Genomic DNA, 105587 nt, shown 5'->3' on the forward strand with positions numbered 1-105587 from the left:
GATCAAGAGGGCATAGAGGAGCTTTTGCACATATGGGTACTTGGCCTTGGATTCTGATGGCACCTCGCTAATATAATAGACAGGTCATTGTACCTTATATACGTGCCCTTCTTAGCCCGCTCCATGACTATTGTCGCGCTGACTACCGTAGAAGTAGCTGCAATGTAGAGTAGAAGTGGTTCGTGCTTCTCGGGTGGAGTAAGTATTGGAGAGGTGGACATGTACTCTTTGAGCTTCTGGAAGGCTTTGTCAGCTTCAGCTGTCCACTCGAACTTACTCGATTTTTTCAACAACTTGAAGAAGGGTAAACCTTTTTCCCCGAGTCACGAGATGAAACGATTGAGGGCAGCCATGCACCTTGTTAGTTTCTAAACATCTTTGATGCAGTGAGATCGAGTCATCTGAGTGATTGCTTGGATCTGTTTCGTGCTAGCTTCGATACCCCGATGGCTCACAATGAAACCCAATAGTTATCCGGAAGGAACTCCAAACACACACTTTGTTGGGTTAAGCTTCCACTTGTACTTATGAAGACTATCAAAGGTTTGCTTCAAGTCTGCAATCAGGGTAGAAGGATCCTTGGTCTTGATGATGACATCATCCATGTAGGCTTCTATGTTATGACCGATCTATTCGCTTAGGCACGTTTGGATAGCCTGCTGATAGGTTGCACCAGTGTTTTTAACCCAAAGGACATGGTCGTGTAACAGTAGGCACCAAACGGAGTGATGAAGGATGTTTTATTCTGATCTTCTTTACGGAGGGCAATCTGATGGTAACCTAAGTAGCAATCAAGGAAGGATAAAAGAGCCGACCCGGCCGTAGAATCTATGATCTGATCAATGTGAGGTAAGCCGAAGGGATCCTTCGGGCAGTGCTTGTTGAGATCTGTGTATGAAAGGTCCTAATGGCTAGAGAAGGGTGAATAGCCTATTAAAATTTCTACAACAACACTTAGCAAATCGGTTAGACAAATATGAGGCGAAGCGAGTGTTGCGCTAGCCTACTAAAAATGCAAGCCACCTACCACAATTCTAGTTTCTATAGTCTCTATCCACACAATGGCTATGTCGCTACACTAAGTTAGTGTGCTCTCAAAGACTAACTAAAGAGCCACACTAACCAAACTAACAAGCTCTCACGACTAGCTACACTAAAGAGCTTGACAACTAGTTTGTGGTAATATAAATAGAGAGAGCAAGGGGGTTATACCGATGAGTTGAGGAATGAACCAATCAATCATAAGAATGAATATGAATGAAGACCAATCACCTTAGAATCAAATGATGACACAATGATTTTTCACCAAGGTTCACTTGCTTGCCGACAAGCTAGTCCCCGTTGTGGTTATTAACTCACTTGGAGGTTCACGCGCTAATTGGCATCACATGCCAAAGCCTCAATAGGGTGCCGCACAACCAATACAAGATAAGGATCACTCAAGCCATGAGCAATTTTCTAGAGTACCTTTTGGCTCTCCACCGGGGAAAGGTCAAGAACCCCTCACAATCACCACGATCGGAGCCAAAGTCAATCACCAACCTCCCTCGACGATCCTCGCTGCTCCAAGCCGTCTAGGTGGCGGCAACCACCAAGAGTAACAAGTGAATCCCACAGCAAAACACGAACACCAAGTGCCTCTAGATGCAAACACTCAAGCAATGCACTTGGATTCTCTCCCAATCTCACAAAGATGATGAATCAAGGTGAGCTAGAGCCAGCCAAACAATATTTATAGACACCCCCAATCAATAGAGTCGTTGGCCCAATTATTGTGTTGACTGCGGGATGATCGGACGCACTAGTCGTGTGCATCAGACGCATTCGGTGGCTATGTCCGGTCGTAGCCAGACCACCACATGTCCCATTCAAATTGTTTAGCCATTCACGCCCAACAGCTATCTCTACGCACAGTAATGCTAGTGACCGGATGCACCGTTAGAAATCGACCGAACACGGGAGATGTAGCGTCCAATCGATTCTAGAGAGCTCCTAGAGCCGCTCTGGGCTGACCGAACGCGTCCGGTCACACCGGACCACACGCTCCCAGTGTCCAATCAATTATAGTGCCGAAAACTCGAGTCTTGCTGGTTCACACCGGACGCGTCTGGTGTGGCGACCGGACACTTCCAGTCGCTGCGTCCGGTCGAGTCTAGAGAGCTCCCAAAGCCACTCTAGGCCGACCGGATGCACCCCTACGTCTAGTCCTCTCTAGACCACACCCATGCCACACGTCACCTCGATTAGATGTGAAACAGTGATTGCTCAGCGTCCGGTCACTGATACGACTCAGAGCCCGGTCAACTCTGTCGCGCCTGGCCAGAATGTCGGACGCGTCCGGTATGGATATCGGACGCGTCCGGTCACATTGGGAAGATATTGGACATGTTCGGTCCTCACATCAGACATGTAAGGTCACCTAGTGACCAGCGCATTCAACTCCTTTTCAACTCTATCTTCTTTACCCTTGCCCAAATGTGCTAGCCACCAAGTGTATCACCTTGTGCACATATGTTAGCATATTTTCACAAATGTTTTTAAGGATGTTAGCACTTCACTAGATCCTAAATGCATATGCAATGAGTTAGAGCATCTAGTGACACTTTGATAACCGTATTTCGATACGAGTTTCACCCCTCTTAATAGTATGACTATCGATCCTAAATGTGATCACACTCGCTAAGTGTCTCGATCACTAAACCAAAAAGCTCCTATCAAGTTTAACCTTTGCCTTGAGCTTTTTGTTTTTCTTTCTTCTTTTCCAAGTCCAAGCATTTGATCATCACCATCATCAAGTCATGATCTTCATTTGCTTCACCACCTGGAATATGCCACCTATCTCATAATCACTTTGATAAACTAGGTTAGCACTTAGGGTTACATCAATTCACCAAAACCAAACTAGAGCTTTCAGTTTAGTCGATGCACATGCGCCACTCTTTCGAGTTCTTCTTTTAGATGAGTACAGGATTAGTCAGGGTCAAGGATTTTCCTAATGAATCCGGTTGCCAATAGCTTGGTGATTTCCTTCTTGATTGTCGCTTTCTTATCTGGTGAGAACCATCGTAGACATTGCTTGACTGACACTGAGCTAGGGTTTAAATCCAATTTGTGCTCAGCCAACTCTGACGACATATCAGCTAGTTTCCATGTGAAGATATCCTTGTTTTCCCTAAGAAAGTTGGTGAGTGTGAGTTCCTATTCTTTGAAGAGGTGGGCACTGATGATAGCCATCTTAGAGGGATCACCAATACCCAGATCAATCTCGATGGTATCCGTCTAGAGGGTGGTGCAATGATTTCTGCCTTCTTAGTCAAAATCTCTGTCTTTTGGTTTAGTCTCCTGTGCAATGTTGGCAAACTCCTATGCTTCATAGGCTTGCTGCGTTCTGGCTACGATATGGATGGCTTCCGTGCCACAGTCATATGAGTGCTTGTGGTCACCTCGAAAGGAAAGTATGCCATTGGGACCCAGCATCTTAAGCAAGAGGTATTGGTAGTGTGGTACGACCATGAACTTGGCCAAAGCAGGTCGACCAAAGATAGCATGGTATGATGATTCAAAGTTAGCCACCTCAAACTTGATGAACTCCATTCAGAAATTGTTTGTGTTGCCAAACATTATCGGGAGCGTGATCCGTCCGAGTGGCATGACAGCCTTGCCGGGTACTATCCCGTAGAAAGGGACGTCAGTGGGAGTGAGTAGGCTGGTAAAGTTGATAGGTCCTTGTTTGGTTTTGGTAATTGAGTGACAACCTAGGTGGACCAATATGTGTTTATGTGAGATACACAGGTGATTAGTCTATACGTACACCTATGTGGGCAACACATGCCATTGAGGTGGAAATGGCTTGGATTTGTTGCAAGGCTCACACATGTGATGAAGGAGCCCATTGCATATGAGACATGACATTGAGTCATGTGACTAAGGTGGAGAAGATCAAGACAAGACTTGGCTCGACGGACTGGTTGCAAGTGTGAAGGGCAAGTTGAGTGATGACTTGGCACCGATGGACCAAAGCAACAGTGAAGAGCAAATGATGTCAAGATCGATGAACCAATATGGTCATGTGATGTAATGAAGTGGATCATATCATTTGGTGATTGGTTGGTGCATGTGTTGCATCGACATCAAAGGAGATGAAATAGAATGTGCAAGGCAAAGGTATAACCTAGAGCATTTCATTTCACCGGTCATAGGTATGTAGAGAAGTTGATGACAGGGTTTAGGATAGATGGCCATACTATTAAGAGGAGAAAACTTGTTTGCATATAGATCATCTAGTGTCACTTGAGCGATCTAACTTTGCATACGTGTTAGGATCTAGTGGCGTTGAGAAAAGAGTGCTAATCCTTTGGAAAAATATTTGTGAAAAGCTAACATACATGTACAAGGTGGTGATCACTTGGTGGTGTTAGCACATTTACAAAGAAGTGGCTGGAGTTGTTGTGGATCAACTCAATGAAGAAACGGAGGTGAGAAAGTGTCACTGTGAGTGACCGAACGCTGGCCTCGAGAGGACCTACGCGTCTAGTCAAGTGGCAGCTGAGAGCGCGCGGTCTTGGTGTTGTGACCGGACGCTTGCACGAAGAGTGACCTGATGCATAGGGGCCACGTCCGGTCATCTCTGATGTTCGCTGACGTAGTGGCATGGGCTTAGCGTTGACATGTGGCAGATGGTGAAGGACCGAACTTAGGTGTTGCGTCCGATTGTGACTCACCTGACGCATCCGACCGCAAAACAGAGGCTCGAGGAGCTCTCTAGAAACGATTGGACTTAGGTGGTAGCGCGTTAGGTCGTGGAGCTGAGGCACGTCCGGTTAGGTGTTGGCTACGCGTGCGGGAGCGATCTGACGTGGCTTGGGTGTGTCAGGTCATGAGTTTGGTGCGTCAGATCATCTTTGACTGTTGGTGCATGAAGTTACTGTGGAGATCGAGCGGCTCTGGTTGAACGCAGAGCGACACGTGGACGGTGTAGCGTGATCGGACGCTAGGCCGGCGCGTCTAGTCATTACGACCAGCGCATCCAATCAGCCCGCAAAATGCCCAGTGAAGGGGTAACAGTTAGTTTAGCCCTTGGGGCTATAAATAGAAGTGGTGGTCGGCTTTGGGCCAGTTGCTGAGCACCCTTAAACCTTGGTGGCTTGTGTAGATGTGCTTGGATGCCCTCTAACTCACTTGTGCTTGCAAGAGTGTGATCCAAATTGCGAGTGAGTGTGATTCTAGTGCGTTGCATCATGAGATTGCATCAAGTGGCACTAGGTGATCGAGTTGCAAGTCGGTGGTGCTTGTTACTCTTGGAGGTTGCCACCTCCTAGATGGCTTGGTGGCTTGTGACTCCGTTGAAGCACGTGAGAAGATTGTGCGGTGCTCCGGAGGAGGATTTGTGAGGGGGTCGTGCTCACCCGCGGGGATCACAAAGAGCAACTCTAGTTGAGCGTGTCATTGAGCTACCCTCACTTTCGGGGTAGGTTGTTGCGGTGCCTGACGTGCGGGCTTGGAGGGTGATGCCAATTAGCCGCCGAACCACCAAGTGAGCGGTCAACACAGCGGGGACGTAGTTTGGTGGCAACCAAGTGAACCTCTTGAGAATATCACCGTGTCAACATTGTCTTTATCATCTTCTCGGTGGTTTGCTTTCCGTGAAACACAAGCTTGTATTACTTTCATTTACATTATGCTTGTGTAATTGCTCTTGTGACTAGTTTAGCTTTAGTAACTTGCTAGTTGCCTTCTTGCTTGTGTAGCGTAGAAGTAGCTCACTTGGGTGGCTAATTTGGCTTTAGTAACCTTGTTACTCACATTGCTTAGTTTGTGTAGCTAAGTAATTTGCGCTCTCTAATTTGGCTAGTGTAGTCTTGTTATTGAGCATTGCTAGTGAGCTTAGATGGCTTTGTGCTTTTGCATCACTAGTTGTGTAGGAGCTCCCTTGGTTGCTTGAGTACTAGTGCATAGGTTTGTGTGACCTTGCTCTAGAATTGTTTAGGTGAGCTCTTGCTAGCCTGGCACCTTTGTTGCATAATTAGGATCTTTATAAGGTGCTTGTGAACTTATATAGAGGGGTGTAGTCTTGGCTAGACCGATAGTTTTTATTCCACATTTGTTTTGGTTAGCCAATGCATTTAAATTTTAGAGAGGACTATTCACCCCCCTCTAGTCTGCCATCTTGACCCTACAAAAGTCCAGGCCTATCTTCTTCAGCGTATCTGCAAATATTATGTTCAATCCTACGCCGCCATCGATCAGGGCCTTGGGGACTGTCATGCTGGCTATTATTGGACCCAAGATGAGTGGATAGTGGCCAGCGTTAGTCACGCTAGTCCATTGATCTTTTCTAGAAAACTAGATCGGGTACTCAGACCAATTAAGGTACTTTGGTGTTGAGGGCTCTCTAGCCATGATGTCCCGAAGAGCCAGCTTCCCTGAGCGCTTATTTGATGAAGTCGGTAGCCCGCAAGGATTACTACGATTTGGCCCTTAGACTGTTGAAAGCCAGGGTCAACGTTGCCATCTTCATCTTTGTTGCTATCGGCTTTACCCTTGCCTTTGTTGCTTTTAGCGTAGAAACCTAGTTCTTGGAGTTGTCTGACCTCGACCACTGTGTGCTTGACATTCTTGTAGAAAGGGCAGGGTAAATTCTTGAGGTCTTCGAACTTCTTGTTATTTTTGTTAAACTTCTTGGACCTATCCATGGAAGCAAGGGTGTTGTCTGGTCCTCTCTTTCTGGTGGATTGTGCACCCTGATTGCTTCTGGGGTCGTAACCTTTGTCTTATTAGCCGTGTGGGAATTGTTCGCGAGTACATTCTTCAGATGCAAACATTTTCTATACTATACTTTTAAATTTCTTGGCGGTCTCTGGATTATCATCACAGAACTTTTCAAACTGCCATTTGTATTTGATCCCATTGGCAAAGTGATCTATCACCTCCCTGTCTGTGATATCAAAGACTTGGGCTCGTATTTCAGCAAAGCAGTGATAATATTGCTAGAAGGTTTTGTCTGGTTTCTGTTTGCAAGTTCTAAGCTCATTCTGGGTACTTGGGTGGCTGAGGACGCCATAAAACTTTTTATAGAATTTGCACAGAAGCTGTCCCCAAGTATCGATGGAGCAGGCTCGTAGTTTATCAAACCAGGCGAGAGGCATAATGTCAAGTGCCATGGGAAAATATAACACTTCAATGTCGTCGTCGCCGCCTGCCAACTCGAAGGACTGAGAGTAGATGTGCAACCATTGGTTGGGTTCTATCTTCCTATCATACTTGGTATGGTTGAATGGCTTAAATTTGTAGGGAAGCTGGACAGAGAGTAGCCTATCAGAGAAACATGGGAACCTGTCCGGTGGGATGCCGGCCTCTCTGTACTCGGACTTGCCTCTGCCTTCCTTGTAATGTACTGGTGCCCATGATAGGCTGACTGTGTGGCGCCCTGATTCCTATTTTGGTTACCCTACGGCCCTAGACGGGAGTGGGTTGGTACTCGCTATTCTCCTCCTTGGTTACCCTGTGGTCCCAAATGAGAGTGGGCTGGTGTCCGCGCCTCTGGTCCTCGGGAAGGGTTAGTCACTTTTGTAGCCTACATTTGAAGGGCTGTTGATTCCAAAATGACTTTGAGACGTTGCTGATCTAGAGTAGGGTTTTCTATGGCTGCCATCTCTTCTACCAGGGCATAGACATTGGCGTAGGGCGTAGTGAAGACCCTATGGACAGCTACTTCCATGAACTCGGACTCAAGGTTGCGTGATGTAGAGGCTCTGACGGCATCACGGTCTTGGCGCTATCGTTCCGCTTCTTGATCCCATAGACGTTGTTCATATGCTACCTCTGTAGCCAAACGTCATCATTCAACGTCTCGACAAGCCAATTGATATTGTTGCCACTCTTCCCTGCGTTGTTGAGCGCGGTTGCGCTGAGCCTATCGAGCTCTATTCTTTCTTTCCCTAGTCATCTTCTGCTCATTTGTCTCTTCGTTGGGTGGCGTAGTGTCCGAGGAGATGTCGGACAAGGTTTCCTCTCCATCTTGGATATCTGGTGGGTTAGGCATAGGGATCTGAGGTGGTTGCCTAGCCATAAAGACTTAGAGTGCCTCGTGGCCGAGTGAGTTCCAGATTCTACACTCGTCGTGATGTCCAAAATCTCTGTAGAACCATGGTTGATGTTGTCTACTAAAAGGGTTCTTTCGTCCTGATAAGGCAAGAGTTCCACCATGCCGACTAGACGAGATGGATCTATTAAAGTGTCGGGTCGAGCACCTAGCCAATGGACGATGCCTCCTTCGGGTGTGATGGATAGAACCAAACCTCTCTGGGCACCCGTAAGAGGGATCTCTTGCTCAGACTACACAGGGTAGCTGATCGTATCTTGATAGATTAAAGCTGAATTCTTGAGTCCGAGTGGAAAACAAACTGAGTCTTCGAGTTGGACTTCAGATGGGATCTCTAGCCTGGACAAAGGTGACATGTCCGAGTGGGAGTAGTGGTTGATGATGACCTCCTAAGTTCGAGTTGGATCGAAAATTGAGAGGTGTGAAAACTTCTCGACAAGTTATCAAGACGCCTGGTGAAGCTTGAGGCATCGGGATCTCCATGAGACGACTCTAGAGCTTGTCATTGTCGTCTGCCTTGCAAATCCATGAGCCGAAGATGAAGGTGATTCCCACCGAGAAAATCATGTCATCGAGGTCTACCGAGGTCTCGATCACGAAGTCACCAAAAGCCCCAACCTGGTGCGCCAGCTGTCAGTGTTTGATGACCAACAACTCATCACGGGGTTACCCGGGACGATGTTCGAAGGGCTTCGACGTACGCAGAACTCGATAGTAAATGCAAAGAGACAAACAATTTATACTGGTTCGGGCCCTCTTATCGAGTAATAGCCTTTACGTCTAGTTGGCGTGTAGCCTTTTGCGTTGGATTAATTGTATGATTGTTAGGGTTGAAGGGGGTGCATCGTACCTCTCTTTATATAGGGGAGAGAGTAAGGGAACATATCTAGTCCTAGTCGATTACAAGAGAAGAGTCCTAATCCTATTATAGAATCTAGCTTTCATAGTAAGCCGACTAAGTCGATCAGGAATAGTTTGAAGTCCATGCCACCTTGTCTCATGTCCTTCAACAGATCGTGAGTCAGCCCAAGGCCCATCCAAGTAGTACCCTCGTGGGGAACCCCTAGAACCCTGCGAAAGATCACCCATGCCTGTCCATAGAAAATTCACTTCTACAACCATCAATTAATACTCAAGTCAATAAACAAATAACACATGCACTAATGCATCGGATCAAATCGAATTTAACAATAATAGTACAACAAACAGAGGCTGTTCCAACCTTGCCCATTGCAGTGACACCAACATTGCTAACCAGATTGACAAGAGCAAAGGCAAGCTCCTCCAAATGACTAACAGGAGGACTCTAACCACCATACGCAAGCTTCACATCATTCATTCCAGCCAGAGTATCTCCGTCACACGAAACATGGATAGGCAGTACATCGCTGAATTGCCTGCAGATGTAGATAGCTCCATCAACAACACCTCTGTACTGCTTCTTTAGCTTCTCACTGCTCTTCTCCTCCTCATCAAGTAAGTCTTTGACCATCGAGCTCCACTGCCTTTCTCGTGTGACTTTGCCCTCAAGCATCTTCATCCTCGGATAGCTAAAGTCCTTGACTATGACATCATAGTTCACACATAGGCGCAAGGTTCCTATTGCACACACAGACTCCATTGCACCGTACTAGGTGCAACTACCCTGACCATACAGCTTCTTGCGTCCTTTGGTGCCCTCGGTTTCAGAATGTGGGGTCTCCATATCGATCCAGGCATGATACACACTGGGAGCCTCTATCACTAGACCCATATCATAGATCTTAAAATTAAGCCTGTGAAGGACCTCTTTGAAGATCATCTGCTTTGGAATGTGCACTGGACGCGCCGCCTACCATGGTAGTTCCAAAATAAAAAAAATAAACACGCATGGTGTTACCGCTCCTACAGGCATACCGGACCCGAAGAACTCCACTGCTAGCCATCTAACAACAGAAGACCCCGATGGCCCAGTCGAAGAGAAGAACCCGAGGCCTAGAGCCAGGAACCCTCGCGTCTACGGCCCAGATTGGGTGAACCGGTGAAGCATCTGCCTACCGCGCCGCGAGTGTCTTACGCATGTGCGAGCGTCAAGTATAAGAGAGAAACCTTGGCTTGAGAGAGGGGTATGAACATGGATGTAATGAACCTTTCTGAGTACTAAGAACTCATCTTCCTGCCTAGCCCCTGCTCTGCTCTTCCCTACCTTCTCTGATTCCTCCGATCCCCTTCCTCTACTGCTAACAAAACTGGTATCAGAGCCACTGATTCGTGGGTTTCCTCCTATCTCCTCACCACCGCTTTGATCTGGCACCGTGATCCCCGTCGGTAGGTCAATTTCTAACTTCACTCTGGTGACGCAGTCGAAATCTTGTTGGTCGGAGCCGAGGTTGGTGTGATTAGCGGTGGCGCGATGAGCACCCAACGCTGGAACCCCACGAGATCTTCCACGACTAGTACACCCGACTCCGCAAAGAGCAGGGCGCCATGGATCCCAACTTCAAGATGCTCCTCTACGAGATCAAGGTCGTGCAGACTTCGATCGCCAACATCGACTCCAGGTTGTCGTCCCGCATCGACTCCAGGCTGTCGTCCCGCATCGACTCCATCAAGCACACCATCGCGGTCCGCTTCGACAAGTTGGAGAGTGGCGCCCAGGTGCTCGACACTTGGATGCCCAAGGTGGACACGTCCGTGGCGGAGATGCACGCCGAGATTAGTGCGTTCCACAAGATCGATGAGTTGGCAGAGCAGATCCGGTCCGAGATGACGGTGCTTCACAAGACCGTCATCCGCGTCGCGCTCGAGTCGACTACTGCTGCACCAACGGGAATTCTGCCGCCATGGCTCACGTTCCCTGCGCCAGCAACGGCTGGCGGCTCCGTCATCTACCCAATTGGGCACGACGTTGAATCAAGTCACCGGGGAATGGGTCTCGAACCCATATCCCTGGTCAAAGGTACGCAGCTGCAACTCCACCCCATTCCCCTCCCCAAATTACATCATTCTCACTCTAGTTCAGCGCTGGTGACCGCGGGTGCGGGGGGTTCGGGTGGTGACCATGGCTGGTGACGTGGGGGAACCGGCTACCATGAGCCGAGGCCGCCGTGGGAAACTCACCATCCGGGCAACAAAATTCCCAAGATGAATCTTCCCAAATTTGACGGTGAAAATCCTAGGCTATAGATCACTTGGTGTGAGGACTACTTTGATTTATACACTGTTGAACCTGCTATTTGGATCAAGTGTGCGATGATGAATTTTGTCAATTCATCGCCTGCCGCGCGCTAGTTAAAATCGCTAGATCCCCAAGTCAAAAAACTTCCATGGAAAGAGTTTTGCCAGTTGGTCTTAGATAGGTTTGGGAAAGCTCAGTATGAAGCTTTGGTTAGGCAAATGTTTAGCATCCGTCAGATCTACAGTCTAGGACTACATCGATCGCTTTGCTGGGTTGATAGATCAGTTGGTAGCTTATGGTCGTAGTACCGATCCTGTTTTCTTTGTCATGAGTTTTGTTGATGGGCTCAAGGATGAAATTCGCAATGTTGTGCGTATGCAACGTCCCCAAACATTCGATACTGCTAGTGTGCTTGCTTTGCTGCAGGAGGAGCTGCATGATCCCAGCAAGAAGAAAGAGCTTCGCCGACCTGATTCTTAGGGCGCGTTTGCGACCCTGGCCCGGCTGCGCCCGTGGGCTGCAACTTGCCATGTTTGTGGTCGTGGCCCGCGAGCGAGTCGGGCTTCCTAGAGCCAAAAACGCCCTCTCCGCCTGGCCCTCTGGAAACGACCAAAACCCTCGTTTCTTTGGAGCCGAGCTCGTGGCGGCGCACGCAGGCGATTTTGGGCGGCGGCGGGGTGGCTCGCGCGGGCTCTGGCGGGAAGGGGAAACTTCTTCGCGCGCGTCCCCGCTCCTCGCTCCCGCTCTGGCCACGGCGCGCGAAGCGAAATGGCGGCGATTTCGCCGGCCTTTATATACGGGTTCCCACTCTCCACTCTCTCCTTCTTCCACTCGGTGCTTGCTCTTCCACCTCCCTCGTGAGAGACCGGCGGTGAGTGGTGGTGCGTGGCGGCGGCGGCGACCTCCGGATGGTTGTGGGTTCGGTCACCGGCGCCGAGGTTCTTCGCCGCGTCCCCGCTCCGGCTGCTGCTGGGACTCCGTGGCGGCGGTGTTCCTCTTCTTCTCCGTCCGCGCCTGCTTCGTCTTCTTCCCGATCTGCATCCTCTTCTTCTCCGTCCGCATCTGATTCATGTACTCTCTTTTCTGTTAACTTGTTGCCCTTCTCGGCTTGCCAAACTACTTAATTCTGCTACTGTTCTTAATTTGCTTCTTTGATTATGCAATGTAGCTGGCAATGTATGTGTTGATTAAATGGAATTAGTGTGAGGCCTATGTCTTTTGTACATTTTCATTCAAAGTGTTTGTTTCTCTATTGATCATGTTGTTCTTTCTTCTCTTTGGGCCAGGCCGAGCACAGCAGCTGGCAAACATAATCTGTGCTCGGCAGTTGGTGGCGGTTGGCATTTGAGCCTGGCTGAGTATTGGGTCACAAACACCAGCTCACCTGGGCCGGGCTGAATCGGTACAGGTGCGCAAACAAGCTGCGTTGCAGCAGTTGGGGCAGGCCTGCCCACGCCTGATCCGTTTGGGCTGGCTAGGCCGTGCTGGTCCAGGTGCGCAAACGCGCCCTTACTCTTTCGGCAAGCCATCGCTCAAGGGTGCTTTGCCCTTGCCACTGCCTCCGCGGGGGGACAATACTGATCATGTTGCAACTGAGCCGTCTGCGATGAACGATCGTCGACGCCGCGGCGTGGAAGACAGGCTCCGCACATTGCGTGATTAACATAATGCTCGCAGTCTCTGTACCAAGTGTAGTGAAAAATGGTCTCGGGATCATCGTTGCGCTGAGCAAGTTCAACTCCATGTCCTCCAAGAGTTTTGGGATATTTGCCACGCTGAAGATTCGGGAGATTGTGTCTCTGATTCAACTGAACCCACTGAAGCTCAGGTTCTGGTTGTAGTCTCTCTGGCAGCTCTGAATGGCAAGACTGTCATCAATGCAATTCAGTTTATAGGAACAGTCCAAGGCTTTCAAGCTCACATCCTACTCGATTCTAGCAGTTCCCACACCTTTCTCAGTGCTAGCTTTGCTCCACAGTTACAGGGTCAGACATCATTCAGTCCCTCCCTTCAAGTGAAAATTGCTTATGGTCAATTTCTGGAATGCTCACAGGAGTTCACAAATTTGGAATGGTCAGTCCAACAGTGCTCCTTTCAGTCGACAGCCAAAGTCATTCCTCTGGCATAGTATGATCTCATCATCGGCATAGACTGGTTATCTTCTTTCAGTCCAATGCAGGTGGATTGGAAACACAAATGGCTCAAGATTCCCTATGACAACTCCTTCCGTGTATTGCAAGGTGATCTGCAAGAACTACCACCTGGGACATTTATTCAGGTGTCTCATGTCCCTGCTACAAGTTCAGTTCCTCCGGCTGACAATTTACCACCTGAGATCTCTCAGCTACTCCAAGAGTTCAGTTCGGTCTTTGATCACCTCAGGGTTACCCTCCGCGCCGCGACTGTGAGCATGACATTCCGCTGTTGCCAGGCGCCACTCCAGTGTCCGTGAGGCCTTATCGCTACCCACCGGCTGTGAAAGATGAGATTGAGCGGCAAGTAATAGAAATGCTCAGCTCCGGTATAATTCAGCATAGTCAGAGCGGCCAGGAAGCGGCGGCGGCGGCCAGGAAGGTTTGGAATGTAGGTTTTTTTTCGGTGACGATGATCGGTTTCGATGGAGCGTTGAACGGTGGACACCGCGTTGAAGTACGAGCAGGGTGCGGGGGTGAGAAGGCGAGGTGAGAAATCTAGTATCTCACGTCGAATCATGGCCATCGGATTTGGTTAACGTGTTTGATTAGCCCTTGGTTTTAATGGTGCTGAATTCTTGTGTGCATTTTTCTGAGTGCGTAATGATTGAAGGCACTCAGCGAGGGACGTTTTCATGAGTAGACTTAGTATAATTTCAATTGGTCCAGCAGATATATTATAGTAGATAGAGATAACAGTAAAAAGAAAAAAAAAACTGATACTCGGGCCTATACGTATCCATCCAGTCGCGCCTCCAGCCTCCCCTAATCCCCTCGCGCCCAGGGAGGAGGTGGGGTCGCGGCGGGCGAAGATTCCCTCCGGTTCCTGGCCTCCCAGAGCTTCCGATCCGCTCATGATGGCTATGCAGCAGCAGCAGCACGCGGGGTCGGCGTCGGCGTCGAGCTCCAGCTCGGGACTGCACCTTCTCGCCTCGCCCTCGTCCTTCGGGGACACCACCCACACCAAGGTTTTCGTGGGCGGGCTCGCCTGGGAGACCAACAGCGAGAGGCTCCGGCGCTTCTACGAGCGCTTCGGGGACATTCTCGAGGCCGTCGTCATCACCGACCGCTACTCTGGCCGCTCCAAGGGATACGGATTCGTCGGTGCCTCTCGATTTCACTCCTTTTTCGCTGTTAATTTTCGTTTCTGTGTGTGCGCGCGCGTGGTAGATGGGCTGTGAGCACCTGCGTTGATTTTTGCTCGCCCTTCTTCCACAGGTGACATTCCGTGAAGCCGAGTCCGCGAGGAAGGCCTGCGAGGACCCCACGCCGGTGATCGACGGCAGGCGAGCCAATTGTAACCTGGCTTCGTTGGGTCGAGCCCAGCATCCCGTGCCCCCTGGTAATGGTATAGTATCCTAATACTCTCTACCGATTTGCAGTGTACTTGTTTCTCGTAATCACATTTCGAAATACTATGTCAAAAGTATTTAATGCCGAGTTAAAGATAAAGTTTAATACAGTCGATTATTGGTGTAAAAATGTGGCTTCCCAACTGAGTTAATTAACTGCATCATGGTGCAGTTACTTACTGTGGAGTGTGGAATTGTATTGTCCATTAATCACATCAATTAATAAGAAGATAACGACCGAAGCTTTCTTACCTTGGTTACTTTTTTTTTGAAGCAACTGGCAGGAGCTTTGCCTTTCAATTATGAAGAAAGAGTTCTTACCTTATTATTGATCAAAGTGTTGTTTTCTTACCTTGGTTATCACCACCAATTATTGATCAAACAGAAAACACTACTGAGCCATCATTTATGTTAACAGAAGTGCCTATATGTTTATTGTGATTGATGCCCGTGGACTGTGCTGTTCATGTACTGACTTACTACTATTACTACTACTAATTACAACATGCTTATTCTCTGAGTTATATGATGAGCAAAATTATTTCCTTCTGGCTGCATAAACACTCATTCTTCTGGAAATTACCATGTTTATATGTGTTTCAACGTTGGCACTAACAGTATGTATTTTTAGGGCGGCCAAGATCAGCTGGATCCTACTTTGGTGTCCCAGTTCCAAGGGCCTTTTATGTAGGGGGTTATGGCCACCACCGACCGTTTGCACTTGGGTACTACCAAGGATTTCCAGTTCCCCAGTACAGGTAAGATAATTTATGTCATCACTTGTTAGTTTTCCAATGTAACATTCTTTGTAACAAAACATGAAAATGCCCTGCACTTACTTTTGGAGAGTATATCTGGTAATACGGTGTTTACTACTTAAATTAGCTTGTGCATATGGTATCTCCCCTTTCAAATGATGAAATAATCTGATCCAACCATGCTCATGGAACACGGTATGCTCATATGACTGTTTGAAAGCCAATAGAAATACATTCAGTTGTTCGTTTTTTTTTCCCCTTTTGCAGTTACCCTTCATATGGGACCGAATACGTCTATCCACAGGTTGAAGTGTTAAAAGCTATCAGCTTTTATATTCTTGTGATGCATAAGACAGTTACACAAACCTTTGCCTATTCTGACAGATGTTCTCTTTGTAGGGTACACTAAACCCATATTCCGGTCAGCAATATCTTCCTATTTATGGAGTCTCAGCTGCAGCAAACACAACCAATCAAACATTTAGCCAGTTGAGTCCATCCATTTCTGGTGGGGGCAATGGTTATTTGTCGGTTCATAGTTACAACATGCCTGGAAATCAATATGTGCAGCTCACTGGATCAAACTTTAGTAGTGCATCACCAACAGCTCGACCTTCCATTCAGACTCCTTTTTTAGTAGGTAATGTGGCATTCATGCCGTGCTGCAGTATAGTAGGATCTTTGTCTTCTTAACAAACTATGATATGCTTGGTCCCTTTTAAAATCTGGAAATTATTTAAGGTCTGTGTCATATTTGTGCATCCTTGATAGTTTTAGTTTGTGTTCAATGTCACATGCTCATTCTATCCATCATGTTTCTTCTTAGCTTGAGTACATTTTTGTTCGGACCAAGATTATAGCTGTGTTTGTCTAAATTCTATCGTTTTATGATGAGATATTTTCGTTTGTAAATATTTACTTTATGCTTGTTCACAAATTCTTTAAAATCTTTAATTCTTTTTGTAACAATTTTCAAGCTAAATTCATAAGGTCCAGAAAGATTGAAAGCATAGAAACATGCTTGGCATAGGCAGATCATTGTGGTTTTTTGCATTCCTAGGGCTGATATAATTGGTTCTCTACCATGTGACACCAGCCTCTTAAAAATATTCCCTTGTACTTGAGATTACCTGTACCTATATAGGTAGTGTTTGTTTATTTGAGTTGAATAAGTCATATGACTCGAGCTACATACACTCAGTAGCCAAGGTAATCATCACACGAACGCAAATGAAACTGTAGATGTTTCTTTATGTTTTCTAGGTTTGAGATTTCTATTTTCTCCATCTGTGAATAATCCTGCATTAATTGGCTTTTGCAGCAACACCCGTTCCCGCACATCCACACCTAATAATTCCAGCCCCCTCACCCCAGTTTACCCAAGCTAGTGGTTCAGACCAAAGAGCAAGCTGAACTGTGCATCCAAGCATTTGTACCTTGAGGTTTGCTTTGTTTGCACTGTTATCATCTCGTTTCCTTTCTGACAATTAGGTAACAACTGACTTTAGTGTTTTGGTTCATGGCAGGTACCCTTAGATTGCAGCAGGACTAAAAAGAGCAGTTTTGCTGTATTCACAGCATTTGTTCTTGCCTGGCAAGAAATCATCCTTGCATTCATAAGGTATGAACCTTGTCCTATCTGGTTTTCTGTTCCTAATACCTAGTTTCATGCATATATGTTATTTTGCATGTTGTTCTTTGTATGCTCACTGCTGTACTCCATAATCTGCTAAAATACCGAACTAAGTATTGCTTAAAAGAAAAGGAAAGGAAGATAAGTTCTTATAAGCATGAAAAGTTCTGCAAAAGCAAGATAAGAGGACATGAAATCAAGATGTTCTTACAAGCAAGAAAATCGGGATTTAGGATGCTTATTCAAAATCATTCTGAAACGAAACCAAAAGTGCATTCTTGGTATCTAACTTAATTCGATAGCTATATTGATTGATAGATGCCCTGCAGCTGTATCACCACTAGAATGGAAAAGTTTTACATCAGAACTGTTGTTCCTGTACCATGATACAAATCTTCATTTATTTTTGCCATTCTATTTTGGGATGTTTCTTCCTTGCAGTCTGACTATTACTGATGGGTTATGTTTGTTATGGAAAAACCACAGGTTGTCGTTATCATGGTCAACAGATGTACCTGGAAATCGTGAAGTTGTCCCTATGGATGGGGCAAGTGATCCAAGAGCAACGGTTGCTCTTGCAGTTTCGCTCGGTTTAAATCGAATGCGTGATGGAGCATGAAGCCACAGGTGCAGCCTTATTGATCCTGTATCTGACAGGCTCGTGGAAATGTAGCTTATGCTGGAACGGAGTCCAGCATATGTAAGATGGATTAATCCAATGGGGATTAGCCATCGTGGTCTCGTGGCCTTCAGGTGATTGGTCATCTGAAAATTCGTGTAGTTAGTGTGTGATCCTAGTCCCAGACACCGTGCACAGGGTCTGATGACCAAGAAGTGTATCCAGTTGTACAAGCCTGCAGTCGTCAACTCATCATCTTGTTGTCTGCATGACTGCATTCATCAGCCTTTGGACCTAACTCTGGAGGATCCAGTTGCTCTCCTTTCCTGAGAGTTCCCATGAAGTGTATCAAGTTCTGTACGAGTATGCAGTCATCATCATGTTGTTTACACAACTGGTTGTAGCCAGTGATGGTCTTTCGTCTGTACCAAATTCTTGGTGTTGTATGCCCCAGTCTCCCAATTAAGGTGTGATTTAGCTGTGTGCTGCTCTGTGTTTGGTGGTTCCGAGTATAGAGCACTTCTCTTGTACTTCAAAATAAAACCATTTAATGGGAATCCCATGATGCTGGTGCAAGTGATTTGTGCTAAATTGATAATGTGTGTCTGTGATTTGTGCTCCTTTTACAGTTCTTTTTTATCAAATAGGTTATATCAATACCTAAACAGCCTGATCATCTTGGTAGTCTGGGAGCTTTGAAAACATAGAAATTCTTTTTGATGTCTTTTCAGCAAAGCAAACAGGCCATACTATGTCCGTTTGGCACAGCTCCTGGGTGCAGCGGCGGATCCAAAGGGGGGGGGGGGGGGGCTCGAGCCCCCCTAATTTCTTGATTTCAAGCCTAATCACTGTAGCAAAAGCTTGATTTCACCATTAAATCTTCATGCAAATCAACATCTCCATTGTTTTAGCCCCCCCTTATCCCGCATCGTGCATCCGCCACTGCCTGGGTGCTCTGGCTTCACTATTGTTGTGTCACTGTAGTAAGGCGCCGGCGGAGGCAGGAACCGTGGCTTCACCGGCTCGTCTTGCTAGTTCATTTTCAAAATGGCTTTTTGCTACAGTGCCAACAATGTTGCTACGGTAGTTTGAAGGAGGAGCCGGTGCCTCCAAGAGCCCTGCCAAAAGGGAAGATTTACATATTTACCATCATTATGATGAGAGTAGTATATAGAATACCATGTCAGTGACTCATGCGTCAGTGACACATGTTATGGTGGTGTTTCTTATGATGGTAAAAAATTATATCCCTGCCAAAAGGGCCATTTGGTCTCTGGTGTTCGGCGGCTAGAGCCCAGAGTTGGAATGTGATAGGTGTTGGGGGTTATGGATCGGTTTCTTGACCTCCCCTTTGTAGCCCGTTTTAATCTACCATTCTCTCTCTTTATTCCTATATACCAAATACGCATACTCCTTCGTCCATGTCACCTGCAATTCCTGTCCGTCCGATCAACCAATCCAACAGTCCAGACTGTCTTCCCTGCCTCCTCTGCAAATCGAAACGACCGCCTTTCCTGCCTCCTCTGCAAACTTCGACAACCCTCCGTTCCTCTACCTGATAAAAAAGAGTGGCCACGCGTTCACTTCCACCACATCCTCCTGAAACTTTGAGGGGGCTTTTACATTTTTACCATTATAAAGATTGGTACTCATTCGAATATCACTCTTAGAATGACACTTACAACTTTACCAGATGAGAGAAGTTTTAGTTATAGATTTACCACTTTTGCGTACGTGGCATGCCACTCTAGCTCGACACGCTGACGCCTAGTTAGCATGAACACGTGAAATGTCGTTGCTACCCCTGCCTTGCTCCTCTCTCCATCCCGACAGCTGGGTCCCGCGGCATCTGTCACTGCCAAGTAGGCCCCACTAGTCAGCTTCGTCTCCCAGCTCCAGCACTTGGATGGGAGACAGCCGGACTGTGGGTTGTGGCGACTACAAATAGCCGGCATGGGCGCTGTGGAGCTTCGCTGGGGGAGAAGGGGAAGCTACGAGTTCGAACTCGTGCACGTACGGCACAGGCGAGCACCACCGCGCCGCAGGACGCTGGAGCTGCGCTCGCCGAAGCTGCCCTGAGCGCCAACGGAGCTGCGCCGCACTAGCCGCAGACACTCGCGCCCTGGGTCGATGCAGCCCAGACGGATGCCGCCATCGCCGCGCCGGGCTCCATCCTGGCCTGCGGTTCCCGTTGCCGAAGCTGGCCCGCCGCCCGGCCGCTGCTGCCTGATCCCTCTCGCCGCAGATCGACGCCGCCAGCCGCTGCTCTGCTTTTCCCTCTGCTACCTCCCTCAGTGCCGTACGGGAAAGACGCCGTCGGGCCCCCCCGACGCCCAGCCAGCCTGGCACCGCCGCCGGCGCCGCTAGCGCTCAAGAGCATCGCCGCCGCCCTGCGCCCCTGCTCGGCCCCTCTCTCTCTCTCTCTCGCGCGCGCTCTCTCAACACCTGGATGGAAGACGAAGCTGACTAGTGGAGCCCACCCGACAGTGACAGGTGCCGCTATCGGGATGGAGAGAGGAGCAAGGCAGGGGTAGCAACGACATTTCACGTGCTCATACTGACTAAGCGTCAACGTGTCGAGTTAGCGTGGCATGGCACATGCGCAAAAGTGGTAAATCTATAACTAAAACTTCTCTCATCTGATAAAGTTATAAGTGTCACTATAAGAGTGATATTCGGATGAGTGTCAATGTTTATAATGTAAAAATATAAAGGCCCCAAACTTCTCCGGTCTTCACACCTCCCCCGCTCCTAATCCCGCCCCGCGGAACGCCGCCCCTGCCTCTGGCGCCGCCACCAGCGAGGCCGCGCTGCTGGACGTCGCCCGCGAGCCCCTCACCCTCCCCGAGGTCGCCACGCGGCCGCTGGCCGCAGCGACGCCGCCGACGCACCGATGCCGCAGCTCTGCCCTCTCCGTCTCGGCGTCACGACGCGCTCCACCTCTCCCACCAACGCCGCCGGTAACCCCGTCCATGACCGGTGCCACGAAATTGCCTCTCCGCCCTCTCCGGCTCCGATTTGCGACGCGGTCCGACCTCTAGGACCCGACGCTGTGCCGCGCTACCACGGCAGCCCCGCGCGTGGCCAAACCCTAGCGGCGCAGCCCAGGCGGCGACGCCCGCAACGCCTCCGGTGGCAGCGCGTCCAGGTACTGCCGGCTCCCTCTTTCTTTTTTTTCTTTTTTTTTTTTTGCTTGCATCGTTGCTCAGTTTCCTCACCCTTCGTTGCTCATCTTTAGGATGCAGGATGATTGTGTCCTGGCCAAACGCCGACAAGGTGAACCCCTTTTCCTCTCTCTAATAAGCAGATGACTTAGGACTCCTTGATGTTGCAATTTTTGCTACCTATCTCCCCTATTAATTCCTGAAACCTGTTTCCTAATGTATGCGCTCATTGATATGTTCTGGACAAGAGTTGATCACAGTATTTGTAATTATCTTTCATAAGCATACAGATTTAATCTATATTTGTTTCTTATTCCATATGCTACTTCTTCCAATGATTGGGTGCCCAATGTGTGTTACCTGCAGAACCAAACTTTCAGTGTGTCCGTCTGCAATTAACCCTTGCTTATTTTCCCTGCTTTCGTCATTACTTAGATTCGTATGTCGTTGATATTTCAGGTCACATCTTCACTGCGAAATCGAAGAGTTAGTTCCACAAAGAAGAGAGCTCCACATCTTCCACAAGAACAAAACAACATAGTATGACACTATGTTTCTAATTGATCTAATAAGAAAGACTCTTGGGGCCTTCGTTCCAATAATGCATGATTTAAAATTGTAAGATCTATTAGTGCTGCAATATAGATTATATAACGAGTTCCTGACAGCAATGTACATCAACGTAGCAGCAAATAATTTAAAATTGTAAGATCTGTTAGTGGTACAATATATATTTTATATAATGAGTTCCTGACAGCAATGTACATCAACTTATCAGCAGATAAGTTAAATAATAGGCTTATTTACTGATCTTCCTTCTATCCTTTTATGCAGTTCAAAATTTGCCATTAGATCTTTGTCTTCTGATCTTCTCATGTGGTTGGTATAGTACACTTCATAGGTTCAAAAAGAAAATTACCTCTAATACATGTTTTTGTTAGTTAATTCTGCCATATTCTTCTAAATGAGCAGGACTGCTGAGTCCCAGTCGGTGCCTATGTCTCCTCCCCCGACGCTGCTGCCCTCCTCACACTACAACCTCACTCCTCAGTTGTCCATGCTCAACAGATTGTCATATTCAATACAGATGGCATCAACTGTGAAACCAGCAGGTGAATAGTCAGCACTCAACTTCTGTTACTTGAGCCTTAGTCCTGTACATTTATCAATTAGTTTCAAGATACGGCACAAAAATTGCCATCGAACAAGTTTAAATAACATTATGTTTCACTGAACAAAAAGCTGTATTATTGCTCTTTGCTCAAAATGCCATACGACGTTTACAGGACAAATAATTAAGCTACCGCCAAGATAGCCGTGTAAGATATTTTCTTTGTTTGGGCAATATCAGCTACCATCCAAAAATATACCCCATACGTAGATACCTCATCTACTGGCATCTAACAGTTTGATCAATCCTACTGATATTGAGAATATCTCTGCTGTCAACCCTATTGATCTTGAAATTATTCTAATGAGCTTCAGTTGCTCATCCCAAACTAGGGTTGTCCAGCAATGTTTACATTATGTACATTTTCTACGTTGCATGCATGTACATCTATAATTACGTCATCAAATCCTCCCTATTATTCATTTCTAATTTTATTTTGAATATTTTTGGCATAACCTATTTCTTCTGTGCTGGAAAGGAGCATCCTGATTCATAAGCTGCCGCTGGGTTCCCCAAAAAAAGGTTACCTTACCTCTCCAATACTTTTCTACTGTTGCATTGCATGCCTCTACGTCTGTCAAATGTTTGCTTTCTGAATTTTGTCACCCAATTCCTCCCTATTATTCATTTCTAATTTTACTTCCAGTATTTTTGGCATAATCTACTTCTTTGCTGGAACGGAGCATCCTGATTCTACAGCTGCTGCTGGGTTCAAAAAAAAAAGGGTACCTTTACCTCTCCAATACTGCAATCGTAATCCTTTGCAGCTGACCTTAGCAAACGAAAAAAAAAGTTTTCATATTGATCTTACCTTTCCACTTTATACCATGTAATTGTAAGGTACTGCTGCAGATTTACTGTAAAGAGAGATGGATGTATTATTGACTTTATAATAAGATTGGAATGTCATACTTTTGCATGATTATGCATCCATATATCCACCTTTCCGACATTACCATGGCATTATTTGAACCATATCGTCGTCACCTACTAATTGACAAATAAGTTCATCTATAATTTTACCACAATGCTCACTTCTTCCAAACTTTTTTCCCTACACCCACGGCAACGCGCGGGGTTTGTGCTAGTTCTTGATAAAATGCTCCTTTGTAGCGCGGTTTACTTCTTAATAAAATAACACAGTTCTTCTACGTTGCTCAAGAAAAAAAAATATATCAATGCAATGAGGAAAAAAATCAATGCAATGCAACAGGGTACGTTGCTCGTTTTGCCAAAGGAAAGACTCGTGCAAAGCTTCTTCAAGTCTTTTGTGCTAACACCAATCCGAAGCAACAGTCTATACTGGGTGTGTTTGGTTTGTGCAGTTACCCCATGCATCATGAGGTGGTGTATTATGAGTTCATTCTATGAATTTTGATGAAATCAATCCATTTCTCATACATATACTAATTATTAGCTTGTGATGAATGAGATGGCACTCATTCCATTCCGCAAACCAAATAAAAAAGTAAGAAGTGACAAGATGAACCACATCATTCCTTAAACCAAACACTCCATTAAGTTTCTCATGCTGGGTCCGAGGTCTGATGAACCTACCACTGCTTAGTTTTTGTTAGTTTAAACAAATGCATATCTTTGCATCCAAACCTCTAGGAATTCTACGAAAGAGCACCAAAAGATGAAAAGATGATAGGAGCATCACAGAAGCATCCTAGCAAAGATGCTACTACTCTTTTTGTTCCAAATTATAAGACGTTTTTTATTTTTCTAGATACATTGCTTTTTCAATATATCTAGACATAGCGTCTGTTTAGATCCATTAGCACCAAAAAAACAACTAAAATTAGCACTAACGGATCCAAACAGACCTGCTAATAAACCAACCTACTAATTATTAGCTGAAGAGCTGCTAACTATTAGTTCCATTAGTGGGTTTGGAGTTGCTAATAGTTCAGCACCTTCAACCCACAATCCAATCATCTATTAGCAGGTGGATCCAAACATCTCTCTACTAACAATTAGTAGTTATTAGCTATTAACTAGCTAATTTTTAGTGCTAATGGATCCAAACAAACCCATAGTATATATCTAAATACATAACAATATGTATATTGAAAAACAAGAATATCTTATAATTTAGAATGGAGGGAGTTCGGAATTCCAATGGTGGATCTGTGCTGAAAAACATCATAGCTCAAATGCTACGAGCAATTGAATCAATGGGCCTGCACAGCCATTTTATCCCTAAACCCCAGCTGGTAAGATCTTTTGGTTGGAACAACACGCCATCAAAGAACTCTTAACCGAAGATCAGGGTATCCGGTTCTGGTCTTGTATTTCTCGAACAGATCTTGCATCGCAACAACGAACTGTCTGTGGACTTCATTTATCTGTTAAGACACCAGAACAAAGTGCACTTTAGAACACCTCTGTTTTTTCCCCTTGGTAAGTTATACGTGTTTAAGTTATAAATAGCATTTCCTGAAAAATTTTCCACGGTGGATTGCTCAAAAGGGTTTCTTTACCTCCTCAATGGTAGGTTGAGGATTCTTCACAACCTCAATTGGCCTCCCAACAACCACATGCATTGGTGTTGCAAAAGGGATGGGAGTCCTGCATTAGATAGTGCAGTAGACTCTTAAATTCTTGGATACCATTATGGCAATTAAACAGAAAATGTATCAAATTCATGTAGATTAAATATGCAGGACCAAAAAAGAGAAATGCAATGCAGTAGAGAGTCACCCCAATTTTCCCCAGAAGATGATGGGAGAAAATTTGATTGCTCTAGCAATCTTGACAATTAACTTGCCACCTGGCCTCCACCATTTGTATACATAGCTCTGGTTCGAAGACAGGAAACATAATCAGGATCAGAAATTGAATATCTGGATTTATTGATAGGAACAAAGAATATCAAGTGCACATTTCTGGATTAACATTAGCTAGCCTCCTGAAGTTTGTAACAGATAACTTTTCATTAGTTGCATGCTTCAGCGCCTACAGTTAAGTGTAAAGGTATCATTACACTGCATATCACAAGCTAAAAGAAATGCTGTTACCTGTCCGAAAGCAAAAACGGGGACTACAGGGCAACCCATCTCTATAGCTATCTTAACAAAACCTTTTCTTGATTTAAGAAAAGCAACCTGCCAATTGGAAGGATTGTTTGTTATTCAGTTAATATGACACGCCTTCATTCAGCACTAAGTAGTCTAGCACAAGATCACGAGAGTTGAAAATAGAATGCAAATACTAACAAAAATACAAGAGGAACAAAGCAAACCTCTGAATCATGATCCATATGAAGTATTTCCTGCACACCTCCTGGCACTATAATACAGCTATAACCAGCTCCAAGGTAGGAGTAGAAACTCTTTCTCGATGCAGGAGCCAACCCCAACCACGTCCATATTTGCCTTAGGAAGGGGGTGTAGAACACCTAGAACCAACCAAACCACTGGGTGAGAACAGAGCTACACTAACTGTACTTCTTGCAAGCTAACATTGGTGGAGTCTCACCGCACTGCTTGCAAGAATCTTCATCTTTGGTAGCGGCATGAATCCAACAAGGTCCCCGAGGATCCCAACAGCGATGGGCAAAACTGAATGAGGCTCATAACCGAACACTGAAAACACAACAGTAAAATCACCAGTCCAATGGCTCTGTTAAGTACCCCTCACTTTGGTGCTCTTCTAGTCTTCTTTCTTATACGGCTAACGGCTATAGAATCTACTGAAAAGGTTAGATACGGGATTCTATCATCCAGAAAGGGAAAGAAATGGTTAAGATAAGATCACCGTAAGCTCTGTTGGAATCAAACGCGCCGTAGTCCTCCACGTGCAAAGTGACGGGAAAATACCCAATCACGTACTTGCTTATGAAGCTGCAGACGCGGCGCGCGCCGTCCGAATGTAAGATTCAGGAATCCAGCGGGGGACAATAGGGAGCAAATTAGTCAATAAGAGGAGGAGAACCTGGCGATCTTGCGGCCCAATCTGCTCTTATCATTGAGCGGCACGAACATGATGAAGAGCTGCGTCGCCAGCACCCTGCAGCACGAAACAAGCGCAAGGATGAAGCGGTCGCGCTGACTGAGACGGGCACGCCGGCACGGCACAAGGTACCATCCCGCCGATCCCGGGGACGCGAAAGAGAGGAGGGAGACGAGGGGTGGCGTACAGTGCGGCGACGCGGCGCGGGAAGAGGAAGAGCGAGGCGAGGACGAGGAAGGCGTTGAAGTGGATGGCCCCGAGCCACAGCGCGAGCGCCACCGTGGTTCGCAGCGGCGAGTACGCCGTGCCCCGGAACACCGTGGTCCCGTCGTCCGCGCGCTCCCCTGCGGCCGCGGCCGCGGACGCGCCGTTGCTCGGGCCATTGGTTCCCGCCCCCATTCGGATCGTCCGCCGGCGGGAGCCCCGAGGCGACCGGCAGAGAGATGGAGGCGTGTCGGTCCGGTCGGGCTGGGTCGTGCGTAGTAGAGCCGTAGAGAGGGTTCTAGTGTGGTCCGCCCGCCTCCCCCGCTCGCGTCTGAATCTGGTTGCTGATCACGACGTGTTCCCCCAGGATTTCTTTTCTTCCCTCCGTGCGGTGGTGTCGGGGCTGAGCGGGACTCCGCGGCAGCGCGGCTCTTGCCAGCGCAGCGACCAGCGAGAACGGGAGACCGCTGCGTCGGCAGCCTGCCACCGCCACTGCCAGTGCCAGGCCCGTCCGATCGTGAGGCGTGCGTGCGGATCGAAGCCGATCTGACCGAGCGCAGCGCACCGTTAGCTGCTGAACCGAACGGACAGGTAGATGCAGTGGTGCACCGTGCACGGGAGTCGTTGTACGCGGTTCGTACGCCTGCGTCTGCGTCTGCGTCCGGAGGTCAATTGTTTCTAGCATGGGCAAAACTGTCGTGTGACCTGGATTGAAGACAGCGACAGATTTCTGGATTTCAGCTAGGTTAGTTAGTGGTTAGAGTTAGCAACGTGGCCTATGGCACGGTAAGAATACTCTCTCTTGTCGCGCAGGACGACGTGAAAACGAATGAAGAGAACGCGCGAGACGCCCAGCCGGTTTAATTTGCCGGGAAAGTCTTCGTGGTTGGCTGGCACCCGATCCCACAGCGGAAAGCGATGGAGCTCCAGTCGCATCGGAGCTGTTCGTCGTAATGCGTGGGGGGCACGAGCGGCCAAATGGGTCATAGGGCATGTTCAGTTCCTCTTCATAATGCTAAATTTTTCAAGATTCTCCGTTACATCGAATCTTTGAACGTATGCATGAAGCATTAAATATAAATAAAAAATAAAACTAATTACATAGTTTAGACGAAATCCACGAGACGAATCTTTTAAGCCTAATTAGACTATGATAGAACACTAATTACTAAATAACAACGAAAATGCTACAGTGTCATTTTGCCAAAAAATTTGCCAACTAAACGGTACCTTATATGCACATGGCCGCCGTCTAGGACACACGCTGCGGCAACACGGCAGCACGAGCAGACCGCGGCAGCGAAGGTGCACTGCTCCCGCACGCTGCAGTGCTCCACCGCGAGTTATTAGCTGACGATCGCGACAGTGACGCTCCGGTGCCGCAGTGAAGAACCAGCACACAAGCAACACACGGCGCGCTTCTTTGTTCGACGGTTAATAAATTTCCACGGGTTAAGATGTCTAGAGACAGATAGGAGATGTTGAACATTCATTTGTCATCCTCATCTGCAACACGGCAACACTACGACACAATCATTCTAATAATCCCACAGAAAACGATGGCTCGCCAAATTTATTTTAGAGTAAAATACACCGGAGGTCCATTAACTTTCGGTGAAGTGTCATCTAGGTCCATCAACTTTGAAACTGCATTTTTGGGTCCATTAACTTTCGTTTTGTGTCATTTAGGTCCATCAACTTTGACTCTTGCATTTTTAGTACATGAACTTTTAAAATGGTTCACTGCAGGTCCACGCATGCATGCACGCACGTTGACTTTTTTGCGTCGGTGGAGACATGCCTGCACTCGCCGCCGTCGCTCGTCTGCCGGGCATGCATGTGTGTTTTCCACGCATGTATGACAGGGTTAGTGCATTTCGGCTGATTGCTGCCTCTTGAAAATAAAACCAAAAATACATGCATGCCCGGTAGATTCGAGCAGTTCCCTGACGATGCCACGTCCGGGAACAGCGCCTCGCTGATGGGCAGCAGCTGGATCCCGAGCCGGCACTCCCTCCACTCTGCCGGGGCGAACCACAGCACGCTGTCGCGCTTGTTCGCCCACAGCATCTCCAGCGCCGCCAGCGTCACGCCCAGGGAGGCGAGCCGCGCGTCCCCGTAGCTGAGCCCCACCAGCGCCGCTGAGTAGTAGGCGTTCACGGCCTCGCTGGTGCTCTCCTGGTTGCGCCCGTCGGGGATCGCCGCCAGTCCCCCCGCCCACGAGTGCAGCGTCCAGAGGTCGAACATCCACAGCCGCGTGAAGAAGCTACCGTTGTCGCGCGACGGCGGCGACACCGTCATGAAGTCGGCCACCATGGCGTAGGCCTGCGGCGCGTACTGGTGGCCCCAGGTCGGGTCCAGCCTCGCCAGCACCGCGATGGTGTACAGAAAGTAGCCCAGGTGGTGGTGGTGGTCGTTGTAGATGCCGAACCCGAAGTCGGTGAGCCCCTGCAGCGTCACCAGCCCGCCCCACGTGGCATCGTACAGGAAGCCGTTCCCCTGGAAGCTGCCGTCTAGCCACGGCATGACGGTGGCCGCCAGGAACTCCCGCGCCCGAGCCGTGGTGGTAGTGGCAGGAGCTTGAGCCGACGTCGACGAAGGCGTGGACGGACGCGACTGAGATGTCGATCGGGCCGGTGGCGGTGGTGGTGAGGGTGACGTAGGGGCAGCCGCGGACGAGGTGCGCGCGGAGGGATGGGGACACGTCGAGCGTGATGGAGAGGTCGTCGAAGGCCGACACGACGTGGCGCTGCGCGCTCCCCGCGGCTGCGGCGGAGGCGTCGGAGACGGTGAGGCCGGCGACGAACGTCTGGGTGACAGACGACGTCGAGTGGGTCCGCGACGGGTAGCAGACGTCGAGCGCGCCGCCGCCGGGGGATCGGATGGCGTATGGGTGGATGTACTCCGGCATGTCCCCGTCCTTTAGCACGAAGTTCTGGAAGAAGGAGTTGGTGGGCAGCGGCGCGGCCAGGAGCGTCGGCGCGAAGAAACGGGACGGGTTTGGCACCACCGTGGACGTGGTGCGCGGGAACACGGGGCCGTCCTGCACCGGCGCGCCCGGGCGGTGGCTGCCTCTGCCTTGGTGGTGCGGCATGGTGGGAACTGGGAAGGGAGGGCCTGGGACGGGCGATAGCGCGCGAACGGGTGGCTGGCCCAGCTTGTTCGAATCTTCGGCCACTACCGCATCTGGCATCTTGCCTGCAGCTGATTGCCTGCTTTTATACTAGTACTGTGTGCGTGTTTTTGGTTGGGCTGGGCTTTGGGTTGTTCCGACGCGGTGAGATCTGAGCAAACAATTCACGGGACCCAGGTCCAAATCATGGATTGTTGACACTTGTATATGTAACCTAATCCTCTTGAAAATGGCCGGGTCGAAATGCACTAACCCTGTCATACATGCGTGGAAAACACACATGCATGCCCGGCAGACGAGCGACGGCGGCGAGTGCAGGCATGTCTCCACCGACGCAAAAAAGTCAACGTGCGTGCATGCATGCGTGGACATGCAGTGAACCATTTTAAAAGTTCATGTACTAAAAATGCAAGAGTCAAAGTTGATGGACCTAAATGACACAAAACGAAAGTTAATGGACCCAAAAATGCAGTTTCAAAGTTGATGGACCTAGATGACACTTCACCAAAAGTTAATGGACCTCCAGTGTATTTTACTCTTTATTTTATATTTTGTTCCTGTGGGGGGTATGTAAACGGTATACTGTGATGTACAATAACGTTGCCATTTCGTGAAGGACTCCTGGCTGCAAATTGCAAAAGTAAGGTCGAGAAAACTTGTGTGAGCAATGGATCCTTCACAAAATAAAAAAAGGTCGGTATTGTTAAGACACCGGTATTGTTAGACGCCTCCAGCGAACTGATTAGTTGGTTGAGTTTTTTTGTGGTGGAATTTATTTACCTGGGTTTAACTTTAAATCCTCGACTTGGCACGGATGCTTATATTTTTCTAGATTTATTCCAGGATTTAACGACTCTATGGTTGTCTCCATCGATAACAAGGCGTCTGTGATGACTTCGTGAATCTCAAGATCTACTGACTCAATCCTTCGAAGATGTTCATAGGGGTAGAGTTTACGTACGTGGGTTTAGATATGGGGAATGGGTACAAAGTGGCATCTTTAGTTCAAATTCTCAACTTGGCACGAGTGCTCGTATTTTTTTTCTGAATTTATTCCAAGATTTAACGACGCTATGATTGTCCCCGTCGACACGCCTATGGTAATCCGCCAGCTCCATCCTTCAGAGATGCTCATAGAAATAGGATTTACGTACGTGTGATTACAGGAACGAGCGTACCTATATAATATGGACGTCTACGTACAGTGTAATTATAAAAAAAAAACGCCACCTGGTGAAATTATAATAAGTTTGTAATTCCTAAAGGTCATGGAAAGGACGAGGGAGAAGCCGAAACCTCCAGCGACAGATTTCGAGGACATCAATCATCGACAAGTGCTGGCCGATAAACATGGTAGCGTACTACTAGGACCATAGCGGCGTAGCGTCCAGCACGCTCCAGATTCTCCCGCAGGGTGCAGGAGGTACGTCGCCCTGTCGCGATTCCTATTCTCGCTTCGTCTGTCTCGTGGCCGTGGCCTCGTGACCCGCCCGACCAGGCATTCTGTGAGCCTAACATCATACAGCTACACCCGCGGGGCGGGTGGTGTTGTTTGAAGTACTGAAGACGATGAACAGGAAATTCAGCAGACATAATTAGCTCCAAAAAGAAAAACGTAGACACGGAATAGGTCCAGCAACACAAGACATGATGGAATAGGTCCAACAGTCTCAAAACCTTCAGCATGCCACGTTGGAATTCTGCTAAATTTAAACGGCTATAATCGCGGTCGCAATTCACGATTTCACCTAGCATTTATGTCCCAGGCTTCAGTTCACCTAAATACCTAATCTCGTATTAGACATGTAGTACACCTAGAGTTATACTCTACTCCATGAAAGAGATTACTCTCAGACCAATGATCAAATCGCTTGAAGCCTCCATACACAAAGCAACTAGTAAGCATCGTCAGATGAAGAGATTGTTCGCAGACACATTTTCTAATTCAGATGACTGACAGAAATGTGAAAGCAGTCACAAAATTTGGTTTATTAAGATGTCACAATCCGGCTGTTTCAAAAATTATTCGAGCTCAAACTCATCAACAACAAGCCTTCATAAACTACCGAATTCAAAACTGGTAGAACTCTCCAAAAACTACAAAAGAATAACCTGTGTGATACCAGGGTCACTGTTTCTAACCTTGATAATCGCCACCATGGGAAAAATGGCACCTAGTGAATCAGAGTGTTTGGCCAGTGGACGATGAAGTCATGATGTTCAGTGTCTCCGTCACAGAAGACATGGCACTCAGCGCCACTTTGAGAACATCCTGCGAGCACCCAGGCTTCACAATGCTCTTCACCTGCACCACATAACAAAAAGAATTTAGACATGGCAAAGGCAAAACTTGTGTCAATTGAGGCTTCCTGTGAGTTAAAAAGCAAAAATATGCTGAGGGCATCAAAACTACCTTCTCCAAGTATTCCTGCAATTTCTTTATCCTGCCCATATAGTCTTGATCCTCAACGCACAATGAAATAGGCTTTGAATCAGCACCTGGTCCTTCAAACTGGAGCGGGCCTGGGTTTCTGTAGACATCTTCCAACAAAAAGCTGGAAGAATTCTGTCTCAACACCCTGCAAAGATACAAGTGTTATTGAGGTCAGAGGCCATATGTACAAGATACTTCCAGATAAGAAGCTAAGGCAGGTGCCCAGAGACCAAGAGTAACTTCTTAACAACATGGCTCGTGTAGCAACTGATGAAAATATAACAAAAGGCAATTCTTAAACTTACTCGTATGTTTTTCCTTTCAAGTCAACGCTGGCCATGTGAACAGCGGGCTTTCCAATTTGGGTGGCTGAAGGGCCACGCGACCATCGCTTCACAGTCATCATAGACTGCAGGGATACAGACATGGGTTAGACGCTACTTTCATACTTATCCTAAACTATTAGGCATACCAACACAAATCTCACCGAAATAGGAGCCGCACCACACCGCCACTTGTTCACCGGACTCTTAAGATTTGTAACTGTAGCCATGTAACCGTTCAAACCGGCAGCTATGATGTGGTAGCACACATGCCCCAAAACCTGAAACCAACAATCACATGTTAAACCAACAGCAAGCAATGTGCTTTATTAAATGAGCTGGGGAGGGACTTGCATAGGCATAATCGCAGTCAAATTTTGAAGGCAGCGCTCCCCTAGCTTGGTAGCCAAAGAAGTGACAAATTGCATTAAACTTCTTTCCTTTGTAAGTGCCCTCCTCCTGCAAAAAATGGCCAAGAACATTATGAACTGATGCACTGATAAAACACTATTTGCTTGCTACACGAGCAGATATGCACATATGCCTCTCAGTTAAACTGGAAGTTACTACAGAGTCCAAAGATAGCGTACCAAACGTCTGTTCATCTCAGCCTCAACTAACTGAGCTAGAAGCTTTTCGGTCTCAATCTGCACAAGTGCACAGAAAAACAACTCGAGGTCAACCAGAAGTAACGATTTAAAACAGATTTGACAGTTTACATAGTCCATGTTCTACTGTACCTGAGAAAGTTGAGCTGAATCATCAGATTCGGGATGGAGAAGTAGCTGCATCAGAGAGAGAAAGATGTTGAAGCAACTAAATTCTGATGTGAACTATAGACATCCTAGAATTATCAAATGAAAACAATACCTACCTGCTTCCTGATAAAAGGGGGCAAAAACTCAAAGAGTGCAGATGCCCAAGGTGAAAGCTGAGAAGATATATTCTCAACAGAAACACCTTGGCCGTGGAGACCATGGATTTCCTATAAACAAATAGCTCCAGTCAGTAAAATTGTAAATGGGTAGTCATAAGACGTGTAAACGTACCTGAAGAAGAGCATATAGTTCAGGAATACTCTCCACAAGGCCCTCAGGAATAAGAATAACCCCATGGTTCTTGTCTGTGAAAGGTACAGGGAACATCAATAAATTGTCATTATCATTATAAAGATAAAATAAAACATGAACATATCAGCGTCTCAAATACAACAGAGATGTAGACCAACCTTTTTCAGCCCTTGCCTGAACCGCATCACAAATCTGCTTCGTAATATCAAAAATTGTAAGTTTGGAAGCAGCCACCTCCTCTCCTAGGATGACCTGAGCATATGATACAAGTTCAAAAGAGTGTAAGCAAAAAAATTGTGACAGGCCACAGGCAAGTGCGGAAAAAAACATACCATGTTCGGATGTGATTGAAGAGCACATTCCAATGCCACATGAGAAGCCTTGCGTCCCATCAGGCGAATAAAGTAGTAATACTATCATTTAGAATGCAGACAAGGCAGATCAGAAATTGGATCCAGTAATTCAAAATAAAGGGCGTCCCCAGTGCAGAGAGCTCCCGCTCTGTGCGGGGTCTGGGGAAGGGTGTTAGTGGCAAGCCTTACCCTCGCTTGTGCAATGCGAGGAGACCGCGACTCGAACCCGGGACCTTCCGGTCACAGACAGTAAGACTCTACCGCTTGCACTAGGCCCGCCCTTCAGTAATTCAAATTCATAAGGGAAAAAAAAACTTTTATAGGATCTTCAGTAAAACTTCTGCTCAGCTAGCATTGCATCCTACACCCATGTCCCCACATATGGGATCTGATATGTAGGCTCCATCGCTAAAACCAAGGATGAATGACCCAGTGACTACCCTAGACTTTTAAAGGTTCATTCTGTATCAAGACTTAACAACGTTGATCAGAAATTCATCTGTTTCCTTTTCATTTGAACCTGAATAATTATCATGGCGAACTAATTTAGTGCATGGATTGCCTCGAAACATTTAGCAAGACAATGTGACATTGGTAAGTTTTGGCAGTTCATCCAATAATATATGATAATGAGCAACGTGCAAGACAGGAGCCTGCAATGCTATCTATCATGTGTTATACGTACCTTCTCAGCAGATAGAGCATCAGTGCACATATTGCTGATAAGCTGTGCGTTCACCTGATAGAACAACAAATAAGATAAAGGGGACCATTACAAACTAGTAAATAGTAACAGAACATAAAACACTACATGATAAATACATGCTAAATATGGCAGTAAACTGCAACTGTGACAGACACAGTACAGTATCACATCAAAGTCGGGTGGGTAACATGAAACATTAATGGTGAAAACAACTGTACAAAACACATAATAAGCAATATATAAAAAGTAAAGTTCATGCCTTCATGGCCAGTCCTTGAACTTGTTGGGGTGTGTCATCCCGGTACCTGAACTCAGAAAGTGTGTTACTTCGGTCCTTAAACTCTGTTTGGATCTCATGTCCGTCCAAACGGGTCTAGAGGCCCACATGTCAGCTCTATCTCTCATCTGGTCATCTCTCACCTCCGTTGTGGGTTGTGGCCATGCTCAGCTCCTCTACACGCCGCTGCTCAGCCCGTGCTCGCCTGTGGTGTGCGTGTCATGCGGCGTAGACAGACTTGACCACCGTGGCTACTGCTACTGGCCGGCTCGCTAGCACTAGTCTCCGGCGACGCGACCTAACCCGTTGTCGTCACCTCAACACATCAACGTGAAGTGTCTCGCACGGCCACACCGAAGCAAAGTAGCATGGCTGCACCACGCACTTGTCCTTGTGCGCAGGCAACTTGCACGAGTGTCTCGCTCTCGCTCACTCTCCTGGGTCCCGGCTACCAACAAATACCTATCGCACGGGCCAAGCCATAGCTGTGCCAAGAACAGAATCGGTGTGCGCGTGCACGCGCTGACGCGCACGAGCGACGGCCATGGCGTTATGTCGACGAATCTGCTCCAGCTCACCAAGGCCAATCACCTCGTCGTGTTTCTCTGCACCAGCGGCAAGAACGCCAGGCCACGGATCGGAAGCAACGCCGGTCGTCCCTGGTGCCGGCGCCGCAGCAGGAGCAGGACGACGGCGGTGGCTGCGTGGCCGTGGTGGCTGCTAGCCCGCACGCCTGCGCTTGCCCAGCAGCTTCTGTGGCGGCGGCGCCGCGCCGCGCGGCCACGGGAGTGCTCGCTCATGTGCCTGCATGGCGGCAGCGACGGCTCGCCCCGTCACCCGCGTGCCTACGCGGCCGCGGCGATGGCCCGCCGGCGCTTGCTCAGCAGCCGTGGCAGTGACACGCCCACGCGGCTAGGAAGCAATGGCATCAGGATGGGATGAGAGGAAGACGACTTTTTTTCAAAACAATCCTCATAAAAGTTCATAAATATTTGTGTAATTTTTGTGTCTGGACAATTTTGTATATAACCCCGCTAATCTAATATTTCAAGCAATCAAGTCTTTTTTCGGTTTTTTCGATCGAACAAGATGCCTGATGAGTGGAGGAGAAGTATATTGGTACCGATCTACAAGAATAAAGGGGATATTCAAAGTTGTACAAATTACCGGGGAATTAAGTTGATGAGCCATACTATGAAGCTATGGGAGAGAGTTATCGAGCATCGCTTGAGAGCAATAACGTGGGTCTCTATGAACCAATTTGGTTTCATGCCCGGAAGGTCAACCATGGAAGCCATTTTCTTAATAAGACAAGTTATGAAGCGGTATAGGGAGAAGAAGAAGGACCTACACATGGTTTTTATTGACTTGGAGAAGGCTTATGATAAAATACCAAGGAATGTTATGTGGTGGGCTTTGGACAAACATAAAGTCCCAACGAAGTACATTGGGCTCATTAAGGACATGTACAACAATGTTGTGACTAGAGTTCGAACAAGTGATGGAGACACGGATGACTTCCCGATTAGGATAGGACTACATCAAGGGTCAGCTTTGAGCCCTTATTTGTTTGCTTTAGTGATGGATGAGGTCACAAGAGACATACAATGGGACATCCCTTGGTGTATGCTTTTCGCGGACGATGTAGTGCTAGTTGATGAAAGCCGGACAGGAGTGAATCAGAAACTGGAGTTATGGCGGGAGACTTTGGAGTCCAAAGGTTTTAGACTTAGTAGAACTAAAACTGAGTATATGAGATGTGACTTCGGCACTACTACTTGGGAGGAGGAAGATGTTAGTTTAGAAGGTCAAGTAGTACCTAGGAAGGATACCTTTCGATATTTAGGATCAATGCTACAGAGGGACGGGGATATTGATGAAGATGTTAGCCATAGAATCAAAGCAGGGTGGATGAAGTGGCGGCAAGCGTCTGGTGTCCTATGTGACAAAAGGGTACCACAGAAGCTAAAAGGCAAGTTTTATAGGACGACGATTAGACCTGCTATGTTGTATGGTGCAGAATGTTGGCCTACGAAAAGACGACATATTCAACAGCTAAGTGTCGCGGAAATGCGTATGTTGCGTTGGATTTACGGTCATACAAGAAGGGATCGAGTTCGGAACGATGATATACGTGAGAGATTAGGGGTAGCGTCAATTGAAGAAAAGCTTGTCCAACACCGGTTGAGATGGTTTGGACATGTGCAACGGAACCTCCAGATGCACCGGTGCGTAGTGGAATCCTAAGTCAGGATAATAACGTGAAGAGAGACAGAGGAAGACCGAAGTTGACTTGGGTAGAAGCAATAAAAGGAGACTTGAAAGGATGGAATATACCCAAAGACTTAGCCTTAGATAGGAGTGCTTGGAAGACAGCTATTCACGTGCCTGAACCTTGATTGCTTTTGTTGGGTTTCAACTCTAGCCTACCCCAACTTGTTTGGGACTTAAAGGCTTTGTTGTTGTTGCTGCAAGTCTTTTTTCGGTACGCGGGCACAAATCCATACCCGTTTGGATAAATATGAGACCCAAACAGAGTTTAAGGACCGGAATGACACACTTTCTGAATTCGGGGACCGGGACCCTACAAGTTCGAGGACCGGCCATGAACTATACTCATATATAAACTATAGAGAAAATGGAGCACCATAAAACAGTAACTACAAAGCATGTGTTGGGTCCAAGCATAGTGATGTCAATTCAGAAGCTCCTACCTTGCATATGGTGTCAAAGCCAACAGTAGTCTCAACAAACTGGTTCTTAAGGTCCCCATTCAAAGTTACAGGAACACCTACAACCTGTTCAATAGATGGGATCAGTTCATCCACAGACAAGGAAATGTGATCACTAAAACTTGACAGAAAGGAACAAGAAAAGGTGGTGATATATATTAAAAAAACTTCAATGTACCTTTGTTGCACACTTTGCCTCAGCAAAAGTCTCAGCAAGTTGAGCAGCATCAGTGTTGGAAGTGACACCTTCATAAGATGAAAATCAAAATTTTAATGAAGCAAATGTACACTGTGCCGAAATCTTAGTAGATTAAAAATACCTCCAATGATAACCAGAGCATCCAACTTCAAAGCCTGGCAACTAGCCATTGCACCATTGACCTGCTCGGTCGTCCTAATCTGATCCTTTGTCCGACCAAGCATGTCATATCCACCTTGATTTTTATATGAAGCAAGAACTTCATCAGTGATCTCCAATGTTCTCTGCGCTAGTAGACCATCTGATCCACCTGTTTCAACATAAGACGAATATGTTAGAAAACATCAAAAGAATTGCAGTTTGTGTTAAGCATGCATCTAAATGTCAGCTCTGGCAAGCAAGAGGAAGCAAGGACCAGACAAACAAAGGTCCAAGGAACTCAGGGGCCAGGACATAAGGTGTCTCCCAAAATTTTGGTGTCTATATGCATATTAGTAATGTCGTCAATTTTGGATTGCAAACCTAAGAAATTCCTGCATATGCTGCTAGTTTGGATAAAATGAACTCATGAAAGTTGGGTCGAAGATTTTCAAAATGACATTTACATTTTTTTTTATTGCCGACATTTACATTTATGACTAAACGCAAAATGATACATCAATTCTGTGTGGTTGATTATCTGCTAATATAATTCCAACAAACGAACAAAGTTATTAGCGTGAGCCAAAACAACAGCAGTTACTAGAAAAATTCAGCGACAACCAAATGCGCTACGTTTTTTTTTTGTAGGATTGAAACACCTGCTAATCAGCAGAACCGAATTGGGATTAACAAGTGAAGACAATGTAGATGATATGATGCTCCAAGGTGATTATTGAAAAGTATCAATTTACTCACCGAGAAAACCAATGAGTTTGCTGTTTTGGTTGTGGGCCTTGATAGCCTCATAGAGTCCCCAAACAACATTGTGGCCTCCTGGGGATTGCCTGCCACAGAAGACAATGCCAACCCTGCGTTTGGAACAAAAGGGATTAGATTTACATCTTTGAGAGATGATTTTGCGAGGCAAAAGATTTTTCATGTACAGGAACATGAAAGATGTACCTGACTTCGAGGTGTTCAGATATGACCTTAGCATCAGGGACAACAGCCGTCTTCCTGAGGAAGTGTGCAAGGGGCTGCCCATAGGTGTGAGGGAACGCATGGCTGATCACATGAGCGCCTGCCGGGTCAGCTGCAATTGCAGCATCACCATACTCCACCCTGACAGTAGTGCCCTGAATTACATACAATCAATAAATCCATTCCTCAGTGTGTGAACTGAGCTAACTCTGATAGAAACACACAAGAAATCTGTTCTGAAAAGCTATTGACAATTCTTCCCGTCTACTAGGAACCAGCTAAAAAGTGCCCACAAGAAAAGGCGATTTGATGTGGAAAATTATTGAGAATCTACCTATGCATACGAGTTCGACAGTGATTCCAGACTGAGAAGGTCGATGTGATAGCGACTACCGAATCCTAAGTGTTAAGCCTCTAAACAACTACAATTATAGGACACGTGAGTACAGGTAGATGGGTACATGATCATTGCTACAGAATAATTTCGTCAGTTGACTCCCAGTTGCAATTGCAACCAGCCACTGCAAAACAGATGAATCACGATAGCCCGCGAGTCAGATATGCAGACCGATCTAAAACACAGGACAGTGCCGCGGTACACATGCGACGTTTTTTACGTTCATTAACTCAGATCCAGTCTCAGCAACGAAAGCGACATCAGTCTGCGACAGCTGATACTGAGATACGCACTGTGGCCTGATCCCAAGTAAACAAATCGGGAGTAGGTGAACGGTGAACCGTAGAAATCAGCGCCGCGCCGATGGAACAAACCGATCCGGCCGGAGGACAATGCGGGATCTGGCGCCGCTTGACACGAGAGACCGCAGATCTGTACCCGGAGGCGGGCAATGGCGCACGCGCGGAACGTAGCAAGAGTAATGGGGAGGTGCGTACCTGGAGGCAGGGGGGCAGCTCGGGCTGGTAGAGCGCGCGCTTCTTCTGCACCTCCGAGAGCTCGCGCGGCACGCCGTAGTCGGAATCCATCGCGGCGAGCGCTACACCTCGTCTCCGGCCTAGCTTCCGATTGGTTTCGTTGGTGGGTGAGGGTGGCGCACTGTGATGGGAGAGATGCGGGTGCGGTATGAGAGGATTTTATACAAGAGGGCGGAGGCGAGCGCTGCCTGCAACCCCTCGCCCACGCCAATGCGAATATGCGATGCGCTCTCGCGGTCTTGTCTCGCCTCCGGACTCCGGTGGTCTCGGTCGGTCCCGACCTGCCTCCCGGTCCCGGGCCGACCGGATTTCTCGTACCACGGCATTGCTGCCTTGTTAGGTTTTGGACCGGTGTGCTGGTACTGGTACATAAGACGAGAGGTTTCGAGCCCATTAGGCCCGGTGGGCGCGTCCACCAGAAAATGTAGAAAGAACAAAGAAGACGCACATAGGACTTAAGGAGCAAATTCAGACGTCACTGATTCATTGCAGAATTCAGATTGAGCTTTGCCAAACTTATATATTAGAGAGATAATAAAATTGATCGATTCATATATATATATATATATATATATATATATATATATATATATATATATATATATATGAATTTAAGCCTTATTTAGCATGTCTTGGGCTTCTCTAAAAAGAAAATACACGTTTTTGTGACTTTATTAGCTTCTAATAGGTGACAACGGGAGCTGCTATGCTCTCTCATATTTTTTAAAATTCAATAGGAGGAGCTTTAACTTTCGATTATATTAAGAAAAAAAAGTTTATATACAAAAAAGGTTGTGATATACAAAAATGTTGTGCCAAAAAGATATTCCCTCCATTCCAAATTATAAGACTTTTGGCTTTTCTAAATACATTGCTTTTAGTATGCACGTAGACATATTGTATATCTAAGTGCATAACAAAAATCATAAATCTAGAAAAGTCAAAACGTCTTTATAATGTGAATGGAGGGAGCACATGCTAAGCAGGTTTAGAGCGTGTGAGCGGAGGTACTAACGAACATAGAATGTCTGAGCACATATATATACTTAGGCAACCATTAGTATTGTAAATTTCCAATACAAATATTGAAAAAGAATTTCCAATACAAATATTGAAAAAGAACAAGTCTACCAACTTTTATTTCACAAGTCCACATGTTGATCTCATGCATTACCCAATCAAGTCAGATAGTAATCATGTTACCATCGGAAAGGCGGAGATAACAAAGACATTAAAAAGGGATATACCCTAGACATACGCATGCCCCCAATCTCTATATAAGAACTTTATAAATTTGGCAAGGAGGATCTCATCCCCTCACATTTCAACGGTAGATAACTCCAAGAGCCTTCTAGTCCTTGTTCATAAGACAAGATGATCACTCATGGTGGCGATGTATGAAGAATCATTTCACTAAAGGTTCAAATAAGAACCAGCGGTAATGAGTATCACCGCCGTTTTTTAGCAAAACAGCAGTGAAAGTTGCGTTAGTGATTATCAATTCTGTAGATGGTAGATAATTCCGAGAGCCTCCTAGTCCTTGTTCACAAGACATGATCACTTGGCGATGTATGAAGGATCTATATGCTAAAAAAACATATATCACCGCTGAGGATGTATGGAAAAAAAACGTATACGCTTCAGCCTTGAAAGCTAGTACGTTGTTGGCTCGTTGCTATCCAGTAACAGATGCTCACCCGAGTCATCCGTGATCTCACCAAAAGCCAAAAGGCCCCTGCCGGCTGCTGGCGTGCCAGATCGCTTCAAGTCTGTCGACTATTCGCAAGGCGGTCGCATCTTCCCTAGCCAGACAAATGGCTTGTTCGTTGGGCTGATAAATCGTGACTAAAAGTATTGTTGGCTAACTTATTCTGAGAAAAAAACTATTATTCGTTGACTAAAAAAATTCGACTTATAAAACAAGGGCAAAAGCTCTTGCCAGCGTCCGGTCGCTGCCGACATCGCCGGACGCCCTGACCCACGAGAAAGCTCCAAGCGCGTAGCAGAGAAGCTGTCGCAATCGCAACATCGACACCGTATTTAATTTTACGATGGTGAATCAGCTTCTGCACACAATCAGCATGTTCGTTTCGTCGTAAACGATCGTAGATTATTTACTGTTGGCTGGTTTGGTATGAGAGAAAAATATTATTCCAGCTTATAATCCACGATCGTATACGAGCAAGCGAACAGGCTGAATATTAGCTCCTACAAGGTTCAACCCGCGTAGCCACCCTGGCCACGTCGCCTAAAAAGATTTGGTCCATCTGATCTTCATCTCGCGGCTCCCGTTACCTCCACATTCCTGTTACTGTTCCATGCCGTAAAAAATATGAGGCCTTTATCTATGTGCCATTAAAAAAGTTTGAAATTACGCACAAAGCATTAAAAAAGTTGAGCTCCCACGAGTGCCATCGTTCTAAACTTCTTTGCTCTCCAAGCCATTCCATCCGCTTTTTTTATTTAACGGTGTCAAACAGACAGGTGAAATAACCATTTTACCCTATGGTGGGGTCCGTTTGTCAGCCACCCAAACTTTCTCTATCACTCTCTTTCTCTTGCGCCTCCGTTCCACGCTCCCCGTGCTCCTGCTCGTCGTTGCGACGCTGGCGGCGCGGGCGAATGCGTCTCCTCCCCCGGTCGGCCGCCCGTTCGCTCTCCCCCCCCCCCCCCCACGAATCTCTAGGTGATGGCGGCGCGCCGGGGTCTCTGACTGTGGCGGCGGAGACGACGATGAGCAGCGCGCGATCGGGGACGACGATGGCCGAGGCCTACGAGGAGCACGCGCGCGACGGTCGGCGCCACGAGCACCAGCACCAGAAGCAGCGACGCAACCACCGGTGAAAGCTCTAGTTTGGTTTTGGTGAATTGATGAAACCCTAAGTGTTAACCTAGTTTATCAAGTGATCATAAGATAGGTAACACATTCCAAGTGGTGAAGCAAATAAAGATCATGACATGATGATGGCGATGCCATGGTGATGATCAAGTGCTTGGACTTGAAAAGAAGAAAGAGAAAAACAAAAGGCTCAAGGCAAAGGTATAAATGGCAGGAGCTATTTTGTTTTGGTGATCAAGACACTTAGAGAATGTGATCACATTTAGGTTCGATAGCCGTACTATTAAGAGGGGTGAAACTCGTATCGAAATGCGGTTATCAAAGTGCCACTAGATGCTCTAACTTATTGCATATGCATTTAGGATCTAGTGGAGTGCTAACACCCTTGAAAATGTTTATGAAAATATGCTAACACATGTGCACAAGATGATACACTTGGTGGTTGGTACATTTGAGCAAGGATTAGAAACTTCACCGGCGGAGTGTCCGCCCGTAGAGTGCGGACAGTCCGACGGTGCCACCGACGCCCTATATAGAAAAGATGGAGGTCATTGTAAGTGACCGGACGCTGGTCTCAGAAGGACCGACGCGTCCGGTATGTAGAAGCAGCGAAGACACTAACGTCGGTCTCTGACCGAACGTTGGGTCACTTTGTGACCGGACGCTGGAGGGTTGCGTTCGGTCCTGCTGACGTGGCAGTGCACAGAGGAGACGCCAAGTGATCAGACGCTGGGTGAGTCCGGTCGAGCATGACCGGACACGTCTGGTCATGATTTCTCGCTTCTGGATGCTTACTGGAAACAACCGGACGCTGAGGTCCAGCGTCCAGTCACTTCGCAGCAGCGCGTCCGATCATCACTTGACTGTTGGGATCGGACGCTCAGTATTTGAAGAGAGGGGACACGTGGCGTGCATCGCACGACCGGACGCTGGGGACCTACGTTCGGTCGATCTGACCTGCGCGTCGGGTCGCCCCGTGTTCAATGCAGTGAGGAGCCCAATGGCTCTATTCGTGTGAAAGCTCTAGTTTGGTTTTGGTAAATTGATGAAACCCTAAGTGCTAACCTAGTTTATCAAGTGATCATGACATAGGTAGCCCCATGGCCAGTTGAAGTTGTCACCTTTGGCCATTTTCATTGACATAGTAACCTTGTGAGCTTAGCCAAAGCCCTCCCACTCATCTCCATCATTGATTCATCATCTTTGTGAGATTGGGAGAGAATCCAAGTGCATTGCTTGAGTGTTTGCATCAAGAGGCACTTGGTGTTCCTATTTCACTGCGGGATTCCCTTGTTACTCTTGGTGGTTGCTGCCACCTAGACGGCTTGGAGCAGCGAGGATCGTTGAGCGAAGGTTGATGATTGTCTCTGGCTCCGATCGTGGTGATTGTGAGGGGTTCTTGACCTTTCCCCGGTGGATAGCCAAAAGGTACTCTAGTGGATTGCTCGTGGCTTGTGTGATCCTCATCTTGTGTTGGTTGTCTCCGGCACCCTATCGAGGGTTTGGCGTGTGATACCAATTAGCGCATGAACCTTCAAGTGAGTGAATCGCCACAACGAGGAGTAGCTGGTAACACCCCTGGTGTTACGAGCTTGTTTAGCACCATGATTTAGGCCTAAGTAAAATTTTCAAAACGAGTTCTCGGGTTTTTAATTTTAAAAGTACTTGAGGCGAGAAGCGAATCATGTGTGACTTAGTTTTGTGGACTCGAATCAATGCTCAAGTTAAATCACGTCGTGTCCTCTCTCTGCCGTGCACCACCGAGTAACCACTGCCTCCATTGTCCCGTCGAACTGATAACCTGGCTGCGCTGTCTCTGTCTCTATGTGTGCTTGCCTACCCCTACGTGTCCCTTCTCTAATTGGTATTGTTGTTGTACTGGACGCGTAGTAGGCCACGTGTGCCTGCTTTCCCACGACGTTGTTCGGAGCGTACTAATGGGATTTGCCGAGTCGCTACTCGCTCGGTCTCCTTGCTTCTGTGACCTGCCTTGCTTGTATCTGCCCTGTCATATCATTCTGGCAGCAATCAATGCCTCTGTCCGCCATCTATGCTTTCCTTTTCCTTTTACCAGAGCAAGGCATGCACGCAAGCAACGCCGCATCCTTGTCGCGTATGCCGTCTATGTCTGCATGTGCCACTACTGTTGCTCTGTCGCATTGCGCCACACACAAGTTCAAGCCATGTCGACCTGTCTCCCCATCCTCCCTTTTCGGCTGCTACTTTTCACGCTGCTCGCATGCATCCTGCACCAGCGCGGCCGCATTCCCGCTGCCCCTCTGGCCGCCGTAGCCGGTTGCTGTGCCCTCGGCTCCGCACTGGATAACTGCCTCTTCCCTGCTTGCACGGTTCAACTTCAAAAGTACTTCTTGAGGACGCCGAGCTGCTGCTCTCACTCTGCTTTTCCTAGCCTCTGTCCGCTCTTCCTCTCTCTCTGTCCTTTCGCTGCACTACATGGAGACACCCCCGCAGCCCATGCCCTGCCCTCATGCGCCTATCTACCTCTATCTCTGATTTCTCTTCCGAGCCAAGCACCAACTTTGGTCGCGTCTGCCGTCGTCAGTTTCCCCCAGCGCTGCTTCTCCTCCCTTTTCTTTTCTACTACCGATGGGAGGTGACCCCGCCCCGCTCGCTCTCCTCGCTTGCTCTCTCGCTTGACTCCTCTCGCTACTGCTGCCTCGCGTGAGTGCCCTACCGTGGCCAGCCCACCGCCGCCGCCGCTCGCCTCTCGCTCACCGAGACATGCGTGGCTTCGCCTCATCTCGCTCCTCCGCACCCTCCGTGACCGCTTCCATAGCCGCTACCGCATGCGTGAGCATCTGTCAGAGCAGGGGAGCTGCCCTACCACACTGGGCCCGCTGCTCCTTCGCCGCGCCCGTGCCCACAGCGCTGCTCCACTGCTCCACGCGCCTCCTCCACCGTTATCCACATTAGGCGCACCGCATGGCTACCGTCCAGCCTCCACAACCATTGCAGACCATGCCGCTCATCCCGCCGTGGCCGCACCGTGCGTCGCCGTGCGGCCGCCCACGTGGGTGTGTGGCCGAGGTGCCTCGGGCCGCTCATGGCCATGTCGCCAGCGCCCACGGAAGCGGCGGGTGCCCTCGCTGCCTCTGCGCACCACCTCAGTGTCGAAGCGCCGCCGGCTGGTGATTTTCGTCAGTGCTCTGCTTTGAGGATGACGAGAGGGACCCTGGGGTAAGGATTGAATATTTCCAGGGTGATTGCTATGAATTGAATGACTCATATGAACAGTAGAGTACCAAATAGCTAGAAGTGTAGGGACGTTTTTGCAAGACTACCGTCGCGTTGGGCTTTGCCGCATGGGCCGCTGCCTTGTGCATGCCGGTGGGCCGCTAGTCTGGCACCTGGGCCGCTCACACCCGCACCCCCCTAGGCTGGCCTGGTGCCTCCTGGGCCATGCGCGCGCCTGGGGCCGAACCGTGCTGCCGGCCTGTGCCAACCACGCTTGGGCCGCTTGCGCCTACGTGCGCGCCCACCGCCTGGACTGCTTGGATCGCTGGACCAGACTGAGCTGGGCCACTTCGGGCCCAAGGACCCTTTTACCTTTTTCAGTGTTTTGTTAATTTCAGCAAGTGTCTAAATACTTGGAAATTGATAATAAAATGTAGAAAAATCATAAAAATGCCAAACTAGTTTTGTTGAGTTCCTAAAATCATGATCTACCTAGTAGTGTATTTTGTTCACATAGACTCGGTATTTTTTTAGGTTTGCTCTAATTATTTTAAAATACTTAATATTGTTAAAAGGAGAACTTGTAGGAATTTCCATAGTAAATTGGTAATGGTGTTGGATCTAAAATTTGTACAGTATGCTCCTAGCCATATTAGGTACTCACTGTAGTTTTTGTAGCTCCAAAATGATTAGTTTGCTAAATAGATAATGATACCCTATTTCGAATAATGATTAAATCGATAGAATATAATAAAGAAACAACGTTGGTTTATATAACAAAAATAATTGTTGGGAAATAACGCCTTATCTGACAACGTGTATATGTAGCCTAGGTACGGTCATTGTTAAATCTAGCTCGTTAACTTGAGGGGCGTAAATCATATTTTACCGAGTCACGATTGCAGTCAATTAATTACGTCTTTGCATTGCATCGCATTGCATATCATATAGGTACGATGATGGATCAACGGATTAAGTGAAGGATGAGTGAGAATCTGAAGATGGTGTAATAGTATTCTTTTCAGGAGATGTTGCAATGGGCTTTCTATTCAGTTGATGGTGGATGATCTAAAGATGCAAATACTAACTTTTGGTTATATTTTACCCAGGCAAGCCCCGGTGCATAACCCCTACTCTTCTGCAGTTAAATTATATTTGTGCATTAAATTTTAAGGAGTGGAATGAAACCCACTTGCATATATATCTTTATCCTATGAGTCTTACTAGAATGATAGGATCGGGTAGAATGCTATGCTACAGGACTCCGGTAGAAGTCGAGTGATTGCTTGTCACTCGCGAGATATGGGAAATATATTATTGGATTATCATCACTTGGAAAATATAAATGGTGGAAAGGAAAAATGGTGACCGGGTAGGGATATGGTTTGGGTATTGGTGGGTGTAAGAGGTTGTGTCACCGTGGACGCGGGGCAAGGCTTGGTTACACTGCTTTCCCTGTCTGTGTCGGATAAGGACCGATTGTTGCATAAGCCATCGAGGCAAGTCACAGACTTATTATCCCGAGCACATACTTAGGTATGGGCGCTTGGAAGACTTGTTGCTCTCTTGTCGCGGATCTGGCTCTTTCTGGACCAACTGTCAGGGTTTTATTTTGGTGGAGGAGGTCCTTGCACCGCACTTAGTCTGGGACTCAAGGGCGGGGGCTTGGAGTCCTAGTTTGGACAGGGACCTAGACACCCGGAACAGGAGAGTGATGGGTTGGTCTTGCTTGTGCCTTGGGTATAAGCGGGGCGTGTGTTTTTGGGGTACCCAACTAGGGGCATTGATTCGTGAATCGCTGGGCAATTCGGTATGGCTTGTCTTATGTCTAGCACCGTAGTAAGAACTAGAAGATGAAAGCTAAAAAGAAAAGGAATTCTGATTGCTTACCACCTGCTTGAAAGTAACACAGGTGTTTACATAGAATGGTTAGTTAATGAACCAATGTGGCTATTAATAAAAATCGACTATAAGGACGCACATTTAGTAATGCTTCCTGCAGATGCAATAAACCCACAAGCTATATAGCCTTGCATATCCTTGGAGTCTTTTCTTTTCTTCTGTCGGGTAAGTCTTGCTGAGTACAATTGAGCACTCAGGGTTTTATTCCCCCTGTTGTAGGTGACAGGTGGATGCTTGAGCTGACCCTTGTGTGTGGATACCTCCTGGTGGGCTCAGCGAGGATTTCTGTACGCTGCGATCGTAGTTGTTATTTATAACTCTCACCAAATGTTTTTATAAATAAAAGTTTTATAATCTGTTGACGTAGTTTATATATCAATACTTCATCATACCATGATTAGATATTCATTTCTGCTGTAATTCTGATCACCTGTTTATATTCCACTGTTCAATTAAATTGTTCATAACTCTGATAATATGATTTCATTCCGCTGTTATATTAATAAATATTATACTCTGATGTTGTATTAAAAGTGATGTAAGAAATGGTTCAGAATGATGTAAGCTTTATTCTCTCATTTGTGATCCTGATTGCAAAAATGTAGATTTTTGGGTTCTCCCCTGGGGTGTGCCCGACGGAATCGAGTAATTTAGTGTTCTCCCCTGAGTGCTTAGTGTCTAATAGAAGACAAGCACTGCTGGGAGGCATTAGATTAGGCGGTTCTACCACAGGTGGTATCAGAGCGCAAATGAGGAAATAAGGCTTCGAAAACCTTTTCAAAAATAAAAATTGACAACAAATTCTTTCCAAAAGAATAGGACGTTTGTATGCGAAGTTATATAAGTAGCCCTATTACTATGGTTATGTATCTAGGATAGATGGCACTCTGCTGACTTAGATAGACTTAATCAAGTTTTCTGCAGGTACACTGACTCAAGCATAGTCCGATAGTATCGACTAGCTACAGGAAAAGAATGATGTGCTAAAAATTTGAAAATAGTTGCCTTATATGTTGGCAACAGTGGAAGGACGTATAGGACATGCATTCAAGCATATCCTGTTGGTGCATTGTAGTGCCATATTATTTGCTGATACGCCGTCCATAGGTGTCACGCGTGTCGTATTATGCACGACTAACTCGTTCCTGTTTAGAGTTAGGTCTACACTGTGGCTTCGTGCTTTGCGATCGCCCATGGTTCTCGCCTATCATAACCCATGTCTCCTCATATCTCTTTTCTATGCTCTTGTCGGACCCTTGCCCTGCAGTCGTACAAGTCAGTAATGGCGTCGCACGTCACTCGCCTTGAATGCACAGAATTTGGTCGATTCATCGTGGTGATCCCGCATGGGAACCCTAGTGAACCGTGCTAGGACCACTGAGCGCTCCGCCTTTATAAGTAGAGCCTAGCTTAGTGAAAGCTCTAGTTTGGTTTTGATGAATTGATGAAACTCTAAGTGCTAACCTAGTTTATCAAGTGATCATAATATAGGTAGCACATTCCAAGTGGTGAAGCAAATGAAGATCATGACATGATGATGATCAAGTGCTTGGACTTGGAAAGAAGAAAGAGAAAAAACAAAAAGCTCAAGGCAAAGGTATAAACCATAGGAGCTATTTGTTTTGGTGATCAAGACACTTAGAGAGTGTGATCACATTTAGGTTTGATAGCCATACTATTAAGAGGGGTGAAACTCGTATCGAAATACGGTTATCAAAGTGCCACTAGATGCTCTAACTCATTGCATATGCATTTAGGATCTAGTGGAATGCTAACACCCTTGAAAATGTCTATGAAAATATGCTAACACACATGCACAAGGTGATACACTTGGTGGTTGGCACATTTGAGCAAGGGTAAAGAAGTTAGAGGTGAAAAGGAGTTAGTCTTGCTGGTCACTGGGTGACCGAACGCTGGTCTTAGAGGGACCGGTGCGTTCGGTCAAGTGTGGCAGCATAGACGCCAGCATCGGTCATCGACCGGACGCTAGGTCTTGGACTGACCGGACGCTGAGGTCCAGCGTCCGGTCCTATTGTCGGGCAGCGTAGAGAAAAGTCATTGAGTGACCAGATGCTTGCAGGGTCTGGTCAAGCATGACCAGATGCGTCTGGTCAAAGAAAATCGTTTTTGGAACCTTACTGGAAACGACCAGACGCTGGAGGCTCAACATCCAGTTAGCTTGTGTGCTACGTTCGGTCAACAGATGACCATTGAAATCTGATGAACAATATTTGAAGCAGGGGACACATGGCATGTATCACATGACCAGACACTGAGGGCCAGCGTCCGGTCAATCCGATCGGAGCATCCGGTCACCCCGCGTTGTGCCCAGTGAAGGGGTATAATGGCTCTATTTCATGGGGGCTTCTATTTAATCCCCATGACCAGTTGAAGTTGTCACCTTTGGCCATTTTCATTGACATAGTAACCTTGTGAGCTTAGCCAAAGCCCTCCCACTCATCTCCATCATTGATTCATCATCTTTATGAGATTGGGAGAGAATCCAAGTGCATTGCTTGAGTGTTTGCATCTAGAGACACTTGGTGTTCGTGTTTCACTATGGGATTTGCTTGTTACTCTTGGTGGTTGCCGCCAACTAGACGGCTCGAAGCAGCAAGGATCGTTGAGCGGAGGTTGGTGATTGTCTCCGGCTCCGATCGTGGTAATTGTGAGGGGTTCTTGACCTTTCCCCGGTGGAGAGCCAAAAGGTACTCTAGTGGATTGCTCGTGGCTTGTGTGATCCTCATCTTGTGTTGGTTGTGCGGCACCCTATTGAGGGTTTGGTGTGAAGCCAATTAGCGCGTGAACCTCCACGTGAGTGAATCGCCACAACAAGGACTAGCTTGCCAGTAAGCAAGTGAACCTCGGTAAAAAATCATTGTGTTCATCATTGATTCCAAGGTGATTGGTCTTCATTGTTATTCATCCTTGTGATTGATTGGTTCCTTTATCTACATGGCAGTATAGCCTTCTTGATCACTCTTTTTATATTACCGCAAACTAGTTGTCAAGCTCTTTAGTGTAGCTAGTTGTGAGAGCTTGCTTGCTTGGTTGGTGTGGCTCTTTAGTTAGCCTTTGAGAGCACACTAACATAGGGTAGTATCATAGCTATTGTGTGAATAGATACCATCTAAACTAGAATTGTGGTAGGTGGCTTGCTTTTTGAGTAGGCTAGCGCAACACTTGCTTCGCCTCATAATTGTCTAACCATTTTGTTAAGTGTTGTAGAAATTTTTATTAGGCTATTCACCCCCCTCTAGCCATTAGGACCTTTCAAGTGGTATCAGAGCCGAGGTCACCATGATTTAAGGCTTAACAACCTTCGATGTAAAAATGGCTCAAATCAATAACACCAAGAAGCCACCCCAATTTGATGGATCAAATTATCCATATTGGAAGTCAAAGATGACCACACATATCAAGTCAATCAATAGAAGAGTGTGGAAGGTGGTAGAAACCAAAATTGAGATTGAAGATCCGAAGAATCCCACCGTGGTCGAAGAAGTACTTCTCCAAAACAATGACATTGCTCTAAGTGCTATTCATGATGCTATTGATGAAAGAACTTTTGAGCAAATCAAGAATATTGAGATGGCTCATGAGGAATGGAAGAAGTTAGAAGAATCATTTGAGGGCACTCAAGCCATGAAGGGTGCAAAGGCATACATCCTCAAAGAGAAGTTTGCAAGCTTTAAGATAAAGGAGGATGAGAGTGTGCTGGAGATGTTCCATAGGCTTCAAATGCTTATCAATGATCTTAAAGCACTTGGTGAAGAGGTGAAGGATAAGGACTTTTTACATAAGTTCTTGAGATGTTTGCCTTCAAGATTTGGTACATTGGTCACCATTCTAGTGAGAAATGGTTTAGACACCATGACACCAAACCAAGTATTGGGGGATATAATGACCGATGATACATATAGAGATGATGATGAGAAGGAAGAAAAGAAGGAGAAGAAAGATGACAAGAAAAAGAGCATGGCATTCAAAGCCATATCATCTAAGGGCAAAGCTAAGCAAGAAACATCAAGTGAAGATGATGATTCATGGGATGATGATGATGATGAGAAGATGGCTCTCTTTGTTAAGAGATTTGGCAAGTTCATGGTGAAGAAGGGCTACCATGCTAGAAGGAAGAAGTCTTCATCCAAGAACAAAGAAGAGTCAAGAAGGTGCTTCAAGTGTGGAAGCAAAGATCATCTTATTGCTCAATGTCCATACAATAGCGACAATGATGATGACAACAAGAAGAACAAGAAGAAGGACAAGAAGGAAAAGAAAGAGAAGAAGGACAAGATGGCCTTCAAGAAGAAAAAGGGTGGTTCATATGTGGTCACTTGGGATAGTGATGCTTCCTCAAGTGATGATGATGATGATAGTGATGATAACAAGACCACCAAGAAGAAGGTTCTTGCAAGCATTGCTATCAATGAGAAGCCTTCTCTCTTCGAATCTTCATCATGCTTCATGGCTATGGCCACTAAGGTACAAACTAGTGATGATGAAAGCGATGAGAAGAACATGATGATGAAAATAAAAATAAAAATAATCATGATAGTGATAGTGATGATGATGAACCTACCAAAGATGAATTATTTGACATTAAGAGAAGGGAATGCAAGAGCTTGAATAAGGAGGTAAAAGCCCTTAAGCAAGCCCTTGATGAGCTCAAAGCAACTCATGAGAGGCTAGAGGAAGCACATGAGAAGCTTGGCAAAGCTCATAAGAAGCTTGAAAAAGCTCATTCTTCTTTGCTTAATGAACAACATAAGAAGAAACATGTTGAAACTTGCAATATAGGCTTAACTTGTAATATAATTGATGAATCATTATCTATGCCTATCATTGTTGCTCCCACTAACCCTTCTTGTAGTACTTCCGCCTCCACCTCATCTAGTAGTGATGGTCTCACTTGTGATGCCTCACTAGTGGTTGAGAATAAAAACCTCAAGAAGGAGGTCAACAAGCTCACTCATACCTTAGCTAAGGCTTATGGTGGTGAGGACCGCTTGCTTATATGCTTGGGTAGTCAAAGAGCTTCTCTCTACAAAGAGGGATTGGGCTATACCCCCAAGAAAGGCAAGGCGGCCTTTGCTCCTCACAAAACTAGTTTTGTGAAGAACAATGGTCGGTTTTACACTAGTTGCAAGCAAGTTGGTCATAAAGAGTATGAGTGCAAGAACAAGAGCAAAAATGCTAATGTATCCTCAATTAAGATTAATTCTTTCTATGTACTTACTAAGGGTACAAATGGTGTAAAGGCTAAGTTCATTGGTAAACCATGGATGGGCTCAAAGAAGAAAGCCATTTGGGTACCAAAGAGCTTAGTAACTAACCTTCAAGGACCTAAGCAAGTTTGGGTACCTAAAAAGAATTGATCTTCTTTTGTAGGTTAATTACAAAGCCAAAGGAAGGCATTGGGTTCTTGATAGTGGGTGCACTCAACACATGATCGGTGATGCAAGAATGTTTAACTCAATCAACACCAATGGCAATGATGGTTATGATAGTATTACATTTGGTGACAATGGCAAAGGCAAGGTCAAAGGACTTGGTAAGATTACAATATCCAATGACATGAGCATATTCAATGTGTTGCTAGTAGAAAGCTTGAACTTCAATTTGCTATCCGTGGCTCAATTATGTGATCTTGGATTCAAATGCATATTTGGAGTAGATGATGTAGAAATCATAAGTGTAGATGGCTCAAATTTGATCTTCAAAGGCTTTAGATATGAGAATATATACTTGGTTGATTTCAATGATAGTGAAGCTAGATTATCCACATGCTTGTTCACTAAGTCTAGCATGAGTTGGTTATGGCATAGAAGGCTTGGTCATGTTGGAATGAAACAATTGAATAGATTGGTTAAGCATGACTTGGTTAGAGGCTTGAAAGATGTGTTTGAAAAAGATAAGCTTTGTAGCTCTTATCAAGCCAGAAAACAAGTTGGAAACACCCATCCTAAGAAAAGCATGTTGAGCACTAGCAAAGCATTTGAGTTATTGCACATGGATTTGTTTGGGCCAACACAATACACTAGCATTGGTGGAAACAAATATAGATTTGTGATAGTGGATGACTACACTAAATACACATGGATATTCTTTCTAGTGGACAAAAGTGATGTATTTGCAACATTCAAATCATTTGTCAAAGGCATTCACAATAAGTTTGAAACAACCATCAAGAGAGTTAGAAGTGACAATGGTAGTGAGTTCAAGAACACTAGAATTGATGAGTTATGTGATGAATTTGGAATTAGACATCAATTCTCAGCCAAGTACACTCCACAATCAAATGTCCTTGTTGAGAGGAAGAATAGAACACTCATTGATATGGCAAGGTCTATGCTTAGTGAGTACAATGTGAGTCAATCTTTTTGGGCCGAATCTATCAACACGGCTTGCTATTGTAGCAACCGCCTCTATTGTTACCGATTGAAAGAGAAGACACCATATGAGCTCTTGAATGGTAGAAAGCTCAACATTGCATATTTTTGAGTCTTTGGTTGCAAATGCTATATCTTGAAGAAATGCACTAGATTGGGCAAGTTTGATAAGAAATGTGATGAAGGATTCCTACTTGGTTATTCCACTACAAGCAAAGCATATAGAGTTTGGAATTTAGATAGTGGTACTCTTGAGGAAGTTCATGATGTTGAATTTGATGAAACCAAGGGTTCACAAGTAGAGAATGAGAACTTGGAAGATGTTAGAGGCATTCACCTTTCAAATGCCATGAAGAACATGGATGTTGGTGAATTGAGGCCTAGGTAAGTGAATGATGATGAAGATGATCAAGTGCAAGTGGTCTCTAACTCAAATGAGCAAGATGATATAAATCAAGCTAGTTCAAGTGGATCTCATGACAATGAACAAGATCAAGTGGCTAGTACATCATCTAAACCCAATGATCAAGCAAGTGCAAGCAATCAAGTTCCAATGCTCCAACCAACTAATATTGCAAGGGATCATCCATTGGACACTATCATTGGTGATATTTTTAGAGGTGTACAAACAAGATCAAGATTGGCATCATTTTGTGAACACTTCTCATTTGTGTCATTCATTGAACCAAAGAAGATAGATAAAGCATTCAAGGATGTTGATTGGGTAAATACTATGCATGAAGAATTGAATAACTTCACAAGAAATCAAGTATGGGAATTAGTAGAGAGACCAAAGGAACACAATGTGATTGGAACCAAATGGGTTTTTAGAAACAAGCAAGATCAAGATGGGATAGTAGTAAGGAACAAAGCAAGATTAGTAGCACAAGGCTATACACAAGTTGAAGGTCTTGACTTTGGAGAAACATATGCCCCCGTTGCTAGATTGAAAGCAATAAGAATCTTGCTAGCCTATGCTTGTGCCCACAACATCAAACTCTATCAAATGGATGTTAAGAGTGTATTCCGCAATGGCTACATCAATGAAGAAGTATATATTGAGCAACCTCCCGGTTTTGAAGATGACAACAAGCCTGGCCATGTGTACAAATTGAAGAAAGCATTGTATGGCTTGAAGCAAGCACCTAGAGTATGGTATGAGAGATTGAGGGACTTCCTACTCTCTAAAGGGTTCACAATGGGCAAGGTTGACACCACTCTTTTCATCAAGAAGATTGGAAAAGATCTATTTGTATTGCAAATATATGTTGATGATATTATATTTGGATCAACCAATCAAGACTTTTGTGATGAGTTTGGAAAGATGATGGCTAATGAGTTTGAGATGTCCATGATTGGAGAGTTGAGTTACTTTCTTGGTCTTCAAATCAAGCAATTGAAGAATGGTACCTTTGTAAGTCAAGGCAAGTACATCAAGGGCATGATCAAGAAGTTTGGAATGATTGATAGTAAAGCCATTAGCACACCAATGGGAACCAATGACAACTTGGATAGTGATGCAAGTGGAAACATGGTAGATCAAAAGTTGTATCGGTCTATGATTGAAAGCCTACTCTATGTGACCATATCAAGACCGGATGTCATGTTTAGTGTATGTATGTGTGCAAGATTTCAATCCTCACCAAGAGAAAGTCATTTGAAGGCTACAAAGAGAATATTGAGGTACTTGAAGCATACACCAAATGTTGGTTTGTGGTATCCCAAAGGAGTAAAGTTTGAGCTAGTTGGTTATTCTGACTCGGATTATGCGGGATGCAAGGTTGAAAGAAAGAGCACCTCGGGCACATGTCAATTGTTAGGAAGATCACTTGTTTTATGGTCATCAAAGAAGCAAAATAGTATTGCATTATCAACCGCCGAAGCTGAATACATATCCGCCGGTAGTTGTTGTGCACAAATACTTTGGATGAAGGCCACCTTGAGTGATTTTGGAATCAAGTTTAAGAAAGTGCTATTGCTATGTGACAATGAGAGTGCAATCAAGTTGACCAACAATCTGGTTCAACATGCAAGACCAAAGCACATCGATGTCCGCCACCATTTCATAAGAGATCACCAATAAAAAGGGGACATTTGCATTGAGAGTGTAGGCACTAAAGATCAACTTGCCGATATATTCACCAAGCCATTGGATGAGTGTAACATCCCGGCTCAGGGCTTAACAGGATTAATAGGATACTCATACCAATAAGTTGCAACTTCTTTTCCGGAAGCCCATCTCTAAAGAACTCTGAGGTTAAGCGTGCTTGGCCTAGAGCAATTTCAGGATGGGTGACCAATCGGGAAGTCTTTCCTAGGTGCGCACGAGTGAGGACAAAGTACGCAGAAAAGACTTTGTGTGGGTCTGTGAGGGCAGTCTATGTCCTAGAAAAGCTGCCAGATGTAAGCGGGCCCAGCCTTGTAGAGGCGAGATGTTACAGAATGGTATCAGAGCCGACTCTCACGGTTTTACAGGCGCGTGTGTCATAGTTGTGCAGGCATGGTGCGCATGGCTGGAGTGGTCCTAGAGTGGTCACACAGCATGACACATGTGCTAGCACTGGACACACGGATATGGCCAAGAGGGGACGTTCCTGGCTTGGGATTGACCGACGAGGACATCGGTCTCTTAAGGGGGTGAGGATGTAACATCCCGGCCCAGAGCTTAACATGATTAATAAGATTCTCATACCAACAAGTTACAACTTCTTTTCTAGAAGCCCATCTCTAAAGAACTCTGAGGTTAAGCGTGCTTGGCCTTGAGCAATTTCAGGATGGGTGACCAATTAGGAAGTCTTTCTCAGGTGCGCACGAGTGAGGACAAAGTGCGCAGAAAAGACTTTGTGTGGGTCTGTGAGGGCAGTCTATGTCCTAGAAAAGCTACCAGATGTAAGCAGGCCCGGCCTTGTAGAGGCGAGACGTTACAATGAGAAAAGGTTTTGCAAACTAAGGAATGAGTTGAACATATTGGATTTCTCAAATATGTGTTAATGCACCCCCCCACTATGACATGCCTCTCCTTCGAGCTATCTAAGGTAAAAGTTGATTGGCATGACATACATCCTTGCTAAGGACATGTTTCGTGCATCTAGTCATTTCTCATATTTTATTAAGCTCATTCATGAAAATCAAATAAATTTGATGTTAATATGGTATCACTATTGCTTCTATACTTGACTTTGTCTAGTGGTAGCATATGACATGTTTGTGGGCTTATAAACCTAGTGTTTAATCTAGAAAATGAGCTATAAGTGTTTAACTCAACATGGTACAAGATAACCCTTATTTGGAGGTGTGAAGAAGCTTGTCCTTGTATCAAACCGAGTTAAACATCTTTGGCAAGTATTTTAGATTGAACCAAATTTGGGAATATGATCCTCACCCCATTGATTGACATTGATAATCTCAACCTATCTATAATTTAAGCCTTTGTGGTCATTGATGACAAAGGGGGAGAAATAGTGTACAAAGATAGTGAAAAGACAACAAAATTGAGAATTTGATATAGGGGGAGAAATATGACAAAGGAAAGGAATAAATTAACTTTGACCACACAAGTAGGGGGAGCAAGCTCATGAACTTGTATGGTGCATTTCATATGTTTGCTTGCATGGCACAAGTTTTAAATTTTAATATCCATGCTTGTGTGGTGTATGCTAGTTGTAGGTTTGAATGACAAAATAAAAAACTAGCATGCATAGGATATCTAATGATTTCATTTCCAAGTATTTCCAAGTGGTATCAAGCTAACCATGGTGCTAAGGATGGTATAATGGTGCACTCCGATTGGTATCACACTTCAAAGGTCCATCTTTTATACCTTAGCATCATTTGGTAGACATTGTCTCCTATATTTCCTATCTAAGCATATGTGCAAGCTACAATCCAAACTCTTAGTACATATATAGGGGGAGCAATTGCTACCATATGAAGTTCATGAAAGTTGTCCATATCCTTTTACAAAGAGTAAATATGCTTGGGCAAGCAACATGGATTCACTTGAATTTTAATTCATATCTTTGTGAAAGGGTTGCCATCAATTACCAAAAAGGGGGAGATTGAAAGCTCTAGTTTGGTTTTGGTGAATTGATGAAACCCTAAGTGCTAACCTAGTTTATCAAGTGATCATAATATAGGTAGCACATTCTAAGTGGTGAAGCAAATGAAGATCATGACATGATGATGATCAAGTGCTTGGACTTGGAAAGAAGAAAGAGAAAAACAAAAAGCTCAAGGCAAAGGTATAAACCATAGGAGCTATTTGTTTTGGTGATCAAGACACTTAGAGAGTGTGATCACATTTAGGTTTGATAGCCATACTATTAAGAGGGGTGAAACTCGTATCGAAATACGGTTATCAAAGTGCCACTAGATGCTCTAACTCATTGCATATGCATTTAGGATCTAGTGGAATGCTAACACCCTTGAAAATGTCTGTGAAAATATGCTAACACATGTGCATAAGGTCGTACACTTGGTGGTTGGCACATTTAAGCAAGGGTGAAAAAGTTAGAGGTGAAAATGAGTTAGTCTTGCTAGTCACTGGGTGACCGGACGCTGGTCTCAGAGGGACCGGTGCATCCAGTCAAGCGTGGCAGCATAGACGCCAGCATTGGTCATCAACCGGACGCTGGGTCTTAGACTGACCGGACCCTGAGGTCCAGCGTCCGGTCCTATTGTCGAGCAGCGCGGAGAAAAGTCACTGAGTGACCGGATGCTTGCAGGGTCCGGTCAAGCATGACCGGACGTGTCTGGTCGAAGAAAATCATTTTTGGAACCTTACTGGAAACGATAGGACGCTGGAGGCTCAGCGTCCGTTTAGCTTGTGCGCTGCGTCTGATCAACAGATGACCGTTGAAATCTAACGATCAGTATTTGAAGCAGGGGACACGTGGCGTGTATCACGTGACCAGACGCTGAGGGACAGCGTCTGGTCAATCCGACCGGAGCGTCCGGTCACCCCGCGTTGTGCCCAGTGAAGGGGTACAACATGGGTATTTTATGGGGGCTTCTATTTAAGCCCCATGGCCAGTTGAAGCTGTCACCTTTGGCCATTTTCATTGACATAGTAACCTTGTGAGCTTAGCCAAAGCCCTCCCACTCATCTCCATCATTGATTCATCATCTTTGTGAGATTGGGAGAGAATCCAAGTGCATTGCTTGAGTGTTTGCATCAGAGGCACTTGATGTCCGTGTTTCGCTGTGGGATTCGCATGTTACTCTTGGTGGTTGCCGCCACCTAGATGGCTTGGAGCAGTGAGGATCATTGAGTGGAGGTTGGTGATTGTCTCCGGCTCCGATTGTGGTGATTGTGAGGGGTTCTTGACCTTTCCCCGGCGGAGAGCTAAAAGGTACTCTAGTGGATTGCTCGTGGCTTGTGTGATCCTCATCTTGTGTTGGTTGTGCGGCACCCTATTGAGGATTTGGTGTGTGAAGCCAATTAGCGCGTGAACCTCCAAGTGAGTGAATCACCACAACAAGGACTAGCTTGCCTACAAGCAAGTGAACCTCGGTAAAAAATCATTGTGTTCATAATTGATTCCGAGGTGATTGGTCTTCATTGTTATTCATCCTTATGATTGTTTGGTTCCTTCATCTACACGGCGGTATAACCTTCTTGATCACTCTCTTTACATTACCGCAAACTAGTTGTCAAGCTCTTTAGTGTAGCTAGTTGTTAGAGCTTGCTCGCTTGGTTGGTGTGGCTCTTTAGTTAGCCTTTGAGAGCACACTAACATAGGGTAGTATCATAGCTATTGTGTGAATAGATACCATCTAAACTAGAATTGTGATAGGTGGCTTGCTTTTTGAGTAGGCTAGCGCAACACTTGCTTCGCCTCATAATTGTCTAACTATTTTGTTAAGTGTTGTTGTAGAAATTTTTATTAGGCTATTCACCCCCCTCTAGCCATTAGAACCTTTCACTTAGCCATTGGTACCACCACTCAGTGCACTTTAGCTCGCTTGGCTTTTCCTTTAAGCCAGTTTTCGCTCAGCCTTCCTCACCACCACCACCAGAGATGGTAGGAGCCTAGGTTAGTAGTTATTGCCTGAACATGGAGGGTTTTCCCAGAATCCTGCATGCCACCCTACAAAAACTCAGAGTCAAGGATCATCCCGAGTATGAGGGCCATGAGTATGAGGAGCATGGCATCGATCGGTGTGAGGTTACAGTCTACATTAGGAAGAGTGAAGAGTTCCCCGACCTCACTAAAGCCTAGAGTGTGACAGCAATCGGGTTTAGCTTCAACGACACCTACTAGGTTGTGGGCCGCAAAGCCTTATAGTACCTCTATCAGATCTATGAAGAGCCCATTGCCCATACCCCCATGAGGTTCTTTCCTCCCTTAGACAAGAATCGGTGGGCATGGAAGGCTCGCATGGAGGCTTTGCAAGGGCAAGATGCGCAAGGGGACAGTCCAACCATGGTGCACTTGACCACGTACCTGCTTGCTTTGGATGAGCAGTTTGACTAGCAAGCCTTGGAGCTGAGGGCATGCCTTTGGCGTGCTGAGGAAGCCGAGATCTTCAACCGGATGCTCCAGGTGCAGCTCGCCGAAGCGCATGCCAGTGTTGCAGCTACTGAGAGCCGAGAGACTGCCATGTTGGAAGCTCTGAAGGAGGCTGAAGATTGGCATGTCCATCAGCTATGGGTGGCCTATCTTGTCACTAGGGCCAAGCAGAGGATGCTGGTTGATGAAAGGCAGGATGCCTCGATCTTGGAGGGGATCCCTATCCACCCACCTAAAAGAAGAAGAACCAGTGATGCAGAACCGCCAGCACCTCCACCTTCAGAAGTGTTAGAAGCAGAACCCTTGATTCCTCTCACTCAGCCATTGCCATGAGAAGATGTAGATTAGTTGCCTTGGGATGTTGTACCCGTAGTGGTAGTGCTTTTCATCGCTGTTCTCCGGTATTGTACTCTTGCCATTATTGTCGTCTGTAGTTGTTGAGATCGTCTGACCATAGGTGAATGCTGTATCGTGAATGGGAGCATGTATGCCTATATGATGTATCCACATGAGACCGTTGGAACATGCATTTTATTTATTTTGTTGTGTTTATTGTGTTCATCTACCCTCAATTCGTTATATGTGCTTAAGAGTTTCATGGACGATATTAAGCAGGTTACGGGAGAAGTTGACACCCAAATGCCAGCAGATCAGCCGTGATGGGATGTTATTGGACACTGTATCGACTAATTATGGATGTCCCAGCAGAGCACTTGAATCTCTTTAAATCAAATCTGCCATTGGATTTGAATTCCGTGTCCCTTGTTGTGAAGGGAACCTTTGTTGTTTGAATTTTCCCCTACAATACTCCCCTTATTCTATGGTCTATGACCCCACCGCCTTCATGGTGTGTAAGTTGGTAGTAGTAGCCTGGTTAATAGCTTATGGTGCCATGACAACACTGAGGGCTCCTTGTGGAACAGCTGCCACATGGTGACGCTGCTCAGCATGCGCTGGTATCAAGGTTATTGACCAAGTACCTTTACTAAGTTACACCGCCATACCACTTTTGCTACAAATATTTTCCTTAGAAATGTTTAGGTGTTCAAACGGGAAATCCACAATGGGTCGATAAACTAGTGTTCTCTCAAAGTAAACAAGAGGAGGTGGTTTTGGAGGAAGAAAGTATGACATGGTCTCAGTCTACTTGAAAGACGGATGTGGTCGAGTAAAGGAAAGCAAAATAAGAGTAGTAAGGAAAGTTAGCCTTGGGTAATCAAGAGTGATTGTGAAAGTCTGAGTGGATGTCATATCCGAATCCCTGTGTTTAGTTGACTGTGCTGGGTCATTTCGCTGCGTGCCCTATGAACGATGTCTATATCGGGTCCTTAGCTCCCCATTCTCGCATGGCCGCGGCATCGTGCCGCACTCGCCGTCTTTGTGCACTGTGCATTTCTCCTTTTCCCAGCATCCGGTCGGCTCTCGACTCTCATGCCTCGTCCCTCGTATCAGACCCCCCTTCCCTCTCCCTCTTCTTTCTTTCTTCTTTTGGGGACACGACCGCCCGCACGCCTCCTCATCTAGCGCACCCTATTATCTCCTCTCCTTTATTTCTCATCCGTTCGCTTGTGCAGGGAGCGCACCATGGCCGTGTCTATTTCCATTGCATGAACTGTCTGTGTATCCCATCCCCACCACATCCGCTTCCGGTGTGTTGTGCCCCACCTCCGTTCGCCTCTATAAAATACCCTTGGTCTTTGCTCTTCTCCTTCATCCCCATTCCCCTCGCATTTAGAGCAGAACTACGAGATCCATTCATTATTGTGAAGCTAGGTTCATCAGTCTGAGGTGATGGTGTAATCTGAGGAGGAGAAAGGATCTGGTTTCTAAAGAAGTTCAAGTTCCCCTGGTTAGTTTAGTCTTAGGGTTCACAATGTTTGAGTTCTAGGAGTCCTGTTTCTAGATCTGTTGGTGTTACTCCATGTTTTGGATAATCATTATCTTGTTGTTTCTCCATTGCCCTCGTCTATCTTGCCTTCTGGATTACATCTCGGTTGTACCAAGATTGCTCTTAATCATGTATCCCTAAATCCCTGTGTGATTTAGCATTTGAAGTCGTGCAATCTTTCATGTAATCCCTAATCTACATAATGTAAGCACGTTTTTCCCCTTCTGATTCTTGCTTCGAATCTCAGGACGAGATTCTTTTTAAGGGGGGTTGGTTGTAACACCCCTAGTGTTACGAGCTTGTTTAGCACCACGATCTAGGCCTAAGTAAAATTTTTGAAATGAGTTCTTGGGTTTTTAATTTAAAAAGTACTTGAGGCGAGAAGCGAATCATGTGTGACTTAGTTTTGTGGACTCAAATCAATGCTCAAGTTAAATCACGCCATGTCCTCTCTCTGCCGTGCACCGCCGAGTAACCACTGCCTTTGTTGTCCCGTCGAACTGATAACCTGGTTGTGCTTTCTCTGTCTCTGTGTGTGCCTGCCTACCCCTGCGTGTCCCTTCTCTGATTGGTATTGCTATTGTACTAGACGCACAGTAGGCCATGTGTGCCTGCTTTTGCACGACGTTGTTCGGAGCATATTAATGGGATTTGCTGAGTCGCTGCTCGCTCGGTCTCCTTGCTTCTGTGACCTGCCTTGCTTGTATCTGCCCTGTTGTATCATTCCAGCAGCAATCAATGCCTCGGTCTGCCATCTATGCTTTCCTTTTCCTTTTACCAGAGCAAGGCATGCACGCAAGCAACACCGCATCCTTGTCGCGTATGCCGTCTATGTATGCACGTGCCACTACTATTGCTCTATCGCATTGCGCTAGCACAAGTTCAAGCCGTGTCGACCTGTCTCCCCATCCTCCCTTTTTGGCTACTACTTTTCACGCTGCTCGCGCGCGTCATGCACCGGCACGACTGCATTCCCGCTGCCCCTCTGGCTGCTGTAGCCAGCTGCTGTGCCCTTGGCTCTACACTGGATAGCTGCCTCTTCCCCGCTTGCATGGTTCAACTTCGAAAGTACTTCTTGAGGATGCCGAGCTGCTGCTCTCACTCTGCTTTTCCTAGCCTCTGTCCGCTCTTCCTCTCTCTCTCTCTGTCCTTTCATTGCACTACATGGAGATGCCCCCATATCCCATGCCCTGCCCTCGTGCGCCTGTCTGCCTCTGTCTCCGATTTCTCTTCCGAGCCGAGCACTAGCTTTGGCCACGTCTACCGTCGTCAGTTTCCCCCAGCGCTGCTTCTCCTCCCTTTTCTTTTCTGTTGCCGATGGGAGGCGATCCCGCCCCGCTCGCTCTCCTCGCTTGCTCTCTCACTCGGCTCCTCTCACTGCTGCTGCCTTGCGCGAGCGCCCTGCCATGGCTGGCTCGCCACCGCCGCTGCTCGCCTCTCGCTCACTGAGACGTGCGCGGCTTTGCCTCATCTCACCCCTCTGCGCCCGCCGTGACCGCTTCCACAGTCGCTACCGCACGCGTCAGCATCGCCGAAGCCAGGGAGCTGCCCTACCGCACTAGGCCTGCTGCTCCTTAGCCACGCCCATGCCCGGAGCACTGCTCCGCTGCTCCACGTGCCTCCTCCGCCGTTATCTGCGTTAGGCGCACCACCTGGCTACCGTCCAGCCTCCGTGGCTATTGCAGACCGTGCCGCTATTCCCGCCGTGGTCGTGCTGTGCGTCGCCGTGTGGCCGCCCGCGTGGGTGCATGACCGAGGTGCCTCGGGCCGCTCATGGCCATGCCGCCGGTGCCCACGGAAGCAGCGGGTGCCCTCGCTGCCTCTGTGCACCACCTCAGTGCCGAAGCGCCGCCGGCCGGTGATTTCCGTTAGTGCTCTACTTTGTGGATGACGAGAGGGACCCTAGGGTAAGGATTGAATATTTCCAGGGTGATTGCTACGAATTGAATGACTCATATGAACAGTAGAGTACCAAATAGCTAGAAGCGTAGGGACGTTTTTGCAAGACTGCCGTCGTGTTGGGCTTTGCCGCATGGGCCGCTGCCTTGTGCACGCTGGTGGGCTGCCAGTCTAGCGCCTAGGCCGCTCACACCTACACCCCCCTAGGCTGACCTAGTGCCTCCTAGACCGTGCGCGCGCCTGGGACTAAACCGTGCTGCCAACCTATGCCAACCGCGCTTGGGCCGCTTGCGCCTACGTGCGCGCCCACCGCCTGGGCTGCTTGGATCGCTGGACCAGGCCGACCTGGGCCGCTTCAGGCCAAGGACCCTTTTACCTTTTTTGGTGTTTTGTTATTTTCAGCAAGTGTCTAAATACTTGGAAATTGATAATAAAATTTAGAAAAATCATAAAAATGCCAAACTAGTTTTGTTGAGTTTTTAAAATCATGATCTACCTAGTAGTTTATTCTGTTCACATAGACTCGGTATATTTTTAGGGTTGCTCTAATTATTTTAAAATACTTAATGTTGTTAAAAGGAGAACTTGTAGGAATTTCCGTGGTAAATTGGTAATGGTGTTGGATCTGAAATTTGTACACTATGCTCCTAGCCATATTAGGTACTCACTGTAGTTTTTGTAGCTCTAGAATGATTAGTTTGCTAAATAGATAATGATACCCTATTTCGAATAATGATTAAATCGATAGAATAGAATAAAGAAACAACGTTGGTTTATATAACAAAAATAATTGTTGGGAAATAACGCCTTATTCGACAACGTGTATATGTAGCCTAGGTACGGTCATTGTTAAATCTAGCTCGTTAACTAGAGAGGCGTAAATCATATTTTACTGAGTCACGATTGCAGTCAATTAATTATGTCTTTGCATTGCATCGCATTGCATATCATATAGGTACGATGATGGATCAATGGATTAAGTGAAGGATGAGTGGGAATCTAAAGATGGTGTAATGGTATTCCCTTTAGGAGATGCTACAATGGGCTTTCTATTTAGTTGATGGTGGATGATCTGAAGATGCAAATACTAACTTTTGGTTATATTTTACCCAGGCAAGCCCCGGTGCATAACCTCTACTCTTCTGCAGTTAAATTATATTTGTGCATTAAATTTTAAGGAGTGGAATGAAACCCACTTGCATATATATCTTTATCCTATGAGTCTTACTAGAATGATAGGATCGGGTAGAATGCTATGCTATAGGACTCCGGTAGAAGTCGAGTGATTGCCTGTCACTCGCGAGATATAGGAAATATATTATTGGATTATCATCACTTGGAAAATATAAATGGTGGAAAGGAAAAATGGTGACCAGGCAGGGATATGGTTTGGGTATTAGTGGGTGTAAGAGGTTGTGTCACTGTGGACACGGGGCATGGCTTGGTTACACTGCTTTCCCTGTCTGTGTCGGTTAAGGACCGATCGTTGCATAAGCCATCGAGGCAAGTCACAGACTTATTATCCCGAGCACATACTTGGGTATGGGTGCTTAGAAGACTTGCTGCTCTCTTGTCCCGGATCCGGCTCTTTTCTGGACCGACTATTAGGGTTTTATTTTGGTGGAGGAGGTCCTTGCACCGCACTGAGTCCAAGACTCAGGGGCGGGGTCTTGGAGTCCTAGTTTGAATGGGGACCTAGACACCTAGGATAGGAGAGTGATGGGTTGGTCCTGCTTGTGCCTTGGGTACAAGCGAGGCATGTGTTTTCAGAGTACCCAGCTGGGGGCAATGATTCGTGAATCGTCGGGCAATCCGGTACGGCTTGTCTTATGTCTAGCACCATAGTAAGAACTGGAAGATGAAAGCTGGAAAGAAAAGTAATTCTGATTGCTTACCGCCTGCTTGAAAGTAGCACAAGTGCTTACATAGAATGGTTAGTTAATGAACCAATGCGGCTATTAATAAAAATCGACTATAAGGACGCACATTTAGTAATGCTTCCTGCAGATGCAATGAACCCACCAGCCAGATAGTCTTGCATATCCTTGGAGTCTTTTCTTTTCTCCTGTCGGGTAAGTCTTACTGAGTACAATTGAGTACTCAGGGTTTTATTCCCCCTATTGTAGGTGATAGGTGGATGCTTGAGCTAACCCTTGTGTGTGGATACCTCCTAGTGGGCTCAGCGAGGATTCCTGTACGCTGCGATCGTAGTTGTTATTTATAAGTCTCACCAAATGTTTTTATAAATGAAAGTTTCATAATCTATTGATGTAGTTTATATATCAATACTTCATCATGCCATGATTAGATATTAATTTCCACTATAATTCTGATCACCTGTTTTGTCAACAGAATATCATCGGCAGTCCTCCAAGGAGTATCCCATGAAGGTAGATTGATCAGTAGAGGAGCGTGAGATCAAGAATAAGAAGGCAACAGAGATACACAAGTTAGATAGGTTCAGGCCATCAGTATGACGTAATACCCTAGTCCTGTGGTCTGTTGGTTTGTATTAGCTATCGTATGATATTGCGTGAGTTTGGAAGGGGTCCCTGCCCGCCTTATATAGTCCGGGGAGCATGGTTACAAGTCTGTTAGATCTTAGAGATAACTGGAAAGTAATAACTAATTACAGGAATCTTGGGATCATACATATCCTAACAGATCTCATAGTATCTCTAGGATATCTTCCCGATGTCTTGCGAGAGGCACCGAGCAGAGTCATGCCCTGCAAGGCTTCATCTTGTGGGCTGGGCCACCCCAGGGGGCGCAGCCCATGTGGTCTATCGTGGGTATCCGGGGTCGTACCCCCCACAGCTAGTCCCTGAGCGCCTTGTACCCATTGTGCAATGCCATCTTGAGCTTGTCCGAAGTAGGTGCGAATAAAGCATAGTAGTCAAACTCATGGTCCAACCACTATGATGAGTTGCCGAGCAGCATGAACCGTCACCGAGCAGCGTGACCTATCACCGAGTAGTGTGAACCATCGCCGAGCAGCGTGACCTGTCGCTGAGCAGTGTGACCCAAGTATGGCTTACCAAAAGGGTGTAAGGAGCTCAAGTTTAGAATCAAAAATTTCCTTGCAGTGGACGAAGTGTGCCCACTTAGAGTCCAGCCACGAGTGAAGGAGATATTCTTATTTAGTCTCAAGCGGCACGGAGTCTTCCAGAACAAAGCAAACACATTCACCACGAGGTGAAGTGTGCCCACTTAGTCCCTGAGCCTAATAGTAGATGACATAGTCATGTGGTGCTAGGGTCAAAAAGTAGAAGAATAGCAGAAAACTAGCTGAGCACGCAGCCAGTCCTCGGGCGTGTCCCAAAAAGAGACAAAGCATAGTCACCGCAAGGTGAAGTGTGCCCACTTAGTCCCTGAGCCTGACAGTAGGTGATGCAGTCATGTGGTGCCAGGGTTAGAAACAGAAAAACAATCAAAGACCAGCCGAATAGGTAGCCAGTCCCCAAGCTGCAAGCGGAGATATCGAAGAAATCAAACCGTGGTGAAAAAACTGGAGTAATGGTTGTATAGTGTCGGTTACTAAGCCTCAATAAATAGTAGAGAAGTCGGTGATCATTCGGCGAGTAGCAACTGACGGCGGCGATAAATGAGCGATGTGGGCTGCGGTTGCACAAAAGCCCATGTTACGTCCCACCTTGCTGTTGTAGAGGATTCAGAGAGGCGCAAATTGTAGGAACGATTTCCCAAAAACCCTCGACTGCGAAGAGGTGGGGAAAGTACTTTATAACTACGCCGCCGCATCCCAAGTTTCCACCTTCACCACTTTGCCATTTTGTCTTCCTCCAGAGTCCTTACACTTCTAGATTTGCACCAACGCACGCTGCCGGTGCCATCCCCTAGCCAGATCCGAAAGATGGCACCAAAGAGGAGAGCTACGAACTCGAAGAGAATGAGCCCAAAGAGAGCAAGTGTCGGAGCCAAATGTGATGAAGAGTGGACGTCTTCACGCACGAGAGAAATGGAGCTCGAGAGATTGGTGGCGGCGGGCGTGCTTCCTGGCCGCGTCACCACCGGATGGCGGCCAGCCAGTGGTGAGCCATTCCCAATGCCTAACACCAATGAAGTTGTAGTCTTTGAAGATTATTTCTAGCGTGGGTTGGGGTTCTCTATTCATCCATTCTTGAGGGATCTATTGGAGCTTTGGGCGGTTAGTCTATGCAACCTCCATCCCAACACCATTCATCATATCTCAATCCTCATCCATTACTATGAGGCGTTTCTTCGGGTTCTACCGCACTTCAACCTCTTTAGACATCTCTTCTAGTTGAAGAAGAAAGGCGGTGGTGGCTCCAGGGTGGTCGATGGCATCTATTTGTAGCTCCGAGATGGATGGCCAGCGAGTATATTAACGTACCGCTGAACACTTCTCTAAAAGGGTAGAATTCCAAGTGGTTCTACATGAAACAGAGCCACCCTGCAATCTGCTGCGACGTCCACCATATCCTAGAGAACCAGAGGAGCTGGTCAGAGAAACCAAACAGTGTTGACATGGAACAAGTGACAGAGCTCCTCGACCTGATTAGAGGCATGGAAATTAGAGGCGAACTGGTGGCAGCAAGCTTCATAGTGCGCTGCGTCCAGCCCTACAAGGAGAGGGCCCACCCGAGTTTTGACTACAGAGGTGATGACGATGGAACCTGGGAAAGGACGGAATGACTGACGAAGAAGAATGTCATGGAGCGGGCCACAGAGCTATTCGCTCCCAACATTTCGTTCGTCTGGCCAAAGCAAACGAGGGCCTTCAATTGCTCATATCCACCCCTGGAGGTAATCATCTCAATTTTTATTCCCAAGACTTTTAATCCTGAAACATCGACGAGTAGTGAACTGATTTACTTATGCAAAGATCCACTCGTAAGAAAGAGCGGTGTATTTCTCCGGCATCTTGAGGGGTGATTGGCCAAGGGGAGTAGATGCCCGACGATTAGCTCGGTCTAAACAAGATGTGGCCAGCGCCTCATCAGAATCTGGAGGCACTGACCCTGGTCAGATGGAGACTTCACCCCTGGTGATGGAGAAAGTCTGGGGAAAGAGGGCAGCGGCGGATGAGCCAGACCAGAAGAAGAGAAAAACGGTGGCTACCGCTCCCCTTAAACGGGGTGACATCTCGCTTGGTGGCGACCAGACCACTCGACCACGAAGGACCACGGTGCTCGAGTGGTCTGATGACGACGAAGATCCAGTTGCTCCTCCTCTGAACACCCAAGCACCTCTAAGCAACACTCGCATGGAGGAGCAACCAAGGGGAAATGAAGAAGTCCCTGAGCATCAGGCGACAGAGGTTCCCGCTGGGCAGGCGACAGGAGTCCCCGAGCAATAGGCAGAGGTAAATCCAGAGCGATGAACGGAGAAAACCCTGGAGCAGCAGGCGGAGCAGAGGCTGACTATGGAGGAGATGAGACCTGACCCCAAGTTAAGGGAGTCGACCCCACAGCCGCGCCTAGGGCTCGGGTAGGCATCGATGATTCAAAAAATTGCACCGACAGACCAAACAGTAAGTATTCTCATGTTGGAGTTACTTTGTTGTCTTGTCTTAGCTGTTTTGTCGCTTGACCAAATGATCTGATGTAGTGCAAGGCATACGGAGGGTCTAGACCCATCCACCCATACTAACGAGTAGCCTCGGGCTGATCCTGGAGCGAAGGTAACGCCGTTAGCTCCCTTGTCGGGGTCCCCGGGTGCTCAGCAGCTGGCGGAAGACTCAACCACTGCTATGGGTGGACTTAGAGAGGACGAGAGGTCGGTGTCAGTGGGGAATAGGTCGGTGATAATACCTAAAGCAATGGTGGTTGCTGCCGGGCCTTCGGGAGCTGAAGCTGGAGTTGCCAGCGTAGCACAAGAGTCTGGGTCGGTGGAACCAATGGCGCTTGAGGAGCTAACAGCACCTTTGGAGGCATCACAGGGCGTGGTCAGACCCACTGTCTGGCCATAGAGCCCCCTGGCGGTTTCTCCCGCTGCTACAGAAGAATTGGATGAGGTGGAGGAGATCGTTCGTGCTGAACCTCGAACCCAATCCATCCGAATCCTCCGCAGGCGCAGTGATGAGGTGGTAGTTGTTAAGGAAGAGGACACCCCAAGGAGATAAGGAGGCTAAAATCCACCCTCGCCAGAGTAATAAAACAAATCGAGGTTAGTACTAAATCCGGAGCATTCATTTTTGACGTTGGGGATCGAATACCATTATTATCCTTGTGAATTTCAGGGAACAAATCAGACTGCCGAGCAGTGGCACAAGTTGACAAAGAGAATGGAGCCCCTCGTCGAGGAGAACCAAAAACTCAAGGAGGCAATAAACCTCTCAGAGAAACACACCCAGAGGGGCCAGCGCGAGTGAGACCTCGCTGAATCCAACGCGTGGGACCTAGAACACCAGAAGGGAGTCATGTTTGAACAGCTGGCGACTGCAAAAGAAAAGCTGTGGAGCAAGTCTGAGCAGCTGGCCACTACCTCCACACAACTGAAGGATGCTTCCAAGCATTTGGAAGAGCTACAGAAAGTCTCCGAGCAGAAGAAAGGTACGTGTGATCGATGAAAATGCTTTGCATAGTTGGATACGCTTACTTTTGGTGCTGACTGTTGTACTTGTAGAACAAGATGTAGAGCTCGGCCAGCTACGCCAGGCCCTTGAGCAACTCCGAGAGGAGAAGGCGAAGGAGATAGGGTGAGCGAACAAGCTAGCTGAGGAGCTGAACGGTGAGTGTTCCCTGGTCGGGGTTACCGCTGAAGTAACTTTCTCGCTTCATGGAACTTTGTAATGCTTGTAGACTACCGTCAGAGGGTCAAGGCACAATTCGATGCGCTAGAGCAGGATGCCTGGACTCAAAAGGATAAGTTTGACGCCGTAGTTATCGGAATCAAACCGGTGCTTGACTGCATCGAACCAGAATTGGCTCCTCAGCCTAACGGTAGGCCGCCGCGCCCGGACATCATCATCGAAAGATGCAAGACGGCGTGGGACAGCTTCAAGGGCTTCAAACACGATGTCATTGTTACCACCGCTACTCACGCCCTTGCTATGGTTCAGTCCCACTATCTAGCCACTGACCTTCAGGCGATAGGGGGCGGGTTCGCCGAAGGACTGAGCGAAGCAGAGACCCAGTGGCTGGAGGATGAGGTGGAGGATGTAGCAAATAAATTGGCAAGCGATATAGACCTGTTCGGCGAAATGGATGGCAATGACAGAGCGTAATGATCTGCTCGGCAGACATCATCTATAATTTCTGTATAGTGTAGTTAGAATGCATGAAAGCGTAAAAACACTTACAAATATGATAAATGTTTTTAGGTGCATGTGTATGCAGTTTGCGTGTATTTCATCAAAAAAATCTTCGCAATTTTAACCACGTAGTGTAAGTAGAGTCCGAGCAGTTAGTTCGCTATTGACCCTTATGGCCTCGGCTAGCCCATAGTCCATAACGTCGAGCACGGAGCCCGTGCATGTGTTGGAGGTACAGGCATGACCAAGGAACCATAGTCGAGCACCCATAACGCAGAGCACAGAGCCCGTAGCACGTGTAGGGAGAGATCAGAGACAAGGTTTTCTCCATAGAGAAAAGAACAGAACATGTGCTGCACGGCGGTTATCAAAATAACTTGGAGATATAGGTAAAATGAGCGGCGTCCGAGCAATTAATTCTATGCTGAACTCTTGGCCTTGGCTACCCCATAAACCATAACGTTGAGCGCGGAGCCTGTAGACATGTAGGATGAATAGGCATGACCAAGGAACCACAGCCGACCACCCATAACGCAGAGCACGGAGCCCGTAGCACGTGTAGGGAGGGATCGGAGACTGGGTCTTCTTCGAAGAGAACAGAAAAGAAAGCATGTTGCTCGCTGATCGGCGAAATATCTTGGAGATTTGGAGAAAAGTGTTCGGCGATTTGGAGAAAACGTGTTTGGCGAATTGGAGAATATGTTCGGCTAATTGGAGAATATGTTCGCCGAATTGGAGATTACGTTCGGCGAATTGGAGAATACGTTCAGCGAATTGGAGATTACGTTTGGTGAATTGGAGATTTGGAGAAACAAGGTCGGCGACAACATTGGTGGAGCTCGTCATGAAGTGGCATAAAAACTCAGTGATTGTAAGTGGAGATTTAAACCCTAGTGGAGAAAAAATGGAGAAATTTTACGGAAATCAAAACTTTATTCATCATAAAGTGGAGAGTACATATTTGAGGCGTTTCAAGGATAGAAACATATGAGGTGCTCTATACGCTAGGAGTTAGGAACGTCGATTCCATCTAAGTTACATAAGCGATAAGATCCTGGTCGGGTAACATCTTTGACAACGTAAGGTCCTTCCCAAGGGGAGGAGAGCTTGTGCATCCCTTCAGTTTTCTGCTTTCTGCGAAGGACAAGGTCACCAATAGCAAATGAACGACCTTTGACATTGTAGTTGTAGTACCTTCACAAGCCTTCTAGATACTTGGCTGTGTGGACACAAGTGATTAGGCGTTCCTCCTTGGCCCTATCGACGTCCTCTGTCCGAACAACTGTGGCTTGTTCTTCATAAAAATTTTCCACCCTAGGTGCTCGGAAGGCGATATCCACTGGAAGTATGGCTTATGAGCCATAAACCAAGAAGTATGGAGACACGCCAGTGCTGCGACTACCTTGAGTACACAATCCCTAGGCTACAGCTGGTAGCTCTTTGAGCCATCTACCCGGATGTTTATCGTCTCTCTAAAATAATCTCTTTTTGAGGGCATCCAGTATCATACCGTTCACCCGTTCGACCTGACCGTTGGCTCTAGGATGGGCAATGGAGACGTAATTGACGGAGATACAATGGTCTTCGTAGAAATCCCAAAAGTGATGGCCAGTGAATGTAGTTCTGAGGTCGGTGATGATGCTATTCGGGAGACCAAATCTGTGGACAATATCTTCAAAGAGCTCGTTTGCTTTCTTTGCAGTAGCCGAGACGAGCAGTTTATATTCAATCCACTTGGAGACCTTATCGATGGCAACATACATGTACCAGAAACCACCTGGTGCTTGTTTGAAAGGGTCGATCATATCCAGTCCAACGCATGTGAAGGGCCAGGAAGCTGGGATGGTTTGCAGTTCTTGTGCCGGCATGTGTATTTGCTTAGCGAAAAATTGGCATCCTTCACAATGTCGGACGAGGTCTTCTGCATCAGAGATGGCTGTGGGCTAATAGAAACCAGCTCAAAAAGCCTTGCCGACCAGTGTTCTCGAGGCCACATGGTTGCCGTAGGAACCAGAGTGAATTTCGAGGAGCAACTTCACTCCGTCTTCTTGGGTGATGCATTTTTGCAAAATCCCTTCCTTAGCACTTTTCCTCATCAAGTTGCCATTTACCAGCATGTAATGTTTGCTTCGATGAGTTAGGCGTTCGGTTTTAGTTTTATCAGCTGGTACCTCGGCGCTAGAGAGGTACTTGATGAATTGTTCCCTCCAATCGGCGGCCATCAAAGGTACCGCAAGTACCAGCTGCTCGGCGGGTGGAACTTCCTGAATTTCTTTTCTTCTTTAATGGACGGCACCACAAGATCTTGGACGAAGACCCTAGGTGGAACCATGGCATGAGAGGAGCCCAACTTGGACAAGTAATCGGTGATCTGATTTTGGTCGCGTACCATGTGGTGGTACTCGATACCATAAAACTTTCCCTTCAAGCTTCCTGATTTCGGCGCAATAAGCGTCCATCTTATCGTTGGAACAAGACCAATCTTTGTTATCGGTGGATCGAAGTGGTGGAGTAAGAGGGTCTCTGATCCTGGCAGATCTCATTGACTTGACAGTGTGCTGCTTTAAGCATGGCAGCGACCTTAGCGAGCTCGAGCATCTGTGGGAGGCGGGCAAGCTCATTGGCGGCCACTGCCAGATTGGCGCTTGGAGTCTTAAAAATGTCGTGGCCATTGATGCGGAGAAACTCTTCATCGAGATTGTGCTGGAGTGGCCTCCCTTGCGAGTCGAGCTGCTGCTCGACCATCAAGAGGGCGTGCTCATTTGCTCGGTGTTGTGCATGGTTGACGTTTTGGTTCTCGTGAGCGGCGCGTTCCTCCTCGATCTTGCCGTTCCAAGGGGGGCTATCGACGCTGACGTTGAAGATCGCGCCCCCTGGAGAGGAGGGAGAGGAAATTGTTCAGTGGAGGTTTCAGCGAGGGTCTCTATGGAGTCTTGGGACTCAGAGCCTAGGCTCTCCTCTAGGATGGTGTGGAGGGACACCCTAGGGTGCCGGCTGACATGGAGCATGTTGACGGCCGGTGGAGGCTGGTCGGTGAGCTGGTCGGTGAAAGGATGAGCGTCTCCTACCTAGCCGGTGAATTTGCCCCTTAGGGCATCTTGGAGAGTGGCGGTGGCATTGGCGAGCCTAAAGGGTAGAGCCATAATTCCCAGAGTCTTCCAAGCAGCCTTTGGGAGGTCTAGATTGGTGGGTGGTCGGCGCTGAACAAGGGTATCCAAAGCCGATTCGGTGATGGAGAGGCAATCAGCGAGCTTGTGACCATCCTGATTGATGGAGCGATCAGATCATTGCTATTGATCTGCCTCCTCTGGTAGCAAGGAAGCAGGCAGTGAGTTGTTGACGAAGGCGACCTCGAAAGTGGTTCCGAGATCGGATCTGCAGTTGCAGGTGTGGGGGCGATCGACGCAGAATCGATCTGCACCAGCTCGAGGAGCTCTCTGACTCCATCAGCATTGATGATCCACGAGATCGATCCGACCATGAAGATCTGGCCGAGCTGCGGGGGGGACGAAGAGCCTATGAAAAAAACCATCTTGTTCGATAAGGAAAACAACACGCACACCCCCTACCTGGCACGCCAACTGTCGACAGAATATCATCGGTAGTCCTCCGAGGGGTATCTCACGAAGGTAGATTGATCGACAGAGGAGCATGGGATCAAGAATAAGAAGACAACAGAGACACATGAGTTAGATAGGTTTAGACTGTCAGTATGATGAATACTCTACTCCTATGGTCTGTTGGTTTATATTAGCTATCATATGATATTGCGTGAGTTTGGAGAGGGTCCCTGCCTGCCTTATATAGTCCGGGGAGCAGGGTTACGAGTCGGTTAGATCTAAGAGATAACTGGAAAGTAATAACTGATTATAGGAATCTTGGGATCATACATATCCTAACAGATCTTGTAGTATCTCTAGGATATCTTCTCGATGTCTTGCGGGAGGCGCCGAGCAGAGTCATGCCCCGCAAGGCTTCATCTTGTGGGCTGGGCCACCCCAGGGGGCGTAGTCCATGTGGTCTGTCGTGGGTATCCGGGGTTGTACCCCCACATGTTTATATTCCACTGTTCAATTAAATTGTTCATAACTCTGATAATATGATTTCATTCCACTGTTATATTAATAAATATTATACTCTGATGTTGTATTAAAAGTGATGTAAGAAATGGTTCAGAATGATGTAAGCTTTATTTTCTCATTTGTGATCCTGATGGCAAAAATGTGGATTTTTGGGTTCTCCCCTAGGGTGTGCCCAACGGAACCGAGTAATTTAGTGTTCTCCCCTGAGTGCTTAGTGTCTAATGGAAGATGAGCACTGCCGAGAGGCATTAGATTAGGCAGTTCTGCCACATAGCTTGCCGGCAAGCAAGTGAACCTTGGTAAAAAATCATTGTGTTCATCATTTGATTCTGAGGTGATTGGTCTTCATTGGTATTCATTCTTGTGATTGATTGGCTCCTTCCTCGACACGGCGGAATAAACAAATTGCTCACTTACTTTACTTTACCGCAAACTAGTTGTCAAGCTCTTTAGTGTAGCTAGTTGTGAGAGCTTTTTAGTTTGGTTAGTGTGGCTCTTTAGTTAGCCTTTGAGAGCACATTAACTTAGTGTAGTATCATAGCTATTATGTGGATAGAAACTATATAAACTAGAATTGCATTTTTAGTAGGCTAGCGCAACACTTGCTTCGCCTCATAATTGTCTAACCGGCTTGTTAAGTGTTGTTGTAGAATTTTTAATAGGCTATTCACCCCCTCTAGCCAATTGGACCTTACATCGTGGGTGCTTCCTATTTAAGTCCTATGGCCGGCTCAAGCTTAGCCTCTTTGCCATTTGCATTGACATAGCAACCTTGTGAGCTTAGCCAAAGCCCTCCCACTCATCTCCATCATAGATTCAACATCTTTGTGAGATTGTGAGAGAATTCAAGTGCATTGCTTGAGTGTTTGCATCTAGAGGCACTTGGTGTTCATGTTTCACTGCGAGATTCGCTTGTTACTTTTGGTGGTTGCCGCCACCTAAATGGCTTGGAGCAGCGAGGATCGTCGAGCCAAGGTTAGTGATTGTCTCCGGCTCCGATCGTGGTGATTATGAGGGGTTCTTGACCTTTCTCCGGCGGAGAGCCAAAAGGTACTCTAGTGAATTGCCCGTGACTTGTGTGATCCTGATCTTGTGTTGGTTGTGTGGCACCCTATTGAGGGTTTGGCATGTGATGCCAATTAGCGTGTGAACCTCTAAGTGAGTGAATCGCCACAACGAGAACTAGCTTGCCAGCAAGCAAGTGAATCTCGGTAAAAAACATTGTGTTATCATTTGATTTCGAGGTGATTGGTCTTCATCGATATTCATTCTTGTGATTGATTGGTTTACTCCTCGACACAGTGGTATAACCATCTTGCTCGCTCTCTCTATATTACCGCAAACTAGTTGTCAACCTCTTTAGTGTAGCTAGTTGTGAGAGCTTGTTAGTTTGGTTAGTGTGGCTCTTTAGTTAGCCTTTGAGAGCACACTAACTTAGTGTAGTGACATAGTTATTGTGTGGATAGTAACTACATAAACTAGAATTGTGGTAGATGACTTGCATTTTTAGTAGGCTAGCGCAACACTCGTTTTGCCTCATAATTGTCTAACCGGTTTGTTAAGTGTTGTTGTAGAAATTTTTAATAGGCCATTCACCCACCTCTAGCCATTAGGACCTTTCAATCGGTGGTCGGCATCCGCGTCCATGTCCACGGGGCACGGCTAGGGTCGGCATCACCGTCCCCTCCCATGGTGGCCGCGGCGGCGATGGAGGAGGAGCGTCGGTTGCGTCAGTCCACGCCCGTGGAGGCACGGCGGGAGCGGGAGCGGTGGCAGGCATGGGAGTAGCCACAGTGCAGGGGAGGTGGTGGGTGGGACGACGTCCGAGTGCATCACGGTGGGCTACTGCTTCCCCTACGCGGGGATGGAGCTCGTCGTGCTCGCAGCCGTGGGCATGCCCGCCACGCGCTCTGCGCTGGGGCGAGGTGTAGGCGTGCCTCCCATGCCGCCGTGACCAAGAATGAGATGGCGGGGATCCTCACATCGAGCGCCGCCTCCCTGACCATGATGGCGGCCAAGGACAGCAACGGCGACGAGCGGGACCAAGCGGTGTTTGGTGGTCGTCGGCGAGAACGCGGCCACCGTAGAGGTGGTGGTGAAGGCGGTGATGGATAGGGTGAGCAAAGAGGAGCTACAGCAGCGGCACGAGCGGCTCAAGGACCTCCAGTTTGTGCCCTACTCGGTAGCATCCTTCCAGCGGAAGCTGAAAGAGGAGCATGAGTGCGGGCGAGTGAGCTCCATCCTGGTGCGGGCACGGGCGAGCGAGCTCCACCCTGGCATCGGCGCGACGCGAGGCTGGTGCGCGGTGAGGAGGAAGGTGGAGCTAGGTCACTGACAGCTTGGCTCCACTAGACAGAGAGAGAAAAAAGCAAGAGGATAAGACAAGAGAAGGGTATTTTGGACGTTTACACTGATCGGGCACATAGGTAAGTGCTGTCAAACGGTAAAAAATCAATCGAACACAGATGGAATGGCTTAGAGAGCAAAGAAGTTCAGAATGATGGCACTCGTAGGAGCTCATCTTTTTCAATGGCACATGCATAATTACAGACTTTTAAAAGCATAAAAAACCACTCTATCCCCTACTCACCAAAAAAAACCCCGACACACACGCTCCCTCCCCTCTCCCTGTCCTCTCTCTCGATCTCTTCGTGATGATAGGCGGGGCGACGGTGCCCCCAGCCTGCACTAGCCACCTCCCCCTCCCCCTCTGTCCCCCACATAGGTGAGTCCTGACAGCCTCTTCTCTCCCCTTCCCTCTCTCTCCCCATCTCTCTTGACGCGGGTAGGGCAACGGTGCGAGCGGACCTCTATGGTGGCTAGGACTCAGCGCGGTGGTGGCCGCCCTTCTCCTCCTCCACGACCCCCTCGCACCGCACAGTGACGGCGGCGGCGCCGACCTAGGGTTTCGCCTCTCCATCACCGGCCATCCCGGTTTGCTCTCTCTCTCTCTCTCCTAGAGCAGCCCTAGCACGGGGCTGCCGGCCACGTCGGACCTCCGCGCTCCCCCCCCCCACCCACCCTCCCATCCATCTCATCTCTATTGGTCCCATTGCAGTCTCCTCTCTGTCCCTCATTTGATCTGCACTAGAGCTTGACGGACTGATTCCATTCGTACAAGAAAGGGCACGTGCTTGCCCCTGCTCTCCATCCCCATCTCTCTATTTATTACGCAAGATGAACAGATCAATACATCCCTTCATTTTCTTCCAAGGGGAACAATGTCTACCTGTGTTATGTATATATAGCCTGATCATATATCATTGCTGATGATGTGGTGAGGTGCATCCGGTAAATCCGAGCATATTTGTATGCCATTGCTGTTTTGCCTATTATGTTGACCATATTTCAATGCCAATGATGCTGAAAATAATTTTTCCCCTCTGAATGATGGCATGTGAGAATAGGCAATTATAGTTATCACTTTTTTATGGTCTTTTGATTCTCATTTCAAGTCAGCCATAGCCATATGTTGTGATGAAGACTTGGTCTTTTATGATATTTGTACTCCACCTTTATTCAGCTGAGGCGTATGGGGTGACGCTAACCATTACATACATATAGTCCTTTTTGGTTGTCTTAGTGAACTGAGGCAATTTGGCATATGCAATGATGAGCTATTTTTTCTGGCCAACAATCCAATCTTGTTTCGTGCGCTTCACTGCTATCTGCAAAAAATTATGTTGTCGAAGCTTTGTGCTCTTGTGCAATTGTGCTGTACTATGGTTTGCTCCGCCAGCCCTTCTTTGTGGTTTCTTGTGATTTGACCTATGTTTACTGTTACTTATTTCCTATAAGGCATGTTACCAATGATACGAAAAAGGGTGAAGCCTTTCTAGCTTATCACAGCCATGATGGTTTTCCCGTTGCTGCGTTTCCAGCTTATCACAGGCGTATTTCCATCTGTGCACATTTAGGCCTCTCAATTTTACCATCAATACGTCAGACTGCAATTACCTTTCATGCTTATATTTGTTTATTTTCCATTGCTTTCCTATTGCTCATGATGATTTCGTGGTTCCATCATTTTTTCAGATATGAGCTCCTTAGTAATGTTGGTCTTATAATGTTGGTCTTCCACATTGCCTTTTTTCTTGCACATTAAGTTTTGCAATGGTTCGAATTGGTGTTTTCCTTGCAACAAATTCATATTTGTGGGGTTTTGATACATCAATTGTTCTTTAGTGCTGTTAAATTCATTCTCAGCTGTCCTGTGTACATCTACTGGTATGTTATTTTGGTTTCTGTAGCTTCTACAGATATGTGTATCATTGAATCCATGCTTTTGTATTCTGTTACATTGGGACAGAAGCAAGACACAGTGTCAATCTAGTTCGTCAACTTAAGGATGTAGGCTGCTCCAATGGTAAGATATTGAGTCCATGTACTTTTGAAGCCACATATTCAATTTTAGTGTTAATCTCTTGTGGCATTAACGAAGCAGCTTGTGTATTCATTCATTTCGTATCCTATTGGGTTTGCACTCTTATTTAGCTAGATTGTGATGATTTCATTTCTTACCATTGGTTTTCGTAGCGTGTGTCCTCTGAACCTTCTTAGTTTTCAATGTCATCCCTTTACAGGTTTTACTCGGTATCAATTATTCTCCTGCCTACCCAGTTTCCTTTTTTGTGTTTTTTTGTCTGCCCAAACATGTGACCATGTATTGCTAGCCTATGCAGCCTTAGATTCATTCATAATATTTCACAGGGACATTTGACTTTTTATATTACTACAGCCAAATCATGTAAATTATTGGGTTGCTATGTGTTACCAAGAAATGAACCTGTAGCCTTTCAAGCTATGTGAGTGACTACCTTCCCACCTCCACATGTTCAGTTGATGAAGTATTTGTTGATTTGTTGTTGCCTATCAACATGCCATTTTTACATAATATTAATGCGCTGAAACCATATACCAGTTTTCCCTATCTTATTCCCAAGGCGCTCTAGACAACAAAAAGATGCATGGCTTCTTCTTAACAATACTTGGTTCTTTTACCAACATTAGATGCTAACAGATTGAGTAATACATTTTCCTGTTGCAATGTACCTACTAGCATAGCTCATGAGCCAATCATTTAGCATTTCTAACATAGATACCACTGTTGGGCAGCTGTTATGCTTTTACCGCTGAATTATTTGATTATTTCACTCTCAACAATTGAGTTCTCTATGCAAGGCCCATTTGCCAAATTTTGTACTCCTTTCTAACAAGGTGCAAGTATCTGTCAAGGGCATTGTGTCTCTATAGTCTGGTTTTATGTGATTGATTCAAAAATTATATGCCTCAGATATGATATCTCTTTGTTTTAGTTTTTTTGCTATACGGCGTTGCCGCCGTGGAGTGCGTAGGGGAGAACGGAGAAGGAGCTGAGACTGGGAATTGGAACGGAGAGGGTAGCAAGTCAATGGTGCAGTGGGGGTATCACCGGTGGCAGCGGTAGAACTGCGCGCAGCCACCGTCGAAGAGGAACCCACCCGCTTGGGAGGTTCTATTCTTCTTCGATAAAACTGATTACATTCCTAAGTGCATCAGGTGCATTTCCTTCCTAACAAACAATGGTCTAGATCCTAAAAACCCTCCCTAATTATTCTCTTACTAAAACTAAAAAGGCATTAGCCACTGCTGGCCGTGGTCCTCCTTATCATGCGCCTATAATGGCGACCTATGAAGGAGTCCACAACATTTCCCTCCTCCCCAACAAATAGCTCATCCACAAGCTGAAACTCTGGGTAGCGCTCCTTGAAATCAGCGAGCAGCTCCCAAGTGGCATCAGCAGGGGAACATCCTGCCCACTGCACCAACAGCACCCAGTGACCTCGGTTCAGACGAGCTCGAACCACCTGAGAAGGAGTAGGCATAACACGACCATGAAGAATGGCCGGTAACGGCATGATTGAAGCAAGCGGATCACCTTCATACTTCTTCAGCAAGGTGACGTGAAAGACATCATGTATGCGCGCCTTTGGAGGGAGTTGCAGATGATAAGCGTCCATGCCAAGCCGCTCGATGACTTGATAAGGGCCAAAGTAGCGTGGCCCAAGCTTGGAGTGGGAGGCAGCCGTGATGCCCACCGCTGTGCGCTGCTGCAAGCATAGCAGCACCTAGTCACCAACAGCAAACTCCACATGGTGACATTTCTAGTTCTGGTGCTCCTGCATGGTGTCCTAAGCCAAGATGAGATGCTCTCGAATCTCAGCCAGGAAGATATAATGGTCGTGGAGCTGGCGATCAACAGCAGCCACACAGACTGCACCCGGCGTGTAAGACATCAGCACCGAAGGTGGTCTGCCATAGACGACCTCAAATGGTGTAGTCCGAAGGGTAGATTGGTATGAAGTGTTGAAGCAAAACTCTGCCCAAGGAAGCCACTACAGCCACGAATGAGGCCGATCACCAGCGAGGCACCACAGATACATGACAATGATGCGGTTAGTCACCTCAGATTGACCGTTCGTCTAAGGATGGAAGGCCGAGCTACGCAAGAGCTTAACCTCGGCCAGCTTGAACAATTCTTCCAAGAAGTGGCTGGTGAAGACCATGTCACGATCACTGACAATCGAACATGGAAAGCCATGGAGCCAGATGATGTTATCGAAGAACGCCCGAGCCACGGACTGTGCGGAGTAGGGGTGGCTTAAGGCCACAAAATGAGCCATCTTGGAGAAGCGGTCGACGACGGTCAAGATGACTGACTTCCCGCCAACTCATGGAAAGCCCTCCACAAAATCCATGGCGATGTCACTCTAGACATGGGTCAGCACAGGCAAGGGCTGAAGAAGGCCTACCGGGTGGAGATGTTCCGTCTTGTTCCACTGACAGATAGCGCAGCTGCATACAAAGTCACGAACAAGGCGGTGGAGGTAGCTGTTGTAGAACAAAGCTCACAGCCAGTGAAGAGTCTTCTGGGCACCCTCATGACCGGCCTCATGAGCATCATGGAGTAGCTTTGGCTACCAGCTGGAGCCCTCTAGGACGAAGACACGGCTGTTGTGGAGCAGCAGGCTGTCAACAAGCTACCACCCTGCAGGAGCCGTGCCCGCAGCAAGCTAGCGGTATATCTCCTAAGCCGCTGCATCCTCTTGTAGCTCAGCACGCAGGGTGTCGTAGTCGGTGAAGAGGGGCCTAGACAGGGCCAAGACTGCAGCCTCCGCATCACGGTGAGACAGTGCGTCGGTGACGGTGTTGAACTTGCCAGCGCGGTACTCCACTGTGAGGTCATAGCTGAAAAGCTTGGATACCCACGTGTGCTATGGAATGGTCGTTAGGCGCTGGTCAAGAAGGAACTTGAGACTCCAGTGGTCGGTTCGGATGGTGAACGCACGACCCTAGAGGTAAGGCCACCAATGATGGACGGACAGCCTTGACCAGCCTAATCAGCTCATGTTCATATGCTAGGAGCTTGGCATGGTGAGGAGCGACCGGCCGACTGAAGAAGACGATGGTGCCGTCGCCTTGGTGCAGCACCACGCCGAACCCAGCGCTGGACGCTTCGCAGTCGATGATGAAACGCTTGGTGAAGTTCGGCAGCTGAAGCAACGGCGCGGTGACCAGCGCTGCCTTGAGCATGACGAAGGCAGCTTCCGCATCGGCCAACCAAGTGAATGCCTCCCACTTAAGGAGGGTAGTGAGAGGTGCTGCCATGCCTCCGTACCCAGCGATGAATTTTTGGTAATACCCAGTGAGGCCGAGGAACCCCGCAGGGCACGTGTGGTATGCGGGCATGGCCAAGCTTCCACTGCTGCGACCTTCTCAGCATCCATGGTGACTCCGTTGGTGGAGATGATGAGGCCGAGGTAGGCCACGGATGGTTCGCCGAAGTAGCACTTGGATCTTTTGGCGAAGAGACGATGATCACGCATGATCTGCAACACTGCTTTAACATGCTGTAAATGTTCAACCCATGAATGGCTGTAGACTAGGATATCATCAAAAAAAACCAAAACAAAGCGGCGGATGAACGGCTTCAGCACATCGTTCATGAGCGCCTAAAAAGTCGCCGGTGCGTTGGTGAGGCCGAAGGGCATGATGAGGAACTCGAAGTGCCCCCGGTGTGTCCGAAAGGCAGTTTTGGCGACGTCATCCGGGTGCATGCGCACCTGATGGTACCCACTATGCAAATCAATCTTGGTGAAGAAGTGGGTACCCCTCAGCTCGTCCAGGAGTTCATCCACCACTAGGATTGGGAACTTGTCCTTGACGGTGGTGTCGTTGAAAGTGCGGTAGTCGACGCAGAAGCGCCAACTATCGTCCTGCTTGCGGACTAGGAGCACCGGAGAGGAAAATGGTGACGTCGACTCCTGGATGATCCCTTGGGCGAGCATGTCCTCGCACTGCCGTTTGATTTTGTCTTTGAGGAGTTGTGGGTACCGATACGGGCGCACCACCACCGGAGGAGTGTTCGGCAGGAGATGGATCCTGTGGTCATGGTGGCGTGGTGGTGGTAAACCATGGGGTTCCTCAAAGATGTTGCCATATGACTGTAGGAGCTCCTCCAACACAGCACGGGAATCAGTGATAACGCGTGCCACCAATCCCCTGCTGTTCACACCAATCCAATGGTGAGAGCGGCCGTTGTACCAGAATGACATCGCCAGGGCGCCGAAGTCCTAGACGATCGGCCCTAGCGTCCAGAGCCATTGGATGCCAAGGACCAAGTCAAAGCTGCCTAAGTCGAGCGCGAAGCAGTCGATGGAGAAGGCCTCGCCACCAATGGTAATCGGTGTAGCTAGACAGATGCCCGGGCTATGCACCCGGTCACCATTGGCCACCATGACATTGAGGCCAGCGCGTGGGGTGATGGTAAGCCTTAGGCGTTGTGCCAGCGTAGAGTGGATGAATGTGTGCATGGAACCAGTGTCCACCAGTGCTCATAGCTGGACACCACCGACCGTGACCTACAGCAACATGGAGTCAGCGGAGTTGAGGCCAGTGAGCGCGTGGAGAGAGATCTCCACATCATTGATCTCACTAAGGGGGTCGTCGTCGCCATCCACCAAGTCCATGAGGAAGACGCCCTTGGCGGCGCACTTGTGGTCCTTGCTGTACGGTTCTGGGCAAAAATAGCATTGCCTATTCTGGCGTTTTCCTGCATCTCGGCCAGTGTGAGGCGATGAAAGCGTGGCCATGGCCCTTCCGGCACTGTGGTGCCAGACGTAGCCAGGGCGGCCGATGCAATGGTGCGATGACCTGGCCCTTTAGGCGCCGTAGAGCTGTTGACAACAAAGGTCTCCGCCTGGCGCTGCTCGAATGCCCGCATGAGGCTCATGGCCTTCTGAAGATGGCTGGGTACTGCATCTCGACGTTGTGGGCCAATGGTTGGCCCAACCCGCCGGTGTAGAGGTCGATCACCGTCCGTGTGGCGAGGTTGTCACAACACGAGAGCAGGGCCAGGAAGCATCACGAATAGTCCTTGACAGTGCTTGTGCAGACCAAGGCATTGATCTCAGCGATGGAGTTGGTACGGATCGGTGGCCCAAAGTGGAGGTTGACGAAGTCGATGAACTATGGCCATGAGACCATACCAAAGTCACATTGCATCTGGTAGTACCAGTCAGCCGCGGTACCGCTGAGGTACAGGGACGCCATCCACACCTTCTCATCTTCTGGAACACGATGGCCACGAAAGAAATTGTCGCACTTGTTGAGCCACGTTAGTGGATCAGACTCGCCGTCGAAGTTGGGGAAGGGGATCTTGGGTGGTCTATGTGGCTCACGTGGTCGATCGAGGGTCCGGCCACCATCGTAGGTGAAGTCGTGGAAGCTACGCCCATACTCATGGCCAGCACCGTCAACCCGGCGGCCCGAGCGGTCCTCGTAGTCGTGGTCGTTGAAGTCGCGCCCGCGGTAGTCGTCATAGCCGCGCTCATGGTCGTTGTAGCCGCGACCATCCCAGCCACATTCACCCTGGCTGTAGAAGTCTCGATTTGAGGCACGCGAGTCGAAGCCATGGTCCAACCGCTCCCGCTCCTGAAGGGCACATTTGTGGAAGTTGGCCCAGGTGCGGTCACACTCAAGGTCAGCCGCGTCGGTGTCCACATCGTCGTGATAGGTGGCGTCGTCGGCGCCGTATTTGTCTTCCCCGCCAGTGCCCTTTCCGACGTCGGGTTTGCCAGTCTCCACACGAGCGAGGCGGGAGGCGTGGGAGTTCAAGCGGTTGTTGATGGTGGTGATTTGAGCCAAAATCTTATCGAGCTTTGCATCCATGGCCGCAGGATCAGGCACGGTGCTAGACATTGATGTCGATGCACCAGAAGGGGTCTCTGATACCAAATTGATATGGCGTTGCTACCGTGGAGTGCGTAGGGGAGAATGGAGAAGGAGCTGAGACTGGGAATTGGAAAGGAGAGGGTAGCGAGGCAATGGCGCGGTGGGGGTATCGCCGGCGGCAGCGGCAGAACCACGCGCAGCCACCATCGAAGAGGAACCCCACCCGCTTGGGAGGTTCTATTCTTCTTTGATAAAACTGATCACATTCCTAAGTGCATCCTTTATAGTCTAGGTGCATTTCCTTCCTAACAAACAATGGTCCAAATCCTAAAAACCCTCCCTGATTATTCTCTTACTAAAACTGAAAAGGCCTTAGCCACTGTTGGCCATGGTCCTCCTTATCCTACGCCTATAATGGCAACCTATGAAGGAGCCCACAACATATTAGTATATTACACTAGTAGAGAACAGACCTTTGATCCTCGGCCAAAATAGGCTCTAGTCCCGGCATTTTTTGTGCCCGGGACTAGAGAGACCTTTAGTCCCGGTTGGTGGCTCCAACCAAGACTAAAGGTCCATGCCCAATGGCTACTGTGCTAGACAGAGGTGGCAAGGACCTTTAGTCCCAGTTGGAACCACCAACCGAGACTAAAGGTAGACTTTTACTCCCGGTTGGTGGCTCCAACCGGGAGTAAAGGTCTACTCCCAGGCCGTGGCTATGCTGGGGGTTGGAAAGTTACCTTTAGTCCCGGTTGGAGCCACCAACTGGGACTAAAGGTCCCCCCTTTATATCCCGGCTGTCTCCTTCTTCCTCCCCGAGCCCGAGCTCAGCACATTGTGAAGCTCACTGCACTAGTGTTCTTGCTTCCTCCCTCCATTGTTCCTCCATCCATTCTTTGATTCCTCCATCGATTTCTTCGATTCCTCCACCGATTCTTCAGTTGTAAAGGTTACCAATCTCATACTCTTATTTTTCATCATTGGCTTATCTCATATTGTTCACTATATATATATTGTTTTTATGGTGTTTTTTTTCAACAATTTGAGCTCAAAATAACTTATAGTTTGCATATTTGGATGAAGAAAGGTTAAAGTAGGTATTTAAAATTAGTATTCACTTTTTATTTCTAGCATGCATAGCACACTTCATTGTTTAGAGATATAGATAATTTTATAGTTTCTTAATTTTATTTGTTTATAAATGAGAAATTTATAGTGTATTAAAAATGAGTATAGAGAGTAGATGGCAACTGCTTCTGGGTCCTCAGCCTCTCATGGGTTTCTAAAGCGACTTAGGCCAGGCCTCCCTCTCATTCCATGCGGCAAGTGTCGTGATGAGACGAAGATTATGATGGAGTACCGAGTGAAGAAGGAGGGTCCCAATAAGGGTCGTATCTTCTACAAGTGTCCGGATCGCAATGTGAGTTATTTTATCGTATTTTATGATTATGGTTAGTTTATACCTATTTTCATGATGGTTGTGATTAAAGTTCTAATTTTTTGTTTTAATTTCAGTGTGATGGCAGTGGATGATGTTCAGGCTTCTACTGGGAGGAAGAGTATGTTGAACTCGTGCAAAAATATCTTGCACAACAGGCAGATACAGCGGCTAATGAGGCAGTGATCCAGCCAAAGAAGCCCAAAGATGTTGCACAATCGGGGGATTTGTCTATTTTAGTTGAGATTGGTCGCGAAATCCTTATGCTCCTGAAATGTATTTTAGCTTTAGTTCTTTTAGTGGTAGTTGGGATTGTCTACATTGTAGCGATGCTTTCATAAATTTGTACCTTTTGTGGTGGCACGCATGTTGTATAAATAATTAATTATGATCTAGGTTTTAATATGGTATTTATGTCATGTAATGCAGATGAGCCGGCATTGGATGTACAATGCTGATCGCCGCTCCCAAGAGTTCATTGACGGCGTGCATTCTTTGTTACGTGTGGCCGAGGCAAACAAACGCGACGGTTTCATGTGCTGCCCATGTGCCATATGTAAGAATACGGTGGAATATCCTTGCTCAAGGACTCTTCATTCACACTTGTTCAAGTCAGGTTTCATGCCAAACTATATTTGTTGGATGAAGCACGGAGAAACCGGTGTTGTAATGGAAGAAGGTGAAGAAGAACAATGGGACGACAATGATATTATTCCCGATGGTGCGTGCTTCAATGATACTGCAACGGGAGAAGCTGAAGAAGAGGTAGCCATAGAAGATGAGTCTACTGATGATCTTTGTCAGGTCATTCATGATGCACAAAGAGAATGTGAAAGTGAAAAGGAGAAGATCAAGTTCGAGCGGATGCTAGAAGATCACAAGAAATTGTTGTACCCAACTTGTGATGCAGGGTAGAAAAAGTTAGGAACCACACTAGAATTGCTGCAATGGAAGGCAAAGAATGGTGTATTTGACAAGGGATTTGGAGAGTTACTAAAAATCCAAAAGAAGATGCTTCTGAAGGACAATGAATTGCCCGCCACTACCTACAAAGCAAAACAAGTTGTCTGTCCTATGGGGCTAGAAATCGAGAAGATACATGCACATCCTAATGACTGCATCCTCTACCATGGCAAAGAGTACGAGAAATTGGATGCATGCCCGGTATGCCATGCATCGTGGTATAAGATCAGGCGAGATGACCCTGGTGATGTTGAGGGCGAACGTCCGCGGAAGAAAATCCTTGACAAGGTTATGTGGTATGCTCCTATAATACCACACTTGAAACGTCTGTTCAGAAACAAAGAACATGCAAAATTGTTGCGATGGCACAAAAAAGACCATAAGGTAGACAATATGTTGAGACACCCTGCTGATGGGTCCCAGTGGAGAGCAATCAATAGAGAATTCCCGGAGTTTGCAAATGACGTAAGAAACTTAAGGTTTGCTTTAAGTACAGATGGTATCATTCCTTTTGGAGAGCAGAACAGTAGTCATAGCACTTGGCCTGTTACTCTAAGTATCTACAACCTTCCTCCTTGGTTATGCATGAAGCGGAAGTTCATTATGATGCCTGTGCTCATCCAAGGCCCGAAGCAACCTGGCAATGACATCGATGTGTACCTAAGACCACTTATTGACAAACTTCTCATTTTGTGGAATAAAGAAGGTGTATGTGTGTGGGATGAGTACAAATAGGAACACTTTGATCTGCGAGCATTGTTGTTTGTAACAATCAATGATTGGCCTGCTCTAAGTAATCTTTCAGGACAGTCAAACAAGGGATATAATGCATGCACACACTGCTTCGGTGATATTAGAGGTGTACTCTTGAAAAATGTCAAAAGGTCGTGTACCTTGGCCATCGTCGATTTCTTCCTGCAAATCACCCCGTAAGAAAGAAAGGCAAGCATTTTAAAGGGAAGGCAGACCACCTGACCAAGCCTCACAACCGAACCGATGAGGATGTACTCGATATGGTCAATGATGTGAAAGTCATCTTTGGAAAAGGACATGGCAGCCAACCTATTCCAAACGACGCTAACGGTCACGCACCCATGTGGAAGAAGAAGTCCATATTTTGGGACCTACCCTATCGGCAAGTCCTAGAGGTCTGTAGCTCGATCGATGTGATGCACCTAACGAAGAATCTTTGTGTGAACCTGCTAGACTTCATGGGTGTGTATGGAAAGCCTAAGGACACATTTGAAGCATGATAGGACCTACGTTGTTTGAGAGAAAGAGACAACCTGCATCTAGAGAAGATAGATGATGGATGCCATTACTTACGTCCTGCTAGCTACACTCTAAGCAAAGAGGAGAAGGGAATCATGTTTGAATGCTTAAACAACATCAAGGTACCATCTGGATTCTCCTCGAATATAAAGGGTATTATAAATGTGCCAGAGAAGAAATTCTGTAACTTAAAGTCCCATGACTATCACGTTCTCATGACGCAATTACTTCTAGTTGCATTAAGAGGAATTCTACCTCCAAATGTACGTCTAGCCACCGTGAAGCTATGTGCATTCCTCAATGCAATTTCTCAGAAGGCAATTGATCCAACTGATCTAGCTAAACTACAGAATGATGTGGTTCAATGTCTCATCAGCTTTGAGTTGGTGTTCCCTCCTTTCTTCTTTGATATCATGACACACCTCCTAGTTCACCTAGTCAAGGAGATTTTCATTCTCGGTCCTGTGTTCCTACACAACATGTTCCCTTAGAGAGATTCATGGGAGTCCTGAAGAAATATGTTCACAACTGTGCTCGCCCAGAAGGAAGCATCGCCAAGGGCTATGGAACAGAAGAGGTCATTGAGTTCTGTGTTGACTTTATTCCTAACCTTGACTCGATTGGTGTTCCTGAATTGAGACATGAGGGGAGACTAAGAGGAAAGGGGACACTAGGGAGGAAAACATATATTGATACGGAGGATGATTATTTCAATAAAGTGCACTACACAGTTCTACAGAACTCCTTTTTGGTAGATCCGTATATTGAGACACACAAGGATCTCTTACAATCCAAGTTTTCAGGGAAGACTGAAGCTTGGATTACGCATAAGCACATGGAAACTTTCGGCGGTTGGTTGCGAAAAAAATGTCAAGGTGATGAGAGCATCCATGAGCAACTGTATTTATTGGCTATGCAACCATCATGGCATATCATCATATACAAAGGGTACGAGATAAATGGGAACATATTCTACACAGTAGCCCAAGATAAAAGGAGTACCAACCAAAACAGTTGTGTCCGCATAGATGCCACAGACCCGAATGGGAATAAGCAGACATATTATGGCCACATAGATGAAATATGGGAACTAGAATATGCACCTACTTTGAAGATCCCATTGTTCAAGTGCCAATGGGTCAAGGTGATCGGAGGTGGGGTAACAATAGACAACGAGTATGGAATGACAATAGTAGACCTTAGTAATATTGGGTACAAAGACGAACCATTCGTCCTTGCCAAGGATGTGAATCAGGTGTTCTATGTCAATGATATGTCTACCAAACCAAAAAGAGGGAAAAACGATAATGACTCAACCAAAGAGCCAAAGCGCCACATAGTTCTTTTAGGGGAAAGAGTCATCGTGGGAATTGAGGACAAGTTGGACATGTCAGAAGATTATGAAAAGGATGACCGAATTCCGCCGTTCAAAGTGAACAAGGACCCTAGCATCTTGGTAAATGATGAGGACACTCCATGGTTATGACGCGATCATAACCAAGGGACATACGTAAAGAAGAAGTTCACTGTTGTGCCCACCTAATGATATAGTGATTTAATGTAGTGTGTGTTTGAGATATTATCTAATAATTGTAAATTCAGATGTTTATTATGTCGTGTTTCAAATTAAATCAATGTTTGATTTGGTGGGATTTCTCTCTCGAAAAGTTAAATTAGGATATTGAGTGATGAAAAATTAAAATATTAACGTTAAAATGATGTGAAAACAAATTTCCTGTCCAAAACCAATAGTTTTAATAATTTTAATTAAACACTACATTTTTGCATTAACGAAATAATAAATATTAGTTACATTATGTTTTATAATTATAACAAAAAATAAAAAAAGTTAGGTTATAGATTTTTCCTATGTGCAATAAAGAAAAAGAAAATCCATATTTTTAACAAAATAATTTTATGCCTTTTATTTAATTTACTATGTATTTAACAAGACTATTGCATTTCTATTAAAAAATTTGCTCAAAACAGGCGGGTAACGAAACTGCAGCCCACCTTTACTCCCGGGTGGGAAGCCCACCCGGGAGTAAAGGTGGGCTGTAGTTTCGTGGCCCGCCAAAAAAACCTTTACTCCTGGTGCGTATTACCAACCGGGAGTAAAGGTAAACCTTTGCTCCCGGTGCGTGTTATCAACCGGGAGTAACGGTATACCTTTACTCCCGGTTGGTAACACGCACCCGGAGTAAAGGACCTTTACTCCCGGTGGGGGGCTGGCACCGGGAGTAAAGGGGTGTGGCATATATATGCCAGTGCCCAAACCCCTCGTCGCCCCATCTTCTTCCTTGCGTTGTCGATCTTCGCCGCCGCGCGCGCCATCGCCGATTCCTCTCCCCCGCTGCGCCCATGCCACCCGGCCCGCCACATTGAGGACGCCACTGCCACCCCGCCTGACGCCGGTTGTCGCCACCACCTCGCGCGCGTCCGCGGTCCTCGCACGCGTGTTCGCCGCGCCGCTGCCGCCGCCACCCCATCGACCCGGCCCCAACATCGCCGTCGACCTTGGTCCCCACGACGTCCTCCACCTCTACGCCGACCACACCGACCACCGCCCTCGTCTTCAGCCCTCCACCGCGCGCGCCACCCTCCACCACGCCCCCGATGACCTCGCGGCGCCAGCTGCTGCCCGCCCCGGCCCGACGCGCGGGCCACACCCTCCAGCACGTTGACCGCAGCCCCGGCCCAAGCCGCTCCGCGCTGACGATGCCCTCCACTGCACCGACACTACCCCGGCCTGGCCCGCCTCACATCATCATCGTCAGCACGCCGGCTGCCACCCCTAGTTCACGCCGAGCACCACCCCCGGCTTGGCCCGCCTCACGTCATCGTCGTTAGCAGAGACCGCAGTGTGCGCGCCCCCGACGCCGGTCGCCACCGTGCCGACACGGCCTGGCCCGCTCTGCTGCGCCGACCATTGCCCCGGCCTACTCTGCGCCGACATCGAGACCACGCCGCTCGCCTTGTCGTACGTCCTTGTCCTCGATCACGATCCATATGTTTTCGTCATTTGTATTCATATGCATGTATATATACGTTGCGGAGCACCGCCGCCCTCGTTCGCCCATGCATTTCTATGTATACGGTGGAGCACCACCGCCCTCATTCGCCCTAGGGTTTAGGGTTTATACGGCGGAGCACCACCGCCCTCGTTCACCCTAGGGTTTAGGGTTTATACGGTAGAGCACCGCCGCCCTCGTTCGCCCTAGGGTTTAGGGTTTATACGGCGGAGCACCGCCGCCCTCATTCGCCCTAGGGTTTAGGGTTTATACGGTGGAGCACCGCCGCCCTCGTTCACCCATGTGTATAAACATATATACTGCGGAGCGGAGCACCGCCACTCTTGTCACACCGCCCTCTCTCATGGCCTAGTTGATCAACATTCGTATTATCCTTATCGTTAACGCTAAACAATCACACTAGGGCGAATTGCGTCGGTGACTAGGGCGAACCGCGTTGTTGATGTCACCGACGTGGTTCGCCCTAGTCACCGACGCAATTCGCCCTCGGCCATTTATGTATAGCCCTAATTCACCCTAGTACCGACGCAGTTCGCCTAGTGTGGCGAATTGCGTCCGTGACCGAGGGGCAAGATTTAATAATGCATATTGTTTGTAGATTTTACGCATGTAAGCAAAGATTTGACGTACTATATATTGGTTTTGTTTTTTGAAGCTAGATGGCCGACCCGAGAAACATGGATGAGGAGGAGTTGATGATGAATTTGATCAACACTGGCACTCAAGTTGCCGGCGATGATGGTGCTAAAAATAACGTGCAAGAGGATGCAGATGATGGGAGTTAGTACTTAGCTCTTGAACAAAATGAGCAACAAGATATTGGCCAAGTATATATTTTTTATTATTAGCTATATATATTATCATATGTCTTATGTGTGCTCATGACATTAAAAATAATGTTTATGTTTTGTAGCCCTCTAGATCGACATCAACAACTACAATGAAGAGTAAAAATGTTCGAGGTCCCAAAAAGCCATTGGAGGGCCGTTTCATCATCTCGGAGTTCAATGTGGATACAGGCGAACCGGGGGGGCCAAATAAAACGAAATTCATGCACCACTGTGGTTACCTTGTAAGGGACCAGCTCCTGATCAGTACTCGTGAATGGAAGAAGAAGACCAATGCTCCTCATATCAGTTTTGTCTTCGATCGTGACAAGACGTTAATTTGGAATGATGTCTTGGAACATTTCACGCTCCAAACAGATGGTTATGATGATATAATAGATGGTGATGAATTGAAGGAGTGAGTTAGGGATTGGGTAATGAAGAAGATGGCCACCCAGTTTCAGACTTGGAAGAAACACCTATACACGACGTATGTCAAGAAGAACATAGCACTAGATTTCACTGTCCCAGACCCGATCTCAAAGCAGAGGCCCTATTGGGATGAGTTTGTATAGTACAAGACGTTGGAAGAGGGTGTGAGTCGGGTGATAAAGAACCAATGTAATGCCCAACAGAAGACATACCACCATAACTTGGGATCAGGTGGCTACCCGACTGCCATTAAGAAGTGGAACAAAATGGAAGCAGACCTTCTTGCCAAGGGTATCACACCAGAATCACTCGAGTGGGGAGAGTGTGCAAAGAATTGGTTTTTCGCTCATGGGGGAACACTGGACCAGGAGATAGGGAAGTGCGTTTATGGCGCAAGACTGCAAGAAGCAACAGAAAGATTGTTTTATGCTCAGAGAGCTACTGCTAGTGGTGCATTCAGGCCCAACAGAGAGAAGAATGAACTAACATATGCCATCGGGACTATTGAACACGGTGACCGAACTAGAGGCAAAGAAAGTGTCTCGTGGGAGCATGGATTCCCTTAGGACAGACCTTCCTACAGAAGCCGCCAGAGAAAGAAGGAAGAAGAGGCACAGCGGCTCCAGAGGTTGGAGGAAGCGGTGTGTGAAGCACAGGAGTGGGAAAAAACCTTGAAGCAAGAATGCAGGAGGAAATCAAAAGGCAAGTGCAAATAGTAGTGAGTGCAAGCAAGCAGGCATCAGAGCCAAGAATCAACATTAGCCCCCCTACTCAGTTGAAAAGCAGCTGCGCTTTCACAGAGATACCAAATCAAGGGGACACAGGACTGCGCTTCCCTGTGGATGACGTCACTGAACCTTGTACATCATGTGAGCTACACATTCCGAAGGGGAATTCCACAATCAAGGTGGCTATCGGTCTTGTTAATCCTATTGACCGAACCAAGACACTAAGGATTCATGGGAATATAATCCAAGAAGGATATGCTACCATCTCGGTAGATAAAGCTGAAAAAGATTTTAGTGATTTGCCTCTTGACATTCCTGGAAGTGATGGCGAGAAGACTCTAGGAGAAGCAGAGAAGACATTCATTCTATGGCGCAAGCGCTACATCATCATTCCTGGGATGTCGCCTCCACCTCCTAAACTACCTCACCATAGGTGCGGATGAAAACACTACATCATTAATTTATATTGGCTTAAATAATTAACAATCTGCTCATAATAATATGTCATTCCTTTTTTTGTAGCAGATCCTCTCCCAACCTAAGTCCAATTGTTCAATCGTCAGATCATCATAGTGCTCTGTACGATGACAATGTGTTGGAAGGCGAGGCTACATCCACACCATCTCCAAGGAGGTCTCCAACACCGCAGCCGCCACCTCCAAGGAGGTCTCCAACGCCGCTGCCACCACCTCCAAGGAGGTCTCCAATGCCTCCCCCGCCCCCGCCTACCAAGAAGCCAAGTACTAGCAAGAGGCCAGCCCCGCAAATGAAGAACCAGCCCCCGTCAGCAAAGAAAGTCACCGTGAAACCAAGGGCTATTCCCAAAATAATATCTGAAGAGAAGGAAGAAGTAACTGATGCATATAAAAAATATATGTACAGATTCTATGACAAACTTAAAAAGGATCAAGAAGTAAGAAAAAACCCGGAGAAACCGTACTTCTTCGTAGCTCTAGATATTCTAAGAAAAAAGGTGGCTTCTTACCAGCAACAACAGCGGGAATCTCGTAAGCCGTCCAAAGCAACGTTAACGGACTATGACCGCACTCTCACCAAGTCAATTGAGGCGGCATAGAAAAAGAAGCGAGCAGGGAAAGGAGTTGCACAACTCGGACAACAATCGCACCAATCAGTCCCCCCGCTAGTTGTTGGTAATGAATATGGTTTGAATTTAGGATTAATGCATCAGGCAAACATACCTCCGGATGTCGATTTGGATCACCTTGGTGAATTTATTGAAGAGACTGGTCTCGACCTTTACCAGATGTTTAGTGATAGAAACATTGAGAGTGCGGCGGATGTTGATATTTGGAAGAAAAAATTTATACTAGGCCAAAGTCTATACAACCCTCAAGCCTTAGGTGATCTGGGGATGCAAATGTACCTGCTAAACAAGTTGTACATGTAGGCGTCTACCGGTGGATACTTCTACATTGGTGTCAGAATTAGAGACGAACATTGGTTCCGTGGCGATGATGTTATGTATGTTGACTTTGCAGAATTTCATCAACTATGCCAACTGACCTCTCTGGACAAAGTTATCATTAGCTGCTATTGCCTATAAGTAATAATTCTTTCGATCTATTATTAAACTCATCATATGTGTGTATATGCATATAAATTATCCTAACAAGTACTATATATATATATATGTAGATTTACAATGACAGAGCGCAGAAAGAAAGGCTGCAATAAAATTAATTTTGTTGATCCCCATATAGTATTCAAAGACCAGTTACTCCAAAGCCTAATTGGAAGTCTAAGTCAGAGAGTAACCTCATGAACTTCTTAGTGAACCAACGCCACAAGAAGGATATACTCTTCCCCTATAACTTCAAGTGAGTGTTAATAATGTCGATCATCCTTAATGGCTCATATGTTGATTCTAGTTAATTAATGAGTGTTATGCGTTATATCCTATAAACACATGCAGCAATCACTAGATATTGATGGACATCGATCTGGTGAAAAGTCACTTGATAATCTATGACTCGATGAGAAAACCACAACAAGACTACCAAGATATGATAGATATTATCCAGAGGTAATTTCGGTATCTCTAGCAACTATATATACACACAAACATGATGATTAACTATATCTGATGACGTGGCAAATTTTTTATTGGGCAGTGTTTGGAAAACCTTTATTGAGAAGCAACACATAGGAAAATGCAAAGCGCCACTGAATGTAATCCCTTTGAAAGTAAGTCTCCTAAATCGCATTATCTTTATTAATTAAACATATAGCTTTCACCGGATCACCAGATTGGATGACAAATCTTTTTCTCGTAAAGTGGTGTCTGAGGCAGGAACAGGGGAACAACTACTGTGGTTACTATGTTTGCGAGTTTATCAAGCAGGTCTCCCAAAGAACTCCTACAGAGAGACTCAAAGTACGTTAAAAATACACTATATATTCATTTAATTATTATTATTGATTGTGTTACTATGTCTTTATATATATATATATATATATATATATATATATATATATATATATATATATATATGTGTGTGTGTGTGTACATATATTAATTTATTTTCCTTTAATTCAAACCTGTAGGCTCGATGGTTGGAGGAAAAGGTCATACGACAAGACCAGTTCAAAGCAATTCAAGAGTCTATAGCCGGATTTTTTAATGACCAGGTCATCGATTCCAAGGGCGAGTTCTACTTCGACCCAACACTACCATGGAAGCCAAGCTAGAGGATGAGAGGAAACTTGTTATATCACAATAACTGTAATGCAATCTTTTGTAATATATGCACATGAAATAATATAATGTAAAATACACATATGCATGCATGCATATATATATATATATATATATATAGTTCTATGCTTGAATTGTGTCATTTAATACGTTCATTGTGCTTGAACCGAAACATACTATACGCGTGTATAAATGTATTATTAGCAGCGTACAATACGACTTCGAAAACCTATTTTGAAAAAAAGAAAAAAAATAACCTTTAGTCCCGGTTGGACCAACCGGGACTAAAGGGTGCCGGCCCGTGGCATGTCAGGAGGTACCTTTAGTCTCGGTTGGTGTTACCCACCGGGACTAAAGGTCCCCCTTTAGTCCCGGTTCCTAACCCGGGACTAAAGGACCCCCCCTTTAGTCCCGGATGCTTGCTCCCGGGTGGAGAACCGGGACTAGAGGGGTTCCCCACCGGAAGTAAAGCCCGTCTCTGTACTAGTGTTACCATAGATTCTGTGGCATCTAAATTTGGAGCGGGCCGTACAAGAGCCTTTGTTCTGCGAGACTGTAACATGTAGTGCGGTGTAAATTGCTTGATGAAATGTCTCTCAAGGTTGAATCGAAAAATCTGGAAGGCTAGCTACTTACACATAGAAACAACTTCAGGTTTATATAAAAAATCTTTATGGTTTAATTTGCATTTGCACATCCAAAATGGTTTCGGTATTATCGGAATGAAATTTAGGTGTGCATACTGCTGCTTGGGTTCTCTGTTTCTATTTCCTGTTGTATGGTGATTCTCAGAAACCTGCGGAATGCAGGTTACTTTTTAGCAGTCTCATTTACAATCATATCTGCATATAGTAAGATTTCATGTCATCTCCATATTGGTTTACTACTTACAGCACGATAACAGGTCATATATGCATCAGAAGCTAAGCATGTTTATTTCAACCAGCCTAGAGGAACCATGCCAGTTGATTTTCCTATTATACTACTTTTAGAACTAATACTTGGAGTGCAATATGGCAACCGAATTATGCTACCTCTAGAATACAAGTGCTATGTACATTTAGAATGCTATCTTGGTTATGCTACTTTTAAAACTTCTACATGCATGGAGGCCTTGTTATAGTGAGACACCTGCATTAATAGGCTGACGGGCAACCAAATCTCGGAACAGCACTTCATTTCTTAAGAAAAACTTGGAACACCACACCAACCGCAGAAGTTTTAGCTTGAAATTTTCACAGAGCATCTTAGTGTTTCGCCATTTTCATGCTCCTATTTCTAAATACAGGATTTTTGAACTAAAAAACATAAGCCAGATGATGTGTACAACAAATATTTGTTTGCTTTTTACCTGTTTGTTCTCGGTGCACTAAACATGCTGGTTATGGTTTTTTATATGAAGTCAATAGGCACAAAATAATGTGGTGCTTGATCAGTCTAAGGTGGCATCCCACTACAAGAATTTTAGTGAGGCTGGCAACTTAAACGTATTAGAGTACTGACAACTTTAAAGATTTTGGTTTGTATTATATGAGCTTAAGGTACCACTAATTAATGTTACCCATCATTCTTTTTTTCTAGCTTGAACGCTTGCCACAGGATTACAGTGGATCTGCGTTGACGCTGCTTGAGTCATTATCAAGGTACACTTTATGAAGCTATAATGTTTCCAGTTTTTTAGTGCGCACATTTATATTGTCTTTTGTTGCTCCAAATGTTTCCAGTGCCAACCTTCAGTATTGATTGCCGAATTGCAGATGATGATCAAGGAGGATCAGTGCATCGCGCAGCTGAACAGAGGTACATATTTCATCTGTTTTCGTATTAAGGAAGGTGCATAATTAACAATTGCAATTATAAGTTCCTTAATTGTTTACTTGCTGAATATGCCTTTACCATGTGTGTTGTCCTATCTATGAACTTTTATTTAGCCTTGCTCTCGCTAAAGAAAACGTTTTTGCCATGTGTACATGTAACAGTGAGATGTCCGTGTAATTATGATGTCCATATTAGATTATTATATTAGTTGTTCTATGCAGTATGAGTTGTCAGCTGTTTCAGTACAGAGTATTATCTACATGTACATGAGTTCGATGTCGTGAATTATTGTATTCAAGGGCCCATGATTTAAATTTAAAACTCTAGAGTCTACACCTGAAGGGCGGGCCTAGTGCAAATGGTAGAGTCTTACCGTCTATGATCGGAAGGTCCCTGGTTCGAGTCATGGTCTCCTCGCATTGCACATGCAAGGGTAAGGCTTGCCACTGACACCCTTTCCCAGACCCCGCACGGAGCGGGAGCTCTCTGCACTGGGTACGCTCTTTCTTTTTTAGAATCTACACCTGAAGGGCAGGCCTGGTGCAGTGGTGAGAGCTGTCTCACTGAGTCACCAGGTCACGGGTTCGAAGCAGCCTCTCCGTAGATTTTGCGGAGGGAAGGTTTGCCTCGGTTTTTCCTTTCTCCAGACCCCACTCATGTGGGAGCCTCCGGCACTGAATCTGCCATAGAGTCTACACCTACTCCACTCATGTGGGAGCCTCCGGCACTGGATCTGCCATAGAGTCTACACCTATTGTCTGAGTGATGAGCATTGGTCATACTATGGTGCCCCTCTACTCCATGAATTAAAACTCCAAAGCCTACACTACCGATGAGTGATGAGCATTGGCCTTTTGTTGACATGATCTGTTGCTGGCTGTGCCGTTATGAAGAAGCTAGAAAAGATGCGTTAGAGCAAAGTGGCATGATTTGTTTAGTAACTTCCTGTTTAACTGCTTCTGTTTTTGTGGGGAGCCGCCCTTTTCCAATTATCTTCCGTACGGCGTGTTTCCATAGGCGAAGAATAAGTGTGGGCAGTTGATTCCCCAACTCTGCTCTCCTACTTATGCCCCATTTAGATCCAAATTTTTTTGGATTTTGGCTCACTGTAGCATTTTGTTTGTATTTGGTAATTAGTGTCTAATTATGGACTAATTAGGTTCAAAAGTTTCGTCTCGCGATATCTCGACCAACTGTGTAATTAGTTTTTTTTCATCTACATTTAGTACTCCATGCATGTGCCGCAAGATTCAATGTGACGGGTACTACGCAAAATTTTTTGGAATCTAAACAGGCCCTTAGACACCTTTTTGGTCATGCTCCCATTATGATAATCTCTGCGATTTGTAAATTCCAATTGCTGGTTTGTTCAGTGCATGAACTGGCTGACAGGTTTGCACAAAAAAAATATCGGCTGCGTTTTTTATGTGCTTGTCCCCACAACTTTGAATGTCCCTATTTTAGTATTAATCTTCATAGCTGAGAACCACCACACTATCTGCATGCTTATCCAGATGGAGGCCACTGCCATTGACATAATGTGCTTCTGCAGCATCGCCTCCCCTGATCCCCTGTTCCTACTTCAGTCGCCTCCCCTCCTCATCCTGGCCCTCTCACGCTCCGTCATGCCCTTCTCCAAGGGGGATAGCGTAGCAGCACAGGCACACAACTGCTGGTGGCGAGGCTGCAGGCCAACTTGGGATGCTTGTGAGAGTGGTGCCCACAATTCGTCGTTGCGCTGTTGTAGCTAGAGGAACCCAAGATATTATTGCAGTCTCTCATTTGCCTACATACCCTGAACTGTGAGGAAATTTGACCATAACACAAACCACATATTAGATTCAATTTTACTATAATTATGCTTTGTGCCATTTCATAGATTGTGCTATTCTTTTCGTACCTATGCTACTAAACTACTGTTCATGACATTTGTTGTCCGCCCTCTTGCTCTAAAGGCTGATGTATGTAGATGTGCAGTATCAGGTTCTGCTGTTGCAGATGTTTTTTTTCGATTTGATTTCGTGCTCAGCCTTTGCTTGGCCAGTGCTACTGTGGTTCATAGCCATAGTAAGTGCTGCAGTAAAAGCATGACTCCAATTCGAAATTTACAGAGAAATACAGAAAAGAGGTTCTGCCCTGGTCCGATCTGCTCATGGCTACGCTCCCAGCTTCGGTAATCATCTATTTTCTTAGGTATCCCATATTACTGAGAACACATGGTCTCAGTTCTTTTACCATGTATAGATCGATGGGTTATTTTTTTTTATGACGTCGAATCTCCTTTTCCTCAATGTCATGGCTAAATTGCCTTTGATTATTGACTTCAGAGCTGGCATGTGTGTGTTTTGAGTTTTAATTTCTTTATAATCTGCATCAAATAACTTGCTTTGAGTAGTTTGTGTGCGATGTGATAGGAACAAAAAGGCCATTCTACTGTCTCAGCAACCGCGTGTACGCTTGATTGAAGGACAACAACAACAAAAGACCATCACCTGTACGCTTATGTGTCTCAGCAGCAGCCAATGGGCAAGCAGACAAGCGGCAGCAACCAATGGGCAAGCAGGCAAGCGGCGTCACATGGCAGCAGGTCAGCTGTCTTGCTGTTCTCCCCTCTGATTCTGATTTATATTGGGGCAATTTGTTCAAAGCGGTTGTGTTTTTTTTTCATCATGCCAACTCTTCAGTCAGCGATTGCCTGCTGAGTGCCTAATTTTCCATTATGGATATATTTATAGTACTTTGCTTTTATTTTTTTGTATTTATGCTGCCGACATGTTTGTTATTTGCTATGCCTCAATGCTAATAATTCAAAATGAATATGTTCAGTGCTATATGTACAGACCTTTGCTCCATTTCCTGCCACCTATGCCTCAAGTCAAAATTTGTATGTTTTGGCCCATCTCAAACCATATCTGCTCTACTCGACCTAAAAAATCTTTAACTTACACTCCTATATATATGATATCATGTTGCTTTGATTTCAGCCTGTTGCCTACCTCTAATCATCATGTATTTTCATTGTGCCCTAAGATTTTGAAACTTTGTTATACACTTCGATACCCTGTTCTTACTAGGCCTAAGTACAACTCTTTTCACAGGAAGAAATGAAATCCCCCTCAACTACGATGAATAACTATCGCTGCCCAATCTCACAGTTATTGAAGAAGATGACAACACCCTCATTGGACTGATGCAGTTAGAGCAAGCTTGTCATCGCAGAGTTCCCAGACCACGCTCTTCTCAGAGGCTATTCAAGAAACAATCAAAGATGAATTCATCAAACTCTAAAATATATCACTACCTGTAACACATGTCTATGTAATCCTTTTTATATTTGTGTATTACTTTAGACTGGTCTCTACTCCATAAATAAAACATATATCCTCTATCTGTATTTACAAACGCGCGCAGGCTACCAGTATACATATACACACAGTAGTGACACTGGCGCGCGCACACACACAACGACGACATCACAGCAGTACTATCCCGTGCGGTTTGCAGTTTGCTTCGCAGGGTGGGTGCACCGCAAGTTCTCGTATCCTGTTAGCTGCTCGACATGGGCACGGGAGCTGCAGCGCTGGTTGCCGCCGCCCTCGCCGTGGTGGTGGTCACGAGGCTGTGGACGGTGCTGGTCCACCTGGTGTGGCGCCCGTACGCCGTCGCGAGGGCGTCCGCGCGGCAGGGCGTCCGCGGGCCGCCGTACCGTGCCTTCGTGGGCAACAGCAAGGAGATTCAGGCGATGCGGGCGGCGACGAGCTGCGACACGCTGGACCTCACCTCCCACGACTACATCCCGCGCGTGGATGTCGCTCTACGGTACGCGAGCGGGCAAGATCAATTCTGAATTCTGAGAAGTTTTCGCTGTGATCGTGTCACACGGTTGGCTGTGTGTGTTCCTGACGTGGTCTAGCTCGACTCCGGCGCTGTTCGTGGGCAGCTACGACATGGTGAAGCGGGTCCTCTTCGACAAGTCAGGGCTGTACGGCAAGATGGACCCGGGCCCCACCATACTGTCCCTGATGGGCATGGGCCTCGTCTTCATCGACGGCGACGACTGGTCGCGCCACCGCCGCGTCGTGCACCCGGCGTTCGCCATGGACAAGCTCAAGTCGATGATGGGGGCGATGGCGGCATGCGCGGCGGAGGTGATCCGGGGGTGGGAGGCGCGCGCCGCGGCGTCGGCGAGCAGGGACGGGGTAGTGACGGTGGAGGTGGGGCAGCAGTTCACGGAGCTCACCGCTGACGTGATCTCGCACACGGCGTTCGGCAGCAGCTACCGGCAGGGGAAGGAGGTGTTCCTGGCGCAGCGGGACCTCCAGTTCATCGCCTTCGCGTCCATCGACAACGTGCGCGTGCCGGGCATGCAGTACGTGCCCACCAAGGCAAACGTGCGCCGGTGGCAGCTCGAGCGCACGGTGCGGGGCACGCTCATGGCCATCATCGGCGAGCGCCTCGCCGCTGCAAAGGAAGCGAGGGGTTACGGCAGCGACCTGCTCGGACTCATGTTGGAGACCAACGCCGCCGGCGACGACCGCAAGGGGCAGCAGCAGGCTATTAGCATGGATGAGATCATCGACGAGTGCAAGACCTTCTTCTTCGCCGGCCACGACACGACCTCGCACCTTCTCACCTGGGCCATGTTCCTTCTTGGCACGCACCCCGAGTGGCAGCAGCGGCTTAGGGAGGAGATGATCCGGGAGTGCTGCGGCGCCGAGGTGCCCCTCCGTGGCGACGCCCTCAACAAGCTCAAGCTCGTGAGCCTCCTCCGCCTTAAGCTTATTGAGCTAGCTAGCAGGTGTATATCCGTTCCGCACGGTGACCGCCGGCGAGCGTGCGTCACGGCCATCTTCTTATGTTGTTTCGCAGGTGACCGTGGTGCTGTACGAGACGCTCCGGCTATACGGCGCGGTGCCGATGATCGCGAAGCAGCCGACAGCGGACGCGGACCTCTGCGGCGTGAAGGTTCCAAAGGGCACCCTCCTGCTGATCCCGATCGCGATGCTTCACCGCGATGAGGATGTGTGGGGCGCGGGCTGGGCGGCGGCGCACCCGAACGCGCTGCTGTCCTTCTCCTTGGGCCCGCGGTCGTGCATCGGGCAGGACTTCGCGATGCTGGAGGCCAAGGCCACGCTGGCGCTCATCCTGCGGTTGTTCGCCTTCGCGGTGGCGCCGGAGTACGTGCACGCGCCGGCCGACTTCCTGACTATGCAGCCGTCGAAACTCGAAAGGGCTCCCCGTCGTGCTCAGGCTCTTGGATCCGCACACTTTGGCCAGTTGAGACATTTAAGATTCCGTAGGCAAGAAACATGTTGCAGTCCTGTTGGCGTCCATCTCCAGTGTGACGATAGTAGTTTGCTGTGATTCCTCACGAGGAGCAGGTAGGAGAAGAGGAAAAGGGGAAGAAGCCGAAAGAAAGAACCGGAAGCCGGCCATATATTTGCTGTCGCAGCTCCTAAAGAGAAGCCAAATGGAACACGCGGAGCCGAAAGAAACCTGAGGAGCCGCTGCCCGCTGAATCCGGTGGAAGAAACCGTGGCCCTACGATGGTAGATCCGACGGCAGAGAGAAATCGGGCCGGTTATTCCGGAGGAGCAGGCGGGTATATTCTAGGGAGAATAAAGGATGTGTTTGTTTGGCTAGACGAGAGCCAGATGTAGGCCCGCTAGCTGCAGCCCTTTGCCTGGACATCTCTTGGGCTTGGTTGGCACGTTCCTTAAGGCTTTGTTTAGTTCCAAAAAAATTTTCTAAAAAGTGTTATAGTAGTCATTACATCGAATCTTGCGATATGTGCATGGAACATTAAATGTAGAAAAAAACTAATTATACAGTTTTGTTAAAAATCACGAGACGAACGTTTTGAACCTAATTGGTACATAATTGAATACTAATTGCCAAATAAAAACGAAAATACTACAGCAGCCAAATTCTCAAATTTCACCCAACTAAACAAGGCCTAAGGCTCTTTTCGTTATAGCAACATAATTGAATACTAATTACCAAATAAAAACGAAAATATTACAGTAGCTAAATTTTCAAATTTCACCCAACTATAACAAGACCTAAGGCTCTTTTTGTTATAACAAATCCAGACCTGGAAGCATTCGGACCATGGAATGTTTATATAAACTTTAGTAATAAATCCGGCTGGAATGGTTCGCGGGGGTCAAACCGAACGGCCTAAAGCAGCTGAGAGCCTGATCCCAGAAAAACGAAAGGGGGGTCGTTTTTTCTGGGCTAGGCTCTCTCCGGCCCTCGCAGTCATTCGTGTCGCCGCGCTGCTCTCACCGGTCGCTCTCCCTCCGTCTCCCACCCCGTCACCGGCGGCCAAGGACACCATCTCCGGCGTGGCCTCGCACCAGCGCACTGAGCTCCATCCTCCCCCTCCCCCTCCCTCTCCCTCACCTCCTCCTACCGCGATTTGGATGGTGGAGGACCTCGATTCGGTGGAGGGTAGCTCGATTTGGTGGGGGAGCCCGCCGGGATGGTGAAGACGCCGGAGCCGGACGCAGCCCCCAGGAGGAGAAGGCCATGGAAGCGATGGCCGCGCGTGCTACTCGGCTACGGCCTGCTCCACGCGTCCATGGCGGGGTCATTCTCCAAGATCGGGTGCGGC

General features: G+C 47.0%; 4 protein-coding genes, 2 long non-coding RNA genes and 2 pseudogenes across 11 annotated transcripts; 5 read left to right on the top strand and 3 right to left on the bottom strand.

Moving 5' to 3' along the window:
* Positions 1 to 14210: 14210 nt before the first annotated feature.
* On the top strand, positions 14211 to 18403 carry LOC136464264 (uncharacterized). Of its 2 annotated transcripts, none has more exons than XM_066463227.1 (8): positions 14211 to 14550; positions 14669 to 14798; positions 15434 to 15560; positions 15828 to 15864; positions 15960 to 16200; positions 16882 to 17002; positions 17087 to 17181; positions 17680 to 18403. In XM_066463227.1, the coding sequence occupies exons 1-6, from the start codon at positions 14305 to 14307 to the stop codon at positions 16971 to 16973; spliced, it is 873 nt and encodes a 290-aa protein (XP_066319324.1). In that variant the 5' UTR covers positions 14211 to 14304; the 3' UTR covers positions 16974 to 17002; positions 17087 to 17181; positions 17680 to 18403. The 2 variants fall into 2 exon arrangements, with proteins under 2 accessions (XP_066319324.1, XP_066319325.1); XM_066463228.1 differs by having other exon boundaries at positions 14669 to 14792.
* Positions 18404 to 20536: 2133 nt separating this feature from the next.
* Positions 20537 to 23082, top strand: LOC136464265 (uncharacterized). Of its 2 annotated transcripts, XR_010761166.1 has the most exons (7): positions 20537 to 20960; positions 21051 to 21088; positions 21436 to 21516; positions 21811 to 21855; positions 21949 to 22088; positions 22626 to 22669; positions 22794 to 23082. It is a non-coding gene; the product is annotated as an uncharacterized lncRNA (long non-coding RNA). The 2 variants fall into 2 exon arrangements; XR_010761165.1 differs by having other exon boundaries at positions 22626 to 23082.
* A 935-nt stretch (positions 23083 to 24017) lies between these two features.
* On the bottom strand, positions 24018 to 26660 carry LOC136464266 (diacylglycerol O-acyltransferase 2D-like). Of its 2 annotated transcripts, XM_066463229.1 has the most exons (9): positions 26292 to 26656; positions 26087 to 26161; positions 25910 to 25995; positions 25631 to 25737; positions 25395 to 25550; positions 25171 to 25257; positions 24854 to 24951; positions 24634 to 24721; positions 24045 to 24498 (listed from the first exon to the last, which is right to left on the bottom strand). In XM_066463229.1, exons 1-9 carry the CDS (start codon positions 26501 to 26503, stop codon positions 24397 to 24399), a joined length of 1011 nt encoding a protein of 336 aa, XP_066319326.1. In that variant the 5' UTR covers positions 26504 to 26656; the 3' UTR covers positions 24045 to 24396. The 2 variants fall into 2 exon arrangements, with proteins under 2 accessions (XP_066319327.1, XP_066319326.1); XM_066463230.1 differs by lacking the exon at positions 25171 to 25257 and having other exon boundaries at positions 24018 to 24498; positions 26292 to 26660.
* Positions 26661 to 28048: 1388 nt separating this feature from the next.
* LOC136466059 (glucan endo-1,3-beta-D-glucosidase-like) lies at positions 28049 to 29454 on the bottom strand. The gene is made up of 2 exons (XM_066464554.1): positions 28899 to 29454; positions 28049 to 28852 (listed from the first exon to the last, which is right to left on the bottom strand). The coding sequence occupies exons 1-2, from the start codon at positions 29400 to 29402 to the stop codon at positions 28049 to 28051; spliced, it is 1308 nt and encodes a 435-aa protein (XP_066320651.1). The 5' UTR covers positions 29403 to 29454.
* A 1952-nt stretch (positions 29455 to 31406) lies between these two features.
* Positions 31407 to 39781, bottom strand: LOC136464268 (pyrophosphate--fructose 6-phosphate 1-phosphotransferase subunit alpha-like). The gene is made up of 18 exons (XM_066463231.1): positions 39552 to 39781; positions 38640 to 38812; positions 38433 to 38545; positions 37657 to 37845; positions 37515 to 37582; positions 37319 to 37402; positions 34307 to 34360; positions 33601 to 33681; positions 33427 to 33520; positions 33248 to 33321; positions 33073 to 33183; positions 32939 to 32983; positions 32789 to 32845; positions 32553 to 32657; positions 32363 to 32479; positions 32181 to 32284; positions 31855 to 32020; positions 31407 to 31746 (listed from the first exon to the last, which is right to left on the bottom strand). Exons 1-18 carry the CDS (start codon positions 39639 to 39641, stop codon positions 31624 to 31626), a joined length of 1848 nt encoding a protein of 615 aa, XP_066319328.1. The 5' UTR covers positions 39642 to 39781; the 3' UTR covers positions 31407 to 31623.
* A 2569-nt stretch (positions 39782 to 42350) lies between these two features.
* On the top strand, positions 42351 to 77648 carry LOC136466060 (uncharacterized; annotated as a pseudogene).
* Positions 77649 to 97731: 20083 nt separating this feature from the next.
* LOC136464269 (uncharacterized) lies at positions 97732 to 102341 on the top strand. 3 transcript variants are annotated; one of them, XR_010761168.1, is made up of 5 exons: positions 97732 to 98796; positions 98878 to 98953; positions 100486 to 101144; positions 101386 to 101558; positions 102070 to 102341. It is a non-coding gene; the product is annotated as an uncharacterized lncRNA (long non-coding RNA). The 3 variants fall into 3 exon arrangements; XR_010761169.1 differs by having other exon boundaries at positions 101083 to 101164; XR_010761167.1 differs by having other exon boundaries at positions 101083 to 101144.
* Positions 102342 to 102530: 189 nt separating this feature from the next.
* LOC136466062 (cytochrome P450 709B2-like) lies at positions 102531 to 104252 on the top strand (annotated as a pseudogene).
* The last annotated feature ends 1335 nt before the right edge of the window (positions 104253 to 105587 follow it).

Source organism: Miscanthus floridulus, chromosome 7 (assembly GCF_019320115.1).
Source record: "Miscanthus floridulus cultivar M001 chromosome 7, ASM1932011v1, whole genome shotgun sequence".
Classification (NCBI taxonomy): Eukaryota; Viridiplantae; Streptophyta; class Magnoliopsida; order Poales; family Poaceae; genus Miscanthus; species Miscanthus floridulus.

Coding starts and splice junctions, on each gene's coding strand:
- LOC136464266 (XM_066463229.1), bottom strand. CDS start 26,503: ATGGGGGCGGGAACCAATGGCCCGAGCAACGGCGCGTCCGCGGCCGCG. Junction 24,722..24,853: donor ATCTTCTGGGGAAAATTGGG/GTGACTCTCTAC, acceptor TATCTAATGCAG/GACTCCCATCCCTTTTGCAA. Junction 24,499..24,633: donor CTCAACCTACCATTGAGGAG/GTAAAGAAACCC, acceptor GTGTCTTAACAG/ATAAATGAAGTCCACAGACA.
- LOC136464268 (XM_066463231.1), bottom strand. CDS start 39,641: ATGGATTCCGACTACGGCGTGCCGCGCGAGCTCTCGGAGGTGCAGAAG. Junction 37,846..38,432: donor CAAACTCATTGGTTTTCTCG/GTGAGTAAATTG, acceptor ATGTTGAAACAG/GTGGATCAGATGGTCTACTA. Junction 32,021..32,180: donor TTGAAAGGAAAAACATACGA/GTAAGTTTAAGA, acceptor GTATCTTTGCAG/GGTGTTGAGACAGAATTCTT.
- LOC136464264 (XM_066463227.1), top strand. CDS start 14,305: ATGATGGCTATGCAGCAGCAGCAGCACGCGGGGTCGGCGTCGGCGTCG. Junction 14,551..14,668: donor GCTCCAAGGGATACGGATTC/GTCGGTGCCTCT, acceptor CTTCTTCCACAG/GTGACATTCCGTGAAGCCGA. Junction 16,201..16,881: donor TCAGACTCCTTTTTTAGTAG/GTAATGTGGCAT, acceptor TGGCTTTTGCAG/CAACACCCGTTCCCGCACAT.
- LOC136466059 (XM_066464554.1), bottom strand. CDS start 29,402: ATGCCGCACCACCAAGGCAGAGGCAGCCACCGCCCGGGCGCGCCGGTG. Junction 28,853..28,898: donor CCGTCCACGCCTTCGTCGAC/GTCGGCTCAAGC, acceptor CGGGCGCGGGAG/TTCCTGGCGGCCACCGTCAT.